Below are 143,060 nucleotides of genomic sequence, written 5' to 3'. Positions count from 1 at the left end.
CCGTGTCAAGGCATCTCCTCACATCAGGAAGTCTGCAATGACATGGCTATGTGCTAAGCTCTGTTAATGTGGTCCGAGGTTTAAACACTTCAGGTTGAAAGTGGATAATTGGTGGCAGTAGATTTTAAAAGCTCACACAGGTGCCTTTGAAAAGAGGTCAGGAGTCAAGTGCATCTCTCCTATGAGAAATGGTGAGCCTTTCCTAAGGAGATCAAAATTCTTCCACGGAGAGCCCCAGGGCCTTGTAGGAACTGTTATTCATTTAGTCCTGTATGTTCCAAATAATGGAAAAACGATACCACATGTGTACAACGCCGAGGAATCGGGGCACGCTCTCTCTGGATAGATAAGCTTTCACCTGGCACTCCTGCATCGTTAATTAAGTAATCCCCTCTCAGCCTAAGCAGGAGCAGCACGGGAGCTGCCATCCGTCGGGGGTCTTGGCAAGTGCGGGTGGGGACAGCACGACCTCAGCTTGGATGGTACCCGTGGGGGTGAGGACAGAACCCCTCAAGCACCTCCCCGGGGGGGCTGGAGGGCTGTGATGTCTCCCACTCGGGTTTTCCAAGGAATTTGGGCACCCTGGCCGCACTGCTGCTCCCACGGGTCCCTGCACAGCCACCCCCGCAGGTACCCAAGCAAAGCGCACCTTTAAAGGACAACTGCTCTCTCCTGGCGCGGTGCTATTTTCTCAAATTGTGCTTAATGAAGGCAAAGCTGGAGGAAATTAACATCCAATTATTCTCTTAGGGCGGATTTCTTTGTGCCGGCCGCGGGACACGGACCTGCCCAAACCCGCAGCACATGAAAGCGGCTCCTGCCCGCGGCAGGATCGGGTTGCAAAGGCACCGAGCTCTCCTCGGCGGAGCCCTGCACCTGCCCGGAGTTTGATGGGGATGGGAGAAAAGACAGCGGATCAGGGCCAGGAGAAGCTGCTTTTCCCCCACCTTCGCCATGTGTTCGAGTTTGCCGTCTGAGCACCCAAGATGACAAGCGCCAAAAAAGATGAAATAGCATCGTTATCACCCAAATTTGCATTAAAAGTGCGGTTTGGTCTCTGTCTGGGCGTGGTGGCTGTAACCAGCTCCTAATTCCGCTGCTTCAGGTGCCTCCAATTTCTCCTGTGCCAGTAGCTCCTTTGATTTTGGGACCTTATTCTTTGCCGTTTTGGTGAGTGCAGCCCAAATACACCCAGAAGTGTCTTGTGAGAACAAGCTTATTCCAATTGTGAGAGAACACAAGGAATTTGCTCCTTGAAAATATTCAGATGAATTTGTTGATATATTCTGAACGGGTTGATAGAGCATTTTTAGTGATAAGGCACCTCCCAGTCTTGCTGGATTCTTTGTGAGCAGGTGCTCATTTTGTCAATTGTTCAAGTAAAATAGCTGTTTCTGTCCTCCTTACGTTTTTTTTTCTCTGTTTGTGACTGGGGACAATTTGGGAAAGATTGCCACTGGTGAAAATATGTTATGTATTTTTTGTTATTATTATTATTTGCTACAAATTTATTTGTGTGACAGTAGCAAGTCAGAGGGTTTGAAGTGACACAAAGCAAAAAATATGGTCCCTGCTCCAAAAGCTTTAAATTATCCCAACTCCCCAAGCGTTGAATGGTGGCTCAGAGTCCATCCATTTCATTTGAATTTTACATTACATAGAAACTGAACTTTGGGAGGGGGAAAAAAACCCTTAAACGAAGCCTTGACCTTTGCAGCACAGTCCATGGGATTTATGGAAACACTTCTTTTGGATTTATTTTGTTACCTGAGAACCTGAGAAACCAATGCTTTAATAGAATGGTTTGAGTTGGAAGAGACCTTAAAGACCAATTTATTTCAAACCCCTGCCATGGGCAGGGACACCTTCCACTATCCCAGGCTGCTCCAAGCCCTGGCCTGGAATATTCCAGGGATGAGGCAGCCACAGCTTCTCTGGGCACCCTGTGCCAGGGTCTGCCTGCCCTCACAGCCAGGAATTCCTTCCCAAAATCTCATCTGACCCTGCCCTGTGGCAGTGGGAAGCCATTCCCCCTTGTCCTGTCCCTCCAGGCCCTTGTCTAAAGTCCCTCTTCCAGCTCTCTTGTAAAAAGTTTCACTTTTGACAAAATGATCTTTCCTGAAAGGAACAAATATCTCATTCAAAGACATTTCCCAAGCTCTGGTTATTAGGAAGTTAAGAACAGCACTTTCCCTTTTTTTATTAATATTGTTTGTTGGTGAAATGGCTTAATGGCTGCAGGGTCAGTTGACAGAGAGGAGGTAACATTGTTCTTCTCCTCCAGCGAATGTAGTGCTTGGCATGACTTCAAAATAACCTTATTGTTTGTCATCTTCTCAGAATACACTATAAAACCCCTGTTAAAAGGGAAGATAACGTTTTCTAAGCATAAGTCAAGTGCCGGGTTGCCTTTTTTTAAAGCTGCTTGATGAGAATTAATGGTGTTGGATCTCCTGTTTCAAACACATTTGGCCAGGTTTTCTGGAGGCACCTAATTTATCTTGAGGCTCTTTCATCTATTATCTAACTGTGAGCTTGTTCGTAGCTCATCAGCCATCCTGGTTTTGACAGGGGGCCTTCTGATGAGCAGCCAACAGCGGAGAGTGTCGGGGCCGGGCGTATCTCTGGCAGGAAGGTGATGGGAAAAGCCTAACCTTCTGCCACTCCTCCCAGCACTCACCAAACCCAAAAATAGAGTCTTGGATCATCACACAAAGCCCCTCAGCATGGTTCCTGCATCCCAGTGTCAAAGCAGATCCTCGCCAGATCAGGTCCATTAAATGGGGAAATGGTGCCATCGGCTCCTTGGGAGAGCTTGGGGTGGTGTTTGGGGAGATCCCCCTTGTTGGGGGGACAGTCTGTGACTGTAAAGCAAAGGGAATTGCTTTGGCCAAGGCACGGTGTCCATGGAGCCATCAGGAAAGAGGAGAAAGCAGCAGAAATTTTGAAAAAAAAAAAAAAAAACCAAAACCTTATCTAATAAGGGTGGGAAATAAAGAGCTTATGTAAAAGAGGAATTTTTCCACAGTTCCCAAGCAGGAATTATCTGGTACATGATTCAGGACCTTCGCAGATGTGTAGATTTTGGGCGTGAGCTCCCAAAGCCATTCTGGAAGCAGCCAGAGGAGATTTGCAAAAATGAGGACGTCGCCTTTCCTTTTTTCTGCTTTCAGCATCGATGTACGCAAGCGCTCGGAGCGGCAGCTACGGAGCTGCTGGAAAGTTTGTCACCATAACACTGCCTGTTTATGCTTTGTGGGGATGAAAGAACAGCTTTCTTCAATTAGGCTTTGTACTTCAGCTGGCAGGCGGGTGCCGATTGTCTCAAACTCCACCTCTCCGCTCGGCCTGGCTCGGGGAGCCGGCGGAGGCCGCGCACAACAGCGCCCGGCCCTGCTGCGGATCACATCTGCTCACGACGGGCAAAGTGGGAGACATCCCACTGGGAACAGCAGCCACGTGGACTAAGGTGGACTGACTACTCCGACCTGCTGGAATTTTCAAACCATAGGATCACAGAATGGGTTGGAAGGGGCCTTTAAAGACCTTCTCATCTGCAATGAGCAGGGACTTCTTCCACTAGACCAAGTTCCCCAGAGCCCCATCCAACGCGACATTAAATGTTTAGTTCCCAGCAATGGGGTATCCACCACCACTCTCTGCCAGGGCCTCACCACCCTCATTGCATAAATTTTCTTTTTATACCTATCTGACTCTCCCCTCTTTCAGTTTAAAACCATTCCCCCTCGTTCTATCCTTTCTCAATGCTTTTCCCCTTCAGTCCCTGCTCCATGCACCTGCAAGCGGCTGGCAAACCATGGAGAATCCTGCTGGTGCCTAATGAAGAGTTCAGCCTCCTTTTAAAGCCCACGGTGGTGCAGGGACAGCAGACTCTTTCCATTGACTCGGGCAAGTTTTGAATAGGTTGCCTGGATACCTGGCTATGGAACGCAGCACGTGTGAGCGGCCAGTGGATATCTCTTTAATAAGAAACAGGGCACGGGCAGGGAGCTGCCTCAGGACCAGGGTGGATTTATAAGGCACTGACTGCTCTGTGTCAGGCAGATTTGCAGATTGAGGGAATTTGGAGGGGGTTTATGGCTCGCCAGAAGCTGATAGCAAGGCCGTGGCAAAAAGTCAAAACGCACCACCCATGGCAGCCCTTCACAGGGAAAACTGACTTATAAAACAGGATCTAGAGAATGCTGTGATTTTGCCTTGGAACTCCTGAAGGATGAAATGCATTTCCTGGGTCAAACCATGACAGAGAAAAAAATAGGTGGAGACTCTGAGACGAATGAATGACGATTTATAACAATTAAAATCAAACATACACCTTCACACTCAAGCAAGTGCACGTAAGACGCCAACAGTTCTGTGCTATTTGTCATCTCTGCTATTTGTCATCTGTCCTTTTACCATAGTCACCCTACAAAAGGAGGGATCACAGAGAATGTCCACCTGTCCTACCCCCTGCCAGGGGCCAGACCTGCAGAGACACGGTGTGACCCTGGCCTGTCACACAGCTGAAATTCCTCTGCTTAAGCCAGAACTGATCGTGGTGCCTTTTTGCATGTGCCAAACGGAGATTCACCGATGGAGAAAGATGAATATGGCTTTTTGCACTTGTTCTCTCCTAGCAGGATTCTACTGAGGTCTGGGGTGGGTGAGTAGTGAGTGGTGTTGGTGCATGAGGAGGCAGCAAGATCATGACCCAGGAGAGGAGCTCTACCGCTGCATGGCACTTGCACGTTAATTGTAAGTCGTTTTCCTGGGAATAAACAAAAGCACCACTGCTGGGAGACCCTGCTCGGGCAGGAGAAAGAGCTGCTCTTCATGCTCTGAACTCAGACTCTGATTATTTATTTATTTCCTTTCGGCCTCAAGATGTTTCTCAACAATAATCAAGGGAGAAACAATGGCCCATTCACGGGGGCACTGAGCTCTCCCTTGTCCTAGGTCCAAGCGGGCATTGCTACTGAGAACTGCACTGACCCGGGGCTTGGCAGACCCAGGTGCAACATCCTTCTCTCCTGGGGATTTCCAGCCTAACCCTGAGCCAGGTAATTGGGCAGCTAAATCCCTTTAAAAGTCTGGGCCCTTTCCTCAGCTCCTTCACCGTAATTCCTCTTCTCACAGGTGGGTTGTGAGATTAAACACATGAAAGACTCGGAGGCACCGAATGCCGCGGTGATGAGACCCATCTGACAGAGAGATCAGCTAACCCAGGGCAGCCGAGCTGGAAAATGCCTTAGATTTTTCTCCCCGACAGCAGGATGGCCTTGTGGATAATTGATTTCCCCCTCGGAAGACTTGAAGTATATTTTTGGGGAATGCAAACATTTTTATTTTCGCTGCCTATTTTTCTTACCTCCTCAAGAAATGGCTTTTCCTCCACACTCCTCCAGCTGCTCTGAAAATTCAAGGGGAAAAAAAAAAAAAACAAACCTCATTAACTTTCCCAAAGCCTTAATTGTCCCATTTATTTCAGGGCAGTAGGAAAGCCCATCTTTCAGTGGCTCCCTCGCCCTGCTAACAACTCACCGTAATCCTTTCCATAATCCCCAGGAATGCCGATCACTCCGGCGGAGTTTGATTCTCCTCGCTGATGAATTGCAGGGTATTTTATATCCTCTTGTCACAACCCCCTTCTCCTGCCTTTGCTCTTTCAGCAAGGAAAGTCACTTTTATGTTACCCATCTGGGTTTCCCCCGCCATCAGCGGCTTTTTTCTCCTCTTAGGTACACAAAAGCAAATGTTCTGGGAGCTCTTTAAAATACCTGAGCAACTGGTAGTAAATGAGTAATTTCCTGTTGTTCTAACCCCTTTTTTTTTTTTTTTTTTTTTCAGCCGAGTAGTTATCTTAGCTTGGCATATTAAGATAGTTGCATGATCTTCAGTATTTGTGTGGATAAATATTATCTCAGCTTATTCCTGAGCTGATCAAACTGATTTTATAAACAGCCTTTCCTAGCGGAAAAAGGGCTGGTTTGGTGGTTGGTTTTTTGGTTTTGGTTTTTTTTTTTCCTTTCTTCTTTCTTTTTTTTATTTTTAATTCCACGAGTTTGGCGGATGCTGGCACGCAGGAAAACTACTGTATGTGTGCTTGCATTGCAGAAAGCACAAATGTGTCCATTAGAATCTTTTTTGAGTGAGCGCACTGGGCAAACTAGGTGGTTTTGGAATGACCTCATCCCAGGATCCCGGCAGAAAACAGCCCGTGTACATAGCAGAGTCTGGAATGTGAGCAGGACCTCATTCATAAACTTCCTTACCGTTTCTTTACACTCAAAGGCAGGAATAAAAAGCAGCCAAAACAAGCAGAAATGGTGTTCCGGAGTTAACCAAATGGGAAAATATATAGATACACTTTTTAATTTTATTGTATTATTGAATTGAGATACTTTTCACCATCTGCGGGAGGCTTGCTGTGCTGATACATTCATTCTTTCTCTTGGATCAGACTGGAAACTTTATTAAGCTTTTTTCTTTTCTTTGTTCTAAATCGATTTTTTTTTTTTTTTGGTGATAACACCTCTGTTTTCCACCACCTGCCCTGTTTCAGTGAAAATACAGAGCTTGAAAAATGTGTTACAAGGGGTGCTATGAAAAGACTGGAGCTCAGAGGCCTAAACTCAGTTACAGAAGGTTTTTAATTAAAGCTGTTAAATAGCAACCAGAGAAACACAATTAATTTTTGTACTTTTTATGAACAAAAGCACCTTAGGTCTTCATCCTCCTGAAGTGGGGAGGCAGTGAGCAGCAGGTGTGAACACAGGAGGTCATCCTGCTGTGCTGGAGTGAGGTCGAAATAAACTCAGGCTGCAAAACCTGGCTGGGAGGCTCCTGGCCTCTCCACCTGGCTCCCTGGTGGCATTGGCCAGAGGCCACCAAACAAGGCACAGGCAAATCTGGGCTCCTCAGGCATTTCCCTGGTGAAACACAGTATTTTTTAGGCACATTTGGAGCTTCAGCCAGATGTGAGCTCCACCATGCTAAGCAACATTTTCACCGCTTTTAAGTCCTTTTTGTCAGCTTGGCAGTAAAAATTGGGCTGGATGATTGTTGCAGCCACTGGAAGAATTTTTCTGTGGTCTAATGTAAGTGCAACCAAGGAACTCTGGCATGTGCCTCCAGCAACTTGGATTTCCAAGTGGTCTTACTTTTCAGTGCTGGACACTCCCAGGAGGAACTGAGTTTCCAAGAGAAGATGACAGTGGGTGTATTCAGTCCAACACAGCTGTAGGTACGGTACAAACATGCAATTAGAGACAGTTCCTGCCCTGGAGAGCTTGGAGTCTAAATAGACAAACAGATCATCTCCAGATGGTAGGGGCTGAGGGTGAGTTGGTGGGAGAGCGAGTGAGTGCGTGGCACTTCTGCTGCTGCTGGATGCACACAGATGGTCAAAAGGCAGGGGAGAGAGAAGTGCCTCAGGCCTTGCACAGGGAGCAGGGAGCTCGGATTTCCTGCAAAAAGCCTGCAGGGGTGGGGCCGGTACGTGGCGATAGCTGTAGGGCTGCCTATTGCAAGGGATGGGGAGAGCTGGAGGAGGGAAGAGCAGGGAGAAGGAAGGAAGTCCATTTATAGCAGCTTCCTCTGAAATGCAGGGGGGCTGCCAATGCGTGTCGATGCCTGGTGGTGAAGAATGGATGTGATTTAACTTTATTAGACACATGGGAATTTGCTGTGGAAAGGAGGATTGATGGAGAGGGCACGAATTTTGGCCAGTCTGTAAATGAAGAGTGCAGCAGTGAAGAGCTTTTCCACCTCTCACCATCGCCAGCCTGGAGAGGGGGACTCCTGTCCCAAGACCAGGTTGCAGACAGGGTGCTGGAGGATCAGAAGAGCAGAAACCCTCCAAAGGGAACTACAGGCAGCCATGTCTGGCTCAGAAAGTCCCTGATCTGCAAATTTTTGGGAGCTGAGTAAAGTTCGACCTGGTCTAGAGAGAGGTGTCCCTGCCCATGGCAGGGAGGGATGATCTTTAAGTTGCCTTCCAACCCTTAACGTTCTGTGATTCTTAGGGGAGGTTGTACAAACCTCATACTCTTCCTCAGGCCTGTAGAGGCTTTGGTCCCCTCCAGAGGCAGGATATTTGATGGCATGACCCACAGAATTGCTCTTGCAGTCCTGCTCTCTGTCATTTCCCTGCCTCGGTCACCTCAGCCTCCATTCTGAGGGAACGCAGCCAAAGTGAAGAACCCACCGGTTGCCTGGGAAAACATCTGAGGATTTATTTCATACCACAAGCACTGTAGGTGGCTGTAAGGTTTGGGAGGATGTAGATGAGTATTTGTGGGGAAGTATTGAATTTCCAGTGGCCAGAACAATAAAGAATAAGAAGAGAGAGGCACCTCTCCAAGTAGGGCTTCACCAGAGTGGGACAAGGAGCCAAGCATCCACCAGCCATCAAACGCCACATGGTTCTGTGCTAATTCCAGGAGTTCACCACCAAACATGGGAAAACTCTCATATTTAACTTGGCAAGAGGCGAGCTGATTTAACTGGTATAGCAGAGATGTGGTTGTGCAGAATAAATCAGTGGGCCACAAATTACACAGGAAATTTGGGTCTGGCGTTCGGGGTCGAGGAAGGTGGGAAGATGAAGGAATTAAAACTTGATACCTTTTAAATATTGCTTCAGGGTAGAGATGACCTTGCTGTAATTCTTTTAAATTCCCTATAAAAAGGGCAGGAATGCATGGCAAGCCACCCTTTTCCAACAGACATCTGGTGACACAGAGAGCAAAATTGGAGCAGGCAGGATGAAAGACATGGCAATAATCAGTCATTTGTAATAAGAGGAAATTACACTGAGGTAGGATGATTTGGATATGATGCACTCTAGGCAATCACCTGCCCTTCAGATGGGCTAAATTTCTAGGAGAAATATTAATTGGAGGAGGGCTCTTATAAGCTGTAACTGGAGTGAGACCCATCAATGGTTTCATCTGACAAAGTGACTGGCTCCACTTGTGCCATGCCAAGGTCCTGCATGCACTTGGCTGCTACCAGGAAAGCTTTGGTCTTCTAGAAACAGGAGCTTTACCTGTTTGACACCCACTGTCTTCAGATTTTTGTAAGTTGAACATTTTAACCTAAAAAGAAATAATCATGATCAACTGAATACGACTGTGCAAATCAGAGGTTGCAAAGCCAGTAAGGATGAAATGAATGCGTGAAGGATGTTCTTTGAAAAGATATTCAGTGTCAAGTAAAAACTCTGCATAGCTGAAAATACATCACTTTAGGCAAATGGAAAAAATACACACCTGGTTTCTGGTCAGAAACTTGTTTAGTTGCACTTTCCAGCTAATGAATCTTCTTTTTTGTTTGTTTGTGTTTGCTTGTTTTCCTTCTAATGCATTTAGCTTTCCATCTAGCCCATAACCCTATTCCATCTAGTCTAGACTGAATTTCTCACTGCCTTGTGATTTGATTAAGTTGACCTAATTCTCATCAGATGATTTGAAAACAACCCGATCCAGCTTCTTCAGATACCTTGGCAAGCTGATCTCTACCTACTTGCGACTGCCTGAGATCACTTCTGATAATTCAGATTGCGTGTGATGCCTTTAGGGACCGATCCAAATTCTGCTAAACCAGCATAAAGGTTTGCCCTGGTCTAATAGGCTTTGGACCAGCCTCCAGCCTCTCCAAAACAGCAGGTCATATATCTGACTGAAGGTAAAATGTTTGGCTAGGTGCCTACAAAATGCATTGTAATACAAGCTGTGGATAATCAGAAGACAAATTCTGTGTATGTGCAAAGTATTAGTGCCCTTAATGATAAAGTGCTCATGCTCAACATGATTTTTGGAAGAGGCTTGGAAACGGCAGGCTCGAGCTGCTTTCCACATGGGAATACCTTGCAGGCAGTAAAGAGCAGATGGAAAAGATCAGCATGAAGGGAATGAAGTGCTCTTCATGCTGCAAACCCCAGGATCCGTGGATGTGAGCTACTGACACTTTGTTATGAACTGTTTGCCCTGAACAGGTATCCTCCCAACCCCGGAAAAGCTTTTCCTACAGGGAGAGGCCATGCTCATTGTCAGCTGAACCTATTTAGGGAGTGTCTCTGGGCGATCTGCTGTTCTCCCTCAGGGGAAGCTCCATTCCCTTTGCTCCCTGAAAACCAGAGAGCCCTGTGCTCCATTCTCCTGTGCAGCAGGACACAGCTGATGTCTCAGGGAGGTGATTGTCCCACCACCTCTGGCAAGATCACGGGCAGGCACCTGAGCACACGGGGAGAGGAATGGTTTTTCGCCCCCACAGTCTGCCCAGCTCTGTCACACCCTGGGAACTCACATCTGGTGATGCTGCAGTGCAGTCTGCACCTTCCTGAGCTGCAGGACTGGAACCACCAAGTAATTCAATCAAGGGAGCTTTAGGACAGAAGGAAATTGTGGTGAAATTCAGGAAAGGTCTGTCCACACTGAGGCACTTGGTTTATGGTTTTGGCAGAGCTCTTTCTATCAGCAGCAATGCCTAATCCCTAAACAGATGGGCTGAAAAATCACTTTGTGATATGGATGGGCTGTGAGGAGAAGCATATTCCTAAAGCAAGGCACTGCATGTTCATTCAGCTTTTCCAGAGGGCTGCCTTGTCTGGGGCCCAGCTGAGCCAGCAAAAGGGTCTGTCTCCCTGTTCCTGAAGTGCACATCCCTGAAAAGCTGTCACAAAATGCTCCAGTCCTCTCCTGCACCCCAGGAGAAGGTGCAAAACAGTTGGTGACTGCCTTACCTGTGGTGTCATCCCATAGAGAGGGGATGTTTTGGCAGCGACAGTGGTTCTACACCAGGGTTTTGCCCATTATTGGTTGTCCAGAGGTTTGATTTCTTTTTTTTCATGCACCCAACCAGCACAGACATGTTAAAGCGACCTGCTCAATGCACCAGCTCACACTTGGTGGCACTGCAGGTTTCTGTCCTGTCTAATTTTATGGCACATTCCACCAGCCCCTTGAATTATTCTAATTCAAGGATAAAAAGTTCATGACCAATACGAGCTTTATCTACTGTTATTGCTTTTGATAGCAATGCCAATCTGAAAATCTTCAGTCGAGTGGGTATCTCTCAGTGCCCAAAGCCATGTCTGCTAAATTTCCCTTTCTTTCCCTCATGAGCTTATTTTCTTCTTTTATTTACTGTGTTCCCACCGATAATCCAGCTCTTCACTGTGCAAAGTGCAGCAACAAAAACCCTCAAAAACTTCGAGAAGCTGAAAAAATTCTATCTCTGTTCTATCAAGGAAAGACAAGGTCCTGAAGGATGTGGTGTCTCACCTTGAGTTGCTCCAGGACAGCAAAACATCTCTGAGCTTCTGCATCCTTCATCTACAAAGTCCTTTCCCTTGGACCAGTCCTGGAGTGATCTCATCTCCAAGGAATGCAACATCCTTCTTAGAGGCACAGTATGGATAAGTGGCTGGGAACATGATGCTTGGTAAAACAAGGAGACCAGGGAGTTCTCAGCAAAGCTGGAACAGATGTTGTTCCACAGTGACATTGTTCTCCCCTGGAGTCTATTTACTAATGTCTCAAAAAAGGAATTCTGATTTTTATACAGATTTTTATATTTTCCTGCAGCTTCTTATCCTACTTTGCAGCTTTTTCTGATCGTCCAGGCATCTCCACACACTCCTGTAGGAGCAGCCACACTGGACTGTGCATTTCACCTGCAGTGTCACAGCTCTCGCTGGAATTTGCCATTGTGGTGGTCCCATGGAAAACATAACAAAACTCTTGAGGAATAACGGCTCTGCCTGGGGTTTTTTTGCTATTCCATGTCCCATTTAGTGTTGTGCAGGTGCCTGCATGTCCAAATGCTCCTTGAGCTCTGTCCTGAGCTGTGACCACTTCCCTGGGGAGGCTATTCCAGTGCCCAACCACCCTCTGGGAGAAGAGCCTTTTCCTAATATTTCATTTTTTCCTAATATCAAAGCTAATCCCCATCCCCAACACAACTGTAGGCACCTCAGTTCAAGTGATTTGGTGTAGTTTTAGGCCAAAATGCTTTAATTTTGTGCAAGGAATCATGACACTGAGGCTTTGTGTGTTTCCATCACAGTCAGATTCCTTCACAACTCTGCCCATCCAGGGAAGGTGAGCTTCACGTGCCAGCAAAGAGAAGCATCCTGCTGGTGAAAGTCTGGCAAATGAATCCATTGCTGGTACATCCCGGCCCTTCCACGTGTCTGGGAGCACAGGAGACCTGAGTGGAGTTTTCCTCCTGGAGAGAAAATGAGCAATACCAAATCACCCCCTCTGCAAGGAGCAGACACTGTCAGCTTCAGAAGGGACTGCAAAAGATTTCTGAGGTAGATCAGCAAAGCCTGAGCCCAGGCTGACCTTACCAACAATCAAACTCACTGCCTGTGGACTCTGATCCCCACTTCACCTTCTGCTCTGGTGTTTCACAGGCAAACCTTGGGAAAACCCAGTCCTGGAGAGGACACACAGGGATACTCAAACCTGCAGGAGTGTGTAGGGATAAAAAGAGGGGTAATGACTTCAAACTGCCACAGGGCAGGGTTAGATGGGAGATTGGAGAGGAATTCTTCCCTGTGAGGGTGGGGAGGCCCTGGCACAGGGTGCCCAGAGAAGCTGTGGCTGCCCCTGGATCCCTGGAAGTGTCCAAGGCCAGGCTGGACATTGGGGCTTGGAGCCACCTGGGCTAGTGGAAGGTGTCCCTGCCATGGCAGGGGGTGGGATGAGATGAGCTTTAAGGTTCCTTCCAAACCAACCCATTCTGTGCATCTTCCATCAGTGGCTGATGCTTGTTGGCTGAAGATCTTTTGGAGAGCCCACATGGACCCTCAGGGCCTGGCTGGCAGCTTTTCTCTTCCTGGCATCAGGCAAATGATTTGGATTTTTCATAATTTCTGATTTCTAGAATAAGAATCCTACAGTTTTACGGAGCTGTTTTCCAACAGTTAACGTGTGTGAGGTATTCCTGTTAGGATTTTGGGTCAGGAAAGCGTCTTGACTCAGGGGAAGAGAAAGATCTCAGCTTTTGAAGTGTTGCTGGTGTGAATACACACAGTAAAGCAAAGGGGTCAGCAAAACCCAGGTGACAAACAACCAAAAAATACCAGAGAGCCGCAGGTACTTGTGCAGGAGCAGAAACCAATCCAGAGGCAAGCAGACAGCTCAAATTCACGAGCTGAGATAAACCCAACGCAGAACTCGACCTGCCTTGATCACAACCCAAGGAAGACTTTTATCAGATGTGTTTAAACAAATCCCTTCGGCGATTCCTGACTCATGTCAAGGGAAAAATATATTTTGTCCCTGAAAGAAAAATCTTACAGTTCCTTCTAAACTCACCAGTAAATCAAGACAAGCCAGAGATCTCAACTTGGCAGCTGCTGGTCTTCATTCTCTTTGCTCAGCTGAAGGGGGGTCTCAGCTTTTGGGGGCCTGTGCTTGTGCAAAGCAGCAGGACCAGCTCTGCGTAAAGCCCATGCAGTGCAGGGGCATTTTGAAGAGCAGACTGGCACTTCCCAAGGTCCCAACGTGGGTGGCATTGCCAGCAGCCTCTCTCCCCACACTGCCTGTGGTCCCACTGTCTCCAGCAGGGCTGCACCAGCACCCACCAGCCAGGGACTAACCTTGCTCACCAGCAAAATTCAATGTGTTTTAAAATAAAATCAGTCCCAGGATAGACTCTGACACCCTCAGACACTGGCAGGGAGCCAGACCAGTTCCAGATCAAGCTCCATGCCAGAACAGAAGTTCTTTCAACTCAAGGAGTCCAAAAGTCAAGACCCAAACACAAACCCAAACTGTCACTCCTTGTCTTGCACTGGGGAGACTCACTCAATGGAGTGTCAGGAATGTGGAATGGAAGGGAATCATCTTTGCAGATGCAATTAATTTCTCCAGGCAGCAGAACTGGTGGCTGCAAAGAGGTTTTCAGATATGGTCACATGAATGGTTTGTATCACATCTGGCCTGGATCAAGAACAGTGTGGCAGCAGGGCCAGGGCAGTGACTGTCCCCCTGTGCTGGGCACTGGTGAGGAACCTCAAATCCTGGGGTCAGTTCTGGGCCCCTCAGTGCAAGAAGGAAATTACAGAATCATAGAATGTCGTTCAAGGAGCTGGAGCATGTCCAGAGAAGGGAACGGAGCTGGGAAGGGGCTGGAGCCCCAGGAGCGGCTGAGGGAGCTGGGAAAGGGGCTCAGCCTGGAGCAAAGGAGGCTCAGGGGGGACCTTGTGGCTCTGCACAAGTCCCTGACAGGAGGGGGCAGCCGGGGTGGGGGTCGGGCTCTGCTCGCAGGGAACAGGGACAGGAGGAGAGGGAACGGCCTCAGGCTGGGCCAGGGGAGGTTTAGATTGGACAACAGGAAGAATTTCTTCCCTGAAAGGGTGGTTAAGCACTGGAAGGGGCTGTTCAGGGAAGCATTGGAGTCTCCACCCCTGGAGGTGTCCAAGGAACAACTGAACATGCACTCAGTGCTCTGGTCTGGGTGAGAAGGTGGAGATTGTCCTCGAGGTGGACTCTGTGATCTTGGAGGCTTTTTCCAACCTCCATGATGCTGTGATTCCATGAAATAATCACCCCTGAAACACAAAAGTGGAAGAGCAACAGCACAACCCTGCCTTGTGTCAGCACAAAACCCCCACCTCAGTCACAACCCCGTGCCCCGACCTCCTGTGGGGCCACATCCATCCCACCCCTGCCACTCAGAGGATGTGACCACTGACACTGATACTCTACCCCTCAGGCAGGATTTCATCTTTCCAAGATTATCCCAGACTCCCTTCTGCCCACCTCGTGGCTCTCATCCCCTGCTAGGTACGTTCAGCCTGTGTGATTTTACAAGGGTCAGGTGCTGTGCTCCGGCAAACTCCCGTAGCCTCTGTCTGGAGTTCACAGCTATAAATAGGGTCTTTCATAAGGCACTGCCTGCACAAGTCCTGGCACAAACAGTGTGGAACACTCTGAATGAGCAGGGTTTGATGGGAAGAGCCTGCTGCCCGCCTGGCTTGGCAAACCCCACAGCCCTGTTTGGGATTAAACACTCAGATATCCAGCAGAACGAGCTGTTAGCCTGGCTGAGGCCATTCCAGCTTATTTCATAAGTGACTTAGACAGATGTTTAAAGGATTTATGTAAGGTTGGCTGAAGTCAAACACAGGTGTAAGAGATGAAAGGGGAATGGGAAAAATGCACTGTGATGATCATTTTTCCATTTCTCTATTTTTTTTCCCCTGGCTGTTGATTCTAGTGCCCTTTCCATGCAATGTCTGCACTCTGAGTCACTGAGAAAAAAAAAACAAAACTATTTTTATTTACTACTAGTGAGGAATGAGGTTTTACACAAAGCTGTGCTGTAGCTGTGCTCTCTTCTCTTGTTTCAGCTCTCCAGTTTATTTTTGCTCTACTTCAGCTGCTTTCTGCTCACAAGATGTGCTGAGCAGACATTGCCACTCTGAGGAAGGGGAGAAAATTAAAGATGTGGAAATTCATTGCAGCCTGCTCATTATTTGCCTTTACCAGCATGTAATACATGAGTCTCCTACCTGCCTGTGCCAGCCTGGACTCTGGATATCTCCAGTGGTTATGGAATAAGTCTTCACATCTTCTTGTGTGGTTCTGAGCTCACCAAGGTGGGTCAGCACAAAGGATCCACATTGTGGTTCTTTAAGACCCTTCACATGTCACTTGCAGCCTTCCCCAGGGCACTGCACATGGATTTTGTCCATGGAGAGGAAATCCCACCTTGCACCAGGTTCTCTGTCCCAACCCAACTTGGCACCCACAAAGGGAAGCTCTGGCACAGATGGATAGAGTGGAAAGAGCTTATGGAGCCCTGGTGGACTGGAGTGGGTGTCTTGGAGCATCCCCCTCTGAAAAAATGTGTATCCCTACCCCTGTCTGAGCAGGGGTTGTGGGACAAACACAGCCCAGCTCACTGCTTTTCCAAACAACGTGGAGGATCTCATCCCAGCCTGCTAATGGGCTCTCTGTTGATTCTAAAAGTTGCCTTGGGATCAGGCCCTAAAATAGCACCCACAAATCGCCCGCAGGCATCTGTGATCCCATCCGGAAAACAATTACTGCCTCCCGCTTTCCAGGTGCATGAGCCAATGCTCCTTGGCATGCTCTGGACACATCTTGGGCACACTTCAGGTCTGGAGCCCTGAAGTGGTGATGGGTATTTCTAGGGGATATTTTGCTGTCTCCTCCATCAAACGATACCTGGGAAGAAAAGGCAAATCCCTGGGATACACCCAGGGGGTGAGCCTGTGTTAGCATCAACCTGTGTTAGCTGGGAGCATCCAAAGGGTGGATGGCTGAGGGACAGTGTCTGCCTTGATCCACCCCCCACTTATGTGTCTCCCCTTTGCATTTTGCATTCTCACCTTTGCAGAAAAACCCGTTCTGTGATGGTGCAAAGCTCAAGGAGGTGCAAAGTTCAAGGAGGAAGATGGAGAAGACTTTGGTCCCAGAAATTCTTACAAGACAAGCGAGGGGGAAGAAAACACAGCTCATGGGTAAATCCACAGGAGTCATTCCCCCTCATTAATTATGGAGCCCAAAACCCACAGGTAAAGGCAGAGCATCCCCATCCTGCAGCTGGCAGGGAGTGCTGGAGGCACCGGCTCAGGCAGCCGGGGAAGGTCATCGGCGGAGGCGGCGGCAGCGCCAGGAGCTGAGCTCACATCTCCCGGCTCCCCAGCCAGTCCCCGACCCACAGGGCCATTTTTTCCTCTCCGTTCTGCCTCATTAGCACCAGTAAGCACTTCTGTCATCAGGGACACGCACACTCTGGTGGGGAGTGTAATAGAAATGCCTATTAATAAATGAAATAATACTTTCCAGTTTTCAAGGCTCTCGGTGGCGGCCGCTCAGCAGCCCTGGCTGAGTCAGGCTCTTTTATTTACACCCTCAGCCCTGCCAAACCTGTTGTTTGCCATGGCCTGGGCTTGTCCAGGGACATACCCGGCTGCTGAAGGATTGCCTGGAGCTGGCCACGCAGGCAGCCCCAGATGGGGAGCTGGGAGCCAGCGATGCCGGTGGTGCAGCAGGCAGGCATGGAAGAGCAGCCGGCGGGGAAGGGGCCCTGGGCTGGGCTGTTCCAATGGGAGGACAGGGGCAACTTCATAACAAATGTTCTGTGTTAGCCCTGAGAGCCTCCAGCCCCATGGTGGGGATCCCTGCGCAGGCACAGAGCTGGGGCTGGGGCAGAGTTATTGCTCCATTCTCCTCACAACAATGTCACACCACAGGACGTGTTTTATGGGGACATTAATCCACACAGCAATGGCCTGACTGTGTCTCACCACCCGAGGTGTGTATTAGCTGCCTCTATAACGTAGACTCCAGTGGGTTTTATTGCTGTTCCAGCATAAATCCTGGGGTTTAGAGCCTTTTAAAACTCTCCTGTTAAGCTCTACTCTTCCAGGTCCCAATCCAGAGAGTGGTGGGAAAGCCCCAAACTTCCTCACCCTTATCCCATCTCTCAGTTGATGCCCAAGTCAGCTCAGGCTTTGCAGACATCGGAGCTGTTCTCCTGTATTTCCCAGAAGAAAGCAAGGATAACAAAGGGATTTGGTATGTTCCTCCTTCTCATCTATTCATTTTACAGCTATTCAGAGACTCAGTGCAGTGAGTTTATCTCGTTGGCCAGGACACCCATCACTGCATCCGAGACCTCTCTGCCACCAGCACCTGAGTTGCCATCACCTTATGTATCCCTGAGAGTCAGCTGGGAGCTGCTCCCCCTGTCTCTCTAGTCCTTGCTGAATCTATTACTACAAGAAGAAGGATTACCAGGAAGGGAAAGTGTTCTGTTCTTAGGAGGTATTTATATCGTCAAGACAGAAAGAAAAACAAACAAACAAAAAAAAAACCAAAAAAAACCCAAAAAAAAAAAGGAAGAAGCCCAAAGCAAATGTTCTGGCTGGTGAAACAGTGATGGAAAGCATCAGGAGCTCTCACCTGGCCTGTGTGCCATCTGTGAGGTACCTGTGGCATCACCATGCTCCAGGGCCACCCTGCCATAACACAGAGGGCCAAGCCACAACTCTGCTTTTTAGCTACAACTGCAAAAGACCACCTGGGAACTGCCTCCCCAACCCGTTTCATTTCACTTTTCACCAAACTCTCTCCATCCACTGCACAAGGATCAGGTAGACCCCTGTGTTTGCTTTGGGAAGGTGGGCACACTGTGGCCATAGGGGGGTGGTTTTCACCTGCCTCACACCCTTCCTGTGCTCTCCCACCCAGCTGGATCCATCCCCCTCTTTCTGGAGGAACAACCCAAAGCATTCCTCACACCAGAGACCTCCCCAGGGAGAAGTTTCCTCCCCAATTTCCTTGCCGAGGACCAAATTGCATTAACTCATTAAGGCTGCACATCTTGACCCAGCTGCAAATCTTGAAAAGGTCCCCACTTAGCACTTGACAGGAATGTCAGCAATTCAGATGCTTAATAAAAGCAGGGAAAGGTTTGTCATTCTAACCGTGCCAAGGGCTAAATTCCCTGTACCTCTGCACTCCAGGGAATGCCAGGCCACAGGATGCTGCCCTCTCCCTGCGGTGGGGGGCACAAGTGGTACCAGCCATGGAATAATTTGTAGATAGGGAAAAAAGATTTGGTGTTGGGAACGTGATTTTGGAGAATTTGTTGTCACCCCATCCCTGGAAGTGTCCAAGGCCAGGTTGGACGGGGCTTGGAGCAGCCTGGGCTAGTGGAAGGTGTCCCTGCCCATGGCAGGGCTTTGGAACGAGATTGGCTTTAAGGTCCCTTCCAACCCAAACCATTCTGGGATTCCATGATTTGACCATTCTGCCCTGGACCTCCCAGAGGAGCAGGACAGATTTTTTGGGATCCTGCTATCATCCCAACAACAGCAGTAGTGGAGATGGCGACAGTTGGCCTTGAGTCATCTCTGACAAACACTGACATTAATTCTTGGCAATTCCCTGTCATGCTGAAGGAAACCTTTAAGGAACAAAGTGGTCACCCATTAAACAAATCCCCCGGAGATCCCAAGAGCAGAGGCTTCTGCCTGGGACCAGAATTACTCTTATCCCAATATTCACCTTTAGGCTGACTCAGCTCAGAGAGGCCAGATCAAATTGCCAGAAAACCATAAATTTTCAGACGATCTGTTTTTCATGTTTATGAGAACACCACAGCCCCAGACTGAATCTCTCCTGGGCAGTGTCCACAGGGGCATATGGTTTTCCTCTAGGACTTTCCATCCTCGATGATGGATTCAGTGACCACATGTGGAGTCTCCAGGAGAGTAGCTTTTGGGCAGGTGACCAGCTTGGGTGGGGGATTATGTTTTGTGCCACCAGTCACAGCACTGGTGACCACTGCTAAAGTGGTGGCAAGAGATCCCAAAAAAGGACATTTTGGAGTAGGAACAAAAGGCAAGACAAACTCACCAGTTCCAGCTTGCATGGCTGACCAAGAACAGAGTTTCCACTGGCATTTTATTTGAGATACCTCCTACATTAATGCAAACACTTTTTCTCCATACAAACACACTGTGTTTGTAAAAGTCAGCCCATGAGGATCTTTCTGAACATGGAAACTGGATTCGACCAAATCACACCTCTCTGCTGTCCCCACCAGCTTTAAGAGATGCTGTTTGAGGATCCCATTGCACAGAGGGAATGTGAAACACATCTGATGTCTGAAAGCTCTGTCAGCATTTCCTCCAGAGGTCAATAAGCCCAGCTCTGTATTTAACTCTTATTTAACAATACTCCTGTGGAGAGGAGCAGCACAGATCTTTTCCCATCCATTCTTGGAGGAGGTGGAATTGCCAGCATCATGGAGAGATGTCCCACCAGCTTATGAGCACAGGCTGCAGAGGGAACCTCAGTACAATAGTATTCCAGGAATGAGAACATTTCTCCCACTGCTGCCCCTTGGGATGCAGAGGAGTCACCATATAAAATGCAATTCTTTTCTGGCTGGAAAAAAAAGTCCTGAGCAACTGCAAGACAATAGCTGGGCCCCATCATCTCCCCTCGCTTTCAGGAGACATGTGTGGGAGATGTGTGAGGCTTCTCTTGCTGCACACTGAACTGGCAGTGTCACAGAGAGCTGGATTCTCCTCCACTTTGTGTCCAGAGATGATTTTGGAAGCTGAAATCTCACTTTAGTCATGAACAATCTGTGAAGGTCAGCTTGCTGTACTGCTGGGTGCTTATCCGGTTTGGTTATCAGAGTGACAGAATTTTTGTCCCTCATGGAAAAGTCTTCGACAAAGGAGAAAGGAAATGAAGCTTCTGTTAATGCTGAAGCTTTGCCTGTTTAGTGGTGGGTTTGGCAGCGCTGGACTTGATGGACTCAGTCTCAGAGGTCTTTTCCAACCTTAACAGTTTTATAATTCTATCCTTTCCACCTTCTCAGTCTTGGTCACTGGCCTGGCACAATGACCACAAGATGACACTGTCCTGGCATCCAGATAGTCTCAGATGAGCCATTCCAGCTGGTTGCATACTTGCATCCCTCTCCCAAATGGCCACACCATGCACATTGTCCTTCAGCTTTTTGCCAAGTTTGCTTCATACAGGCCAGAAAAAATGGAGAGAAAAATAGCTCCCAAGAGCTTCATCCTGCTCTGCAAGTGTGTCTCTGGTTTCTAAAGCAAAGAAAACCTCCAAGAAGCAGGATAAAATGAGGAGAGTTACTTCTAAATTCTGGACAAAAAGAAACTTTAGGCCTTGAGGTACAATAAAAGCTGTTCCAGGATGTTTAACAAGGTGCAGACTTGTAGAAGACTACCAGCACCAGGGATGTGGGACTGAGAGCTGGGTTATCCCTGCAGAAACCTCTCCCAGCTGATCTCTTCAGTGTTCAATGAGGAGTACATCACAGTCCTGTTGATCTCCTTGGATAAAACCTTCTCCAGGCCTTGGACAGTGGAAGAAACAAGGATGAATCTTAATTAAGGAGATTTCTAACCTTCTGCAGCAGGGGAAAGGTCCCACCTTGACCGTCACAGAGCAAATGATGTCACACCAGTGACCTTCTGACCCCACTAGAAAGCAGGGAAAGGAAGGTCACCTGAGTGCTGTGTTCTTGGAGCACGCTCAGCTCTGGTACTGGTGGGGTCTAATGAGACCCTAAATGTAGCAGAACCTAAATCTTTGCCAGAGAGAGAGGAAGACTTTCCTCAATGCCAAGATTTACAGGGTTTTCAAGCACAGCTCAAACCCAAGGCCATCCCAACACATCATCATTCTTTGGTGCAAGGAATACCAAGAAGGGGTGGAATCACCCCTGCTCTGTTATTGACCTCTTGCCAAAGCCTGGCTTGGGACCAGGGAGTTGAGCCAGGGGATATTTAGCTTCAGGACTGGTTCTGACTGAAGTTCAAGCTCAAACCACTCTAATCAGGGTCCAGCATCATTTAAAGCCCAGGTTTGGCTGGGCTGTGGTTCAAAATAAAAAGACCCCGCTCTTCCTGTGGAATGTGGCTGCTCATGCAGTGCATGGGATCCATGGGATGTAGAGGTGGATTTGCAGGCCACTTGTCTGTGAAAGGAAGGACTGTGCAGTTTTTGTTTAGTCTGGTTATAAATGTCATACGTTATATATCCTTCACCATTTCCTCGCAAGACCACTTCGCTAATGGATATCTGCACCAGAAACTTCTGTGGCTAGACAGCCAAAATTTTACCTTCTTCACTTTCAGCCCTTCCTTATAGCACTGTAATTCCTCAGGATTTATGTCATTCCAATATTTGTTTCATTCTCCCCCAGTTGCTGCTCGCCAAGCCAGTGATATTTCATTTATTTTAATCTTTCTTCCAGAAATTCCATTTTTCCAAGCTGAACCTTGGTGCCTTCTTTTTTCTCCCCTGATGTTCATCTCATTTGCCAAGAGAAGGCTAAGGCACTGTTGCATTATATTCCATGTGAAAATTATTCTATTAGTGCACTGCACTGGGCTAAGAGAAGGATTTGTCTTAACCAGAGCTGAGCACCCGCCTTGCCTTTTAACTTTGGTAGCTGTGACATAAGAACTGAAACTGCTGGATCTGGTTAGTTTCTAAAAAAAAAAAAAAGAAAAAATAATTAAATTGAGAGATTTGGAGTTTTTTGGTATTGCTGAAACTACTCATATATAAGCACCAGCAGTGTCATGTATCACAGACAAATCTATTTTTTGTGGAATAACCAGAAGGTCTTTTTTTCAGGAACACCTGGATCAGTTACATGCATTCTCTACTCGTTGCCATTTATAATTTTGTGTATAAGGAATTTAAACTCTGAGTTGTGCTGCCCTGTGTGGAGGGGAACACTTGGCTGAATAAACCTGACAAACTGTTACATCAGACCCGCAACAGGCAATTACTAATTATGGAGGGAAATTGCTTCATACATCAGTCAATACATCATGTTGTAATTATTTTAACATTAAAGGGGGAAAGATCAGTTTGGATAGGTGTGCAGTCATATTAATAAATTATTTTGGGGTGCTTCCTACTCAATTTGCATGAGCCTTTCTTCAGGGGATAAGATTTCTCTTTGAATTTTGCTGAAATATTGTCCAACACACCTATGCTTGCAAAGTATTTGATTGGTTTAAGGGAAGGGGGAAGTCAAGAACTAGTTATGCTTTTTAGCATTTTTAAAAACCACTTACAGCATTTTAAAAAACTATTTACAGGATTTGAAGAAATAAAGAGTTTGCAAACCTCCCCAGAAAACTGTGATTTTCTTTGCATGGCTAATTTTGCTCACTGGCAACTGAGTTTTCTGTAAGACCTAACTTTTCTCTTTAAGCAGAATATCGATTCTGTGACACTGTTGGGGAAATACCAAAACAGATAAAACAGCACCGTGTAGGTCTATTTTAAGTCACAAAAAAAATATGTCTCCTAACACTTTCTAAAAACAGGTTTTGGGTTTTTTGAGCAACTCTACAACCCACTTTTCTTTTTTTGTCTGAATGAGAGAACAGTCAGGAAACTCATGTTGTGTTTTGAGAAGTTGGAGCAGCTTTCCAGGATGGATTCTCCTTAGAAAACTGTACTGACAAGAAAGGACATTAATGACCTTTACACAGTGATAAAATTAACTAAATGACCTTATCCTTTCTCCTGTAAATAAGATATGACTTTGGGGCTCACACTTGGGAATAGTGTAACTCCACCAAGATGAATATCCCTGTTAAGGAGGAAGACCCGAAATTCCACAGCAGGCAAAGGAGATTCCTTGCCAGGGAGGTTCGTGGTTTGTGGCATCCTGGTGCAGCACAACTGGGATCCAGGTGTGATGAGGGACCTCAGAGTTTCCCCTGGTGGTGGCTCAGGGTGGGTGATGCCTGCGCAGCTCCCCAGCACTGCTTTCCATGCCTGCCCAGAGCCGTGTGTCTGATTTTCCATCTCTTTCACCCTTGGGAATGCAGCCATTTATCCTCCTGCTGCAGGAAACTCCACAGCCCTTCCCTCCTGGGGAGGGAGCCCTACACACAGCCCCAGCCCTACACGCTCCCCCTGGCCCTGCACCCCACACCACAATTTCCCCCATCATCTTCCTGCCCCTCCCTTCAGCTCTGTTCCCCTTTCATCTCCCCTTTCTCCTCCCTCATGGGCTACCTATGATTTTCAAATGCTCATATTCCAGTCCCTCCTTCTCTGGTGGAAACTTTAACAAATGCACCAACATCTGCTACAGTTAGTCATCACACTTAATGTACAGGATATTCCAGCTGGCTTCACTCTCCTTTTATTATGTATTGGAAAGAGGTTTCATCTGTGCTCCTCTGGCTTGGCCAGACACACACCCAGACTCACCTCCACGTGGTGTGGACACAGCTGGGGTACCATGGGGTGTCCCTTGGCCACCTGCCCACGGCTTCCCCCAGTCCAGCACCCCACCCACTCTCCTGTTGCCCACAGTGGGAAGTGTTTGGGTTGTAAGGACCTTCTTTGAGGAGATGGGATGTCCCATGAAGGCAGCCTGAGTTTGAGCAGTGGTAGGGAGAGAGATACCCACTGCTCAAGCAATTCCTGATGGCTGGAGATGGCACCAGCCTGCATGGCAAGAACTCCTGGCTTGTGGTTGGGTATGGAAGCTCGTGATGAAAGCTCATGATGAAAGTTGCAGGCTTTCCAGGCAAATCATTAAAAGCTCACATTAGCAGGAAATCCATCTCTTCCCAAATCTGAGGGCAGAACACTCACCCTCCATCCCTGACCCAGGGAAGATGCTCAGTGTCTTCACAAAAGGGACCTGAAATGGGAGAAAGCCCAGCCCAAAGGCCTCATTTCATGGAAAAAATGAGCCAGAATGACTTCAGACACCATCACAGGGACTTTATCCACAGCAGACTGAGAACACAAAAACTGCACAACTGCGTTGTTGGGAGCTGGAGCATCAGGCAGGTGAGGGCAGCTGGGAGGAGAGGAGAACAAATAAATATCTTCAATTAAAAAAAAGAAAAATAAGAATTTATGAAAAATCTGCTGTTTGGGTAAAAAAAACCCCAACATATGCTCCCCTGTTTCTTCCAGCAAGTGTTCACCAGTTTTCTTACAGCACTGTGGTCAAGCACTGGCAGCCATGGAATGCTGCATGAATTTTGTTCAGAAAAATACATTACTAAAGGAAGCTGCCCTGAAATAAGAGCAGAAAGCAAAAATTAAAACACGAGAAGGGACTGAGGATTTAAAGACTTCAAGGTGCACATCCTGACATGGGGGCCTGGCTGGAGAACAAGCGACTGCAGAGCGTTTGAATGACGTTGGTCCCATCAGGTGTGCGCTGAAGAAAAACACAACAGCAACACACTGAGGCCATGAACACCCTGAAACGGGGCTTGCAGCTGACTTCACACATGATTTCTGTCCTCGGGAGTTTCCAGCTAATTCCCTTTGCAAGACGAGCGCTTTCTTTGCTTTCCTAGATAAATATGGACCCACGTCATGCACTTGTTCCCCCGACAACACTTTACAAAAGGAGCATTTTTCTCGAGTGTTTGATCGTCCTCAGAAAAGAAATAGCAGATGGTTAACACAGTTGTCGGCTTTCTCTAATTGCAGGTGAAATCCCCGGGTCAGGAGGATTTCCAGCTGCTAATGGATTTTCCTCATTTTGGTGTGAAATCAGTAAGCGTAGGATCTGTGCTGCCAAACTCCTCTCTGTGCCTCGGTTTGGGGTCTCTAAATGTTATTCTGGGTAAGTAAAAGCTGTGTTTTTCAGTAGATTTGATGGCAAATCTGTATGGTCCTGCTAAAAAACTTTTTTCAGCCATATTTCCTTTCATTGCCCCAATAATTTCCCATCTCCTCCAGAGACCAGCAGGTTTCATATTCTTCCCTGTGAGGGTGGTGAGGCCCTGGCACAGGGTGCCCAGAGAAGCTGGGGCTGCCCCTGGATCCCTGGCAGTGTTCCAGTCCAGGTTGGATGGGGTTTGGAGCAGCCTGGGACAGTGGAAGGTGTCCCTGCCCATGGCAGGGGGTGGAGTGAGATGAGCTTCAAGGTCCTTTCCAACACGAACCATTCCAGGACTCCATGACATTAAAAATCAAAGACAAGGCTGTTCTAAAAGCAGCTTCTTTAGTTACCAGATACCATTAAACCTGCTGAAAATGAGCAGACAAGAGACAGAATCATAGAATTGTTAAGGCTGGAAAAGACCTTTAAGATAATCAAGTCCAGCAATCAGTGCAGCACCAACCCCATGTTCACAATTAAACCATGTCCTCAAGTGCCACATCCACATGTGTTTTGAACGCTTCCAGGGATGGTGACTCCAACACTGCCCCATCTGTTTTAATCTTTTACAACCCTTTCCATGACAATTTTTTTCCTAATAACCAACCTAAACTTCCCCTGGTACAACTTGAGGCCATTTCCTCTTGTCCTGTGCCTTGTTCCCTGGGAAAGAGCCCGACCATCCCCCAGCTGCACCCTCCTGTCAGAGAGTTGTGGAGAGCCCGAAGGTCCCCCCTGAGCCTCCTTTGCTCCAGGCTAAAATGTGTGGTGGGGTCCCTGTGAAGTCTGGGCTCACATCCTGGATCTGTGCTGGAATTTGGGGTGCAACAGAGGGGTACAAAGGAAGAGTTTCACGGCTGAGCTCAGACTGAAATGTGCAGAACAGAGCTGGAAGAAATCCCATTTCTTTATTCCAGAAGATTGAGACTGTGGGATAACAAAATGATGGAGCTTATCTACATGATCGATGTGAAAGAAATCCAAGTGGAATCCATTTAAGGTTGAGCTTCCCATTTGAAATATTGACAATAAGTGGAGGAGTCATTCCATTTAGAGAGAGTGACATCATCACAAATGGAGCTTGGGATGCGCTCCATAAATTTCCCTGCTTGCTGCAGGTGACAGACATTGTCTTCGAGGAAATGGAGGGTGTTCAGGGAAGCCATAAATAACTCCTGCACTGCTATAACCACAAAGTTTGACATGACAAAATATAAAAGAATCCAGAGAAAATCATTGGGAAATGGCTGATTTACCCATGAAGAATTTTAGATACTCCTTCAAAAGAGTAAAAAGTATTTGAAACACATCGTGGCAAAGCAGATCTTCCAACACATTGAAATTCAAAAGTGAGAATAATTTCCATGTGGCTGAAAAGTTATGGGAAAATAAAGAGAATTCCACCAGAGGGAAGATTTATCTGTTCCTGAATTCATCTCTACTATGAACATTGTCTGACACTTGAAATTTGGTAAATGTTTGGCAATCATCCCGTTTATTTTGGAAAACTCAGGATAATCTTAATTCAGGTGTGGTGTAGTACACATCAGCCTCAGGTGTCCTGATGTGCTTCACTTAATTCCCTGCTTTAACTTGGTGCTGGAATATGCAAATAAATGCAGGGAGAGTTTTATTTTTACTTCATTGCACACGTGAAAATAGGTTGCTGACAATGCTGTGTAGCCAAAATGGATCTATTTTTAAAAAATAATCATAGTACGCTTAGTCTATACCACTACCTAAAGTCTGGTACCTGGTAGAGCAAATCACAAGTATATGAAGATTCCCAATTTCTTTTAAAAAATAGGAGGCTGATAAAATGCATGACAAGTGTTGATGTGAAACTGCCACTACACAGGTTGACTTTAGCCTTGCTCCTCTCTAAAAAGAAACATTAAATCTTATATACAAGGAACCTGTGCTTATTTAAAAATATAAAAAGACTGCAAAACTTAGCACTGTAGCATGAGTTTCTTCTTTTAGTACAAACAACCCAGTGAGGCCTGGGAGAATGACAAACCCACGCAGGTTTGGACCAGATGACCTCTAAAAGTGCCTCCCAACCCAAACCATTCTATTCCAGGTTTGGAGGGGCAGCAGCCGGAACGGGCTCAGTCATTTGCTGGTGTAAATCAGCTGCTGATCTGCACCAGCTCCTGCCTCCTCCCTGCACTGCCATTGTCTTCATGGACACGCTGTAATTTAAGCCAGCATGTTACTGTAATTAAAAAAATACACAAATGACAGAATTTGACTCAAACCCCACCATCCTTCATGGTTTACATTTCCTACAGAGGGAGTTAACTGGTAAGATGTACATGTTTATTGGTTTCCTTCTTTGTGCTTTTACAAGTATTTTTCTCTTTGATGATCTAAACCATATGTCGAGGTACTTTGGAGGATTATTTTATCAGTTTCTCCGCAATATGAGAGAAATACCAGGGCAGAGCCCATAGGTTTGCACACATCCAGGCCACTAAATCATGCCTCGTTCCCGAGCAGCCCAGCTGCCATATTGATAAATAGTCCGTGTCACATTAATTTAATTCTGAATCACTCTGAGACATCGTTTTGTTACAAATATAAATTTTGTGGTGTAATGGAATGTGTTAAGCCTTTAACAAATGAACATTTAATGGCCGCTCATGAAAAAACATAAATAATCAGGAATAAAATTAGCAGGGTTGGTAATGAGTGGATGGAGCAGCATGGCCTGGCCCTGGGAGCAGGGATAGGTGGGAGCAGCATCCATGTTTGCTCCTTCCCCTTGGAGGCCTTGACAGGGATATAAATGCTTGAAGTTGACACACAAAGTTCTTTTAACAAACTAAAATCTAAAAAATAATCTCATACACCATTTTTTGTGATGACTGAAAATACCTGTCTGTCCCTTGATTCATCTCTACCTTTACTATACTGTACATATTATTCTATATTATATTATTATGCATTATTATAATACTTTCCAATAGATTATACTACGTTATGGTATTATTATTGTATCATTGCTTAGGGACATGGTTTAGTGGTGGGCTTGGTCATGCTGGGTTAATGGCTGGACTTGATGATCTTAGAGGGCTTTTGCAACTTGGATGATTCTTTGATTCTACAATTCCATGTTGCCTTTCAATTGTTCCCCTCCAGTAAACCCCACCAATGCCCCATACTCAGAAAAAAATTAATTTTCTCATTTTGTACATATAAATAACATAGGTGTTTGCTCTCTTTTTCACTGAATAACCTATATCAATTTTTTTTATTGAATAATTATTATTTTTTATTGAATTCTTGCAGCTAGTACCTGTTAGAGGCAGCGGCTTTCCAGCTGCCCCAGCTTTACTGGACTTATCCACACACCATTTTTTGGGGAAGCCACAACCACGGTGTGCAGGAATGGGGATCCACTAGTCGCTGGGTCAACTTGAGGGCAAGATGTTAAGCACAAAGGTGTTGCCTGATTACTGGCAGTCACTGGAAAGAAGTTTTAGCATCTGTGACTGTAGGCAATGCGTGGAATTCAGCCAAAAGGCTCTCTTGAAATATCAAAAAAAGTATCCCTAAAATTGCAAGCCTTCGGAGACCACGGCGCTGCGCAAAGTGCCAAGAAAAACAACACGTAGTGCATAAATCTGGAACAATCACTTACTCCAGCCAGGAAGAGACCCAACGACAAAACACTTACCTAAATGCTTTTTATTTGCATTAACATTTATTCAGGAATGATCCGAAAGCCTCAGTCACTTTGCCTTGATATGTGTGTGTGTGTGTGTGTGTGTGTTAAGGGTTCCTGCATGGCTCCCAGATGGGAATTCCCATCTCTGGGATGGTGGGGGTGGTCAGACTCATTCACTTCTGGGGACAGGAAAAAGGGGATGAAAAACGGGGCATTAAACCACCCCTTGGTTTCTCTGCTACTTCTTTTCCCTTCCCACCAGAGCTGGCAATTTGCATGTGGCTAAAGCCATTCCCTGGCCTTAAATCCGAACATCTGAATGCGGAGGGGACCCCTCCTGGCTTTTAATTTATAATGATTAAAATTCACATGTGTTTGAGTTGGAAATCACCCCAGTTCTAATTCCAGCCTCTGTTTGTTTGGTATCGTCCTCCTCTGCACTGACCTGGCCAGAAAGGTGGTCCTGGTCCTGGTCCTGGTCCTGGTGAATACCCCCAGCTCCTGCTCTGTGTTTTCCTTGCTGGAAGCATGGGATGGTGGTGTGTTCTCAAGCTCCACTGTAAATCAGTGAATCTCTCTCCCAAGGATTTGCTCACGATTTGAAAATCTGACTTGAAACAATCCCCTTTCCCCCAGGGCACCATATGCAACTTCAATATATTGGTGGCGAAGGAAAATATGCTGCGCTTGGCGTTTACAATTCCCACTCTAATTTACCAGACAGGTGTTTCTGAGGAACAGCTCATCTGGCAATGAGAAGGAGGGTCACTGGGTTGGGGATTTTTTCCTCCCTCTTATTTTCATTAAGGGAGCAGGCTTGCAAACAGCTGGTAGAAGGAATTGCTCTGGGGAATGTTGTCCCCCCACATGAATGAAGGGTCAGGAGAAGATGGCAGTGCTCGCTCAGAAAGGGCCCAGCCAAAATTCCTGATTTTGTATGAAACAGCTCCCTCATTATCAAAGGTGACCAGTGAACCAGACTGGCTCTGGTGAGCACCAGGATCTTGCCCTTCCCCTAAGAAACAGCCATTTCTTGAGACTTTCTCCAGGATGAGCAACAGCTTTACTGGTCCTGAAATACTGGTCCTGAAACTTGTGACATGCATTCCCTGTCAGCCAGCCAGCAACTTCTTCCTTAGAGAGAAAGAAAAAGAAGAAAAGACAAAAAAAATTCAGCTAAACTAAATGAATCCTGTTCTGAGAGCTAAATATGGTCAGGACATCTGTGACCTCCCCCGACTTCACCCTGGCTGAGCGAGGACAATAGCTGCCATGTGCCACCCTTTGTTGTTGAGCCTGGAAAAGATTCCTAATCCCAGAATAACACACACGTGCACCCATGCACGTAGGCACACACACAAACACACACACACACCAGTGCTGCTAAAACTGGGATTTCTCATCCAACAGGGAAGAGCTGGCAGCAGGGCAGCATTGGAGGGATGAAAGAGCCCCCCCTTTGCTCCATAAAACCCGTGTGTACACCAGGGGTTTCCTTTCGTCTACAGATGTCCATTCCTAGTGTTACAAGGTGCAAATTCCGAGGTTGGGCAGGCGCTGGGAGCTGTGTTCTCGTGTTGAAATGCCGGTATGTGGTCCGCGTGCCTCTGATCTCCAGAGTTTCCTAGCATGACATCTTTCATCATCATCATCAAGCCAGAGGACGTGGATACATGTGGCCACCAGATTCCCTTCCAGCGGGAAGACGGGCCGTGTCCTTCACCTCCCTTCTTTCCCCCATCCTTTAAAGCTGCTCTTTCCCGACTTTGTGGGATACCTGGCCTCGCAGCACCAAGCCAAAAACTCCTCTGTTAAGGGCTGGAAGGGGGTGGTTGGGGCCAGCACAGCTCGAACCTCTCCCTGCTCCTTTGAAGGGGATGGGCAAGGGTCACCCCATCATCTCCTGCTGTTCCGCTCGGCTCATCTTGCCCCATGTCAGGAAATGGTGGCCTTTTCCTTGGTTTTTTTGGAAGGAAGTGGTTAACTCTTCCTTTACTGCCCCACAATGGGATTCATTTGCAAATGCCCTCTTCAATCAAGAGCAAGGAGACCACAGAGATGGTTTGTGTGGGAGGGAACCAGGCTCTCTGGGAAGCCTGCGGAGAGCAGCCGTGACCGCCCGCACTGAGGACCCCCTACCATGGGCACTCTGTGTTAAAGCCATCTCGGCCACCCCACTGCTCCTGGTCCCACAGGTGCAGGGTTCCCTGTGTGGGAGATCTCCCTCCAGGGCTATCACTTGCTTTTGGGGGATGTTTCTGATTCACATCAAAGTGAAAGCTGCAGCAAGCGTGCGTCAAGTCAGCTTTGGCAGGACTCATGGCCCTCCCTTTATTTCTTTTTTTCCCTTTCCTTTTTCTTGTTGCTGCTCAACCCTGCAGAATGTAATTAGAAAATGAGCCATTTATAAAACAAATGTTTCCGGGAGAAACTTCCCTGAACACCCATGTCATAAAATTATTGAACACAGCGTCTGAGACCGTTCAGGATCCAAAATTTCCTCGGGGCTCACCCTTATCCATTATTCTGTCACTGCTTCAGCTGGGCGGTGACATTTTACTGGCAGTACCCTCTTCCCCTCCAAAGGAATTTGGTCCTTTGGCTGTTCTGTTCAACCCTTGGTGTCCTCCTCCATCTGCTAAAACCATGGCATGGATGCAGTGAGACTGGGACCACCTGGTTTATCTCTCGCTCCCCTTCTCAGCACATCCAAAGGGATAGAGGGGGATGACATCCCCCCACCCCACATAATGGTGGCATTTCAAGGGCTGAGCAAAGCAGTGTGACTTTCCCAGCTGGGATGTCCTCTCCTTTTAAAAATGCTCATAGCTTTTGCTCAAGGTAAACACTCTGGGCTGGAACGTCCCGCATTTCACCCTCCGCTGGGACCAGTTTTGCCCAACGCCTCAGTTCCCACTGGAGCACCATATAACTCGCCAGACTTTCCAACACATTCTACAAAGTGCTTTGAGATCCCTGCCAGCTCCCTCTCTGGTCCTCTGGCGCAGTCCAAGAGGCAGATATTAATCTTAACAGCTATATGCTGGCCGGGCCCTGGTTGCCTGAGAGATTCTCCCTGAATTTATTTATTTGGATTTATTCAAAAGAGCATAAAAAGGAACACTCCTCCCAGACTCCAGGCTCACCAGCCATAAATTACAGAAACAACTACAATGAAACCACCCACAGCACCTCCCGCCCCTGACACGACTGTTTTCCTCCAACACCCGGCTGTGCAGTGGCAGCGTCCAGCTTCCCTGCAAGCCTCAGCATTCCTGCCTGGAGATGTTGACTGCAGGTGGCCCAAGGATTGGTGCTTTGGGAAGCCCTGTCCTCACTCCTTCAGAGCTGCTGGGGTAGCACTTACGTGAGAAGTGGAAGAAGCTGTTGATGTGATTTCCAGAAGATAGGATGATTCTCCAGCACTTTTAGAAGTCTCCATGGACAAAGCTAGAAGGAATTCACATGGGACAGGGTTGGCCAGAGAGACTCCAAGAGGTCTAATCCCTGCCAGTCTTCTCATCCACCAGTCTGTCCAGACATATGGCTAAATAACTTGTTCTTGAAAACCTCTGGTGATGGAGTTTCTATCTCCTCCCACACCAGGAATCCTGGTTCTCACCCTTGGAAAATGTTTCCTGAAGTCTGACCTTGGTCACCCTTGCCCTTAACCTAATCACTTTATCTGCTGGCCCCAGCAGACACAGAGGAACTGCCTCCTATCTCTCATCCAGTGGGGAAATCCAAAATACTTGAAGGCTGTTGTCATATTTTCCCTCCGTTTTCTCCTCTCTAGACTAAACAACCCCAAATTTCTCAGTGTCTCCTCGCAGGTCATGTTTTCTAGAGCTCTGTTCCTCTTTGTTCTTGCCCTCTGGATCCTCTCCAAGGACTCCGCATCTTTTCTCAAGTGTGGTGCCAAAAGCTGGATTCAATATCCAGCCGAGGTCTTCCTGGAGCTGTGTGGAGCAGATGGATAACTTTGCATGTCTTCCTGCAAGCCTGATGTGTGTTTTGCTCACAAAAGGCACAGCACTGCTGGCTCCTCTTCAGCCCATGATACCCTACGCCCTCCTCCAGTGCACTCCAGACCCAGATAGGGTCTGTTCTTATCAGCAGGGTCCTCTCTGATTGAAGGGTTTTTGGCTCTTTTTGCTGCTCGTGCTGAACTTTGGCGCTTTCAGCAATGTGGGAGCAATCCCTGGAGGTCTGAGTGTCCCAGGGCCATGCTCCTGCTGAGGGAGGGAAGACAGCCTTTAGGCATAATGTCATGCATTCCCATCACACATTCCTTGGAGCAACATGGTCTAGTGGAAGGTGTCTCTGCCCATGGCAGGGTGTGGAACAAGGTGCTCTTAAGGTCCCTTCCAACCCAAACCATTCTGGGATTCTCTTTTGCTTCATAACACAAGAAGTTTGACCCAAGAGGGTAAGAGTTCTCCCAGGCCTTGCTTCCTTCCCTGGTGCAGCTGTACCCAAATCCCAGAGAGATGCTATGGATGCTATGCTGACATGATTTTTGAGACTGTGCTCATCCAGTCCATGTTCTCCATGCCATGCCAACACATCTTAAGGACTACCTTCACCCCTGGGATGTGACGACCCCTTGATTTCTGTCTGTTCTTCCTTGCAGCCCTGTCCTTGCCTTAGACAGCTGTGAATGAGGAGTGATGGGATGGCCACCATTGGGTGGGAACCCTGATCTCTAGGCCCAGATGCCCAGGGAAATTCCCAGCTGGGACCAGGGTACAAGATGAAGTTCACGCACTTGCTATGCTGGGCTCCACCACATTTAGGGACCGAGCTGAAGGTATCACAGGGCGCATCAACTGTAGGTGGCCACATGGTCTGCAAAATGATGGAATGATAGAATCTTCTGGGTTGGAAAATACCTCTAAGATCATCAAGTCCAACACATTATCTGATAAAAACAAGTCCACTTGGGCTAAAAGGAGCATCAAGAGGTCTCTAATCCAGCCTCTGAGCCCAACTCAGACCTTTATCCAGTCAGTCTCAAAAACTTCCAAGGATGGAGACTGCACAACCTCCTTGGGTAACTCGCTCCAATGGCTGAGTCGCCTCATCATAAGGAAGGTTTTTCTATGTATCCAAAAATTATACTCATGGATTATGGCAATCTGTTTACCCATTGTTTTTCCTATCTCAGATTGTTCCCCCATCTGTTCCTTGCCCTTAGCCCTGGCCACTCCCTCAGGCTCTCCCTATTGGTTCCTGTACCCCAACCCCACCCATGTACCGCCCCTGAGGCCCTGAGAAAACCCCCCTGCGCCAGGATCAGGAGGTCTCTCTGCCTCTGAGGGTCAGCAGAACAAGATGTGATTAAAGTCTTTTTAAACCCTCACAGGGAGACCCTTCTCGCCTCCTTTGCCATCACTGGGTTGTAACGCTGCTACCTGCCGGAGCAAAAACCACGGAGCCATCCCAAATGGACTGCGGGAGGGCGACATGGTCACACTGCCCTAAGCAGCCCCGCTGAGCTCTCAGGGAAAGCTGCAGCTTGCTAAACTAAACCTAGCATTACAACAGTGGATCACAGTGTTTTCTCTGTGATTTACCCAGTCCTAAAACCTAGACACTGGCCTAAATGAATCCTAAGACCTCAGTTATAGCTCTATTGACCCTTCTGCTGCCCATTTTATCCAGAGTATAGGCACAAAGTGGGATTTAGTTACAGGTGGGGATGTGCATGGTGCAGTAGGGTCCAAGTCATCAGGATAGCAGAAGGATGAAGCCAAGAGAGGGCACTGAAGGGAGCAGGTGTGCCCATTCTTCCACAGTGGGGTCTGGTCCTGGAGGGGGTCTTTGGATTTTGGGGCCCTCCCTAAGCAACTTGATCTAGTGGGTGGCACCCCTGACCATGGTGGGGGGATTGGAATGAGATGATCTTTATGGTCCCTTCCGAGCCAAGCCGTTGGGATTCCATGATTTTGCTGCAATTCTGAAAAATAAGCAAATTCAAGCAAAGATACAGGCTGAAGTGGAAGCTGCAGGTGGAGTAACACCATTACAGAGATGTTGGACTCATCCCAAGCCCCAGGAGATAGGGTCAGAAAAATCAGAATTAAATTGCAATGGGAAAGAAATCCAAACCAGTCCAGGGTGTGTTCATTCAGGATATTCTTTCTTTAACTCTGCCCTACAGTCACGAAATAATGACGCAGTTATAATTCGAGCATGGTTGTGTTTGTAGGCCTTGATTAGATTCAACTAATTAGATTCAACAAAGACTTTTCTTTCTCTCTTCTCTTTTCCTTTATGCTCTTCGAAGTTACAGTGTCATTTTCGGCAGATGAAGGCTGCCAAACAGTTAATAAACCAACCAGCAAATTCTCATAAAGATCAGCTTATTCTGCCATGTGCTGTTCCCAGAGCTCTGGGGAGGTGAAGCAGGGCAGGAACAATCTCCACCTTACTGACAGCATTGTCTAAATCCCCAGGATTGTGTTTAATGATGGACCCAGGAAGTGAATTGCTTTTTTTTTTTTTTTTTTTTTTTTTGCTGCTATGTGATGTTATGATCCATTTTTGGTACCAGAGTCCAAGGAGCTTAGGGCTGGAAATCCCAGCCCCACTAGATCCAAATGTAGAAATCACCTGACTCTGTCCGATCAAGGTTTCACCTTGGTGAAATTAAAAGGCAAAATGTTGTCCACAAGATAGGAAGGAAGGTGGTACTGTCTCAAGAAAGCCTCTCAAGCAAGTGTGGCTGCACTCTTTATTCAAGAAAAAAGCAAAGATCAGGAGAAAATAAAAACACCTCAGTGTTTTGCATGGCTGATCAAAGACATCTGGAAGATTTAGAAGAAAACCCAGCAAGCTGCTGCAATTGATAAAAAAAGATTAGTGCAGAGCAATTTTCTTGGAGATAGCCAGGAAACAGCAGAAAACCAGAGAGCAGAGAAAGGGATCCACCCTGAGGTGTCCTGTCCATAACCACGACTGACTCCAACAAATCCAAGAATATTCTGAGCTGGAAGGGACTCACAAGGGTCAGGAGTCTGACTCGTGGCCCTGCACAGGACATCCCACCATATGCCTGAGAGCCTTGTCCAAACACACCTTGAATTCCATCAGCCTTGGGGCTGTGACCATTCCCTGGGGAGTCTGTTCCAGTGTCCAGCACCCTCTGGTCCAAATCTGATGAAAACTGCACCAGGACAGAGTCCAAACCCAAGCACTAAGGAAAGTCAGGAGACTCCTTGGGAATCAGAGGGTAGCTTAATACACTGAATGTCACAGCAATAGATCCGTGATTCAGAATGGGTGGTCATCAGTGCAAGATAAACTAATTATGGGAGTCAGAAATAAGTTGAAGTGATATAAATTGAGGTTTTTGGTCTCACTGAAAGGGGCAACAGCCACAAGGTTTCAACTGAGGACTCACAGGAAGAAATGTTAGATTTCCTGAAAGGCCAGTTGAGGTTTTGGAGGATGGAGCCCACCAAGACCTCCAGAAGTAGGAGAGGGGCTGAAAGGATGAAGTCAGCAGGGAGGGATGAAACAGGAGAAAAACCATACTTGCCAAGGAAATTCCAGGAGCGGTGATGGCAACAGTAGCACTGGCTTCAGCTTCCTCTGCTACTTCTTCAGGATGTGAAAGGGGAAAAAGGGAGGGAAGATGTCCTCAGAAGAGGGGAAGGCTTGGCACTGATGGGGCTGTGGACTCCTCACCTGAAACTCCCTGAAACTGTGACACTCACTCAAACCCCAGCATTTTATAAAGCAAATTTTCTGGTCTTGATAGCAAAATTTTGAGTCTTTAAAGTGATCCCAGGCTTCACACCTTATCTGAGAAAAGTTTTTAAACAACACTGAAATTCTCAGTCCCATGACTCCAAGAACTGAGATATAAGGGTAGGTGTTGAGAACTCCTTGATTCCCCTGGATCATAATACATCTTATGATCAGATTAATAAAGGAGAAATGGATTTAGGTGCTGGCTTGAGGCCAAAATTCATTAACATTTGTGGATGTGAATGTTGTGGCTGCCCTTGGATCCCTGGAAATGTTCAAGGCCAGGCTGGATGGGCTTGGAGCAACCTGGTTTAGTGGAAGATGTTCCTGCCCACGGCAGGGGGTGGAACTGGATGAGCTTTAAGGTCCCTTCCAACCTGAACCATTCTGGGATTCCATGAACGTGTCCACACCCAGCCTTACTCCAGACGTGTCAAGTAGGGATGGGGAGTTGGCAGTCCCCAAGCAACAGTGGGCAGGAAGAGATGAAGCTGGCACGGATTAACTGAGCTGTTTTTCCCAGAAAGAGCAGTAAGGGAGATTCCCAGCCAGGACCAGCCACAGAGGGACACAGGGTCCTCCCTGGATGAGAGGGTGAATGCAAACAAGAGGCGTCACACATTCCTCTGTGCATCCCTCACCTACAGCTGGGCCCGAGGAGGTGGCCAGCTCACCGCCGAAGGGAAGGGTGTGTTTGTGCAGCATCCCAGCTTCCATGTGGGCCATCCCAGAGCCAAACTACTGTTTGATTAATCAGTCTTTCGATCCAGCTCCCTGCCTCCCTCCGCGTGCAAGGAGCACGATCCGAACAGCACGCACTGCCGGCCTTCAAGGGCTGGCTGAGGCAGCTCCTGATAGCGCTGTTTATACAGCTTCCCGATGGAAACAATGTGGATTTTATTAAATGATCCCATTAGTGTTTCTCCATGCTGTCATTGCAGACTTCAAACGATGATTTATGTTGGCTCATAGGTCTTTGTCCTCGCACCGCGAGCAGCATCCAAGGACAAAGTGTTCCGGGACGGGGTGGTGGGAGTCCTGCTGCTCTGGCTGCACGGCCGTGCCGGGGTCTGAGCCCCCTGTGCCACACACCAGGGAACAAAGGGGACCACTGGCCAGCCAAGGATAGTGACACGAGGTACACAGACACCTGGGACCGTCCTTCGTGGTGTCAGTCTCCCACACAGACGGCTAAAAGGGAGAGAGGCACAGCCCATGGACACCCAATCACAGGCAAGTTTTTTACCCTATTTGGAGTGGGACAGCTCCTTTTATCCCAGAAGAATTGCACCTGTTTGTCACCTGCTGGTTCTTAGCCCTAAGAATTACATTTATACTGCCAGGCTGGTTTTTCCCCTGTTTTTTGCCATTTTTCCACCCCATCATTCCCTGGCTGGTTTTATCCCCCAAACCAATTTTGCCTGTTTTGCATGTATGCTGGTTTTTACCTCAGGAGTGAAGCAAATAATCCACTCAGAGGAGAAAACACAGCTATGGAGTGGAGGACTGTCCCCTTTGGGACATACAAGCCACAGACATCCACACTTGGACAAAGCAAGATGTGGCAATGCCAGGAGTGACTGAGCAGTCAGTATGGATGGAGCCAGGAGTACATTCCCCAGGGAATCCTTTACTTGAGCTTTGAGAGGTGTCAAAAATGCAAAGCCCATTCTTTTCAGAGTGCTCCCCTGTGTTGCTCTGGTGTGTGCTGAATTTGTGCTGAGGTTGTGGGAACGAGGCAATCCTGAGACATATCTTCCCATACTAAAAAATTTCCAAGGTTTTTGCTGGCAGGCACCACTTCTGTGTGTGTGTCCAAGGGCTTTGCTCTCAAAGCTCACCCTGAAAATCCACCAGATGACTTGGTCACTTGGTTTCTCTGCCAAGTGAGCAGAGGGCTCAATGCCCTCATGCTCATCACCTCTGGGTGGAGGGGGTCACAAAACTACATCCAGCAACTCCATGGCCCCGTGAGCTGCTGAAAAAGCAAGCAAGAAGGTCTGAAGCTGCTTTTCACGCACATGGGATGGCTGAGTGAGCCTGCTCCTCACCCTCCTGTTTAAACACAACCTCTGCCCTCGGCTGCAGCGAGAGTATTTCACCCTGTGGGAATCTCCCAGGGAAGATCTTCTTCTTTGGAAAACTGCAGTTGGAGTAGATATTGTGAAGAGGTTCAAACCTCCTCTCTCTCACACATGTAAGGTCACTGTAACCACTGTAAAACAGAGCTTTCAAGTTTCTGGAGCTTAGCGTGTGGCTTTCCCAGTGTTTTTGTCAGCACCTGCACACACCAAGGGTTTCTGTGCCTAAAACAGCACTACTGAGAGCTGCAGAGTGATGTTGTAGAGGGGATTTGGGGAGAGCCTGTGCAGGATAGCAAAAGTAAAGCTCAGTTTCTAGCATATTTTTGGTTTAAAAATCATCACATGCTGAAAGCAAATATCAAAATTAAACCAAACAAAAATGCATTTTATCATCCACATGTAAGTCTAAAATCCTGCAGCATCAAGAAGCTTTCCTTGCCCAGCTTTGGAAAGATCACATCTCTGGGCTAAAATCCTTCTTGTGCTTCTTGTTTCTTCTTTATTTCTTAATTTTGTTTTTTTTACTCTCCTTAGGTCTTCAGTTTATCAAGGCATCCTCAGGCCAGGCAAAATTTGATATCTATAGCACTGCAACAAACCTTGGACCGAACTCCAGGAGCTTGTAGCAATGCCCAGAGCAGCTCTCCAGGGACTGGCTTGTGAGGACTGGGTCAGGGCTGTCATCATGCAGAGCAGGTCACCTTGCAGAGGACTGGCACCAGCACACAGCTGCTCTGCTTGCCCTCCATGCTGGCCCCTTGACTGGGTGATATGTTTCTTCTTCTGGCAGTGGAGAATGAGGGTCCAAAATCTGGCAGCAGTAGCAAGAAAACTGAACAATCTTGCCTTTCCTCAGGATGAGGGCTGCTGTGTCTGGATTTCAGCAGCACTTAAAAGATCACCAAGCCAGCAGATTTCCTGCCACTCCAGTGGGAAATGATGGTATGAAAGCCCAAGTCTCAGGTGTCCACATGGACATGCCTGAGTGGGGATGAATCCCAGAATGGTTTGGGTGGGAAGGGACCTTAAAGCTCATCTCATTCCCTGCCAAGAGCAGGGACACCTTCCACTATCCCAGGCCACTCCAAGCCCCATCCAGCCTGGCCGTGGATTCTTCCAGGAATGGGGCAGCCACAGCTGCTCTGGGCAACCTGTTCCAGAAAGGTCACAGAGAGGTCCACACGCACTTTGCAGGTGAATCCCTCACCTGGGCAAGTAGACGAGCTCTTCTCCGTGGGGCTTTGCAGGGAAATGTTTCCCCAAGGACAGCATAACGACTGCCTATATTACTACAGGCTAGAGAAACCCCTAAAATAGTAAAATACAGCTGAAGGGAAGAATATATTGGGAAGGGAATCATATGGCTGGCTGGGAAACGCAGGGCTTTGAAAGGGGATGGGGCGGGACAGGAAGAACATTCCTTTCTCACTACAAACGCCTCTGGCCGCTTGGGAAACATCCGCCGAAGCCGCCCGCTCGCAGCCCAGGGCCGGCAGCGCTGCTCCTGTCACCGGCAGATGCTGCGCTGTGCGGCCGCAGGCTCATCCCAGACCACCACCATGGATGGAGAGGGATGAGGTGCCCGGAAAGAGGCAGCCTGAGCCCCAGATGCTGCGGCTGGAGATCTCCACATATGCTGGGTGCAGGTGGCTGCAGGCAGCAGGGTCACCTTGCCTGTGGCCACCGCTCAGCTGCGTGCATGGAGAAGGAGGGAGAGGGGAGTGTGCTCCTGCAGGGGTGTGTTTTGCAATTCCATGCGCTGCTCACTTCCCTCGGAAGATGGGGAGAACTGCAGTTGCTTCATGCTTTCACCTCAAACTTCCCCAGCTTGCTGAGGGGCACAGAGGATTGGCACCAGCCTCAGGGTAGGGCTCTTTTCCACCACCCTGCTCCTCATCCCCCTGTCCCTGCATCTGCTCTGCCTCACTGTTTAATTAGATTGTCTATTCTTCCCCAAATTTCTGAATTATTGTCAAAACCAGGGTTTGTGGATACATGGAAGTGAAGAATTAAACCCCTCCTCTGCATCTGAGGCTGACGAAGCCATCACTTGGGATGTCGAGGCCAACCCTAATGACCAAATGAGAATCAGAACTGCTGAACCAGCCCCTGGCTCGCCCTTAGGCAGCACAACTCCTTACATTGACTTCTGCAGCCACCCAAAAGAGGGGACCCAGCCCTGCTCCCCCACTGCTGCGTGTAATGCCACCAGAATTGGCATCAGGATAGACCCCATCCTGCAGTGGGCTCTTTTTTGTTCTTATTTACAAAGAGCTGGCTTTTCCTTTTGATAATTATCAGCCACCCTTTGAAGTCGTTCGTCTCCACAGATGTTTGCTGCTGGCTGGAGACACGTTACTGTCCCAGATTGCTGAGGACACCCATGAAGAGTCACAGTAGGGAAGCAAGCCCACTGCCTCCTCCCTGGCACAAAACCACATAGGAAAGGTCTCTCTGCTCTTTCCTAAATTGGGACAAAGCTCCCAAGTGCCAACAGAGTTTGTGTTCTGCAGGAACAATATTGAGTGAGTTCTTCTTGTTGAGAAAGCATTAATGTCCTGAGCCCCAGGAGACACTGAGGGGGGAAAAGAGCCTGATTGCAGCAGGGATGGGAGCAGGATTTCATGGATCAACCTGGGGCCGGGCTGGGTCCAGCATCCCCAGAGCTCAGCATTTCCCACATCTGGAAAAAGGCACTGCAGAAGATGCAACAGCCTCCAGTGGGGATGCAGGCAGAATGCATCTCATCCTTGGCAAGCAACAGGTAGGGAGCAGAATTTCCCCCGTTATTTTCTTATCCTGACCAGAAAGGAAGGTTTTTGGAGCTAGTGGGAGAGGTGTGATAGTTTAAATCAACAGTTTGTTGTTAGCACTGCAGAAGCCTGCTCTGCACGTTACCTGGTAAACAAACTGTGCTCTGAGAAAGAAAGGCCTGTTTATAAAAGCTCCTCTTGACATTTGCCTCCTCAAACATAGCAAAACATGTGCTAGGAATAGATGCATGAATGATCGAGTCTGGTTTGAGTCTCCTCTATTCAACAACCAAGGAAATCCCTATGTACAAACATTTAAACTGGAACATCTGGAGCACAGTAATTTTATCTTGAAGATCCACATCAAACAAACCTGTAGCTCAGCCCAAGAACATCTACAAATACTTCCCTGAGGAGACCCCAGTCTTACAACTCGGGTACCAGGAGACCTCTGATTTAAAAGAAAGATAATTCAGCATCTCTTTATACATGCCTGACAAGGATTCCTTAAGAGGGCAATAGCATGAAATTATCGATATTACTCAAACACAAAGTAAAAGAGATTTGTCCCAATTATCTGATGCAGGCCTTGAAATACCTGTTTTTAAATTTACAGCCCAGGAAACCCTATGCATCATTTGCAGACAGAAGTTTACCCGAGAAATCTCACTTTGGTTACACTTTTTCTGTGCAGCTGAACTGCTAAAATAAGCACCCAGCCATATATAGCACAGTACGTTGGCACTCACAGCGCTGGGGAATGACTGGATTCAATTTTCCATGGAAGATGACAATTAAAATTGCTTTCTTTGGTATATCCCATCCTTTCTGTTGTTTTTTCTGTTACCTCCAAGCACAGAGTAAATTTAGGACTCCAAGCTCCTTTTCCTTCAAAATCTCACTTCCAGTTTCCGTCTTACTAAAGACATGACTTTAATGTGTGTAACATAAACGGTATCGTAAAGAGGAAGAATTAAAACAGCATGGGAACATTGGTTGTTTCAAGAGAGGGGAAATGGCACAGCTTCTTTCCTTTTGGGTTGTTGTTGTTTATCCAGGGGATAAACCTTGGCGTTCCCGCTCCTACCGAATACTTCGCCTTGCCTTGCAATAATTGGGAATTCCACGTTTTGCAAAGTTGTTACATTATATCCACAAATAATCCATCTTGTCAAGTCCATCTCGTCCATCGAAGATAAAGTTGGAGCTGAGTCACTGCAGACATCTGGAGAAGGTTCATTACTTGTAATTGCGAGCCCCTCTGTTAATGCACCCCATGAGAAAGGAGCTGACAGGCTGCATATTTCTGCAAACTGTTCCCAGAAAGAACCAATTTCCTGACTTCCATGTGGTGTCAATAATATAGGCATGAGATGGAGCAGTGCTTATGAAATATTAAATCTGCTTACAGGACCCAGCTATAAGCAAATTCAGACCACCTGGGAGATGGAGGTTTGCACTGGGTATGTGGAGTTTGGCACTCACCTGGTACATGAGATGGGCTCTAATCTATACATTTTGGCTTATTTACCACAAAACTTCCTGACAGTAGTGCAGGGGGAAGGGAGAAAAAAGGTAGAGGGTGGAGGGGGTAAAACACATTTCCTCACATTTAGGACTCAAACCTTTCAAATAAATGACATTATTAAATTTACTATCACATGCAGCCAGAGATCTTATTATTCATCGGCAAAAAAAAGGCTGATATTTCATGGCTTTTGAGTTAGATCATTTTGGTTCATGCCAATGAAAACAAAGCATTAGTGTTTTGATGTTTTAATATAATGATTTAATTCTCTCATTGATATTAGAATCCAGAAACACAACAAACACGAAGACCCCTTCAAAATCCTTGAGTCAGAGCAAAGGCTCTTAAATCACTTCAGCACTCTGACCTTCTGTTTCACAGAGTGTATTTTATGCCAGAGACTTGGAGAAGAAGGGGTCCTTCCCAAATGTGCATCATGACAGTGCTAACCTGCCTTCGGCGAGCTCGCCTGTGTAAATTGAAAAACATCTGGACTCTTTTTGCTGGCAAAAGCAGCAGGTCCTTGACCTCAGAGCAGAGCTGTCAACTTGAGCTGCAAACGGAGCCTTTTCAACAATTCACTCCCAATTTTCCACCCTCTGGGCACTGCTACCCAGGAGGAAACCCAGCAACCTTGGGCTGGGAGCAGACATGGAGATATGGTCATGGGGACAAAGAAATTTTAATGGCATTAGTCCACCACCTCTCTTTTACTCCCCAGTGTTCAGGGCTGGGGATGAAAAGCGGTCTCCATTTTCTCCAGCAGGAAATAAAAGACAGTTTTCCTCCAAGGAAGAAGAAGGGAAGAAGCAGGGAGAAAATAGGCTTTCAGCAGAGCAACAGGAAGATGCCAGCCAGCCTAACAGGGACATTTTGCTCTGTGCTGCATAGAAAATCATAAAATCTTAAGATCATAATCACAGAGAGATTTGGGTTGGAAGGATCACCTCGTTCCAAACCTTCACCATGGGCAGGGACACCTTCCACTAGACCAGGTTACTCCAAGCTCCATCCAACCTGGCCTGAAACACTTCCAGAGATGGGGCAGCCACAGCTTCTCTGGGCACCCTGTGCCAGGGCATCACCACCCTCACAGGGAAGAATTTCTTCCTAAAATCTAATCTCACCCTGCCCTCTGTCAACACGAAGCCAAAAATAGAGGTAAAACATCACATGGGACTTACTAGAAACACTTTCCAAGAGCAGAAGGTCTTTGATGATGGGGACAGGCCCCAGAGCTGGTAGAAGATGGGAGATGCACGTGGTGCTGCAGGCCAAGAGCTGGGACACAGTATGGGGATGCAGGATCAGGCCAGGCTGGCATCTTCATACCAGCCTTGCCACATCCACCCCATTCCTGAGAGGCCATTGGGAGCACCCCTTTCCTGATGCTGAGCTCCTCTGCTGGGGCACAGCACAGGGCACGGAGGTGTGGGTGCACGTAGGCCTTCCCATCTGTTCATTTCACGTGTGCGGGAAGGGGCTGGTTTTGGGTTGCAGCCTCTTTGCTGCAGCCAGGATCTGTCAGCAGGAGGTGACGTACGGCGCCATGGGACAGCTCTGCTCCCTGTGCTCCCCTCACACGGCAGGAATGTCTCTTGTTTTCTCTCCTCCAGACCATGTCGGAGCTGAGAGCATCCAGCCGGGACGGCTCAAGGCACAGGGAAATCAGACAGCTGCCCAAAGCAGCCAGGGCCTCCCTGCCTGTGCTGGAGTGCTGGAACACTGGTGGGCTCCTGCCACTGAGGGAGGACTGGGAATGAGCACCCATCACTTCCTGCACCAGCAGGCACCAGGGCAGCACACGGAGAACTTCTACCCTACCACTCCCCTTCCTCGCCCTGACTCACCTCCTAAGGATCAACAGGCACATGTTGAGAAGCTCTGAGCTGGATTTGTCCCTTGCCACACTGCTTAGACCTAAAGATCTGGAGCTGTGTGGTGGGTTTTTTGGGGTTTCTCCCATGTCCATGTCCTTCATCCTCCAGCCATAGGTCATTTCTGGATGTAAAGCGTCGAGCATGTTTGTGATGATCAAGGCTAAAATCTCTCCCACATCACATAGGCTGAGCCTGGGGTTGGACCCTGTTCTTGACCTGGTACAGCTGGGTTAGACAGAGCTGGGCTGAGCTGGTGCAGGACCTTGTCCAGCCCCTGCCTCTGGCTGTGCACAGGGGCAGGCACAGGTGAGGGGCAGGCTTTGCTGGAGCATTCTGGTCCCCTGGCTCGAGGTGATACTGCAGTGAACACCTGCAGCTTTGCAGTCACTGGGATGCTCTCCTTGCTTGCCTCATCCCTGGGTTTCCATGGAGACTCTGCTGACATCATCCAAGACCTGCAGAGAATGGCACTTGCTGTGGTTTATCCACTGAAGTCTCTACTTTTTCTGTATTGACCACCTCAATCCACATGACTGAAGAGTTGCCCAAAACAGGATTTGTTCCCATACTTGCCTACACATTTTCCTAGTAGGACACAGGTGATTCGCCTAGGCCTGCCTCCAGCCCTTGGCTGCCCAGCAGGGCTGTCTCTGCCCAGCCCTCACAACCAAACCCTTCTGCTCCAAATTGTATCCAAGGTGGCAATGCCTCCTACAAAGCAGAGTTTTATCTGCTGAGGAGCAGCATTGGTGCCTGAAGTCAGGAATGGGTGCAACAAACTCATGGAAACTGTCTGTCCCAGCCTGTATCAAGTTAAAGGTAGAAAACACAGGAGCATGGCTTTGCCTCATTTTGTTTTTAAAATCAAAACATGTACAAGCAGAGTTGCTTTTACCTGACAGGGAAGCTCTGGCCATGACATCTGTCACCTTCTGTGTCTGTGCAATGCCTGTCTCCCATCTTCTGCTGGTCACTAAAGAACCTGAGCCTCTGACTCCCACATCTTCACATCACCAAAACGAGATTCAGCAGTTACATCTCATTGCAGGTGACACGCTCTGGTAGTATCAGATGTTTCATGCTTCTCCTGCAATGGGTGTCCTGTACTACCCAAACAAGATGAATTAAAAATGTGAATAAAATAAACAGAAAGGTCCTTTGTGTTCCTCAAAATAATAATAATAAAAAAACAAGTTGTGGTTTAATGAAAGGCGAAATCTGTTGCTCCTGAGAGCAAAGAATCGTAGTTGGAATAAGGAGTGTTCAGCCCAGCTGTTTCTACTGTGAGGCCGTATTTCATGCCCCTTGAATGTCCTTCATATCCATGTTTCCACAGACTGTCCATGCACAGCCCAATAAATTCCATCAGCTCAGCTGGCCAAACAACCACTGTGGCCAGGTGGGGTCTGACCAGCATCCAGGATACCAACCAGCTTTGGGAGCTTCATTTTACATCTCCTCTTCTCCCAGTGAATACCCAACACCACCATCATTGGCCTGCCCAGCACAGGGCTAATTTTTGCATCAGCCAGGAGGAGCTGCTCTGCCTGGCTGTCCATCTCAGCTTCAGCACTGTGACCCCAAATTCCTCTGTTCTGGCCCAGTCCTTCCTGGTGCTGAGCATAAAAATTTGTGCAGACAAAACCAGGGAGAGAATCTTGCCAGCCATTTATCACCTCAGCAACAAGAGCTTGGTAACAGGCTGTTATCTTCAGCAGAAAGGAGACACCAATTCACCAGCCCCAGGTCATGCCCCTGGCTGCTGTCCTTACCAGTTATCAGTGTCTGCAGCACTCCAGGAGCTCAGGGAACAGGGATACTCCTCACCACCTGCGGATCATTTTACCCTCCACCCAAAACCACAGTCAGCTGTGTGCTCCTGTCCACCAGCACATGGGATTCTTGGGGGGGTGTCCTCTGCAGGGCCAGGAGTTGGACTTGATGATCTTTGTGGGTCCCTTCCAACCCACGATATTCTGTGATTCTAAGGTTTTGGCCAGCCCAGGTTTGAGTCACCTCCGTGATCTATGCTGATTTACCCCAAAACAGGCCTTCCCTCTGTCCACCCTCCCAGTACAAGGAATATTTTGCATCAATCCCAGCCCCCCTGCTTGTGTCTGATGGATCATGGTGACCTTTTCAACATATTTGTGGGAGCATTATAAAGCATTATCTGACCAAAAAAAAAGAAAAAAAACAAACCCAAACCAGCCCAAACCAAAGCAACTTGGGTAATGATGGCCTTTTGTTCCAGTTTATCCTGCACCAAACTCCATAGATGGCAACTCTGAACATTTCCCAGACCTTCACAGTAGACCTTGGAACTGTCTCTCTGATTTATCGGTTGTTTCATGACACATGCATTTCTCCTACATAATCCTAGTGTTTTGCTTATAAGCCATATTATAACTGTGAATCAATCTTCTTTATTTGAACATTTAGGACAGATTCACACATCATTTCACCATTAACTAGGATAGACTGAGCCTTGCAGATCTTCCAGGTTTCAAGCCTGGCTGTGTTGTTCCAGTTCTTTGCTGCTGCCTGTGTTTTGTGGGGGAAAAAAAAAGAAAAAAAAAAAAAAAGCCAGACTTTGGGGCTTTCTGTTGCGGCTTGAAGAAGAACACAGGTTGTTTCATCACTGGTTGTGAGACATGTGTTACCCGGCTCATTAATTCACAACAGTTCTTGTTTTCTCTGCCTTTTTCATGCTGATGTGATACATTTGTGAAGTCCAGGGTTGTACTACAAGTGATTAATGCTGCAGTAAAGTCTAATAAACTCAGATTCCAACAAAAAAGTGTGAAAAATGTAATCTCTAAAGTTCTGAAAGCTCACATATGACAAAACCCATAAATCACCCCAGAAGTAGTCATTATGGTGAGTTACTAACTAGATTATACAGCTGCATTTGTCATAATTTCCCATTACGTAGAGAATAAACCTATCAGGCTGATTTATGGCAGAGGGCTCCACAATATGGGAACTGGGACCTGTGCTGTTCTGTGGAAAACGAGAAATGTTGTGTCTACTCAAGTGCCGAATGGAAAAGGGAGGGGAGATAACTGTGATTTGAAGGCATTGATTCAGGGACAAAGACTTCAGAGAGGAGTCAGGCTTACACCCATGGGATGGCAGGAAGAGTATCCACCAACCTGTCCCAACACCACCACCAGCACCAGAATGTGCTCTCCACAGGTGGGCTGAAGAGAGGAGATGGGAGGTCTTTCGAGGGGACCAAAGTCAGTCACGGGGAAATCTTAAAATCCTAGAATGGTTTTGGTCAGAAGGAATCTTAAAAACCATCTCAATCCAACCCCTGCAATGGGCAGGGACAAACTGAACAGCTGAATGCCTGGCTACTCAGGGGATCCTCAGGGTTTTGGACTTCGTGACTGTGGATCTACCTTGGAGCAGCCAGGTCTGTTGGGAGCAGATGGCATTCACCTGACCAGGCAGAAAGATGGGCGGATGTGGGACTCAGCAAGGCAAGGGACATCCAGGCACAGCAGCCCTCTGCCAAGAGCAGCAGTGTTCTCCTCTCAATGGCTTCCCTGGAGCAGCACGTGCTGAAGACCATGGTGGATACACATGGTCTGCTTTTTGCCCTGCAATCCCTTTGTACTGAAAGGCCATGCTGGGCATTTCACCTGGGCTAGCAGCTCTGGCTGGGCAGGGAACAGGCAAGAAGAACTGCTGTTGTGATGTCCATGTGTTCACTGGAGACACAATGAAGATTCTGTTCATCCCAGACATTGAGCAGGGCCTTGGCACTGAAAAACTAAACTTGTTGGACACGCAGAAAACTGTTGGCACTGGGAGATGACCACAGGGAAATTGCTGCCTGCGGACACTCATCACCCCTAGGAATGGTCTCTTTGGAATAAACGTCCTCTCTCAGTGGCAAAGCAGAAACAGAGATGCTGCACTGGTGTCTTCCCAGGAGAGAGCCGTGGGCTCTGCATCCTGCTCGGCTGAGGCCGCTGCCCAGGCACAGCCGGCTGGGGACACGCAGCCACCCCGGGGCCACCCAAAGGGGGACCCTGCTCTGGGGCCAGGCCAGGCCGCAGCAGGGAGCCCCCATGGGGCTGTGCCCGGGGAGGGAACGGCCCTGCCCAGGGACAGGGCTCTGAGAGCAGGGCAGCACAGACAGCAGGGACAGCGGGACACGGGACTGGAACCACAGCCCGGCTGCCCTGGGACAGGCCCGACAGGCTGACAGGACACGGGGCAGGCAGGAGTCCCCATCCTCTCTGTGCCCCACCTCAATGCGGGGACTTAAGGGACAGGGGGAATGGGGACACAGCAGGGAAATCCCCTCAGGGAATATCCCACCTCCCCAGGGCCCTGACAGAACGCTGGGGCTGAGACTCTGCACGGGGAACCCAAGGATGAGGAGGGGAATGGTGCTGCACCCCGCCCGGAGGTGTCACTGTGATTATGTCAGGTCCAACTCTGCATCCAAACTGCTCCATGGAGGAGAAAACCACAGGTGTCCTTGCCACAGCAGATCCCTTCTGAGGGAAAGGTGTTCTTTATTCCTGCACACGGGTATCCCATGCCACACGGAGCCCCTCAATGCACTTTGACACCGGCTTCTCACCCCTTGCTCCAGCGTTCCAGTACAACACGAGAGGCCAATCCCTGCTCACACACGGGTGCTACTCTTGTGCAAAGCAGCTCAAGTTCCCTGCCGGAACCACCCGCCTCTGCTGCTTCTTGAGCTTGAGGAGCCTGGAGCTGGTCTGGCTACAGTCCCTTATCTAGGATGTCTGATAATTGGGGAGTTTCACAGAGGTCTCAGAGGGGCTGAATGCGGGAATAGTCAAGCAGCAAGAACTGAGCCACCCTCACCCAGCCCACGCGTAGAAGAACCAGTAGAATCACAAAAGCACCTCTGGTGCTTTCCTAGTTGATATTATTGAGTCTATTAAACAGTATTGATGATGTTTGTTTCTCTTTGACAAGAGGTCGGGGGCTTCTGCCTGCTTTGTGAAGGGAGCCCCTGGGGGCCCATTCCCTCCCGGAGGGGCTGCACTTGCTGCGTGCCGGGGCTTCCATTGCTGGGCCCACTCGCAGTCGCTGAGCTGGGCTGGGGACGAAGGGCGCGGCTGGCCCGGCTGTGATGCCTCTGGCCCGTGTGACATCGGGGAACGTGTCACAATGGGGCAGCTGTAAAAGGCCGCGCAGGTAACGCTGCCCCAGCACAGCCTCGGCAAGCGGTGAGTGCGCACGTGGCGGGGCTGGGCTGGGCCAGGGCCGGGGCACAAGCGCCGCACCCGGGGCTGGATCGTCCCCCCTGCAGCCAGGGCCAGCCCCTCGTGCGAGCGCCTTGGGCAGGGCACGGGGCTGCTGCTGGGCCACTGGCACAGGCCTTGCTGCCCTCCGGCTGTCTGGGGCCCTCTGCTTCCTGCCCTCACATCCCTGCGCCTCCGCGCCTCACTGCACCCACCGCAAGCTGCCTCGGTAGCCCCACTGAAGCCCTTGTCTCTCTCCTCCTGCAGACCATGGCGGACCAATCAGTCCTCGCCCTGGTGGTGCTGCTCCTCTTCCAGGTCCCACAGCCTGTGGTGAACGGCTTTGACGAGGATGTGCAGCGCCGTGCGGCTGAGCTGGAGCAGGCCACCCCGCAGCCGCCTGACCCTGGCTGGGGAGCCCTGCTCGAGGCTGCCTTGCAGCACTGGCCCTTCTTGGCCGCTGCTGAAGGGCTGCTCCTGCCTTTGGGCCTGTGGTTCAGGCGCAGAAGAGCAGCTATGAGGCAGAGAGAGGCAGCCAGGAGAGCGCGAGAAGAGGCGAGAAGGGTCAGGATGGAAATCGAGCGGAGAAGGCTTCTGTTCAAGAGGAGGTACAAGGACATGAAGGAAATGTGGAGGACCATGAAAGTAATGAAGAAGAAAATTACCAGGTTCTTTAAATGAATAAGAAGATGAGCAGGACGTCCAAGGTGAGCCCAGCAGGCTTTTAGAGGAGCACAGACAGCGGCCTGTGGGAAGAAAAAGCTTCCTGCTGGAGATGCTCTTTGGGCTGGCCAAGGCGAGCCGCGCATCTTTGTGAGCAGCCAGCGCACAGAGCTCCCCTTGCTGCCGAGCTCAGAGCTGCGCCGTGGCAGAGGCTCAGGGCTCCTGCCAGAGCCTGCAGCTCTTCACTGTATCTCTGAATCGTATCTATATTTACTGACATGCCCTAGCCCGTTGTTGTGTGTTGGGGTCCCTTCTCCTGCCATGTAGCCCTGGGAGAAGGGCCCTGGGGGGGAGGCACAGGGTTTCCGTGCCCCTGGTCAGCCTCATTATTCCCCATTGGTTCGTTTGTGTTCCCCTGCGTGGGCAGAAGGACCCTTGGTCCCGTGACTGTAACAGTTCCTCGGCAGAGCTCCGGCCATGCAGCTGGAGGAATAAACATCTCTGAAACAGCTATCAAGAATCTGTCTGTCCATATATATTTCCTTTCCACGGGACTCCTGGTTTGATATATGCGTGTTACAGTAATCCCCACTGCAACAGTTGTGGGGAGCCGCTGCGTCCTTCCTGGAGAGTGTCCTGGTTAGGGCTGCTTCCACTGGTACCCCGGATACTGAGCTTCAGCACGACAGCGCCAGGCTCCGCTTACAGAGGCCTTGCCCAACACGAGCCCAGATGGATAACAAGTCGCGTCACCAGGGATAAAGAGGCGGAAGGGGCATTTTGTGTAGATTCCAGCGAGGTTTCTTTCAAAACACATGCAGGAGGCTCCAGTAACAAAATGCCTCGAGAGTGCAGGGTTCAGGGATTTTATACTCAGGGTTTTGAGGGTGGGCAGAGCACCAGAAACCAATCGGGTGAGGTCTAGAGGGAGGAGAGAACCTGGAGTGACAGGGGAACAACAAACCAGGGAAGGAGGGAGGCGAGAATAGGGACAGGGAACCAATGAGGCGTCGAGGAGCAGAGAAACTTCCAGAACATTATCCATATTAACTAGGGTACATACATATTTAACGGGATCTACATAGAACTAGGCGGAGGGCCAATTGGCTAACCATAAAGCAACAGTCTACATACCACAGTAAGGGACTGTGGGAACTCTCCATAACCTTGGGGGCGATTCTACACTTCGGTGCCAGTTCTCCATGAGTCCAGTGTTGCCCTGGCCCTTCTTGGCTCCCTGGTCACCTCAGTGGCTGCTGCTACCGCTGCCACAATTAACTGTATCTATTACCACTTTCCCCTGCAGAAGCCTTAGAGCTGCTCAATGATGGAGGCCTGGGACAGAGGATTGGGCCAGATGGATGGAGATTGATTGAAATACTTCAATAGTTTAGAAATAATTTAGATATTTTAGTTCTTTTATTTAAAAATCACTCGATAGAACAAGATTTTACAGTATTTAAATTACTTTAATCTACAATACTACTCTTACACAATATAATGATAATGATATTTATAATAAATAATAATTCTATTACAGCAAGTATACCTTCTATTATATAGAAAGTATCATTCATAACAAATAATATGAATGATATTAATTAACCACAATTGAAGTATTTTATATTTTTATCCTAACTAATGGATTTGATATCATCTTCATGATTAAAATTAAATTATTATTGTATAGATTAATATATTGTATGCAACTAATTGCAAAATTGTTAATATGATAATTATTATCATTCTAATGTGATATTTTAAATGTAGAAAACATGTGATTGGTATTTGAAAATGACACTGACTGCCCTCCAGTCTTGGGAGAGTCCCTTCCCTGTGAGAGTTGCAGTCAGTGCTAAATTCCAATAAAGGTGGTGCTTACACAAACACTGTGTCTGTGAGTGTCCACGGCACGTCACTGGCTGGGGACGGCGGGCAGAGGGTGAGACTGCGCAGCTGCTGCTGCTGCAGAGCTGGGGAGCATTTGGCAGCAGAACTGGTGCTCTGCTGGGCTCTGCTTTCCCTGCTGCTGGAATTGAGGTTCCCCAATGTGCCCGTGCTCCTGCCTTGGGGCAAGTGGAAAATCTACTCATGCCCAGAGCTGTGCACAGCTCAAGAGGAACGGTCTGGTAGACAGAGCAGAGAACAGCCCAAAACCAGCTTTGAAGCAGTGCCGCCAGGAAAGGCCCTCAGGTGTCAGCTGTTGGAAATGCCTTACACAGGGGCACCACAACACCCCTTTGCCATGCAGAGGCTCCTTTCCTCCCCTCCAGCAGCTGTTTCTACCGTGCTGGGATCCTTCCTCTGGTGTGTGCAATGCCAAATGCAAGAAAACAAGGAGTGCCACCAAGCAGACTGTCACTGAGGTCCCTGAAGAGCTCGGGGGCCACCATGGCTGTGTTGAGCATGGAACGCTGCAACGGACCATGAGAGCTGGGCAGCAGCAGGGACAGCAGGGACAGCGGGGACAGCAGGAACAGGGGGACATGGGACTGGAACCACAGCCCGGCTGCCCTGGGACAGGCCCGACAGGCTGACAGGACACGGGGCAGGCAGGAGTCCCCATCCTCCCTGTGCCCACCTCAACACGGGGACTTAAGGGACAGGGGGAATGGGGACACAGCAGGGAAATCCCCTCAGGGAATATCCCACCTCCCCAGGGCCCTGACAGAACACTGAGGCTGAGACTCTGCACGGGGAGCCCAAGGATGAGGAGGAGGACCCTGAGGTTACATTGGTCCACACTCTACGTGCAAACTGCTCCATGGAGGACAAAACCAGAGGGATCCTTGCCACAGCAGTTCCCACCTGAAGGAAAGGTGTTCTTTATTCCTGCACACAGGTATCCCTCCTGGACTGCTACTGAAGTGCTGCTCCTGCTCTCAGGGCTGTGAAGTATCTACACAACAGAATCCATGGAGCAGAGAGCAAAGGCCAGGAGAGCTCCAGCTGAGGCCAGGAGAGCTGAAGCAGAGGACACGAGAACTCAAGCAAAGGCTTACAGGAGGGGGTATGAAAGAGGGGCTGGAGGGATAGTGCTAAATAATAACTACCTAGACAGGGTGTAAATGTGGAGGTATGGGCCAGAAATTAAGCAGAAGGCAGCAAAGTTAAGGCAAATGATCAAGAAAAAGACCACAAAGAAGAAGAAAACCACCTTTCCTGGTCTTTCCATGAAACGGGCTCTTCCAGAATCTAGATTGTGCAAGTTCTTCTTGAGCTCAACCAGACCTACAGTGCTGAACTGAGTCTGATCTGAAATTAAGCCAATTTGCACCCAGCCCTTCTGCTCCCTGAAGAGCAGAAAAACAATTGGGCAAAGGGAGGTGGAAGTGAGACCATGCTGCCACCCTTCTGAAAACTAGGAGAAGGGCTTTCAAGAACAATCCCCAAAGTGAGCACATGCTGTTTGTGCTCGCTCTAGTGACAGCAAGACCAGCAACAGGCAAGTGTAACCTGAGCAAAGCACCTTATCTCTGTGACACCTGGAAGGCGGCTTGCAAGATGTTATCACTGAGTAATACTTTGATCTACCAGGTGGGAGCAAAATGAAGTGATGCCACTTGTTTCTCAGGAGACTTCTTCACTGCAAGCTCTCCTGGTCCACCCGAGCCCACCTGCGACATCCAGCTCTGTCTCAGATTCCCATCCCAGCAAAGCAGCTGTGGAGCTGAAACCTACCTTGAAAAACAACTGAAAAAATCTCAAAACGAAGAAGAAACTTTCTTTTGTGGCAGACAGAGAGGTTTGGCCAGACAGCAGAGCCCTCTTCAGTCCACTGATGGGTAGTGAAGAGCTGGTTGAACCAACGTGACCTTGCAGGCACTGGCAAGCTCCCAGTTGGGCCAAACTGGGGTTTATCTGCTATAAATTGGGTACAGCAGGCACCAGTGTCTTCCAGACAAATGTACCCAGTCACTGCAGCTCTCACTGTAGATAGAACACAAGGATCTGTCAAAACCAGAGGGTGGGAAATGCATCCTATAATTACAGATAGCAATTCTTGGAAGAAGGATTTTTGCATGGAGAAATCTTGGGGTGGAGAAGGAAAAAGAGGGAGGAAAGAGAGGGAGCTCACACTCTAAAGCTAATAAATAAAAAATGTTTTAAAAGTGATTGGGCCAAACATGTCATCATGTGACAAGGTAGTTTTTCTTGCAAACAGGTGCACCACAGTTTTAGAAATATTGAATCTTAAGAGGTTTGCATTGCACAATAGATGGCAGCCAGAAAGCATGTTGATGTTTCTTGGCAGTGTTTCAGATGTCATGGTATTTTTTTTTCTTTAAAGCTTCCATCAGCAGGAGGGAAAGCCGTGCCAAGGAAAAGGAATCAAATCTGGATGCAGCAAGTCTCGCATTCAGACGGAGGCTCCCTGCCAGATGCTACGGGGCCAAATCGGAAACAACCACACTGAGTTCATTATGAAAACTGCATAATCAAAAGCCTGCAAAAAGGCAAAAAAAAAATCTATTTAATACTTAGCTAAATTCTCAACTGTTGAAATAGATTTGAAGAAAAATTCATCATAATCCCCTCTTCCTTTTGAGGAATTCCTCCTTGTTCATGGTATGTCCATGAGATGGCAGGAGTGCACTGTCCTCCAGAGGTTGAAGGACCATCATGATGGTGACATTTCCTCATCAGGAATCTTACTCTGGCTAGGGGCACTGCAGAAAAAACACTGATTTCTCTTTCTGTTTATTGGTGATGGAAAGACATAAGGAAGTGGCATCAATGGGCACATCTTCAGAGAAGGAATAGACTGGTCCAGTTTCCCGAGGGTGGGAATGGCTCTGTTTCACAGAAAGATTTGGATGTTTGAAGGGACCTTAAAGTTTATCTCGATCCAAGTGGTAGAGACACCTTCCACCAGCCCAGGTTGCTCCAAGCCCCATCCAGCCTGGCCTTTTACTCCCCTTGCTTTCAGCATCCTCTTGCTTTGGTTGACAGAACCCTGCTCACTGCTGACCCTGGATCTACAAACTCATCCCTTGCCTTGCACAGGAATTTGTGACCAGGCACCACAAAACTGAAAGAATGAAAAAAGGACCCAGACATCTGCCAGAAAGAAATCTGGAGGATGGGATTTAGAAATCACAGCCCTCGTATTTATGGCTGGGGATGACTATGGAAACAAACCCTGAGGGGTGTCCCAGTTTTCAGCTCTTTTTATGATCCCGAGTTCTCCACACAACTGGGGCACAGCTGTGAGCCTGCCCCGGTCAGACAGGACCTAGGGCAGCCCAAGTTCCGTGTGCCAGGCCAAGGGATGGGCTGGCAAGTTGTGCAAGTGTTTCCCTGAGCCAGGATGCAGAAGCAACATCCCAGCAAAAGACAGATGCTCATGTCTGAAGAGAACTCAGCTGCCTCAACAGCTTCAAGAGAGCAGGTCACACGATGGAGCTGCTCTTTGCATGTGCCTGGTCTTAAGGCAGGACATCTTCCAAGTTTTTGTCTGCTGGTCTGGCAAATCCACACTGCTGGGACAGGAAAGCAAAAAGAATCATGGAATGGTTTGGGTCAGAAGAGATGTTAAAGATCATCTAGTTCCAACCCTGCTTCCATGAAGCACTCCATCAGTCTCTTGCTGGATCTCCTCTAGCAGAAGGTATAATTGGGATGTTACAGCCCACAGCTCTTCCCACTGATGCTCTCACTGCATCTGCCCTGGGGGAGCAGAACTGGAGCAGTTTTGCTGTGCTGGGAGCTCCCTGTGCACCTGTGAGCTCTCACCTACTGGCACTGCTGTGGTGGAACAGGTCTGCCTCATACTGGGAAGGGGAGGGGAACTGCTGAGGGAGACCCCAAAGAGTCACAAGATCTGTATGTTTTAGCAGAGCAAAGGCTCATTCCATTTCCAGTGTCCCATCCCACAGCAAGCCGGGCATTCCCAGTGACATCTCTGGCGCCTGCAAGCAGCCCTGCTGCAGGGAGACTCTGCCCTCTGCAATGACCAAGAGATGGCGTTGGTTAACTTTTCTCAATGTATCCTTTCAATTTCTTGTAGATGTGGCACTTGGGGAGCATGGGTTAGTGGTGGCCGTGGTGGTGCTAGGGAAACTGTGGGACTCAATGATCTTAGAGGGCTTTTCCAACCTAAATGATTCTACGATTCCTTACCCATCTCCTGGCTTTCAAGCTCTGCAGTTCATGATCCCTGATGCGATCTATAAGATCCCTTTCCTCTTTTCTAATTCCCTCTTTCTCCTGCATGGGACGTCAAGTGGTATCCCAGCTCCTGGCTGCAGAACCAGTTTCACATCAAGACACACAGACTCAGTGCATCCCATTGCACAGGTGAACCATTTACAGAAGCTGAAGTTTGTCTGCATCCATGGGCAGTGTACCAGTTTGGCCAAATTTAGAAATACATCCTCTGAGAGAAGGCAGGTCACCACCCCTCCCCCACCAGGTTCTGGAAAAAATAAATTTTCCTCAAAGGAAAGTGAAAGAGATAAAAACTATTTATTTAACAAACACATGGGAAAAGGAAAATAATGCTAAATAATAAAAATCTCTCGCTGTGGAGAAAACACCTGGGAAAGTGTCAGAGTCCTCCCTTTGGTCTCCTCAGAGCTGGGGCTTGGCCCAGGGCCAGGCCCACTGTGCCCGGTGGAAAGTCCTCCCAATGTGCTCTGATATTGAAGCAGTCCAGCAGAAAAAGGAGAAAATCCGAAATTCCAGGGAAGGAAAAAAGTTCAACTCTCAGTCTCTCTCTGGAGAAGAAGAAGCTGAACAACTGGCCAAAAGCTGACTGGGCAACCGCAAGCCGGGTGCTTCCTCCCTCCCCTGCTGCAGCTGGAAAAAAGTCTCTATCTCTGTGTGACCTTGAACAAGCTGCAAACTGCTTTGAAAAAGTTTTGCTCAGTTTTTCCTTCCCCCTCTCAGGCTCAGTTTAAAGGCATAAAAAGGCATAAAAATGAATTTCTGGGCATAGTGCAGCGATATGGGATACACATCATAAAGTCACCCCAAGACAGGCAGTTAACTTGATGGTTATAGACAATGCTCCAAAAGCAATGGGACAGGAACAGTGTGAATCCCTCAGTGTGAGACCTGATTAAGAAGAAATTCTTCCCTGCGGTGGTGAGGTCCTGGCACAGATTGCCCAGACAAGCTGTTGCTGCCCCATCCCTGGAAGTGTACCAGGCTAGGTTGGAGCAACCTGGGACAGTGGAAGGTGTCCCTGCCCATGGCAGAGGGTTGGAATGAATCATCTTTAAGGTCCCTTCCAACTCAAACCATCCCATGATTCTGTGATCTGGCTCCTAAGAGTCCACAGAGCCCCAGGGACAACAAGGGGATGCCATTGGGTTACAAAAGCCTAGAAGATGAGGGGAGAGTGGGGCGTGAATTGTCCCTTCCTCATGAGGACTGTACCCTTCCCAAGGTTAGTGCCCCATTTCCAAACTACACGCAAACCCACAGGTCTTGGCACACCTCTTGATCTCTAATCTTGAACCCTCAGCCTGACTTGAATCACTGCTGCTCTCTCCACTGTTTAAATAAGTTATTAGAAAACCTCTCCCAAATGCATAAATCCCATCCCAATGCCCCGTGATGTCAGAGGGAAGGTGCCTGGTAACGTTGCTGGTCCTTGGATCAGGCCTTAGAAAAGCAGCTGCAAAATATTAACTTGAAGGCTCAGAAATTCATCTTTGCTTTAACTTGGTGTAAACCTTTGCAAATAACTCACAATGGGTCAGGGAAAAAGGAAGTGAACAGCTCTGATCTGGCTGTGTTCCCCTGTCCTATAAAATCAGCTTACGCCCTTAGGAAAGAGGAAAGCTCACTAAAATTCACCTGAAGCAGTGGCAGCTCCCGTCCCACAAACCAAACTGTTCAAGAAGTGCAGAAATCATTGTGATGTTTCTTCACCTTTTTCCAGGGCCCGTAACAATTTCTTCCTTGTTCTGCTCGGTGTTCCCACTGCAGCTCCTTCCTACCACCTCACAATTGCCAAGAAGTCCCTCCTGCTGCTGCAAGAAACATGAGAGTTCCTAGACAATATCTCCTCATGGTGTGTGAAAGCAAGGGGGGAGAGGAGCAGGGATGTTTTCTTCTAGCAGGAGATCTCACGGGCAATGTGGTCATCTTGGGGGGCACCAGGCTTTAGGGGTTGAGTCTGTCCTAGCTTGGGATGTGGTGAATTTTTCCATGTTCCTCTAGCTCCAGTTGTGTCAACCAGTGCAAGAGCAGGGATTACAAACTGAATACCATTTTCCTGTGTTCTTTAAGGTGGTTCTGAAATAGAAGGTGCTGCTACCTGGCTCAGTTGAGAAATTTCTCAGCTTTTGTCATGATTATCAACTCCCCGGTTGGGAAAACACCAGCTCAACAGGGAATTACAGAGCTGGAAGGGAGTGAAGATGGGCAGTGGTGGGTGAACACCACGTGAAGATCTCCCACAGGCAGAAATATGGAGATTTTAGAATGTTGTTCACTGTGCAAAGGGCAGAACTCCTGTGCCGCACTGGCATATGCAGAAAAGCTGGGAAAGGTGGGGATGGAGGGTACCAAGCTGTCACTTCTGGGGAAAGCAGCCAAGTGCATTGATACTTCTCATGTAGGCTGGCTCCAAACCCAATGGCTTCACAGCAGGATTTCCAAACTACTACCTTGACTACCACGTGTGCTTCTTTCACAGTCTTAAAATCCATCTACGTAAGTGATCATTCCTTCCTTCTTCCAGGAAAATTAATTTCTGCCCTAAAGCACCACTTTCTAGTTCATGTTTCTCTGGTCCCTGTGAGGATCTCAACAAGGCTCACACTGCCTTCATCAAGGTGTGTTGTTCAACTGCTTGTGAATCCTCTCCCAGATCCTGGTGGGGGCATCTTCACCAGAGCTTTGCAGAGCCTGAGCCCAAGCAAATTGCATTGAAGGGATGAAGGACATCCAAGAGCCTGCTTAAACTGCTGCTGAAATGTGGTCTCCTGTGGAATGAAGCACAATCATTGATGAACACCACACACAATCAGCCATTTAAAGTCCAGCTCCAGAAGAAATTGCAGACAGGATTCATCGTGGCACAAGGCTGGCAGAGCATCTGGCTCTGGGTCTCTGTTGAATTAGGTGTCGGAGCAGGCTGGATCCTAACAGTGGTGTTAGACCAGATGTGCTGCTGTTTTCATATCAACAGGGATTACGTTGCTAAAAACCATTTATTTGATACTGACTAATCGGGGAAGGCTCAGAGGAGCAGGGAAATGAAAGGAGTAATCAGATATTCTGGAGCTCGGAGTGCACACGCAAAATGTTCAAAGCCAACACGGTGCAGGTGCATATTCACAAATGTGGATTGGGTTGGCAAATGACTTGGCTTTCCATAGGAGCTACTGGAAAAATAAGTCTGCAAAGGACTTCCCAGGCTCCAGCTGCCATCTCGTGGTCATACAAGACATCGTCCTAATTTTTTTTCCTCTGATACCACCGTTTATGGCTCAAGCAGTACTTTTCCAAGATTGGTAACGTCAAAAATTTCTGGGAAATGTTTTCCCCAGAAAAGCCCTGGTCGGAAGCATTATATTTCCAAATCACAGTGGATTTGGCCTTTTCACCACACATTAGAGGGGATACTTTGTTTCCCATTCTGTGGAAAATAGTGATGTTTGGAAAAGGTGGACCTCAAGGGAGGGAGGTGTTTAACATCCCTCATCATCCTTGAAATCTCCAGGGAATTTCAAGCAGTGTTCAGCAACATGCTCAGGTTTGAACTTTGCTGCTGTCTTCTCCTGATTCCCGATGGATCCCATCTTGCCAACTGTCCAGGCAGGGAGGCTCTGGAGGGATGTAGGATCTGCAAAGCCAGTGGGCAGCCACAGCAGCCCCTCCGAGCTGGAGTCGCTGTTTGTTGGCTCCTTCCTCTGAGAACTTGCTCCAGCCCTGCTCCAGCAGCAGATCCCAGAGCCATCTGCAGCCCCTGGAAACCAGCGGAGCTTTGAAGAAGATCAGAGGTGCATCTGCATGGAACAGCTTGTGGTACGGAGAGTCCCAGGATAACATCCTGGCTCCGGGGAAGATGATGGGAGTTTGGCTGGGTTTGCAGCAGGACCAAGATTTTTTTTCCAGCCTTGTTTAGTGTGACTCAGAGTGTCAGCAGGACCTACAGCTGCTCTGGGCATAAAGCAAGGCACGTTCCCAAAGCTGTTCTGGTCCAGAAATTACCTAGTGTGAGTAAACACCACGTGGTACTCTGCTCCCTTGTCATGGATCACAGAATGGCTTGGAATGGAAGGAACCTTTAAATCCCGTCTCATTCCATTCCATGCCATGGGCAGGGACACCTTCCACCATCCCAGGCTGCTCCAAGCCCCGTCCAACCTGGCCTTGGACACTTCCAGGGATCCAGGGGCAGCCACAGCTTCTTTGGGCACCCTGTGCCAGGGCCTCCCCACCCTCCCAGCCAAGAATTCCTTCTCAAAAGCCAAGCCAGGATCATGTCCTGGCAGGACCCCTGGACCAGCTGTTGTTACAAAATGTTCATGGCTTGTTGCGCAAGGTCCTCGGATCAGAAAAAGCCACTTTCTTTTTTACAGTGTTCTTGTTTAGGGTAGGGTTTGGGTCAAACCTTCACAGGATATGATAACAACAAAATCCAAACATTCTCCCCTGTAAAACTGGGATCTGAAAACAATAAAATTAATGGGACCTACTGGCTGAAATAGGGCAGTAAATGTGTAAGGAGAGAAGAGGTCACTTAAACTGACTTCTAATGCTCTGGAGAGCTAGACTGGGTTACATGTCTTCAGAATTAGGTCAAATTTCTTCACACACAGGATGGCTGGGCACTGAACAGGCTCCCCAGGGAAGTGGACACAGCCCCAAGTCTGCCAGAGCTCCAGGAGCATTTTGACAATGCTCTCAGGCACGTGGTGTGGCACTTGGGGTGTCCTGTGCAGGGCCAAGAGTTGGACTCGATGATCCTTGTGTGTCCCTTCCAAGTCAGGACATTCTATGGTTCTACAGAATTTCAGTGTCCAGCTCATGAGGGCTGGAGTAGGGCAGATAATGGGGTCTTTTTTGTTGATTTTATTTTGGTAGTTTGTGTATAATCAAAACATACACAAAAAAAAAAAAAAAAAGGCAGAGACTTAGTGTCATGAAAATGCACATCAGGTGCACCAGATAATTCTGGGGTGAGCCCTGATCATTGCTGATCACAGGCTCCATCAGCCACCTCATTGTTTGTGCAGGACTGATGCAAAGTTTCTGTAATCTCCTTTGCATCTCACACTGGCCAACCAGTTCCTTATCTCTTCTTATCCTTCTTACCTGCTTCCCGAGCAGATGAAAGCATATTTCATGTCCTTTGCTCAACTCAGAGATAAGAATCACCAGTAAGAAATGAGGTCAGCTGCCAGGTAAGCAAGGTTTGCCGCAGGAATGGCTGAAAAAACCCTCATGGCAGCACCAGTGAATTTGGCTTCAGGAAAATACCTGCAGGGATGACCTTCGAAACACAAAATATCAGCAAAAACATTCTGCAGGGCATTTCTGCCCTTTGGGGTTTTGTTGTTCTGCCGTTGGTCTTGGCCATGAGACCTCATCCTCCCTGGGTGATTTCCAGCCACTACAACAGCTCCAGCAGTTTCTGAGCTACCCTCCTGCAGAGCTGAGGGGCTGGAGAGCTCTGAGGAACCTCTTGGAAGATGAAATCATGAAATCATTGAGGTTGGAAAAGCCCTCTAAGATCATTGAGTCCACCTATTCCCCCAGCACTGCCAAGGCCACCACTGATCCATGTCCCCAGGAGCCACATCCACACGGCTTTTAAATTCCTCCAGGGATAGGGACTCCACTGCTTTGGGCAGCTGTGCCAGGGCTGGACAACCCCTTCCACGAAGAAATTTTTCCTAATATTGAATCTAAACCTCCCCTGGCACAGCTTGAGGCCGTTCCCTCTCCTCCTGTCCCTGTTCCCTGCCAGCAGAGCCCGACCCCCCCGGCTGCCCCTCCTGTCAGGGACTTGTGCAGAGCCACAAGGTCCCCCCTGAGCCTCCTTTGCTCCAGGCTGAGCCCCTTTCCCAGCTCCCTCAGCCACTCCTGGTGCCCCAGACCCTTCCCCAGCTCCGTTCCCTTCTCCAGACACGCTCCAGCCCCTCAGTGTCTTGTTCTGAGGAACCCAAAACTGTCCCCAGGGTCGGAGGTGCCTCAGCAGTGCCAGCACGGGGGGAATATATGGGTACACATCTCATCAGCATGTTTGGCTTTGTGCGTCTTGACTTTGGAGCTTAAACAGGTGGCAGAGGGAAAATCTGCCTTTTTCCGTTCTCAGTCTGGACTTGGTGTGAAGGTTTAACCAAGTTCAACCCTCTTGCAGCACTCTCCAAGTCAATGCCAAGTCTGGGCACTGGCTCAGTAGCTGCTGGGAACCTCTGCCTGTTTCCCAGCAGGGTTGAGCAATGGAGCTGATATTTTTCAGCACCGGTGGTGAGGAATCTCCTCCTTCCTCCGGGCAAAATAAGCTTCACTGAGACGTGACCCAAGATTTTATTGTAAACCCATGGAAGAGCGAGCCATGTGATCAGGGCTGTATGAATGAAATTCCAGCCTGTAAATACTCAAGTTGCACACTCCCCATGCTGGTTTATGAGCTTCCCTACACCATGATCCTGGTGCCGGCTCGTGCTGGCCGAGTTTACTGCACCAGGCCCTGGGATGCAATTCCCTTCCTTTCCAAAGAGGTTTTACAGCAAGCTGGGTCTTGCCAGGTGCCACACACTCCCAGTTCCCATGAATTTCAGAGGCAGCTCTTGGCAGCCTGCAGGGCTTGGCTCATGCCATATGAAGGAATGTTTCAGCACCTGTGGCACTTGGATTAACGGGCTCTGTGCTGCCAAGCGGAGCCAAAGCCAGCTCCTCACACCTTTGATTAGACCAGCCTCAATCTGATGAACGTTGCCTAATAAAATAATTTCTACCTGTGGTCATTGACCTTCAATAAATTCCAATTTTTGCGCTGAAATTAGGCTATGTGGCCTTTGCAGAGGAAGGATTCAGATGCAGGTCCAATTCCTCAGGACCATAATGTATTTCTCATTATTTTATGGTGTACATGATGTCTTTAGGATGGATTATTTTAGGAAAAAAACTCCACAAAAACAAGGGTTCTAATTGTTTATATATTTCCTTTCTTGCGTTTAAAGAGTCAGACTCCTGCAGAGACAAAAGGCACATCTAAAAAGCACAGATTTTGTGTGTGAGACCCAGATAAGTGGCAATTTTTTATAATTAGCCCTGCTACTGCAATTTCTATATGGATTTTTAAAGGCTGTGATATTTCCTGTTTCACAGCAACTGCATGGCATGAAAAAAATCAGCATTTTACCAACAGTGATGCAGGACTGTCTTTCCATGAGCAGTTCTTTCTGCCAAAGGGCAGATCTGGAAATGAAAAATGTGGAAATTGGATGGGAAAAGAAGCAGTGTCTCATCATCACAGGATGAGTTTGAAAAGCCTGCTTTTAATGACTCTTGTAAGGAGCCACAGGGGACAGGAAGTTTAAATCTCTGATCCTTCCATCACATCCTTTTGGACAACGTTGGGTGTGCAGTCGCTGCAGATGGGTTCCAAATGCTTGGGATGGTCTTGCTGCAGAAAAGAGGGGAAGGGGAAAGGGAAGGGGAAAGGGGAAGGGGGAAGGGGAAAGGGAAAGAGAAGGGGAAGGGAAAGGGAAAGGGAAAGGGAGAGGGGGAAGGGGAAGGGGAAACGGGAAGGGGAAGGGGAAGGGGAAGGGGAAGGGAAAGGGAAAGGGAAAGGGAAAGGGAAAGGGGGAAGGGAAGGGGAAGGGAAAGGGAAAGGGAAAGGGAAAGGGAGAGGGGGAAGGGGAAACGGGAAGGGGAAGGGGAAGGGGAAGGGGAAGGGGAAGAGGGGGAAGGGGAAGGGGAAAGGGAAAGGGAAAGGGAAAGGGAAAGGGAAAGGGAAAGGGAAAGGGAAAGGGAAAGGGAGAGGGGGAAGGGAAAGGGAAAGGGAAAGGGAAAGGGAAAGGGAAAGGGAAAGGGAAAGGGAGAAGGGAAGGGGAAGGGGAAGGGAAAGGGAAAGGGAGAGGGGGAAGGGGAAACGGGAAGGGGAAGGGGAAGGGGAAGGGGAAGGGGAAGGGGAAGAGAAAGGGGAAGGGGAAGAGGAAGGGGAAGGGGAAGGGGAAGGGAAAGGGAAAGGGAAAGGGAAAGGGAAAGGGAAAGGGAAAGGGAAAGGGAAAGGGGGAAGGGAAGGGGAAGGGAAAGGGAAAGGGAAAGGGAAAGGGAAAGGGAAAGGGAAAGGGAAAGGGAAAGGGAAAGGGAAAGGGGGAAGGGAAAGGGGAAGGGGAAGGGGAAGGGGAAGGGAAAGGGAAAGGGAAAGGGGAAGGGGAAGGGAAAGGGAAAGGGAAAGGGAGAGGGGGAAGGGGAAGGGGAAGGGGAAGGGAAAGGGAAAGGGAAAGGGAAAGGGAAAGGGAAAGGGAAAGGGAGAGGGGAAGGGAAAGGGAAAGGGAAAGGGGAAACGGGAAGGGGAAGGGGAAGGGGAAGGGGAAGGGGAAGGGGAAGGGGAAGAGAAAGGGGAAGGGGAAGAGGAAGGGGAAGGGAAAGGGAAAGGGAAAGGGAAAGGGAAAGGGAAAGGGGGAAGGGGAAACGGGAAGGGGAAGGGGAAGGGAAAGGGAGAGGGGGAAGGGGAAGGGAAAACGGGAAGGGGAAGGGAAAGGGGAAGGGGAAGGGAAAGGGGAAGGGGAAGGCAAGGCAAGGCAATGGACTCCTATGGCAGTTATTTAACAGTTGGCAGCTTTTTACCAATCCGTATTTATCTACCATGGAAGTGCAGCCAGCTCAGCTGTACTGACACATGTCTGAGTTTGCTTTTTGTGGAGCATGGACACAGTTCCAACCAAAACCAACCAAACTTCCAGCCTGAGGTGGTTGGAAGGTCTGTGCATCAATCTCCTCCCTCCCCAGCATTAATGTTCTCCAGCTGCCAAGAGGGGAGAGGACAGGGCAGGAGCAGGGCTGCAGGAGACACGAGCCCTTTCCCTGAGCCCTTTCTTGCAGTGGTGTTTTCACCATGGTGGTTTTTCCCTAATCCTTCTCTAAGAGGGGCCCTGAAGGCAGATGTGAGAGAGGGAGCAGCTGTTATTTGGCTTGGGGATACCTTCTGATCTGGATTCACATCCAGACTCTGCTAGAGCCCCATGTGCCCTCCCACAGACCATTTGATCATTCAGTGTTTCACTTTGCTCTCTGCCAATATGTTTAAACACTTCTTTTTTCTTGATTTTTCAGTTTATCCTCGGAGTTTGCACATTTTGGGGAGCAAACATGGTTGCACTTCTCTGTTTGGCACCACACCCAGGCCAGTGATTTCTGTCTTGGTTAAGGCCTTTAAATCATCCATAATCATATTTATTAAGAGCTATTAAAGCCTCCTGAACATCCTAGGTATGTTATAATTTGAGCAGGTATTTCTGGATCACTAGCTATGTTGTTGCCAAAAAAGGGGGAAAGGATGATCTGAGATAAATAAACGTCATCTGTACAAATCAAATTTGACACAAAAGCCATTTCAGACCTTAAAGGATGGTTACTCCAGGCTGAAACCAACCCAGAAAGAAATTGAATTTCCAAAATTTACTGCCTTGAGACATCTTTGTAGTTGTTGCTCTGGGTTGCTCTGGGTTTAAGGACGAGGGGGCTGTATGGAGATGGTTTGGGTGGTCTGTGCTGCTCTGCAGCATCAAGGGGTTTGTTTCCATGGTGGCTGCGTTTGCTCCTTGCATTTCCCTGTCCTGCTTGTCCCCTGGCTCCAAGGACCAGCTTGGTGCCTGCCAGCTCCCAGAGGAGCCCTTCTTCCTCCAGGAGTGAAGGCAGGGAGAGGGCTGGGTGCTTGTGGGGCAATCCTTCCTCCACCCGTTTCGTGCCTCCAGGGCACTAGATGGGGGATGGCTGCAAAGGGCCGGCTCTGACTTTTGCAGTGTGGGTGGAGAGAAACCCACAGCAAGCTTGGATGAAGGTGAGAGAAAAAACCCCATGCCATCTTCCTGTCCCTGGAAGTGTTCCAGGCCAGGTTGGATGGGGCTTGGAGCAACCTGGGATAGTGGAAGGTGTCCCTGCCCATGGCAGGGGGTGGGAATGAGGTGGATTTTAAGGTCAATTCAAACTCACACCATTCTGTGGGTCTGTGATTCTGTGGTTTTATGATTCTTTACTTCCAGGACTCTGTGATTCTCTCTTCAGGGTGCCAGAGGTGCCTCAGGTACCAACAACTGAGTAAAATAAAATAAAGCAAGAGCACACAGAAGCTCCTGGGGAGGCTGCTGCTTCCTTGACTGAATCAAACCCTCAGAGAAGCTCACTAATGGATTCATCTCAAGTCAAAGGATCTTTCCACTCAAACACTAGCAGCTGATTTCCTACAGGCACCAGGTGGTAACAAGGAGCTTCTCCTGTCTGCTGTGAGCAAAATGTTTTCAAGCTGAGCTGATGGAGTGACCCCAGAGGGGATGAGCTTCTTGTCAGAGGATGAGGCCACCCCCAAAACCAGGAGGAGCAGAGCTGTGGGGGGAGAGTTTGGTTGATGCTGAGCACAGACACAGAGATGGATTTTGTTGCCTGGCACATCCTTAAGCTGAAGCAGCCACAGGCCACATAAAGAGAAAAAGCTGGATGTGAGGGAAAGGGAGGCAGCACGGCCCTTGGAGAAAGTCACAAGGCAGAGGGATGTTTTCCCTAAGCATAGTGTTTCATTTGGATGGAATAAATGAGCTTGAGCTCAAGAAAATGAGGAAAAATTACTTGTCAAAGGCCTTTTGCACCAGTGTTTTCCATGAAGTGAAGAATAAAGGAGGAGGGATAATGTGTTTGCAGTGTCTCTGTTTCCTCGTGTAACTGACAGAGGATCCATGGAAAAAGCCCAGATCCCTGCTTTTCCCCTGGCAGTACTTGCAATAGGCTCTTCCTTTCTTTCTACAAAAAGATTTGGTGAAAGCAAGGTAAAGTAAAGAGAAAAGATGAATAAAAATAGAAATCACTGCTTGATTTCTACTGTCATTTTTGATTTGGCTGCCGGGGAAACAGATCCTTGTCCCATCTTATCAGCAGCCCTGAAACCTGACACATTTTTGCTAGCTTTGGCCTCTTTCCTGGGGTATTGCTTTTCCAGCATCCAAAACAGTTACAAAAATTACAGCAGTTGCAAAATGTGGATTCTTGGCTGGCTTTGCCTAGGCCTTGAGAAAGGAGAGAAGGGAAGCATATGGAATCAATGGAGAACTAAAAAACCTTACAAGCCTAGTAGCAATCATAGAATTTAAGAATGGGTTGGGTTGGAAGGGACCTTAAAGCCTGGACAGGGACACCTTCCACTATCCCAGGTTGCTCCAAGCCCCATCCAACCTGGCCTGGAACACTTCCAGGGCTGGGGCAGCCACAGCTTTTCTGGGCAACCTGTGTCAGGCCCTGATCTCAACCCTCTTCACAGGGAGGAATTCCTTCCCAATATCCCATCCAACCCTGCCCTCTGGCCAATCTTCTCTCCAGTTTCTTGAGGACCAGAACAGAAAATGATGGACAAACAGCCCCTCTGCTCGGGGTTTTCTCTGCCCACAGAGCTCTAACTGCAGCACATCCACCTTGTCTGACTGGGCTTTACCTCCCCAGGTCACAGCCTGTGATCGTGGCTGCCCACTCAGGCCAGGAGGGGTTGGAATACACAATGTAATTTTGGTTTTATTCTCCCCCCATCAGCAACTGCTGACTTCAAGTCAGTGTGAAAAGAGAGCAAGGCACAGGACACCATGGCCTGGATAAGGATGTTCACTTCACTAAGCCTGTCATTGCCGTGCTGCTCATCAGGCTGATGGCATTGCTGACACCAGCTTTGGATGTGGCACTGTGTTACCAGAACCTCCCTCCTGAAACACAAATCCCAGGTGACAACCCAGTGATAAAGTCCTGTGGCACAAACAAACCCTCAGATCAGGGCGTGAAATCAGATGCAGTGAGAGTGACACCAAATACGTGCTCCTCCCTCACCCACCCGAAATTCCACACCTGTTCTGAGCCAATCTGAGAGGGCAGGTGCCTGTTTTCCAGAGCAAGCACCTCTTTGGGGAGCAGGGAAATGATCATTAAAGACGACACTGGTTTGCAGATCCACCCTGCTGCACAAACATGATGCACATGACTGCAAGCTTCTAACTCATACATGGCCCCCGGGGGGAGAGGGCTACTATGACCTGGGACTTAAATAAACAACCAGCCTTTCCTTGGAAGTCTTTGGGATACTTTGGGGTATGATTCAACCCACTAAAAAACGGAAAATACTCTGAAAGGTTTTGGTTGCTGCATTTATGCTAGCCCAGAAGCAGGAGGAACTCAGTCCTCTGAGTGGCCACTCGTGTCCCCATCCCTGGCACTCAGGCAAGAGGTGCTGGAAATACTCTTGTATGTCACTACCCATTATATAAATGGGAAATCTGGGGACTGTACTTGGATGGAAGTGAATGCAAATTGATGGGAAGCAAAAGGTTTGTGTCACAGTTAGATGATTGTCTGCCTCCGCAAAGAAACAGGGAGGAAATCTCCTCAAGTGGCCTTTTCCATAATCCAAGTCCTTGGAAGTTTTCCACCACAGTCAGGTTTCCTACCAGAGTCAGATATTCTACCACAGGAAGATTTTCTACATCAGATGCTTGTTCTTTCTCTCTCTCTTTTTTTTTTTTTTCCTTTTTGATCCCTCTGTACCATATCAGCACAGACTGCCTCGATTCAGCCCAGAGGATCTTGGAAAATGTGAAAGCTAAATAAGATTTTTAACTGGAAGGAGCTCGCCTCTCCTGACTTTCCTTGCCAGGCTCTTCACTACTTGCTAAAATAGAACTTCCACTATAAATAGAAAGGAGATCTCCTGCCTGCCCCACTGGCCTGGCTGAAGGAACAGTTGGCCTTCAGTCCCTCTCAAAACTACAGCTCAATCCATCTTCCAGCTATGATATAAAAGGGGGGACCTTTTAACAGTGGAGAAGTGAATAAATTGGCACTGGAGGCAGAACAAAGTAGCTGGGATATTCATCAAAGAGCAAAACTGGAGTGTCCTGTAGCAGTTGGAGGCTTTTGATGGAAGCACTTCCATGTAACGAGTGAAATACTTATAGCTGGAATGTGGTCCCAGCCACCACCTGACCGTCCAGCAGCTCTGGACAGATGACAGCATGGTGGCTTTGGCTGCACAACCCTCCTGCACAGTGACACACTGCAGCCACAGGCAGCAAAGGTCCCACTCTACCTCCTAAACCACGAGTCACGAGGCCGTTCCCTCGGGGCAGTGTGACAGTGTCAGGCGATCCCCGGTCACTCACCTGCTGTCAGGGGACACCTCTCAGAGACTGTAACATCTTCATCTCTGCAGATTCATGCAGGCTTAAAGGTCTTCTCAATCAGGGGCTATTTCAGTTGGTATTTATGTCATACCTGGCTTTATGTGAGTATTTCCAGTGCTGGTCTTATGCTCTGAGACATTTCCCTCAGTGCTTCCATCAAGGATGGAATGCTGAGGATTGCTGCCATGCTTTCCCAGAACTGAGTGTACCACGAGGGCTGGCTAATACATTTAACATCTCTTAAGGTTTCTTGTGCATAACAGTCATGGCAGGTTTGAGCCAGAAATACATCCAGTGGATTGGGATCAACAATAAACGTTTGGGAAGGGAAAGGATGAACCCCAGAGGGCAGGTGAATTTTTAACCTTGCTGAAATCAATGGAAATTCTCACACCAGGGGCAGCAAATCCAGGATTTCACACATGATCACGCTGACAGTGACCTCGAAGTAACTTTTAGTGACAAGTGTTCCCAGGGTCCTGCAACTCCAGCACTGCTTTTGGGTGTTACTATGAGACAAAGCATTTGTGTGTAACCCTCCAGGTCTTGTGACTCTGGCCCTGAGGGCATTAAAATGTCATTTTTCCTCACCTGACCCCACTCTGAAGATCCTCAGCTGTGAACTCTGGCACAGCCCCACATCCACGTGAAACCCTCCTCACCCTGGCCCTGTGATTTCCAAGCCTCTCCCAAGGAAATGAGGGAGTAATTTTAGTTTGTTCCTTTTTCATCTCTGTGTGCAGGAGCTTTTCACAACTTGTAACCACATCTTGTTCTTGGCTTCTCAGCCACCTGTCAGACAGAGGGTTTTGTGCAGAATAAAAGGGGTTTTGTTTTTCCTTGTGGTGCTTCCAGCTCTTGCTGTGTGTGTTGTGTCCTTTCAGACGCCCAACAAGCAACGTGTGTGGGAGAGACAGTGACCTCTCATTCTTTACTTCAGCACCTACAGAAAGGAGCCAGCTTCCCGTTTTCCCAAAGTTCTGTGATGGTTTCCTTTGGAGGATCTCAGTGTTTTGTCTCCTGGCTTAGTGGTTGGCACAGTGAGAATACAGAGTCCTTGTTTCCAACCTTGCTCCTGTCAAGTCCACAGGCAACACTGTCCAGAACGTTACACAACACCTCTCTCTTTGTCCCTAAAAATATCTGTGTCAACTTCATTTATTGTTCTTGCACGTACAACATTCATTATTTGCCCCCTTTGTGCTCACACTCTCAGTATCTCCCCTGGAAATAATAATACCAAAACTAAACCAAACAAACAAAAAAAAATGGTTACTCTCAGATTCTATTTAAGGGCTTTGGCTAAATGAAAGACCTGAAGAAAGTGAAGCTTTGAGGAATTTCTGCATCCTGTTTCAACTGATTGAAAACACCAGAACCACCTTTTCTTCATTATTTTCATCCAGCTATTCACCATCTCCTGCAAGGAAAATAAATCAGTGATAACAATCCCTCTAACACTGGCAACTGCTCCAATCCAGAGCCAAGAGACACGTGACAAAGCTCTCTCGGAAGAGCAGTTTGGAAGGAAGGGACATATCTCAGGAATGAGATGGCATCATTCAAGGGACAGTGTGTTCACAGAGCAGCTGTTGGCATCCTTGGACATGGAACACGTCAGTGCTCTGTGAGGAGAAGTAGGGAAGTACCTGGGTTTGAAGGGCTTTAAGTGTCTGAAGGAGGGGATCGGAGAGGGACCAGGCTCTTCTTGGTGGTGCTGAACAACAGGACAAGAGGCAGAGGGCACAGAATGGAGCACAGAAAATTCCACCTGAATATGAGGAAGAATTTTATTGTGCAGTGACCAAGCACTGAACAGATTGCCTAGAGAGGGTCTGGAGTCTCCCTCGTTGGAGATATCCAAGAGCCACCTGGACACAATCCTGAGTAAGAGGCTCTGGGGGCCCTGCTTGAACTGGGGGCTTGGACCAGGTGATTTCCAGTGGTCCCTTCCAACCTGAACCAGTCTGGGATTCTGTGACTCTGTGGTGCAGGATGCATCTGGAGGGCAAATGCATTTATGGGAGAGGTATTTTAGCCAGCAGCCTACCCTGCAACTAACTTTTCTGTAGCAATCCTCAGAAAAATGCTGAAAGCGTCTTGGACAGAAGATTGAGCACAGCCCCCACATTTGATGCTTTTATACCTTTCAAATCTTTGCCCCCTTCTTTCCAGAGGGACAGTGCAGGGCCATCTTTTTAGAAAAAGAGGGAGCAATGATTCACGCCCCACATCTCTCTGACAATATTATTTTCCAGGCTCAGGGTCCAAAACTGCCTTTATCCCATCAACTTTGTCATGTTGCCCAGGTTACCTTACTCCAAGGACAAAATCCACAACCCTGGAGATCCAGAGTGAGGTAAGGAGGAGCCCAGAGTGGTGGCTGAGCCCGCATCAGCAGCACAGCTCCAGTTCAGCCCTTCCTTTGCCAGGAATCTCTCTGTGTCTGGCTTTCCATGAGCCTCACCTGCACAAAGGTGAACTCTTAACACCAGGATTTCACCAGATCAAAGCCTGAAAGGGTAAATATTTCTGTCAGGGATCATTGATTTCTTCCTTTGTTTGCCTTGGAACAATGGGGGGGGGGGGGGGGGGGGGGGGCAGGGAAAGAAGGAAGAAAAAGCCTGTACAGTTGAACAAAGCTGCACTGAGAGAGACAGGATCTGATATCCCAGGAATGACCCTCTCCTTGTCCCCTAATCCTTGTCTTTTAGAGCGAGGGGGATATTCTGCTGCTGCTTAGAGCAGGGGTAAAGGAATGTGGATCTGTGGCTTTGGGAGAACATTTCAGATCCAGCAAAAGGCACTTGGACCTTGGCATAGGAACTGTGCCAATAGTGCTGGTGTTCAAGGCAAAGAAAAATATAAACAGACAAGCCTCACGTGTCTGACAGCAGGGAATTTTAAACCAGTTGACCAACATCCCTTCCAAACCAGCCACACGGTTAATGTTCCCTGTGCGGAAAGGACCATGTTGTATGCAAAGATTTTTTTGGAACCCTGCTTAATTTGATGAACAATATTTTAGCAGAGCCCAGTTACCAATACTCTCTGTGCATCCAAATATGTTTGGATAACTGTGAGACAAAACAAAACAAGCAGAAGTGTTTGATAAATATTTTCTGCCTGTATTTGGGACAAAGTTGAATGCCATTTCCACGTTATATAATGATGATGAAATGCTTCCTACCCAAGCAACTTAAAAAAGAACATCAAAAGCACAACTAACATTTTAAAGCCAGCGAGTCCAGAGGACATGTGTGTCATCATTTGCAGAGCTGGCTTTTCAGACGGCTGTTCTCCCACCAGGTGGGAATGTGAGAGTTTATAAACAGCCCAGGAGACTGTTTCCAAGAAGAAAAACAGCACTGATTCAATATTTGAAGAGTGTGACTAAGGTAAATCCACACAGTTTCAGGCTGGCTCGTCCAGCATCGCTCCTGACCCAGGTATGATGAAGTGGTTTGTACCAGCTAAGAAGGAGATGGAGAGTGGGGATGCAATGGAACAGCAATCAGCAGTTTTCATGGCAAATGGTTCCTGTCACAGAACAAACTTCATCTTGTTCTTTAACAAAATCACAAGCACAGTCGTTAGCAGGAATGGTGTTGTCTCAGTGCTGTGCAATACCCTGATTTGAGGGGGAAAAAAATAGATAAAATCAATGTGAGTGCATAACAAATGGTTTAAAAATAGCTAGTGGAAAGATCTTAAAGTGGCTTGGAAATAAAGGATTCATCAATGAATAAAGGCTGCTTCTAATGGGCTCTTGCAAGCACTTGCGCTTGTGCTATTCATGCAGGAACTGCAAGAAAATAAAAGATGATCACATCACGAGAGAGTTTCCAAACTGTAAATAGTTTCACTACTTGAAATTGCACTGGTCGGAGCAGTTTATTTGTAAACAAAGTGCTGGGATGAGGAAAAATTAAAAGAATGTGGTAAAATGAGTTCAGAATCATGGAATCATTAAGGCTGGAAAAGGCCTCTGGGATCAGAGTCCAACCACTCCCCCAGCACTGCCAAGGCCACCACTGAGCCGTGTCCTCACGTGCCACGTCCACGTGGATTTTAAATCCCTGCAGGGAGGAGCCCATTTCTTGTATACACTTTTTTTTTAAAGTAACATTAAAATTGGTGGATATTCAGAGATCTGCAGTGCATTATTCTTTCAGTTACACACACTCTCGCTACTTTTCCTCTTGGACAAAGGGAGATCCTTAGGAGCTCCTCAAGGACCTCCTTACCTCTTTCCCAGATAATTCCCAACTGTATTAATGCTACCCACCACTCTTAATCATTGGATAGAATATCCTGAGTTGGAAGGGACCTCTATGGAAATTCACAGTGCTCCATAAATGATTTTTCAAAACAAAGGTAACTTGGCTTTAAGATTTCCACATTTATTCTGCTGCAAGGAAACTTTCCTCCACTGATGGTAAATGAAGTTTATAGTTTTGGTCTTATTTTTCATTTCATGTAACTCTGTGCTGATGGAACCTGAGTCCTATGTCATGCCAGAAAGTTTCAAGCTCCTCCACATCTGTGAGCTCGGAGCTGCCAGCAGTAAAAATGGGGAAATAGTCCATTTTTGAGCTCAAATGAGAGAAGTCTGAACTTCCAACATCACCCATACCAGCCCACCCCAGAAAAGACCTCACAAAATCCATCAGAAATCCTTCAGGATGGGCTCCAGGCCATGGAGTTCCCTTCATTTTGCCTTTAATAAACTGGTTTTGAGGCCATGTGTCCCCGAAGGTCTCCAAGGAAGAACAGTCACATCAAAACTCTCTGTGCTGTGGTTCAGCTTGATGATGATGATGATGATGATGATGATGAAGATCTAGTACTCAGTTAAGTCTAAGGTTGTCCAGTCTGGAGAAGAGAAGGCTCCAGGAAGAGCTCAGAGCCCCTGCCAGGGCCTAAAGGGGCTCCAGGAGAGCTGGAGAGGGACTGGGGACAAGGCATGGAGGGAGAGAACACAGGGAATGGCTTCCCAGTGCCAGAGGGCAGGGATGGATGGCAGATTGGGAAGGAATTCCTGGTTGTGAGGGTGGGGAGACCCTGGCACAGGGTGCCCAGAGCAGCTGTGGCTGCCCCTGGATCCCTGGAAGTGTCCAAGGCCAGGTTGGACAGGGCTTGGAGCAACCTGGGCTAGTGGGAGGTATCCTTGCCCATGGCAGGGGTGGCACTGGATGGGCTTTAAGGTTCTTTCCAGCCCAAACCATTCGATGCTCTGAAAGAATACATAAGATAGGTAAAGAACATTCGGAGCACCCCTTGTTCATTTGGAAAATCTTCCCTTGATCTCAGACAAGGAGCAAAAGGAGGGAGAATTTGAGTAGGATGACATGAAGGGTGAAACACTTGTCAAAGGAGGAAAGATGGTGAAATCACGCTGGCGTTGATGGAAATGGGGATAAAAAGTGAGAATCCTACAATCTGTGTCTAAAAAAATCAATCTGCAACGTAACTAACATTCCCTTCTTCTTCCCCACTGTGCAGAAAATCTGGGACAAGGCTTCAGGGTGAGGTTACCTTGTGCAGCTCATTAGGAATGCAAAAGATAGGTTAAACAAACAGATCATGTCCCTGTTGCTAAAACAATGGGGCCAAACACCCTGGCACAGCCTCCTCCCCTGGCTTCTTGCTTGTTCCTTGTTTGTCTCTTCTCTTTTCCCTCTCTTTCTCCATTTGAAAAGGTACAAGAAGCATGCAGAGAGCTCCTTCGGTTGAATGTTCTTGGAGCTTTTAGGATTGAAAAGCGCTGCTGATGCATCCAAGGGTCCATGTGCAGCATTTCAGCAGGATTTTAATGACTCAGGGAAACACCACGCCAGCAGTGAACATTTTTAAAAGCTTCACCTCCCCTTCCAGTCTGAACTCAATCTGGCCTCTCTGGGTTTTAACACACTCCATTAACAGGATTCCCCGGCTGAAAGCGAATGTAGGAGGTGGAGCACAAGCCTTTTTTTGGACACCCAACACCATGCAACGCACAGAAGTCCTCTTGTCGCTGCAGACTGTAGGATGGAGACAAGCAGGATGTGTGAGAGAAGGGGGAATTAGGGAACACATGCTCTGTACCCTGGATTTTTCCCCCACAACTGACAGTGGGGCTGTGAGAGGGGTTTTGCTGAAAATTCAGGAGAATCATATACACAGACTTTTAGGGGTGAGGGCACAAGAATGACACTCACACACACCTTAGCTGTCTATTTAGGTGGGGTAAAACCCTACCATCCACCATAGGCCAGCACAGGGTAATTCACAGGCAGAGGTGACATCCAGTCATCCCCTTTCCCCTGTTCTTACCCTAGAAAAGGTGTGCAGGTGTGGGAAGGTGGGGCTGGGGGTACAATCAGTGCACAGCTACAGCTGCTGTCAGGCTGTTGGTCACAACAACCCCATGGACTGCTCCAGGCTGGAAAACTGCCCTGTGGAACAGGATCTGGAGGTGCTGGTTGAACGTGAGCCAGAGTGTGCCCAGGTGGGCAAGAAGGCCTGGGGCACCCTGCTTGTACCAGCCACAGTGTGGCCACAGGACCAGGGTGGTGACTGTCCCCTCTGCTGGCACTGCTGAGGCACCTCCAGTCCTGGGGACAGTTTTGGGTTCCTCAGAACAAGACACTGAGGGGCTGGAGCGTGTCCAGGGAAGGGAACAGAGCTGGGAAGGGGCTGGAGCCCCAGGAGCGGCTGAGGGAGCTGGAAAGGGGCTCAGGCTGGAGCAAAGGAGGCTCAGGGGGGACCTTGTGGCTCTGCACAAGTCCCTGACAGGAGGGGGCAGCCAGATGGGGGTTTGGGCTCTGCTCCCAGGGAACAGGGACAGGACAAGGGGAAACGGCCTCAAGCTGTGCCAGGTTGGACATCAGGCAGAATTTCCTCACAGAAAGGGTGGTCAGACATTGGAAGGGGCTGCCCAGGGAGGTGGTGGAGTCCCCATCCCTGGAGGTATTTAAGGAAGGACTGGACATGGCACTCAGTGCTCTGGGCTGGGTGGCAAGGTGGGGACCCGATGGTCTTGGAGGTCTTTTCCAACCTAAGTGATTCCGTGATTCTCTAGGGTGTACCTGGGCCGTGGGCACAGAGCAGCACCCTGGCCTGGCTCTGATATGTGTTGGAGGGGGGACACTGTACACACAGAGGGGACATGGCACACACAGAGGTGACAGAGGTGCAGGTACCAGCTCCCTGCCCATCCAGGTGTCCCTGAGACAGCAGTATCACTGCACCCTCCTCCCTCCTGGGCATGTTGTGAAAAGAGGGGGGGTGTCTCATAAATAGGTGACCCCACCCCAGTAAGCCAGGGTGTGTTTCTGGGAGTCTCTCCTTCCCACATCAACCCTCAGCCCATGGGAAAGGGTGCTGGGGGAGAGCTGGCACCCTGGAGGTGATCCATGGCTGCCCCTCATTGGCTGTGGGGTGTGTGTTGGGACAGGGAGTTGTCCCACACAGGTGTAAATCCTGGACACCCTCCCTCATCCTTTCAGGCTGCCAGGTGTTTTATCACACAGATAAGCATTTCAACACCCCCTCCTGCTGATTACCAGGTGTGGATTGGGGGTGGAAGCAACTTTCTCTCACACACACAAACAAGACCAGGTGAACCTCAACTTCTCCACTTGTGGGGGGCACAGTTATACTTGAAGGAGTGGGGTTTCTCTCACACAAGGGTGACTGCAGGTTGTAGGCCCTCTATTCCTGTGCAGAGTGACAGCAAGAGGAGTGCTGGGGTGTCGGGAACCCCCCTTGGCATCAGGATGAGTGCTGGGGTTGTTTGGCATCCCCCACAAGGCATCAGGATGAGTTTTAGGGGTGTCTCACCCCCCTCCTCAGTCCCCCGTGGGGCTGCAGGATGTGCTCCCTCACAAACACACACACAAGGGCACAAGATGTGCTTTAAGAGCATCTGTCACCCTCATGGGGACACGCCCATGTCTCGGGGTCATTGGCTACATCACAGAGGGTTGTGTCAGAGCCATAAACACACCAAGCTGTGGGTTGTGTTTTAGGGCACACACGGGGCTGCAGGGTGTGTGTCAGGGGGTCTCGCCTGCCTGTGAGGCCACAGGTTGTACCCTAGGGTGTTGTGACACACTCTGGCCCCCAGGCTGTGCTTCAGTGTGTCAGGGTGTGTCACCCACACAAGGTTTCAGGCCATCATCACAGCCATGAGGCAGCAGGGTGGGGTTTAGGGGTATCACACACACAGGGTGTGGTTTGGGGTCATTCATGGAGCCCAGGGCTGTGGCTGAGGGGGTCTCACACCAGACGTGGCTGCTGGCTGTGACTGAGGGTCGCACATGCAGACCTGGGGGCTGTTCACCCTGATTGGGGGTGTCACACACACACACAGGGACACAGGCTGTGCCTGAGGGTGTCACACACACACAGAGCTTTACACAGCGTGTCTGAGCATCTCACACAGTGTGACAGTCTGAGTGTCACACACACACACAGTGTAACAGTCTGAGCATCTCACACAGTGTGACAGTCTGTCACACACACAGTGTTACAGTCTGAGCATCTCACACAGTGTGACAGTCTGAGTGTCACACACACACAGTGTGACAATCTGAGCATCTCACAGTGTGACAGTCTGAGTGTCACACACACACACAGTGTAACAGTCTGAGCATCTCACACAGTGTGACAGTCTGTCACACACACAGTGTTACAGTCTGAGCATCTCACACAGTGTGACAGTCTGAGTGTCACACACACACAGTGTGACAATCTGAGCATCTCACACAGTGTGACAGTCTGAGTGTCACACACACACACAGTGTGACAATCTGAGCATCTCACAGTGTGACAGTCTGAGTGTCACACACACACAGTGTGACAGTCTGAGCATCTCACACAGTGTGACAGTCTGAGTGTCACACACACAGTGTTACAGTCTGAGCATCTCACACAGTGTGACAGTCTGAGTGTCACACACACACAGTGTGACAGTCTGAGCATCTCACAGTGTGACAGTCTGAGTGTCACACACACAGTGTGACAGTCAGCATCTCACACAGTGTGACAGTCTGAGTGTCACACACACAGTGTGACAGTCTGAGCATCTCACACAGTGTGACAGTCTGAGTGTCACACACACACACAGTGTAACAGTCTGAGCATCTCACACAGTGTGACAGTCTGTCACACACACAGTGTAACAGTCTGAGCATCTCACACAGTGTGACAGTCTGAGTGTCACACACACACACAGTGTAACAGTCTGAGCATCTCACACAGTGTGACAGTCTGAGTGTCACACACACACAGTGTGACAGTCTGAGCATCTCACACAGTGTGACAGTCTGAGTGTCACACACACACAGTGTGACAGTCTGAGCATCTCACAGTGTGACAGTCTGTCACACACACAGTGTGACAGTCAGCATCTCACACAGTGTGACAGTCTGAGTGTCACACACACAGTGTGACAGTCTGAGCATCTCACACAGTGTGACAGTCTGAGTGTCACACACACACAGTGTGACAATCTGAGCATCTCACAGTGTGACAGTCTGAGTGTCACACACACACACAGTGTTACAGTCTGAGCATCTCACACAGTGTGACAGTCTGAGTGTCACACACACACAGTGTGACAGTCTGAGCATCTCACACAGTGTGACAGTCTGAGTGTCACACACACACAGTGTGACAGTCTGAGCATCTCACAGTGTGACAGTCTGTCACACACACAGTGTGACAGTCAGCATCTCACACAGTGTGACAGTCTGAGTGTCACACACACAGTGTGACAGTCAGCATCTCACACAGTGTGACAGTCTGAGTGTCACACACACAGTGTGACAGTCTGAGCATCTCACACAGTGTGACAGTCTGAGTGTCACACACACACAGTGTGACAATCTGAGCATCTCACAGTGTGACAGTCTGAGTGTCACACACACACACAGTGTTACAGTCTGAGCATCTCACACAGTGTGACAGTCTGAGTGTCACACACACACAGTGTGACAATCTGAGCATCTCACAGTGTGACAGTCTGAGTGTCACAAACACACACAGTGTGACAGTCTGAGCATCTCACACAGTGTGACAGTCTGAGTGTCACACACACAGTGTGACAGTCTGAGCATCTCACACAGTGTGACAGTCTGAGTGTCACACACACACAGTGTGACAGTCTGAGCATCTCATACAGTGTGACAGTCTGTGTCACACACACACAGTGTGACAATCTGAGCATCTCACAGTGTGACAGTCTGAGTGTCACAAACACACAGTGTGACAGTCTGAGCATCTCACACAGTGTGACAGTCTGAGTGTCACACACACACAGTGTGACAATCTGAGCATCTCACACAGTGTGACAGTCTGTCACACACACAGTGTGACAGTCAGCATCTCACACAGTGTGACAGTCTGTCACACACACACACAGTGTGACAGTCTGAGTGTCACACAGGCAGACAGTGGCTGTGTCTGAGGATGTCACACAGGTTTACACTATCTGGGAGCATCACAGAGTTTTACACTGAGCATGTTACACTGTGTTTGAGCCTCACACACAGTTTTACATGCTCTGAGCATGTCACACTCACAGGTTTACAGGCTGTGTCTGAGTGTGTCACTCACAGTGTCACACACACGGTGTTAACGTTCCGTGTCGGAAGATGTCACGCACTCAGTGTTACACATTGTGTTTGTGGATGTCACATGTAGTGTTACACTCTATGTCACACAGTGTCACATACTGTGTCAGACACAGTGTCACCCGCTGTTTGTGTCACACACTGTATCACACACTGACCATGTCACACGCTATGTCACAGTGTCACATGGTGTCTGTCACACACAGTGTCCCATGCTATGTCACACGCTGTCTCTGTCACACTCACTGTGTTACACGCTACATCACACACACTGTCACCCGCTGTGTCACACACTCTTGGTGTCACATATAGTGTCACACACTATGTCACATAGTGTCACACTCTGTGTCACACACTCTCGGTGTCACACTGTCACACACTCTTGGTGTCACACTGTCTCTGTCACACTCTCCGTGTCACACACTCTGTCCCACGCTCACAGTGCCACACTCTGTGTCACTCTCAGTGTCACACGCTATGTCACACTCCGTGTCACACACTCTGTCCCACGCTCACAGTGCCACAGTGTCACTCTCAGTGTCACACGCTATGTCACACTCTCCGTGTCACACACTCTGTCCCACACTCACAGTGCCACACTCTGTGTCACTCTCAGTGTCACACGGTGTCCCACGCTCACAGTGCCACACTGTGTCACTCTCAGTGTCACACGCTCTGTCCCACGCTCACAGTGCCACACTGTGTCACTCTCAGTGTCACACGCTATGTCCCACACTCAGTGGCACACTCTGTGTCACTCTCAGTGTCACACGCTCTGTCCCACGCTCACAGTGCCACACTGTGTCACTCTCCGTGTCACACGCTATGTCCCACACTCAGTGGCACACTCTGTGTCACTCTCAGTGTCACACGCTCTGTCCCACGCTCACAGTGCCACACTGTGTCACTCTCCGTGTCACACACTCTGTCCCACGCTCGCAGTGCCACTCTCAGTGCCACACTCGGTGTCCCAGCCGTGCGCCCGTGTCCCCCCGTGCCGTGCCCGCCCCGCCGCCGCCGCTCCGCCCCCGCCCGCGTCGCGCCGCGCGTGACGAAGCGGCTCCGCCCCCGCCCGCTCGGAGCCGGCGGCGGCTGCGGCAGCGCGGCCGGGCCGGGGCAGCGGGGCGGGAGCGGGGCGGGCGCGGGGGCGGGCGGGGCGAGGCGAGGCGAGGCGAGGCGGCCCCGCCGGGCAGGGCGCGCTGCGGCATGGATTACCCCGAGCCCGGCTCGCCGCAAGGTGCTTGGAACCTGCCCGGCCAAGCCGGCGGCTACGGCAGCGGCGGCTACGAGCGGCCGAGCCGCGGCGAGGAGGAGGAAGCGGCGGAGGAGGAGGAGGCGGCTGCTCGCGCCCTCCCGCCCCGCCGCCCGCAGCCGCCGCCGCTCCGCGCCGCGCTCTCCACCTCCTCCTCCGAGGGCGACCCCGAGCCGGCGGCGCCGCCGCGGGAGCGCAGCCTCAGCGACGAGGCCGCCGCCGGCGACTTCGACTCGGCCGAGTCCGGCGCGTCGCTGCGGTACTCGACGGGCACGGGCGGCGAGGGCAGCGAGGGCGAGGGCGCGGGGCTGGGCAGCAGCGACAGCGGCGGCAGCGGCTTCTCGCTGGCGGCCACCGCGCTGCCCGAGAGGCGGCGGCCGGGCGGCGGCCGGCCCCGCTATGAGGTGGTGCGGGAGCTGGGCGCCGAGGAGGTGCGCTGGTTCTACCGCGAGGACCGCAAGACCTGGAAGCCCTTCATCGGCTACGACTCGCTGCGCATCGAGCTGGCGTTCCGCGCCCTGGGCAGCGGCGGCGCGGGGGAGCCGGCGGCCGTGGAGCCGGTGTGCGTGCGGAGCGGGCTCTACGAGGTGGATGTGGCCAGCGCCGAGAGCTACCCCGTCTATTGGAACCGTGAGTGCCGCCGTCCCGGCCGGGGGGAGGCAGCGGGGGTGGCCAGGGTGCCCCGTGGTCCCGACGAGGGTTGCTGAGCATCCCCCGTGCGCACGGAGCCTGCGCTGGGTGACCCCGGCGCGGGGACACCGGGCGGCCCTTCCTGCCCCGGCACACGGACCCGGCCGCCCTTGCTGCCGCTGTGCTCCTGTATAAGGGATACAGGACAAGTTATCCAGAGAGAGAGGACCCGCGGTGCCCATCTCCAGCACATACCTGAGCGAGGAGGGACTGGGAGTTCCCCTTCCAGGTGTCAGGGACGCGGCACTGGGCATCACACCCTCCCAGGCACACTTGTAAGGGAAGAGACTTGGGCATCCCCCAGCGTGTGCTGGAAAAATAAGGGAAGAGACTTGGGCATCCCCCAGCGTGTGCTGGAAAAATAAGGGAAGAGATTTGGGCATCCCTCAGCGTGTGCTGGAGAGAGGGGAGACTGGACCACCCTCCCTCCCACCGGGGGATGAGGTACCCCCCACTCAGGGTGTACTGGGCACATCAGCCACTTCCAGCCACACAAAGAGAACTGAGCATCTTTCCCTCTCTCGCCTCCCTGTGCGCACAAACCTGAAGGAGATGATCTGGGCCATGCACACCTGGACCCAGAGACATGGAAAAGGGAGGTCTGGGTATCTGCTCGTTTCTTGGCATGTGTGGAAGAAAGCGGGAGGGAAGGTGGCTGAGAACCTTCTTATGCTCTGCTTTTCCTAAGCAAAGGGTGAGCGAGGGTGGGTATTTGCCTTCAGTGCTCCTGCAGTTCCCTCCCTGCACACCTTTCCTGCAGAAGGAGCAGAGTAGAAACATCAGTTATTTGTCCACTCCCTCCTCCCCACAGTCACACTTTTGATCCCTCATCTTCAGTGAGGAATGATGGAAGGGAGGGTTATCTCTGGCTTCCCCTTTGTGACCCTTGTCCTCTCCACTAGGGAAATGATGATCTTGTGCTTTATATTTCCTTTCTTATCACCTGCCCACTGGGAGGGGGCATGAAGTGGGATTTCTCTTCCTTTCTCTTGGAGGGGTTGCAACAGGCATCTCATACACACGTAATCCTTAATTCCTACCCTTCCAATAGAGGGAAATTTGCTTCACCACCTCAACTTCAAAATGAGGTGGGAATACAGCCCCTCTGCCGCCCTTCCCCTTGCATTTGTGTGTCCTTTGCTGGAGGACAGGAGACCTTGGGGAACAGAAGTGAAAGAAGGGCGAAGACCTCAGCTCCCTGCACTTTTCCTTTGGTGGGAAGGGCTCCCAGGGTCTTGCTGGACAAGTAAGCCCCTGCTTTCCTGAGGCTGACAAGCTGTGCCACTGCTCACCTGCTGTTCTTGAGGACTTGCTGTCCAACTGCATTCCCTCAAGGACAAGGGAGATGTTACACAGTAGAGTGAGCTGTAGAGGAGCTGAGCATGTCCTGGCATGGGCTTGGCAGAGGGGCAGGCAGGTTTCTCTCATCCTGAGTCTGAGGTGGGAGTCCCAGGGGAACTTTCAGAGATGAAAACCAGGGCTTTCTGTTGTTTTCCCTCTATTTATCAGCCTCTTTACAGGAAGGAGCTCCATAAATACTGCATGGTCCAGTTCACTTGTGTGACAATTTGGCTTTCAAATCATCCCCCCAGCAGACAGACACTGAGCCCCAGGAGCAAGCAAAGGTCTCAGTCCACGCGAGTTCTGAGCTAGAGGAGCCTGGGCACAGCTTCTTGAGCAGAAACTGGAGCTGCTTCTCCCTGTCCACCACCCTGAAGCCCCCTTGCTGTTGGCACCACATGGTTCCTGGGAAGAGAAGATGCAGGACATCCAGGGGAGGAGGAAACTGCTGCCATCCCTGTAACTGTGCCATAGGGAGAGAGGGGCAGGAGCGAGCAGAGCTGCCAGGTGAGGCAGGATTGCTCCTGGTAATGGGAGCAAGAGACTGCGCTCGTCAGCAGCTTAAAGGTTTAATTTCTTGACTCTGTGCCTTGTCCATTTTGGAAGCTGATTCAGTCTCATTAAGCTCGAGGAGCAGATGTTTCAGATGACAGCATAGGCTGTGCAGAGACGATTCTGGTGCTGGGAAGGAGAGATTCCCAGAGGTTAGCACCAGAGGCAGGGGAGAAATAAACTCCTGGGCCTGAGCAGACTAATGACGGGGATGATTTCTAGTCCTCAGAAAGCTGATTAGGGCAGTGCTCAAGTCTTTTCTTATTAGCAGGTCCAGTCCTTTGCAGATCAACTTTTGATGTTTCAAGGGTCTTCTGGTGCCTTCTGGTGTGACTTCTTCACTGCACATTTCCTGGCCTCTGTTCCCTATGGGTGCTTTTCTCCCCTTCTTCCTGACTGCTGCATCCAGACCTGAGAAAACAGCAAGGTCAGATCCCAGGATTCAGTCTCATCTGTGCCTTTGAAAGCCTTGGTGTAGCTATTATTCCCATATTATTCCCATTTGGTAAGGTGTGTGTAATTCTGGATCCAAAGGGTGGCTGCTGCCCTGGCGTGGAAGTGTCACACCAGCTGTGACACATCTGAGTAAGGCAGGAGAATCCTCTCTGACCACACAAGCATGAGGTATGATGAGTACAACTGACTTAAAATATGCTGAGGTGCCTGTTGAAGAGTACAGAAACTGCTGGCTGGTTTTGCTGATTCATGGTTCAGCTCAGAGCAAAGGTCAGAAGCTTTTCTCTTTGTTATTTTGCCCTTTTTCACGTATGTGCTGGACCCCAGGGGAGGCTGCTGTCCCACAGCTACCCCACTGAGCAGTTGGTTCCTCAGCTGTCAGTTCCTGGGGCATCACAATGCCAGGGAAATGTTGGTTATGGCTTGGCACGTGCTGAGGTATTTTTTTATATCTGCATTTTAAACTTGCTACAAGGTTCATCGGTAACGTCAGGAATATCAGCCTGAGCTACAATTTGAGCAGATTAATTAAGAGAATTTTATCCTTACCTTGTGACCTCTGGGATTTATTTAATTAGTGCTGTAGAACCAGCAAAAATGGTGCAAGAGGATGAAAATTACTAATGTAGGCTTTCAGATAAGTCAGTAATTTGGAGCAGGGCTGCTTCTTGTTTTCTGTGGAGATGACAATGAGTGATATTCTATACAAGGGTCTTCTGTTTAAATCTTGAATTATCCAGCCCTTTTCAGCCCTCCCAGCTGAAGAGAGCTGCTTTACAACCTTTTTGTTACGGAGTTTCTCTGTGGAGTTTTCAAAGTCCTGGGTGAGTCTGTTGAATCCATGGCCTGTGAACTTTTGGGTGACTCTTTCCTGTTTTCTGGCTTGTGGGTTTGTCCCATGCAACTGTTGTCCTGTCAGGTATTTGCTTTTTCCTGGCTTTTTTTCATGGATACATCGTCAAGTTGCCTGTGTTTATTTAAATTACTCCACTCCCAGACATAGGTTTGGTAAGGTTGGGGGGTTTTTTTGTTTGCTTTTTTAATGTATATTATTTTCCTGCCTAATAGTTGCTGAAGTCTCGTAAGTAAAAAACCCATTTTTGTATTTGAAAAAGAATATTGTATACTAGGTTCATCCCCAAGTGAAGAAGTACTGATAAAACAAATGTTTTGCTGCCTTTAATCTGGAAGTACTTGTGAATACAGAGTGGATCATTGGGTCTTATTTTTTAGATCTGTCTGCTCAGGCTGGAGTTGGGCTGCTTTAAAAAACTGTTTTAGCTGCCTTCGTGATCAAGATGAAAATTAAGGGTATGGAATCAAGAGTTTGTTGTTGTTTGTGACTTTGATTTGGTTTAGTCTGGTTTTAGCAGTGCTTTTAGTCGTTTTACAGCACACTGAGAACGTTGGTTTTGGTGTGTCAGACGGACAGGTCTTTGAACTTGGTTGATAACAATTTCCTTTATATAAAGGACCTTCTGATTGAAGGCTGAATTCTATTTTATGGCTTTTTTTATCTCCAGGTGTGTTATTCTTTTGCAAATAAAACCCTGACAGTTTACTTGGTAAAGGTGAAGCGTTACCTTCACTACTCTAAATCTTTCTGGGTTTTACTTTTTCTGGTTCTGTTCTTCCCATCCTGTACCATCCTTTCAAAAATATCTTGTAGCTCAGTTTTGGCCAGTTCCTTCCTGACCAAAAGGCCTGGAAGTGTCCAAGGCCAGGTTGGACAGGGTTTAGAGCAACCTGGGCTTGTGGAAGGTGTCCCTGCCCATGGCAGGGGATGGAATGGGATGGGCTTTAAGGCCCCTTCCAACCCAAACCATTCTGGGATTCTGTGACCTAACACACACAGATGAAATAACTTTCAGATTTGCAGTGTTCCACGTATTAAATCACATTTGTTTGTTTGTGTGTTCTGCTTTTGTTTGTGGCCTCTCAGTAGAGAGAACTTGGGACTTTTGGGATGCTTTCACTAGAGCAGGGGCAGGTGGCAGCACTTGGGATGTGTCTCTGAGGGCAAGTTTCTTCCCTGTCCTCAGCTTTTATGTTTTATTTAAGCATATTTAAGCAAAATAATTCTGTTGTCTTTCTCCTTTAAATGGGACCAGCATCGTTCTCTGGTGAATGGTTCAGCTACAACAGAGTAGCGAAGGATGGATGTGGCTTAGAAGTTGTGCTTGTCCTTTGATGTGGTCCAGCACTTTTCCTGCTGGATTGGTCAACAAGGATGAAGGCAGAGATGTAGGCAATGTTTGGGTTACAAGTTGTGGGTGAGAGGGGTGTTTTCTGCTGTAACTGTGGCAGCAGAAAATGTCTGTGGGATGAGAAGGATGAGGAGTTCTGCTCTGACTTAATTCGGGCTTGAACATGGATTGGACAGTATTGAGATCAAAGGAACAGGATGGGATTTAATTTAGAGGTGACAGACTTGGATTAAAGACTGATGACAGGTGAATGTTTGTGTGTGAGATACTCTTTTAGGGAAAAACAATGCTGAAAGCAAAGAGAGACCTTTTCCAGAGCTCTTGGAGGAGCATGACAAGGATGTGTAAGAGCTGACACTGTGCCAGTTAGTGAGCAGAAGGCCTAGATGGAAAAAAAACCCTGCAAAAGAGCAAGAAATTAAAATAAGAAGCACGAGCAGTTGTCTCAGAGATATCTATAAGGTTGAAAACAGTGAGGGTGAAGGAGTGGTGTGAGTGTTGGCCAGAGAAAAGGTCACTGGTGTGATGTGATCTGTGTGAGTGGGCTGCAAGTGGCTGCAGCCATTCTGGAGCGTGGCTGGTGTGGAGCAGGAGAGAAGGAGCTCTGTAGATAATAAGTGTTGTAAAAAGCAGGATTAGTGAGCACTGGGATGAATGGAGCACGAGGTGCAAGTGGAATCACAGGCAGTGAAATTTAGGGTGAAAGAAACTAAAATTGTTGTCCAGAGCAGCTGTGGCTGCCCCTGGATCCCTGGAAGTGTCCAAGGCCAGGTTGGACGGGGCTTGGAGCAGCCTGGGACAGTTGGAGTTGTCCCTGCCCATGGCAGGGGGTGGAACTGGGTAGGCTTCAAGGTCCCTCCCAAACGAAATCATTCTGGGTTCCTGTGAAAATTGTGCTGGTTTTCTGGTAGGGGAAACCCTACAGGGTTAGAAAAAATGGAAGGAAAATTTAAACGTGGGGATGAAGGGGTAAGGAATTCTGGAGTTGGCGTGGAGTAGATGGAAGAAGGAAGTGAGTTCAGGAGGAGAGCACGGAAAAATAATCCCTGTGGTGGAGAAGGGAGGAGTTGAAGCCATCCAAGGGCATAATAATCTTTGCTGTCGTCTTGTTCATTGGTGGCAGGTCTGAGGTGTGCACAGGGACTGTCTTGCTCTTCTTTATTTTGGAAGACATTCCCAGGACCCTGTTGTTCCAACCGAACAAAGCAGGGTTTCCAGGAGCGCACACCCGGGGTGTGAGGCTGGGGTTGTGCAAAAGCCCCGTGACTGTGGACGGGCTGGGAGCACATACTCACTTTTGGGAGGTGCTCACATGTTGGTCATGTGGCACAGGAGCTGTTCTTGTGTGGTTTCAAAAAATGCAGATCTCCCTGGAGGGGTGGAAAGAGCTGATAAGGGATAAACTCAGTGGTTCCGGCAGCAAATTCCACTGGTGGAAGTGCTTCAGAGTGCTGGGATTGAAGTTTAGCGAACTGTTGTAATTGATAAGAATTCAGTAAAAATATAATTCTAAATCTAAAACTGCAGCCCTTTTCATGTTTCGACAGTCCCAGGGATTTTTTGAGTGTTTCCTGCTTGATAAGGCCAGTAAGGTGAGCTTTAGGATTTTGGCTTGGACCATCAGGATCAGGTCTGTGAAAAGAGCAATTGTGGATGTGTTAATTAAACTGATGCCTTAAACCAGGAAAATCCTTCCTGAAAAACTTATGTCCTGGAGCCAGGCTGGGAGAGCTGGGGGTGTTCACCTGGAGAAGAGAAGGCTCCAGGGAGAGCTCGGAGCCCCTGCCAGTGCCTAAAGGGGCTCCAGGAGAGCTGGAGAGGGACTGGGGACAAGGCATGGAGGGACAGGACACAGGGAATGGCTTCCCAGTGCCAGAGGGCAGGGATGGATGGGAGATTGGGAATTGGGAATTCCTGGCTGGGAGGGTGGGGAGGGCCCCTGGCACAGGGTGCCCAGAGCAGCTGTGGCTGCCCCTGGATCCCTGGCAGTGTCCAAAGCCAGGTTGGACGGGGCTTGGAGCAGCCTGGGATAGTGAAAGATGTCCCTGCCCATGGCAGGGGGTGGAACTGGATGTTCTTTAAGGTTCCTTCCAACCCAAACCATGCTGTGATCCTGTGTTTGGGGATGATTTATAGCATTGATGACTTGGAGGACATTCATCACTTTTTGTGGGGTTCCTTCTGTGTTTGACATTGGAACCAGTCCCAAAGATCAGCCTTTTGTTCCTGTTTTGGATTGCTCAATTTGTAGCACAAACATTAAAACAGTTCAGGGAAAGCCAGTTTTAGGCTGTTGGCTGGAATACTTCAGGCAGTCTTGGTAAATCAGAGGCAATTCCATGTTTGCAACAGAGCAAAACATTTATTCCTGCCTTTTTTGGATCCAGCATTGGAGCAAACATGAAGGCTCACGGGTTTAGCTGCTCTGAACAGAAAATCCCACCTGTGCCAGCTGGATTGCTTTGAATGTGCTTAGTTCTCCATGAAACTCAAATCTATCTTCCACCTGGAATTTACAGATTGCTTCAGTGAAGCAGCTGAGAATTACTGGATAAGCAAAATGATGATCTTTACTGCTCAGTGAATGACATCTCTTTTCAGCTCGGTCACAGGCTCTAAGTTTGTGTCACTCTGAAGTTTTCTGAGGCTGAGGCTTCACCCTTGAACTCCTCTGCAGGACTTCTTCCTTTTGGAAGAGCAGGACAGGTCACACGTGTCTGTGGTTGAACAAAGGGAGGTCACCGGACTGGGATCAAATGAGTGGCTCCATTTATTTAAAAGTCAGTCACCTGCTGTGTTCTGAAATAATGTGAAGGAGAGCTAGAAAGGTGTACAGTGTTGAGCTTTTTAAAAAAAGAAAAATGTTTAAAAGTGTGTTATGTTAGATAGCAGACATGAAATAATGCAATTTTAGTTTTGGGGCTGTTTTATTACAACATCACCATCCTCACAGACAAGAATTTCTTCCACATATCTAAACTAAATTCCAGTTCTTTCAGTTTGAACTCCTATCTCCTTGTCCTATTGCTAAAGTTCCTGATGAAATATACCCAGAACATGATCTTTGATATAATAGGAATGGCTAACAACATTTTTAGAAGTGTCTGTTCATCTCAACATCCATGATGTTGTTCTGGAATATATTTCTATATATTTATTTCTTTATGTTTATGTACATAGGAACTGCCACAGGTTGCCCAGAGAAGCTGTAGCTGCCCCTGGATTCCTGGAAGTGTTTCAGGCCAGGTCCTTGGCAAATGTATGAGCACTTAATTATTTAACTTTCAGTTTAAGATGTCACATGTGTAGCCTCAAAGTTACCTTCAGCTTGAGCAGATATTATTCTCACATGCTGCAAATTGTTTGCCACTGTAGCAAGAAGGAAATCAATATTTAAGGACATGTTACAACACCAAAAAGGAAATTAGTACGCTGAAAAGCATCTTGACCTGGTAGTGTTTTATAAGCTTGTGTTTCTTGCCTAACTTTTTGGCTTTGGGCTTGGAGAGCTGGGAATTGTCAATTTGAGCAAAACACCAGCTTTAATTTAAATTTCTGATCCTCTGAATATTCTATGGACCTTTTAGATCTCATTTGTGGGTAAATTATTATAAGTGTCTTGGGACTGATGGCTGCAGAGTTCCAGGAGTGCCTGAACTTGGCCAGCAGCTGAGTTCTTCTCTCTGTTTTATCTTCGTTTTGTAACAGTTCCGTGCTCCTGAATCAAGGCAGGTGAAAAAGGGTTGTTAGAGCTGTGTTACTGAAATTTAGGGCTGTGCTCTGCCCAGCGATGTGGTGGCAGGAAATGAATGATAGAATTGATTTGTTAGAAGGAAAATGAAGCAAATTCTGCTCGGTTATGACTTTGTTGTGGTAGATGAGCAAGCTTTTTATTCTAATTTATGTTAGATGTGATCACAGAGTTGAAAGATCTTCACAAAGAAGGAGCAGCTGGGTTATGCACATACACTACACACACACACGCAGTAGTTGAGATGTTGCAACAGTTTTTATTTTAACATAATTCTTGTTATTCAGAGCATTTAAGTGATTATCACTCATGTTCTTATCACCCCGTTAATTACAGCACTTGTATTCTTTTATTCTTTGGATTTTCATGGGGAAAAAAGACCCATTTGTGTAAAAATAAATAAATCCTTTGTGGCAGAGTAAATCTCTTAAACTGATTTCCTCTAAAAGTGGTAAAATACGTGTGACTAATTAAATTAAAGTGGTTTTCATCTACTTTTCTTCTCCACCATTCAGATTTATTTAGAAATTCTTGTATAAATAAACCATGGAAGTGTATAACCAGTCAAATATGTTGATATCTTCGAGTCTGAAGCACTGCCAACTGCAGATTATATGGTGTAAGACTTAAGGCAGTAAAGAAATCAAGGCAAATCCTTTCCTAGGGATTGAGATTGCAGGGATAAGGATAAATAATACTTTGTATTATAGATTTGGAATTCTGTATTGACAAAAAATACACTAAATTATGGCATGATGTAATGCCAGTGTGTTTAACTCTTCCCTAAAACAAAAGTAACTGAAAGAATGTGGTTGAAGCTTTCTAAAATATCTGAGTATACAAGACATGAATGATTTTATTGAAGGTGGGTAAGTGAGTGGAATTGGGTGCTATAATGACAATTCTGGTTCATCACTTCTAAATGCTGTTCACTGTTGTAAGTTTGCATCAAGTCTTCTGGATGAAACATTGGAGCTTTTCAGTGACAGCCCCTGTGCAGGATTAAGCAGAGGAGTTTTGGTTAGGAAGGCCTTTCCTCTTTCCCACAGTCACAGATTTTACTGAAGAATCTCTTGTGTGAAAGTATTTCCCCACCCCATCCAGAGTATTCCATGGAATTACCATTGATTCACTTCCCTGTCTTCATGAGCTGAAGTGCCACTTGCTTTTGGAGCTGGTGACCTTCAGAATTTGGTTGTCATAGAACTGGAGGTTGTCACAGAATCATGGGATGGTTTGGGTTGGAAGGGACCTTAAATCCCATCCAGTCCCACCCCCTGCCATGGGCAGGGACACCTTCCACTAGCCCAGGCTGCTCCAAGCCCCATCCAACCTGGCCTTGGACACTTCCAGGGATCCAGGGGCAGCCACAGCTTCTCTGGGCACCCTGTGCCAGGGCCTCACCACCCTCACAGCCAGGAATTTCTCCCTAATATTCCCTATTAACCTCCCCTTTTATTTTAAAACCATTCCCCCTTGTCCCCAGTCCCTCTCCAGCTCTCCTGGAGCCCCTTTAGGCCCTGCAAGGGGCTCGGAGCTCTCCCTGGAGCCTTCTCTTCTCCAGGTGAACACCCCCAGCTGTCCCAGCCTGGCTCCACAGGAGATGGTTCCTTGTGTGCTGTGATCACCGATTTGATTATCTCGGTTCTGCAGGACCATGTTCAGTTTTCTGACAGCCAGACTGTGCTGCTGATGGCAGGAAATGTGATTTTCTTGCTTCCTCTTCTTTCAGGTGGTTTTCTTTTGAGGTTTCCCAGTAGCTTCGTGTTCAAACCTGCCCCCCAGCTCGTGATGGGAAATAAAAGCAGTTTGTGGTTCAAGCTGCTTTGGCTGCTCTGAGTGTGTGCAACTGTTTAAAGGAGGGAATGGGAAAAAAAAAAAGACAATTCCTTGGTCCTCCCAAGATCCCACAGAACTGGAAAATAGAATTGCCTCACTCAGGTTTTTCAAACCTCCATAATTGTCTTTGGATCTGAAAATAGTTTATAAGTGTGTATGAACACCCTTTCCAGAGCCAGGTATTTTAATTTATTGCCAAGTTCAACCATTCTGCTGAGATTTTATGTTAAAATTTTCCTTATTTCAAACAGTTTTTTCTAGCTGAGCCTTTCTGGGAAGGGCTCAAGTTATGTTTGAGAGCTGCCATTGAGTGCTCTTGTAAAGAACCTCTCTGGGAAAGTTTCTCTCAGGCAAAAGGAGCCTGAAAATGTTTATTTTAATACTTGATGGTTAGAATTTTAGCAATCTGTAGGTGGAAATTCCCATGTGGAAAACTTGAAGCCCTTCAAAACTGAAAAAGAGGTGTCTTGTATTCGTTCAGTTTGGAGTACCAAATAGTATGAAATATGATTGTTATTTTAAAAAAAACATATCTCTGTCTGTGGATTCAGTGAATGGAGCCTCATCAGGCTGCTTAGTCAAGAATTAAGGAATTGCTCACAGATTTTCCCAGTGAGGATTAACATCTGACGTAGCCGTGTCATAGCTTCAGCCACAATGGGAGCCTTTATCTCCCCTCACATTTAATGTGCATTTCATTTCTTCCTACAGACAGAGCTTTGTTTGTGAGGGCAGCCTGACTGGATCTGTGTGCACTGGATGGGCTGAAAAATGTGGATATCTGACAGGTGTAAAATGTCTGGGAATACAGCAAAGGTTGAGGAAGGAGGCTGCTGTGTGTGGTGGCACTGCTGTGGTTCACTTCCAGTTCATGAAAACTGAATACTCATCCTTCACCCTCTGTTGGCGGGATGTAGACTCCAAAGTTAGTCTAAATTTTCATGGAATATGGGGGGTTTTGTGTAATTTGCGGGCACTATTAACTTCTGCATTTTACAGCCACTCAGAACTTTGGTTTTTCTGATATTTTAGGGGATTAGTTTCCCCTAAACAACCATGCCCTTAGAACACGCCAACCTCTTTATTCAAGCTGATGGATCATGAACATCCACAGCATTAGGAATTCAGCACATAACAATTGACTCCTACCTGGAACAGCTATTTTAGGAGGGCAAACAGCAGCTGAATGGCAGAACTGGGTCTTGCACTACTTCTGGGTTTTGGTCAGGCCACACGACCTGAGCTGTCTGTGTTCCACATGGGCAGAGCTGAGGATGCAAGGGGATGGAAGAGCTTCAGTGAGGGACTTGGGAGGGGTGAACCAGCATGTCCAGTGCCTGGGAAAGAAACTGGGATCCGTGGGAAGCTGGGATGAGGGAGCTGGCGATGCTCTGAGCTGTTCTTTTGGGAAGTTGGCATGCCATGTGTGCCCAGAAGAGCTGGATTCCCACTCGGGAGAGTGCAGGGAGGGCCAAGTGGGGGAAGTTCAATGGGAATCTGGGCTTCTTGCTCCTGATTATCTGCTTTACTCCCTGCCATGAGTTTTCCTGCTGATCACCTTTCCTTGCCAGTTGTGGCAGTACCAATGTAAAGGTGCCATCACGCACCCGTGTGCCTTCCTTCTGCCACGAAGGTGGGGTGTGAGAGCTGATTGTCGCTGCTAGGCCTGCAGAAACAGTGTTTTCCTGTAAATCTGTTACAGCAAAGGTTTCAAAATTGGCTTTGGAACCTTTGGAGTGTTACTTGCCCCGTGAGGAGATTACTGCGAGGTGATTTTCCTTTTATTTTCATGGCTTGTGCGTTCCGTGGTCTGAGGGATGAAAAATTCAGAGTAGTTTAGAGGTTCCAAGTAGACTGTGGAGGTGTTTGCAATTCTCTATTACATTCTCATCTGCCAGCAGTCGGTGTGGAAATTACTTTTGGGCACAGCAAGTGCTTGTGGTGTGTCTGTGGTGGAAGGCAGTGCAGAACCAGGAGTTTTTGTGACCTGAGCCACTGGTTGTGCTCACAGAGCATTGGGACCAGGCTAAAAACCACTGCTCGTGGCTGGGTCACCTCACCCAGCTCTGGTGACAGATCAAAGAGATCCCTTCTGTGCTCAGTAACTGTGAAATCTATTGTTTCATGTTTCATTTTCACCTGGTTTTCACTTACTGCGTGTTTGCATCTATTGTTTCTTTTCCAATTTGTCCTTACCAGCTTTTTTTCCACCTTCCAGGTCGTAACAGATCTTTGAGCAGTGAAGCCTGGGTTTTGGGTTTTTTTCCCCTCATCTCCTTTTTTAAGTCTTTTTTTGTGGTTGAGTTCTTATTTGCTTCGTAGAGCTAAACCTTTGTGGTCAGTATAACACATGCAGGATATGTGCTTTTGGCTGAGTCAGTCTATACATACATATAAAGATGTATACACACACTGGTCCCACTGCTCTGTGCTCTCAGCAGACCCAAATCTGTGTGAATCCCATGAAAACTTGAGTTTGGGGTCTTTGAGGCTTGTGGAGCACAGGCACATGCTGTATTTCTCCCTGATTTTCCAGGAGGGGGAATTCAGAGCTGAGTTACAATGGATGTCATTGTCCCAGCTTGCTTGCAGCCATGGGTATAAGAGGAATTTTTGCTCCCAGTAATTAGTGTGGGCAACAATTAAGCACAGTTTAATGTAGAATAAGCACCAAGTTATATTTTTTCTTACAGATTTCTCTTTTGCTACGTGCCCAGCAAATGCTGAGCTCCCACTTTCCTCGTTTGGAGAACTGAAACGAGAACAACAGTAACCAAAACCAGCCTTGAGTAAAACATTGATTTTAATTAAAAAAAAAAACCCAAACCTTGCATTTTTAAATACTACAATTTATGCTAACTGATGTGTAATTCGGGTTGTTGGAAGTGGACTCCCCATCCCTGGAAGTGTCCAAGGCCAGGCTTGGAGCAGCCTGGGATAGTGGAAGGTGTCCCTGCCCATGGCAGGGGGTTGGAATGGGTGCATTTTAAGGTCCTTCCAACCCAAACCATTCTGGGATTCTATTTTTCTGTCCATCTCTCAGATCCTCACACACAGCTGGAAAATCTGGCCTCATTAGCTCAGGTTTGAAGATTAACACTACATTCACTACTCATGTCATGGGAAAAGGTGTTTTTTGAGGCATTTGGGGCTACCTTGTTAGGGATCCCATCAATAGACCCAACAGAATTCCCTTTCCCTCTTCCCTGCTCTCAGTTTGTGATTTGTTGCATAAAAGACCCCTCTCCTTTTGTGTTTTTTTTTTTTTTTTTCTTTAGAAACAGAAAAGATCCCAGTAATGCGTGGACAGTGGTTTATTGATGGGACTTGGCAACCTCTGGAAGAGGAGGAAAGTAACTTAATAGAACAGGAGCATCTCAACCGCTTCAAAGGCCAGCAGCTGCAGGAGAGCTTTGATATGGAAATTTCCAAACCCGTTGATGGGAAGGAGGGTAAGATTGTTTAGATCACTATAATACATTTTTTTGGACACTTGGGGTCTGCTTTTCCTAAGTAAGAATGTGATCAGTGTTGGTTTTTCATCCTACAAAGTGGGGAACATCAGTGTGTTCTCCCGGTTTCCAGTGTGGGATTTCCTGCTGCAGCACGTTTGGGGAACGCTGTAAAAATGATATTCACAGAGAAACATCTTGTTCCCATTTTGTTTCATAGCTTTTAATTGTGTTTGAAATCTCACTTCAAACTAAAATCTCTTGATGGGACAAGAAGAGTCAGTGTCCAAAGGCAAACTGGCTGATAGCTCTCTGGCCAGCATCCCTAATTCTGCCCTAAAAGGGGGTAGGATCAGTTTTACAAATCACATTTCATTTTCCATTTTTATTCAGGCTGGATTTATTCGTTTTCAGCTGCAGTAAATCTTGGCCATTCATTCTGTTAGGGAAGTCCATACATTTTAATGAGCAGGCTGAGGTTGCTCAGGTAGTGGTGCTGGGAGTCTTGGTCTGATGCATGGAACATTTTTAAGAACAGATTGCTGAAATCACCAGTGTATTACTTAATGTACACAGTTGAGTTGATTGCTCTGAGCAGGTATTGCACAGCAAAAATTCAGTATTTTTGCCTTTCACACTTTTGGCTGTCACTTGCTTGAACAATCTACAAACCACAAGCTGCAAGTACAGAGGGCCCTCAAGATATTTCAGTAGGGATTTGGTTGTGTTATTCTTTATAAAAAGAAATAGAAATGTATAAATTTCTTTATTTTTAAAGTGCAGCTTCGTACAAAGCAGTCACACAGTGTAGGAATGACTGTGTTTCAGCCATCAGTTCAGTATGTGTGAACTGCATGACCACACAAGTAAAACCTTGTTGATAAATTGGAAGCACAGCAATACTCAGGGTAATTCTGTAATTACTGTGAGGAAAACCAGAGTGTCATTTGTTGATTTAGCAAGTTTTTTGGCTTTACAGAGAGTTTCTAACTCCCCTTTAAAACTAATGAGGAACTTTATGAATATTTTTTCCCCCTATTTGTGCTACTTTAAAAGATCTTTTCATCTGGCTAAGGCTGCAGAACAATCTTCTGCTTCAACAGCTCTGTCAAAAAGGTGCATGAAGTGGTGTGAGCCACAGCACTGTGCCTGTACAAACACCCTTCTGGAAGGCATTTTTACCTGTCTTTCTGTCCCAGAGGCACAAAGCTCAGGGTTGTTAGTGGCAGGGATTGATGTTTTTACCTGAAAAGCAAATCTTTGTGATTCCTGAGCACTCCCAGCCTTTGGTAGCGTAATTTTTGAAGGAAGGAAGGATGGCTTCAGTGGTACTTGGATTCTGCTTATAGAATAAATAAGAGAGATCAGGGTTAGGGGTTTTTTTTAGATAAAGTCTGGATTAGGGAACAGAAATTTTCAGCTGGATGGATTGGGGAGAGTGATGAGAACGATACGACCACTGATATTTATGAAAACGTAAAAGATCAGAAAAAGAAACTCCAAACTCAGGCACCAGCACCTTTTCTAAAACTAAAGTTTAAAAAGAAAAAAGGCAAAACCAAAACAAAAAGAACAAAAAATACCCCTGTAAAAACCCCCGCAAGCTATGTATGGCATCACTTCAGATGGAATATATGTCAAGTCACCAGTAGGTTTCAACACCGTTTTTTTGGTAGTAATAGGAGAGTTGCAGGACAATTACAGCCAGCAGTGTGTGAAAACTGGGTTTGTCATTCTAATTTGCCTCTGAATACCTCTTGGATCCTCTGGCATCCACAATTCCCATCTGCAGTGGCACTGGGAGAAGCTCTGCACCTTGCATTATTGCTGGTGAAGTAAACACAATTAGCTGAATTCAGTTTATCAATTTCTTAAATGCTCCAATTTGTTGTGATGGCATCCTGTATGAAACAGATTTTGCTGCCATCGAGGTTTACAGGTGCCTGTTATTTATGATCAGTGAAAGTTGAAATAAATCTGTAAATATCCACTGGGAAGCAAAGGGACTGTTCCCAGTGCTATGATAAAGCATTGTGAGGGCTGAAAAACTGGCCATGTCCTCTGATTCCTCAGCAGAATTAATACAAGCTGCTGTAACAATCTCTTTGTACTCAGAATTACTCCATTGATTGGATTTATTAATTCTGCTCCTGCATTGCAGCATGTTAACAAGGAAATAACCAAGCTTCATCCAGGGCTTCTGTTGGTGATGAGAGGGAGAAATGGCCCATTATTGAACTTCTAATCCAAGCAGATCATCCTCTAAAAGTGCAGAGTTATTCAGGAAAAGGGTCTCCAACCTGCAGCCTACGAATAACGTAATGCCCATGCTGACTTCCAGTGGTTTTTGGGAGCACAACGAGCTTTAAATGCAGAAGGGAGCAGAAAGCACAATGACAGTGAATGATTTCCCAAGCTCTGTTTTCCATGGAGCAGCCTGGAGATCACTCCTTTGCTGAGCCAGCTGTAGCTGTATTTTGATTTTCATCCTTACAAAGTATTTAATTTCATGCCTTGCAAAATGAACTGTGTTCATGGTGCCTGATGCCAGTGACTCCTCTTGGTGCCCGATCCCCTTCAGTGCACCAGGTAAATTATTATTATAATGGCAGGATGCAGAAATGGGGCACTTTATGATCAAAAGGAGCGTGCCCAGCAGGTCAAGGGAGGGGATTCTCTCCCTCTGCCCTGGTGAGACCCCTCTGGAGTTCTGTGTCCAGCTCTGGAGCCAGGCTGGGAGAGCTGGGGATGTTCACCTGGACAGGAGAAGGCTCCAGGGAGAGCTCAGAGCCCCTTGCAGGGCCTAAAGGGGCTCAAGGAGAGCTGGAGAGGGACACCTATGTAGCAGTGAATAAGCTTAAAATTTACAGAATGACAGAAGATTTAGAAACTGCCTTTTCTTCATGCTTAGGCAGACAGTGAGTTCAGGACCCATCTGAAGTAGCCCATCAAAGGAGCAGCGTTTTCCAGAGACTTCTGTCATATCTAGGCTGGTGTAAGATAAAACAAGACCAGTTAAGTTCCTATCATCCATTGCTCCATGATCTTTTTCAGATATATTCCTTTAATGATGATGAAGTGAAGCTGAAAGCTTTGTTTATGTGATAGGAAGGTAGGAATAGATACAGTTCTTTGTGTTTGCACAGAGAGGTGCTCAAAATTCAGCTGGAAATCACCCTAGCAACCTGATTCAAACCTGAAATGGGATCTGACTTTAAAGCTGATCCTGATCTGTGATTAGGATTGGAACAGATGAGCCCCAGCAGTCTCTCTGCTAGAAATTATTCTGTGATCAAGTCTGTGATTCCATGATAGCTGGTAAGAAATACGGGGGGAAAAAAATCCTGTCAGAGTCAGAATTAATATTTCAATGCATTGATTTTGAGACAGCAGGACTGTATTGGTTTTTTTCTTATGGAATTTCAGCGTGTGGTTAAGGCCACAAAACCTCTAAAAATTGCATTTGGAAGAGCTGATTTTTTTGTTAGCTTTCAAATAGTATTTTCTCACTGTATAAAAAGTTTATATAGATTTTTGTCACAGCTGAGTTAACCTTTAGATGGGAAAGTCTTATTCATAGAATTGGAGAGTTGTGCAGGTCAGGAGGGATCTCTGGGGATGCTCAAGTCCAGCCTCCCTGCTCAGAGCCACAGAGCTGATGAGAGCAGGTTGCTCAGGATGTTTCCTGTGGGATCTTCACTATCTCCAACAACAGAGACTCCACAACCTCTCTGGGCAGCCTGTTTAGTGTTCTACCACCCTCACCATGAAAATAAATTTTTCTTCTTCTTTTCTTGAGTTTCCTGTGTTGATTCTTCCTGGGGGTTGCATTCCCACAGCCAGTAAAACATTGTACAGGCTGAATTATTCCGTGGAATCCCAAGTGCTGTAGCTCTGAGCCTGATCTTCCTCCCTTCCAGAGAAGTGATGTGCAACAATAAATACACTTCATTTGCACCTGTACTGAGGCATCTGCTGACAGAGCTGGTGGCTGAGCCCTGGGCCAGGATTGCTGTGGCAGGTGACACAAGTGTGGAATGTCACTGACTTCACTGGATCAGGGACTGCTGGGTGCTGCTGGGGCCTTGCAGAGCAGGGCAACAGGAGGGTATTTTGTCTAATCTAACTTTGAAGCATCCTTTTACATTCTTCGGGGGGAAAAAACCAAACAGAGCTGTGCTTAAAATGGAGTTTTTTAGTGTATACTTAGGAAGGGTCAGTGTGTCCTACCCTGTACCAAGGGGGAGGATGATGCTTTAGGTTGTGTGACCCCGTGTCCCAGCTGTCTCTCACTGATGCCTTTAGCTCTGTAGTGATGTCATAACTGGTTATGAAAGGTGAAGAAACTGAATTTGGGACCTGACACTTCTGAAACAAAATCTGGGGGTTTTTAAGTGTATACTTTTCAGTTCTTTCTAGAAAATGTGACCTCTTTTTTTTTTTTTTCCTAAAAAAGGTGATACTAATGAAAAAAAAAATGACACCCCTTTTAAAAATTTTACTTTGAAGCTCAGTGTTTTTACTTTTAGTTCTCTACTACCTCCCTCCCTTCTCCCTCCCTTCTTTGTTCAAATGGAGAGGATATAAGGAGAAATCAGATGCTGCATGTCTTAAGCGAAAGCATTCCCAAGGTACAGTAATTGGAGATTTCTTTTTTTTTATTTTTTTATTTTTTTTAATAGTCCTGCTCCTGGCTTAGGAAGCTTTAAATTCTAGTTTGCTTGTCTCAGTTAAATGTTAGATTTACATGCTTCAGTTCTGTGAGCTGTATCCATGCCATTTCCTTCCAAGGGGAAGGACAAAGCATCCTAAACCTTAGAAGAAAAGTGGAAGTATTGTGAGTCCTAGAGAGAAGTAGATGCTCACAGTGTCATGCAGTAATTCTTACTGTAATTGTGACTGATGAAAACTGTAAACATTTGTTTCTTGCACTCTTTGTGTGTGGTTTGGCTTTTTCAATAAAATAAAAGCAACTTTTTTTTTTTTAGAATTGCAGCAGGCCTGGTATGAGATAAGTTCTGTCAGAGAAGGAACGGAGGGTTTCTGCCAGATAATGTTTTGTTTGCTGCTTTCTTTTGGATAATAATCTTTAATTTTATGTTATAACTTATTTTTGCTGCAGCTTTGGAATGAAATGAGTCTCTGGACATGGGCTGTAAAAGGGGAAGCTGTGTGGAATATGGCTAAAGGCTGCTGTGCTGCAGAAAACAGCCCTGACCTTTGCAGCAGCTGGTGTTGTGCAAATTTGTTTCAGAAAGTGGGGGGTAGATCTTACAGGAGCCATTAATGATTGCAGAAGGCTCCAAAGTTCTTGTCACTGGGCTCTCTTTGCCACCATTAAAGCCAGTAGTGATTAGACTTTCACTGACTGCAGTTATTATGGAACTAGATTTCTAAAACCTTTAATTTAAAATGTAAATGCACATGGTAGGTTTAGAGTTGTTCTTGTATTCTTGTAGCTCCTGGGGATGTTGTGAACTCTGAGAATTTATTTGGACATGCAAAAATGTTTGCCTTTTGACTTCCTTTAATTATTTTTTCTACAACTGGGTCCAAATGTAAAGGCCTGAAATCAAAATGTTTCGTAGTAAACTTTTTCCTGCCTCTTCTCACACCAGGAACTCAAGTCTGTCAAAGGTCAATGAGTGTAACTCGAGCAATGAGAAAGCACTTCTGCCTTTTCTTTTGAATAATTTTGAAATTATGGTGTGCCCTTTTTTTTCCTCAAATCATGTTCAGTTGTGGTAATGAATGTGCTGGAATTTAGAATAAGAATTGAAATGAGGTGGTTATGTAACAAATAGTGACCCTGATGCATTGCGAGGTGGTGAAGTGCAATATAAAAAATGACAGCAACATGAGATATTTCTAATTAAGAGCAATGACCTTTTTTTAATGGCTCTTTTTTTTTTTTTTTAATAAGTAAGAAAAGATTTTTAAATCTCCAGATTTATGTACCAGAACCTCAGAGTCATTTAAGAAGGAACAACAGCAGCCAAATTATATTCTCAGCTCCCTGTACCATGTGTCAGGCTTTTGTGTGGCACCTGCTGCTTGCAAGACAGATTAATTTTAAAATCCTTGGGAAAAAAGAAGGCAGGAGAGGTTTTGAGACAGTCTGCATCCCTCTTCTGGTCTCCATCCTGACTGGAATGACAGTGCCTTTGTCATTGGAGGCAGTGTCAGCCTGGAGCACTTCAAAGAGGCTTTTCCCTGGATTGATTTTGACTTGAGCACCGTCAGACTCTGGGAGGAAGGATCCACCCTGTGCTTTGGTCTTGGCAGGTGGATGAAAGCATCGAGTAGAAAAGCAGCTACTTAGCTAGAAAAGGTGTTTAATTGTGAACAGTTGGCCCCAGGAGGTGTTCAGCTCCTCCAGCTGGGAGGATGTTTCCATGGGCACATCCCTGGCTACTCCATGGGTTTCTTGCCATGAGCAAAAACACAGTGCAGGGTTTCTGCTCCTCAGTTATTCTCCATTTCTGGGACTCAAGATGAGTCAAAAGCCTAATTGAGATCAGGTCCTGCGAGGCTTTAGGAATATCTGTTCTGTGTTTTATGGCTGCCTCTTCATTTTTTATATTTGAACCTTTTAAGGAGATTTTTTCCCTTCTCTGTTCGTCTGTCATGGTGAAACTGGAGATTTGTGTGGTAGTAACAATTGATTTCTTCAGCTGAAAGAAATCCTTTCTTGATCCCATATTCCATCTCCAGTGCAGTTGAGCCTTCCCTGTGCTCACACTGGAGGTGTTTGTCTTGGTGTGTGTTCCTGAAAAATGTTGCATTTCTAATTTCTGGCTACAAAAGAACCCAAAATTTGGCCTGATTTCCAAGGACTTGGCCTTCAATCCCAAACTAAAATGCTAAAAAGGCTTGGGCTTGAAGGGACCTTAAAGCCCATCCAGTTCCACCCCCTGCCATGGGCAGAGACACCTTCCACTATCCCAACTTGGGTTGCTCCAAGCCCTGTCCAGCCTGGCCTTGGACACTGCCAGGGATCCAGGGGCAGCCACAGCTTCTCTGGGCACCCTGTGCCAGGGCCTCACCACTCAGAGTAATTAATTTCTTCCTTATATTTAGTCTAAATCTCTCTTCCTTTACTTTAAAACCCTTCCCTCTTGTCCTGCCACTATCTCCCCATGTAAAATGTTGCTCCCCCTCTTTTAAAAGCCTCCTCCACGTTCTGGGAGGCTGCTGTAAGGTCTCCCTGGAGCCTCCTCTTCTCCAGAAAAGTGTACAGGGGGTTTCTGCATCTGGGGGAAGATGCACCTACAGAGAGATGTCTGCAGGAATGCTGTCAGTGTCAGGGAAGTGCCATGTGCAAACAAATCCATGAGAAGTCTGGTGCAGAGGGAGATTTCTGTCCCCATGATTTTATGGGAGAGATGTCCTGGACAGTCAGATCTCAGTGAAGCTCAGCACCATCCCAGCCTGGTGCCCTGGAGAGACTCCTCAGGTGTGGAATTTGTGCTCCTGGAGGACCCAGCAGGCAGAGGGATGAGCGTGAAGAGCTTCCCCTGTGCCTGTCCCTCTGCCTCATCTGAATTCTGTGCCTTGGCTCCCTCAGCCAGGCTGTGACACGCCTTGGTGACTTCCTGACACCTCTGGGCGTGCACAGCCCCTGAGGTGTCAGTCTGAGGCCCTCTGGAGCAGGCAGGAGCTTCACAGGACCGTCAGTGCTCATTCTGCGCAGAGAACGTGAATCCTCTTTTCTCCTCATCCTCAGGAAACATCACTTTCCCTTCCTCAGGTTCAGTTTCATACCAGCAGTGGCAGTCCTTGATATCCCATACCTGGAGAGTGCAGTTTGCATATTTTTCTCTTTTTTTAGGGTGTTTCTTTTCAGACTGCTGTCAAATCCTCCCCAAAGACGCATTCTTGTGTTCCCTGTCTCACTGTTAACTCCCCCTGGGCTGTCAGCAGCCAAAGCTCCTCTTGGTTGAACTCTCAAGAGTTTTAATCATCTTTTCACTGTCAAATAATCACAGAATCCAATCCCAGAATGGTTTGGGTTGGAAGGGACCTTAAAGCTCATCTTGATCCAACCTCCTGCCATGGGCAGGGACACATCCCACTAGACCAGGTTGCTGCAAGCCCCATCCTGCCTGAGGCAAAAGGTTGGTGGACATCCCATCCAGGGTCTGAGGATGAAGAGACATTCCAGTGTTCATATAAATTAAAAAGTGGAGACAAATATCTTACCCCACCTCAGTAAGAGGGTTGATCTGCGACATTGATGCTTGAGCAGTGCATCCTGTGGGATTTCAGAATAGAGTGCCAAGGTAGAGCTCCCAGCTTAGTTTGTTCGGCCCAGGATATTCCTTAACTTTTAAAGGAATGTGCCTGTTCCTGGTTGGTAGGATGGACACCCTGGGAGTGTTACCCAAAATACTGTCCTGGAGTGTGTGGTGCCTTTGGAATGTCCTGCAGCCACTGCTTTCCAGTGATTGACTCTCTCTGCTGGTGGTTTGGACTTGGTGCATGGACAGGCACTCCAAAGCAGAGCAGGGAATGTGTTGGTAAGCAAAATTTACTGAGAGAATCGAAATGAAATGTAAATGTGCCAGTTGAAATTGCAAAATTTATTGTCATACTGGTGAATTGGTAGATTCTCAGGAAAGTATTGTCCATATGCCTCTTCTGGATCCTGCCACTTCCCTAAAAACTCCTGATATTCTGTGGCTAAAGGAAAACTGAGAAGCAAGGACCAACACATGAAATTGTTTTGTTCTGTGTTTCTGTGTAGGAAGGAAGAGTTTATAGTCCAAGTGCTGTAAGAACTTTATGTGAGCTTGAATGCCATGTGCCCATCAGTAACACATCTCAGAGAAGTTACTCTGCTGTCAAGGGACAGATTTGGTTCTACTGAAGGCCACTGGCAGACTCCCTGTGGTGTTTTGTTAATAGTAGACCAAATTTTTAAGGTTCTCTTTTGAAAGTGTTACTAAATATGGAGAGAAATAGTTTTGAATATTCCCTGGAATCCCAGACTAGTTTGGTTTGGAAGAGACCTTAAAGCCCATCCAGTCCCACCCCCTGCCATGGGCAGGGACACCTCCCACTGTCCCAGGCTGCTCCAAGCCCCAATGTCCAGCCTGGCCTTGGACACTGCCAGGGATCCAGGGGCAGCCACAGCTTCTCTGGGCACCCTGTGCCAGGGCCTCCCCACCCTCACAGCCAGGAATTCCTTCCCAATATCCCATCTATCCCTGCCCTCTGGCAGTGGGAAGCCATTCCCTGTGTCCTGTCCCTCCATGCCTTGTCCCCAGTCCCTCTCCAGCTCTCCTGGAGCCCCTTTAGGCCCTGCAAGGGGCTCTGAGCTCTCCCTGGAGCCTTCTCCAGACTGAGCACCCCCAGCTCTCTGCTGGTGACATTTCTTTGGATGCAGCCTTGGGCTGGTCACATGTGGCTGGGTCATGTTGATGATCTCAGCCACCAGCACCCCAAAATCCTTCTCCTTGGGGCTGCTCTCAATCCATTCTCCCTCCAGCCTTAATTTGTGCTTGGGATTGGCTTAACCCAGGTGCAGGACCTCACACTTGGCCCTGCTGAACTTCATTTGAAGTACTTTGGTGCTTCCACATCTTGTAGTTGATGTTGATATTCTTCAATGTCCATGGTCAGGAAGAACAGCATAAAAGTGAGGAATTTGTTCTTCCCAAGTGGGAATAATTAATGCAGGGTAGGGAAAAGCTACTTGTTCCTGTATATTCTTTCCAATAGAGAGGCTGGACTCGATTGCAGAAGGAGTTTGAGGATCACTCCTCCCCAAACTGCTGCTTTTCCAGTGGTCATAAGAGATTCAACCACATCTCTTCCTCTTTTTATTTTTGGTTATTGGACACAACACCCTCCAAAGGCATCAAACTTCATTCCTCCTCTGCCAGCTCCCCCAGGATCGTACTCTGAGAGGGATTTTGCAGAATGCAGATGGAACAGTTCTTGAGGACCTGCTGGACAGGCCATTTCTGCTTTTCAAAAGTCAGGCTTATTTCCCTTCCTCTTCTTGCTCTGTCAGCATAAAACAGCGATGTAATTCCAGTTATTTTGGTCAATCAGTTGTTTACCACAACACAAGGGCTAATCCTGTCCTAATCCCCTTGTTCCTTACAGAGTTCATTTAGTTTTTCATCAGTCTATGTCAAGTCTGTCTGCTTTGGCAAAGAAACAAAAAATATTGCAGGAGAGAGGTCACAACATCTGGCTGAGCGTGGCTGGTTTGTGCTGTAGCAGAGTTAAAATTGGAAATTGTGATGACTCAGGCTTTCTCAGAATGTTTTTAGGAGAGTATAAAAAATTCATTTGGGTGATTCAAGTAGGAGACGGGTTAGAGCTCTGCTTGCTACAGAAAAAACAACCCCATAACAACTCCTCTGGGTGCTTTCCATGACTTTGGACTTTTCAGCAAGAGCAGTGACAGTTAAATAACCATTTCTTTGGTCACAGGGCTGTTGCTGTTGTCAGCTCTCCAAATGTTGTGCACCCCATGTTCAGGGAGACCTCAGCAGCGAATTTTGGTGAAATCCAAATTATTGTAAATCAACTGTGGCACTGCTTGGCTCCTGCAAGCTCCAAGCCTAAGATGATTTTGATTTGCATCACAACATGCCTGTTGTTTAATCCTGACAGTCAGGCCGTGTGTGTCATGAGGTCGGGCCTGGAGCTCAATCAGTTCCAAATCTGGAAAACACAATCAGTGCACAGAAAAAAAACCCAACCACTGGAGCTCTTAGTGGCTTTTGAAAGAGCTAAATTCTGTTCTGTGCCAGAAATTGCTCATTCAGAGGCTCATTGAACTGCATTTCCAGCTCTGAGAGATTTCTGAAAGGGAAGAAATGCAGCAGAGCCTTCTAGCAAGGGAGCCTTGAAAGCCTCTGTGTTAGAGCAGAGCAGCTCTCCCAGGAGAGAGGGCTGGAATTCCACTTTTTACAGTGATGAAAATACCTGGGGCAGCCACCTGATCATCACACCCACCTCTAGTATTTCAGGATCCAGTACCCTGCCTCCTTTAAGGGAATATTTTGGAAACCTCCCACCGCAAAATGAGGGTGGGAGGAGAATGATGTGAAATATCCTCTCAGGTGGTCTCCAAAACTGCTGCTTGTCCTGCTCAGATTAATCCCAGCTGTAAAAATTCCTCAAGGTAAGAAATAACACCAGTTTAGGCGTAGTGGAGCTCTGGATTTTAAGCTGTGTATAAATCAGCCTTCTCTCTGTCTCTCTCTCTGTTTAAAGAGGCTTTTTTTTCCCTTCTTCCCCACCTAAATTCAGTGTTGTTCCTTTTTGCTGCAGCTATTCATAGTCTAAAGCTGAGCCGCAACCACGTGGACTGGCACAGCGTGGATGAAGTGTATCTGTACAGTGATGCCACGACATCCAAAATTGCAAGGACTGTTACACAAAAGTTGGGCTTTTCCAAAGGTAATCTTTCCCAGAGTTTGTAAAGAATATTGTAAATGCCAGCATTTGAAGTTCGTTGCTTTAACTCCAAAAGGATATTTCAGGTTTTAGTGCAGGTAGCCCACTTTGGCTGTTGCATTTTTTACTTTATATGAGTATTCGGAGTCCTTAGGTTGTGTATGTAATTGTGATGTGAATATTTTTTTAAACTTTTTTTTATTACATATTTGATTTATTATATTTTAATTTTGTTCCATATTTTGGTGCGTTTGGATGCAGCAGTTAGCACTATATGATAAATATATGAAAATATTACAGTGGCAGAGTCCAGAAACTACTGGAAAATTAAAATTAAATTTATATTATTACAGTAAAATTAGAATTATGACTGTAATAATCTCAATATTACAGTTCCTTTTGCAACCTTAATTTTACTGCTGGATACTTACATACTCTGATGCATTCCTTAAATACATGACCACACCTTCCCTCTCCTCACCTCCATCCAGCCTTCTGTTCATGGAACAGAAGTATGAACTGACAGGAAAGGGTATTTAGACAGAAATTATTTCCAGTAGGAATTCAGGCTCGTTTAAGCTCAAAACTCCCAGTCAGAAAGGCAGCAAAGCTGAGAGGATTGGAAGAGAGGGTGGTGTCTCTTAAGGAAAAAGCAGATTATTGCCAGCCTAGAAAATGGGAACTTGTCCTGTGCAGGACACCAAAACAAACCTACACATCTGGTTTGTTCCTTGAAGAGACAAGGTCAGGTAATAGGTCTGACGTTAATCTCCATCCCTCTGCCCTGTAATTAATTCCCTGTTACGCCCCAGGGCTCCTGGGTGGATACTTAATTAATGTTTCCTAAAAAAATAGTGTCTCCCAGTGCTTCAGTTCCAGAAGAAATGAAGTCATTTATCCAGAACACCATTGGGATAATGTGTAATAAATAATAAGATCTGTCCTTAAACAATTGGTGGGGGAGAAATATCAGATAGAAGCTCACTTGGTAAACAAAACCTGTCTTGGGTAAAAAAATGCCCTTAGTGGGTTTGGGGTGTTTTCCTCCTCTTTAAAACCAAAATAAGTGGTTAGTTCCAGGTTTTGAGGCCAGCACTGGTGCCTGGTGTGGTCCCCTGCGTGTCACTAGAGGGGGATGGAGGCACATTGTGCCCATGGGTTTGCCAGCCCATCAGCACAGCAGGGAGAAAATGCCCACATTTACCCTGGGGAATCGATTTTTAGTTTGGCCACCGAGCTGGGGAAATTTGAGGTTGGATCAGCTCAAAATAAAGCAAGTTTTCCCCTAAAAATTACAAATTGTGGAGGTTTTCAGCCAGCTCTCTTTATTGGGGTGGATAAAACGACAACACTTAATCACTTATGTGGCCAGGTCATTTCCATGATCCTTCCATGCTGCGGGAGTAAGGTGGAGACAGAAGGAATTTTAATGATTGAGACACCCAGGAGAAGGGTGTGTTGTGTTGTAAAAGTGGGTGCACAGTTACACAACTGTTTTCTGAAGAGTTGTTCTTCAAAACATACCTGAAATTAGCTCCCTTTGCAGTGGAAATGGGTGTTGGTATCACCTGCGTGCTCAAATCTTTCAGGGGTTTAAAAGCGTGTGCGTTTAAAAAGAGATGCTAATCCTTTAGTTTTATGATTATATATTATATAATCTGATTTTCAGTGTGTTGGCCTGAGAAAAGCCAAGCTTCTGTCAGCAGATGAGAGCACTGTGCTTGGCAGAATGTCACTGATGTGGGATAATGTTCTTTCTGCAGCTTCAAGTAGTGGGACAAGGCTACATAGAGGCTATGTAGAAGAGGCCACGTTAGAAGACAAGCCACCACAGACTAGTCACATTGTGTTTGTTGTGCATGGGATTGGGCAGAAGATGGACCAAGGAAGGATCATCAAAAACACAGCCATGTGAGTGCTTTGGAATGTTTGAAGTAGCCTCAATGTAAGGCTGTTGTTGTGACAGCAGAGCCTTTGGTTCAAGCTGAATCTTTCCCTGGTTCCTTCTCCTCTTCTTCCCCTGAGTCATTAATCTTTGTGTTGTGTGTACACTATTTTTTATGTTAATTGGGATGTATGGACTTGGGGAAAGCAGCTGTGAGCAAGAAGAGCAAAGATTTATTCTGATTTTATCCCCAGCACTTGTGACTTTCAGAGAGGACATAGCCTCAAGTTGCACCAGGAGAGGTTCGGGTTGGATATCAGGAGGAATTTCTCCGTGGAAAGGGTTGTTAAGCATTGGCAGGGGCTGCCCAGGGGGATTTGGAGTGCCCATCCCTGGAGGTGTCCAAGGAAGGACTGGACATGGCACTCAGAGCTCTGGGCTGGTGACAAGGTGGGGATCGGGCACAGCTTGGCCTCGATGACCTTGGAGGCCTTTTCCAGCCTTAAGGATTTTGTGTGAAGTTCTGGCTCCTGTGGTCTGTGGCTTTCCTGAGCAGGGAGAGGTTTTTCATTTGGTCATAACTGAGGGGAATGTTGTTTCTAAGTTGTACCTGGGTGAATTAAGTGAGTAACAACTGGGAAGTGAGTAACTGAGCAGAAAATTTTTGGTTAAGTAGTATAGGGAAGCTAACCTCAGAGTGGAATCTCTCAGAGCTGGTTCTTGGGATAGTGGGCAGGCAAACTGCGTCCTGTACAAGAGGGGCAATGGGGAGATACAGGAATGTTGTCATTGCTAACAGGACAGAAGCCCCTCCTGAAGCTGTTGCTGTGAGACTGCTCGTGGGAGCTCTGTGCACAGAGCCCGGCTGAGAAGCAAAATGTGATCAAAAGGCTGTGAAATCTCTTCACAGGATGTCTTTTGTGAAGGGTGGTTTGCAAATGGCTGTTGGGAATGCTGCTTCCCAGAGCTGTGGCTGCTCCATTCCTGGGAGTGTGCAAGGCCATCATGCACAGTGAGTGGCATCCTTCTTCATGCCCGGGGTTGGAACTTCATGATCTTTAAATCCCTTCCAGCCCCAAAGCAATCTGTGATTCTATGCACCTGAAAAGATGGTATTGAAAGAAGAGGCTAAAAAGGTGTTAATTACAGGTCTCTACTGCACAAATCATTCAATAGGTGTGTCCCAAGTAGCTCCAGGTTCCATCAGAGCTGACAGAAACATTGACAAACCCAGTGGCTCCTGTGAGAAGAGCTGGGATTGCTGGGATTTTGTGGTGGGAGCTTTGTCACCCTCCCTTTGCCTCCAGTGTGCCACTGTAGGTCAGTGCTTGTGTGCTCTGTGCCATTGTGTCATCAGCTCCTTGTGTCCCCTCAGCTCACTGTTCCACTCCACTGTCCTCTGGGGTGCCAGGGTAAACCTTTCCATGTCACTTGTGTGTCATTTGTCACCTCAGAGCACCAACCTGCAGCTCCCCACCCTCCCTTTCCTGCCACTTCACTGCTCTTTGTGCTGTTTCAGAGCCAGCAGTCCAAAGCAGAGAGAGAAAGGATCCACAGCCCTTGGTTCAAAGTTAAGTCATCAAAATAAATGTAAAAACTTCCATTTTTGTGGGATGGAATTACGCTGGGAATGCAAATAGCCTCCATATAAGCTGCTGTTTTAACAGTGGCCAGAAATAAAACTTCAGCCTTGGAATCATTAAATTTTTCTGCTTTGTCTTTCTCCCCCCTCCATTTTCCATAGATACAGGGGTTATATTGGTGGATTAACTTCAGCTCAGGTCACAGTGCAGAGATACTCATTCTGTAAGTCCTGCTCTAATTGGCAGCCCAGCATATGAAATATTTTCTCAAAAAAAGGGACACAAGACTTAATGTGCTCCAGTAAATCTCACTCATATCCTCAAGAAATACCAGACAGCACTGCATAGCCTTTTAAAGTGCTAATTATTGGCATAAATTGTGCATTCTGTACCAAATTTGCAAATTAAGGCATCATTTTAGATTGAAGTATCTTTTTTTCCCCCTTTTTTTTTTTTAATAACAACTTAAAACTTATCAGTGAGGAACATCCCATATGTTGTAGGGAGAGCTTTCAGAAGGAGTGTCTGCCAAGCTCTCACAAGCCATACTGGCACTTGCTGTTAGCACCTTCATCCGTGATATTTGTGTGATGTTTGGTTTTTGGGGTGGTTTTTTACATGCTTTTCCATTAAGGACACAGTAGTGCCTTTTGAAAAATGAGATGAATAAGGAAAAGTATTTTTTGGCCGTCCACACTTTAAAGTAGAAACTAAGAAGAGAAGATGTCAGTGGGGGCTTTTTTGCCTTTTGAATGAACATTCTTTAGTAGGAAACCTGTGGCTGGACCCCACCAGAGCTCATTTGACACGTTCTGTCCTCAGGTTATCGCCTTGAGAAGAAGCTGGTGCAGCTCACACGATGCTGCTGCATCATTAGGCAGATCCTGCTGGTTACAGAGGTGAAAACAGAACCCTTGTCCAGGGAAATTCCAAATTAACCTGCGCTAATTTCATTAAGGACTGGAGCTCAAATCTTCTCATTAGCAGGGCTGGATGCTGGGGTTGCAGGGTGTCCTGTGAGTGGGTAAATGGAAAAGATGCATTTTGTGGATGCTTGGATGAGCAGGTCTCTGGTGGATGTGGCATAATTTGTTTCTTCTCCCTGTAGTTAAACACATTTTTTATCTAAATGTAGCATGGCAGCTGGTGCAACAAGCTGCTCCTGTCAGCACTGATATTCACTGGGAGCTTGTCTGGGAAGAGGCAGTCCCTCCTCCAGGCTGGAGCAGTGATTCAGCTGCCCCAGCGTGAGCAGAATAATGTGCTCTGAGCTGTGCTGGTACCATAGGGATGGTTATTTAAGGGAGAAGGCTTTGTAGTCTCTATTTCTGCCTAATACAAACCGAGGTATTATGGCAGAATGCTCTTAAATGTAGGGGGGTTTTATTTGCCATCAGGTGCAGGATCCTGGAATTCCTTGGTTTGTGATAAGGCAGAGTGTTAGCTTTAAATAAATCTCTTTGGGATGTCTTATTACTGTACACACTCATTATTTGGAGTGTAGTTTTTTCGTGGAAGCTGCTCTCTGGTTTTGTTGAATTTGTGGATGATGGGAAGGAGAGATGTTGTTGCACATTACGAGTATAATTTGCCATCATAGAGTGGTTTGGGTTGGAAGGGACCTTAAAACTCATCTCATTCCTTGGGCAGGGACACCTTCCACTGTCCCAGGCTGCTCCAAGCTCCATCCAACCTGGCCTTGGACACTTCCAGGGATCCAGGGGCAGCCACAGCTTCTCTGGGCACCCTGTGCCAGGGCCTCCCCACCCTCACAGCCAAGAATTCCTTCCAATCTCCCATCCAACCCTGCCCTCTGGCAGTGGGAAGCCATTCCCCCTCATCCTGGCACTCCAGGCTCTTGGAGTCCCTTTCCAGCTCTCCTGAAGGTTCCTTTCAGTGCTTCAGGTCACCCCAGAGCCTCCTCCTTTCCAGGCTGAGCAATCCCAACTCTCCCAGCCTTTCCTCATAGGAGAGGTGCTCCATCCCTCTGATCATCTTGGTGGCCTCCTCTGGACGTTTAGGAATGTTATCCATGTTTCCAACCTCCTTTTCAAAGCTCCTCTTGTTTTACCTGATGTAGGTAAAGCTCAGGCCTTCCACCTGCCTTAGGCAGGGCTCAGACCTGAGTTGAATTTCATCAGCTCCAGTGTTTGAGGAATGAGTGAAGTAACTCTCCTGTGTTTTTCCATAACAGCTGCAGTGTGGTGTCACTCCTGGGCTGCTCTCAGCCTAGAGCTGGCCTCTGCCTCTGTCTGAATCTCCTGTTTGAATTCCAAAATCACATTTGTCTGTGCTGCTCTTCATAGCCCAAAAATTGCTGTCTGCACAAGCACCAGCATCTTGGCCTAATCACCAATTACATTTTTATTGCAAGTCCCATTAGAAAGCATTTTAATTGTGGATTATCATTAGGATAATTACTTTGGAATAGCTATTTTGGTACATTTCCATTGATATGCAAGCCCGTGCAGAGCCTCTCAGAAGCCTTTCAGTGCATTATTATGTGCTGCTGGAGTCTAAAATGACGATTTTCCTGTAAAATCTTTTCCATAATTGTAGCTCTTCAGATATTTGGTAGCTTTGTGTTCCATTCCAAAGCTTGCATTGCATTAAGTACATATTAGATGCTTGTTTTTCATCCTTTGGTGCAGGTATTAATTCTGAATTAAGTAAGCACCCAGATGGTAAATATTGGCTTACAGGTTTCAACTTGAGCTTGTCTTGAAAGAGAAGTTCAGGCCAAGAGGTAAAAGGTGATAGTTAGGGCATGAAATGCTTTTGTAACAGCTTGTTTTGTGTACATTTATTATCTGACACGTGGCTGTGTGCTGGACAGGAGCTGTAACAGCCTGTTCAGGACTTGGGCATATCCCCCGGGCTGTTCCCATTCCCATCCTTCCCCCATCCCTTCTTTCTGCCCTTCCCCTGCCCACACCATCACACCTATGTGATCTCCCTGCAAACTTGATCACTCCAGTGGGGTCTAAAAATGTGGGATTCCACCTGGAAGATGGGAGTGAGTGGTGGTGGAGTCGGGAAATGGCAGCAGGGACAGGGAATGCCTGCAGGGCAAGCCTTGCTGCCCTTTGGAAAGCAGTGCTGGCAGGGAGTCTGGAGCACCTGGATCTCCCAGGATTGTCCCAGGATCCTGTGATCAACCAACAAAGCAGCTTCTGTTCCTCTGATCGTGCAAAATCCTGTTACTCTTCAAAAGGATGAAGTGTGAATCCCAGTCGTGCTGCCTTTGTTTGCATCCTAGAATTTCCATCTCTCCTCTGAAGTAAGATGAGTCTGTGTGTGTCATTGAGCAGCAATTTTCACAGCAGTTTTCCGAGAGCAGCAGAGAACAACAGTGGCAGAACATGACTTGTGTCTTGCAGTTGCTCTTTGAAATCCGCCCGGAGCGAGACTGGAGTTGGCATTTCTGCAGCTCAGCTTTGGGGAACAGCCGCCCTCCCCTTTCCTCTGGCTGCAGCAGATCTCCCTTTTTATTACTCACGGCTGCTGCTCTCACTTCAGCTCAGCAAATTTAGCCCAAGCCAGCCCTGAGCTTCCTCAATAAGTCATGGCATTATTTCCTCAAAGAGGCAGTGAGCGCTGGGCTCGGTTTGAGGGAACTCCAGGGGGGTGAGAGCAGTTGGGGAATGATTCAAAGCATCATTTGTGATGTTCTGTGACCAAAATCCAGGAATGGAGTCACGTGGCTTTGCAGGGAATAGTGAGAGTTGAGGTGGTTTTCTCTGGGAACATCCCATTGCCCTGCTCTTAGAATTAGGGTGATGGGATAAAGGGGCAGTGACTTTAAACTGACAGAGGGCAGGTTTAGATAAAATATTAGGAAGAAATTCCTCACTGTGAGGATGGGGAGGCCCTGGAACTGAGGAAGAGGTTGCCTAGCTGGCTGCCCCAGCCTTGGAATGTCCAAGGCCAGGTTGGACAGGGTTTGAAGCAACCTGGGACAGGGGAAGGTGTCCCTGCTATGGCAGGCGGTGGAACTGGGTAAGCTTTGAGGTCCCTTCCAACCCAAACCACTCTGGGATTCTGTGATTTCATGAAATCAAGAGTTCAGAGTAAGAAGTTGTCAGGTGTAATGCTTAAATTAAAGACCATTCCCTATTTCTCTCTCATGAATTATCTGACTGAAGAAAGTCTGCAAAGATAAAATGAATAGTTCTTTAAAGCTTTCAGGCATTTTGCTCTGTTAACATCAGCATCATTCTGCAAAATTTGGGAAGCAGCTGAAGCTGACTCAGTTTGCAACTCCCCAGTTTTTAATGGAGGATTTGTAAACCCTACACAAGAGTAAAACTAGTAGCATGAGATTAAAAAAAACCCACTGTAATAATTCTAAATATGTTAGCATATCTCTGGAATATACTCACTTAAGCAAGGTTATATATCTGGGAAAATATGAGTTTGTTATTTATTATTTTAATCAGAGAAAGGCAGCCAGGCACATTTTATTCATGGTGAGTCTCAAAGTACCTGTTTTCAGGCCATTACTTCTTGCATGGAAAATAGCAATATGTCAGAATTCTTTCTAAGGTGTGCATTGCATCTGTGCATAAGTGGGTTTTTTTTTTAGAAAAATCATGAATTATAGTTGTTTCCTTGTGTTTCAATGCACAGATTCAAGTAATTGTTGCTCTGGGGTCAGTATTTCAATTACAGCATTTGTATCAGGTGAGTTCTCTGCCTGCTTAGATGAGGATTTGTTACTTCAGTTGGTGTTAATTTAACGAGTGAGTAGAGGGATTTGCTATCTAATAAAATTTAAAAAAGAAATCTATTTTTAAGAGCCAGAAGATGGAAAAAAAAAATAAACCCATCTTTATAGCAGAACAGATAAGCAGGTGTGTGTGCTGGGGGGTTTGCATGTGACTGTAGCTACATTGCCTGGAAATTACACCAAATTTTCTTTGGAATTTCATCAAACTGCTGATCAGAATCAGTGGGGGATGTGGTGCTGTGCCACTGGATGTAGATGGGGTGTGTTGCACTGGGAATTTCAATGATTGCTGTGAGCAGGAGATGGATGTGCCATTGCAGCTGGGAGATAATGAGAGGATAAGTGCAGCTCTGACAGCCTTTGGCATCCGTGAGGTGACAGGTGACAAAAATGGGTTGAAACAGAGCTTTTGTGCACTTCTACCAGGATGAGTTTTGCAAGGCCTAAGGAAGATCTGCACAGAGCTGGGGTTTGGATTTCTCATGGACCTGAGTGATTGTGTTTGTTCAGGATCATTCCAGCAGGAGAAAAGGCTCCAGGGAGAGCTCAGAGCCCCTTGCAGGGCCTAAAGGGGCTCCAGGAGAGCTGGAGAGGGACTGGGGACAAGGGATGGAGGGACAGGACACAGGGAATGGATCCCAGTGCCAGAGGGCAGGGATGGATGGGAGATTGGGAATTGGGAATTCCTGGCTGGGAGGGTGGTGAGGCCCTGGCACAGGGTGCCCAGAGAAGCTGTGGCTGCCCCTGGATCCCTGGCAGTGTCCAAAGCCAGGTTGGACAATGGGGCTTGGAGCAACCTGGGCTAGTGGAAGGTGTCCTTGGTCATGGCAGGGGTGGAATGAGATGGTCTTGAAGGTCCCTTCCAAGCCCAACCATTCTGGGATTTAACAAGTTTGGGACTATTGTGCTGGGGGCAGGACCACAGCTGGACAGCCTCAACTTCCATGAAGTAAATCCTCATGTGAGTAAAATCATGCTTTACATTTCCAAAGTTCTGGATAAGGACAAAAAGCCAACATGGTTTTTAGGAGGAGAGACCTGAAGCTTTTCCCAGAAGCTTTGGCAGAATTGCAAGGCCACACTATTTTCTCCAAACTCCTGTTTCTTGCTTTTGACTTTTATTTAAATTACCCCCCTCTGAGTCAGTTTGTTTGTGAAGAGCTTTAATAAGAACAGGACCTTTTCAAACAATGTATTTGTTTGTTGTATTTAAAGATGGGGATGTCTAATGACTGTCCCTCCATAATACTTCCAGCTGCTACTGATGTGTAAATAATGTGGATGTTTTTTCCTGCTCTGTTAGGACCAGGTTATTTACCATTTCCTTCACTTAAAGTAATTGTTGCTGTGTAAAATTCTGTGCTTTGTTCATACAGTATTTCTATGCTTTTACTGCTTTTAAGCTGATCAGCTTCAATTTGCTGCTTGGCTAATTTCCTGCTGAATTGAACTGTTTCTGAATTCCTCTTTGTTGGTGTTGAGCTTTAACCCCAGCCTGCAGCTGCAGTGAGATGGGGAGGAGAACTGGGAAAAGGTAAAACCCATGGGTTGAGATGAGAACAGTTTAATAATGAAAATAATAATAATGGGGAAAAAAATCCAGGAATAAGTCTGGGACAGCTCTCCTGGCCATGTTTCCCCTCAGCTTCTTGTGCAGCTCCTCGTGGGCAGAGCATGAGACACTGAAAAGTCCCTGATTTAGGGTAAGCACAGCCAAACCAACCAGAATATCAGTGTGTTATCAACATTATGCTCATCCTAAATCCAAAACGTGCTGTACCAGCTACCAGGAAGGAAATTTACTTTATCCCAGCCAAACCCACCTCCTTCATGCAGAGAAAGTCAAGCTGACTTAACAATACCAAGGAGCTGTGGGCATTTCCAAAGATCTCCTTTATTTTGCTTACTCAGGGACTCCAGGAATGTTAATACATTCACTGAAATGTTATCTTCTTTATAATCTAGTAATTCCACACTGAAATTGGGCTCTCACACGTCCTGTTGTGTGGGGGGGTGGCAGGGAGGGTTTTGTGCTTGGCAAGGATGGGTCAGCTCAGGCCTTAAATCAATCCTGATTTAAGCAGATCCTCTTGCTGAATTTTTTTTTCCCCCTTATCATGGGAAGGATGATTAAACCTTTGCCATCTCGTTGGACAAGAATCCAGGAGATTAGGAGTGCAATCACACCAGGCTTTAAAAATAGTCATGCTGAGCGGTTGCATTTCTTGGCTGTTTGCACAGGCCTGCAGTAACTGCTTTGGAAAAAAGGATGTAAAGGATGCTACTTCCCTTTCCCCATTTTTTTCTCACTTCCTCCTTTTTATTTCCCTTTTCCTGCCTTTTTTTTCCCCCCTTTCCTGCCTTTTTTTTCCCCCCTTTCCTGCCTTTTTTCCCCCCTTTTCCTGCGTTTTTCCCCCTTTTCCTGCCTTTTTTCCCCCTTTTCCTGCCTTTTTTCCCCCTTTTCCTGCCTTTTTTCCCCCTTTTCCTGCCTTTTTTTCCCTTTTCCCCCTTTTTTTTCCCTTTCCCCCTTTTTCTTTCCCCTCTCCCCCAACTTTTCTTTCCCCTCTCCCCCAACTTTTCTTTCCCCCTTTCCCCATTTCATTTCCCTTCCTACTTCCCCCCCCCCCCTTCCTCCTTTTTCTTTTCTTTCAGCAGAAGTAAAGTGTCAGTGATGGAAAAATGTTTTCACTGCCTTTTTTAAAAATGTGGTACATGATTTATCTGCCTTTTTAGTTGCATAATGAACTTTTCCTGGGGTAAAAAAACCATGATAGAGAAGAAGAAATAATTGTCTTTGTAGAGAATGGTTTTGGTTTTTTTTTTCTTCCCCAAGGCATTGACTTTCCTACCCCTTCCTACCCTATCCTTCTCCTTTTCAAGACTGGATTTTGGCAGAGTTCTCCAGATAGGATTTTTGGATAGTGCTGGTGCAGGAATGCCCAGCACATGGAGCAGATGAAGCAATTCCTGTCCCAGGTGTTGGTAGTGAGTCTCATTTCTCCTGAAGAGCAGAGGAGCATTAATACATCCAAGGAAAGTGCCTCAGCTCAGGGATTAAACTCACTAAACAGCATTTGGGCAGGTGGAAGTGCAGGTGGAAGATTAACATCATTGTGCCTTTGGTTGTAGAATTAACTAAAAAGGGGTTGCTTTGAGAATAGGGGAAAAAACACATTGAAACACTGAAATAAATAAAAAACTTGATGCTTTGAACTGGGAACCAAGTGCTGGAAGCCCAGCACGGGGATTGGATTTGGTTTGTTGTGCTCATCTTCAAAAATGGGAATACTCTTGAGGCCAGGATTCAGGTAAGGGAAAGAAAGGAAAATAAAACACTTCCCCACTTTGGGTGCTGAGGGATGTCAACAGAAATGCCTGGATATTGAATATGGAATATGATTTCATGCTGGTTTTCCTTTTCAGTGATGGGTTTTTCACACAACACAAATCAAGTCATGTTTTTAAAAGAACATAATTTATCATTATTCCCCTTTTCCCCCTGACTGTTAACAGAGAGGGTCAGATATACTTTGGGGTTTAGGTATTTTAAGTTTTTCTCATCCCTTGAGAGAGGTGCAGCAATGTTCATGTTCAGATATGCTGTAAAAATGAGAAGTCTTTTAAAAGCCTCTCCATCTGCTCCTGCAAGTTAAAGCACTCATAAGTGATCCTGTTTCTCCCCCTTGGAGCTTTCAAGCCTTCCAATTCAGTATGTAAAATTAAAATAAAATTCTGCTCTTTCAAGCCCTATTTTTAAGAGTTTTCTTTGTGTTTAAAAGCACTGAATTGTCTTCCTTCTGTACTGATCAAATAGTTGATTTCAGTGGATTGTAGATTTCAAGGCAGAGGTGTAATTCTTAATTTTCGATTTTCTGATTTTCTCATTCTTCTCTAATTTTCTCATCCTTACCTTTCGCATTCAGCCCCAAACCCACCAGAATTGAATTGAATTGAATTTAGGTGGATTATGTTAAGCCCACAGTGTGATACATTTAGACTCCTTTGAGGAAGCAATGCACAGAATTTTTTCATTATAGGAGAATTTAGATATTTCATAATAAAAACTTGAAATCAAGGGAATTCTATGTATGGAAAAGCAGTAGTTCAGGAAGTGTGTTGTGCCAAGAATAGTCTGTATAGGAACACGTTCCTTTCTTTTTTGTAGGATGCGAGATACTGCAAGAAAAGTGGAAGAAAAGTATTTTTCCAATCTTGCAACACACGTGGAATTCCTCCCAGTGGAGTGGAGATCAAAGCTGACCCTCGATGGAGGTACAGGACTCGCTTCTTTTGCTGCTCCAGCAGCTGCAGTCTGCAAAATTCTCCCCAGAACTTCCATCTGTGTTCTCTGCTTGTGCCTTGCTTGGATTTTTGTTTGGTTTTATTTGTACAGCTTTGAACATTTCCATCCCTGGAAGTGCCCAAGGCCAGGTTGGACGGGGTTTGGAGCACCCTGGGACAGTGGAAGGTGTTTCTGCCCATGGCAGGGGGTGGGACTGAATGATCTTTAAGGTCACCCAAATCACTCCATGATTCTGTTTAATCATTCTCCTGGATGTAACTTAAGTCTCTTTTTTTTTTCCCAGACACTGTGGACTCCATAACTCCGGATAAAGTGCGGGGTTTACGGGATATGCTCAACAGCAGCGCCATGGACATCATGTACTACACCAGTCCTCTTTACAGGGATGAGGTAAGTGTGGGAAACACATTTTTATGTAAATTTTACTACAGCAGGGCATAGGGGCCGAAACAATCTGGATTTGGGAATGTTGGGGAAGTTCCTTTCTAAGGAAAACCTGAATAAAGGGTGCTAACACTTTGTAGGTATGTCGTGGTCACCCATAGTAATCAGGGTTTTAAGGCTGAGAGAAGAAGAAAGACAGCAAAAAGCACAATCTGTGTCATTTATTTAGAGCAGAAATGTCTAAAATGGTTCTGTAACAACAGCTTAGAAATGGGAAAGATTTTAACAGCGTGGGTTTTTTTTAAATTCCTTCATATTTATACCAATGGGAGTCCATGGAGCTGAGATTCTTTTTACCTCTGACAAAATCCATGGATATTTGTCACTTCGTTTTTGCTCTTTCTGAAGACAGATGGGATGGCAGCACGAGCAAACACACCCAAGCCAGTCTGAGTGCATTTGTGTACACTTGCCTTGCAGGGAAACCAAAAGGATCCCCACTTAGTTTATCAGGGGGCTGTTTATATCCTGGATGCTCCCATCCTACCTTGACCCATCTGTGTAGCTGTTGAGTAACCCCATTAATCAGAGGAGAAAAGCCAGGAATATGATCATAAGTGATAGGGGCCTGTAAGAAATGATAAGCCTTGAATAAATGATAATAACCTGAATAAATGAAGTAGCCTGTAAAACTTGGGTATTGCATCATCCCAATAGCATCCCTCGTGTATCAAACTTACTGGAAAACCCCTGTGGCTGTTTTAGGATGAATTTCTGTAGGAATTGCAGGGTTTTTTCTGTGTTGGCTGTGTTACGTATGGAGTAGTGTTAATCCTTTTGCAGCCTCGGTACCCTGAGCATGGTTAGACTGGGGCAGGGTGAGGCTTTCAAATCTTACCTGGGAATTTGATGCTGCCTTTCAGTCAAATTAGGTGTGTTTAAGTCCTTTAGACTGGCAACACAGTTTTAAAACTGAAATCTGTACCTCTCTTCCTGCTCAGTAATGCAGAATTCATTGATCAGGGCTCTCTGCTGTCTCTCTGGTTTCCCTGTTTGTTGTGTACCTGAAGCCCAACATGAACTTTTGTGGCAAGCACTGAAAATTTCTCTGGCAGCTTGAAAACAGATATTTTTTAAGCTGCATCAGAGGCTTGGCATGTCTGTGGACATCTTATGGGAAATGGATTAGTGAGTAAAGTTCAGGTGTGCTGGCCAGCAGTGCATGAAAATTGAATTCATTGCTCAGTAGAACTGCAGTTTTACAGGTTTATCACCATCCCCTGGGTGTGAGAATTGACATAAAAGGAGTGTGCTTAGATCTGATTACAAAATACTGAGTTGGTTTTTTTTCATCAAATCTAATGAATTTCCTTGAAATGTTTGCAGCAATACACACAAGTTACTCTTCCTTCTCCCATTTTATTTTCTCTGACCTAACTTTACAGAGTTTAACACAACAGTGTGAAATGGAGCATTCTTCTGGATGATTTTCCCATCTTCAGCGTGTTTTTCTTGGGGCACTTTGCTCCTTCCAGCTCAGGAATGAGCCTTATCTTTGAGTAGTCCCATGGTCACACATTGCTCAGAATTAATGCCCCTGCTCACTGCTTTGTCATCCCAACACAATTCTTTGTGTTCTCCGGCCACTTCCAGTGCTTTCCACCCAGAAATCCTCAAAGGATCTCAAAAGGAGTTTATTAAATTTGGCTTTGCCCCTGGGAAATAAATTGAGGAATGTGGTGAGCTCGGCCTAGAGAAGAGGAGGCTGCTGTTCAGCTGATGGCTCTCAGCAGCCACAGAATCCCACAATGGTTTGGGTTGGAAGAGACCTGAAAAACCATCTTGTTCCACCCCCTGCCATGGACAGGGACACCTTCCACTGTCCCAGGCTGCTCCAAGCCCCGTCCAGTCTGGCCTTGGACACTTCCAGGGATCCAGGAGCAGCCACAGCTTCTCTGGGCACCCTGTGCCAGGGCCTCCCCACCCTCACAGGGAACAATTCCTTCCCAGTCTCCCATCCAACCCTGCCCTCTGGCACTGGGAAGCCATTCCCTGTGTCCTGTCCCTCCATGCCTTGTCCCCAGTCCCTCTCCAGCTCTCCTGGAGCCCCTTTAGGCCCTGACAGGGGCTCTGAGCTCTCCCTGGAGCCTTCTCTTCTCCAGGTGAACACCCCCAGCTCTCCCAGCCTGGCTCCAGAGCAGAGGGGCTCCAGCCCTTGGAGCAGCTCCTTGGCACCTCTGGACTCTCTCCAGCAGCTTCTTCTGCTGTTGGGAGCCCCAGGGCTGGACAGAGCATTCCAGGTGGGCTCTCCTGTGACCAGGGCAGGGAGAGAATCCTCCTTCTCTCCCTGCTCCCCACAGTGCCAAGGATGCAGCCCAGGACCCCCTTGGCATTTTGGGTTTTGAGCACCCAGGGCACAATGCTTGGATGGGAATTTTCTTTCCCCTTTCAAGGATTTTTCCCCACGTGGAAGTATCATAACTTCTTCTTTAAAGCTCCTGACCACTCTTTAAGCAGCTCATTTAAGGGGTTTGCAAGTGGCAGCCACTGTCTCCTTCCAGGGGAAGGAGCCCTGTCCTGTCAGTGTCCCAGGAGAGCACAGAGCTGTCTCAGGGGCACTGGGTTGCTCATCTGAGCCTTCCCAGAGCGTGGTGAGTGACCCCCTCTCTGATTTCAGTTATTGTTTCTTCTCCAGTGTGGCAGGAGAATATCCAAAAGGTGCCTCTGACTTGTGGCATGCGATGTGATACCAGACAGGCATTAATAATTCAGCCCAGCCCTGTGGACATCCCAGTCTGGGCTCAGACTGCAGCCAACAGATTCAGCTGGGCTGTTTTTGTGGGAGAGAATTGTGCTGTATCCTCCTCTGTACCAAATCCCTCTTTAAACATTACCCAGGTGTGAGAAAAAGCAATAAATGGGTATTTTGATGCACACAGGCCTATGTCTAAATGAACAGTTATTTCACATTCTACCTCTGACCTTGCTGGTCCATCTGTGGTAAGGTAATCTTGGGTTTTAGTGTCCTCAGTGGGTGACTTTGTTTCACATCTGTGTCACTGTAGCTTCGTATTTCTTTAATAATAAATGGCTGCAACAGAGATTTAAAAGACCAATTGTTGCATAGTAAATTCAGAGTTGTCACCTTCATTAAACTGTTAAGTGCCTTTTTTTTACTGCTCTTCACTGTACTCACTTGCAGGCTAATTGTAACTCTGTAAATTATTGGGATATGTCTTGGCAGAAAATGCCTCTAGTGCAGGATAAATATTATTTACATCCATCATCCCAAGATGTCTAAGGATTTAGTGCAAATATTGCACTATAAAAGTGGAGAAACTTCACTGTCCACCTTGGATTCATGGAATAGTTTAGGTTGGGGACTTTAAGGATCATCTCATTCCAACCCCTGCCATGGGCAGGGACATCTTCCACTAGAACAGGTTGCTCTGAGTCCTGACCTTGGAATGGCTTCATGGTTTGCCCTTATACACATATTTAAAAGGAAAATGGATGACTAACCTCTTGAAATTTTGGAGAGGTATTAACTTTTACCAGAGCTTTCATCCCTCTTGGATATGAAGTTTTGCAATGGAAATACCATTCTCCTGTGCACTCCTTTCAGCAATAAAAGGCAACTGGTTCGGGTGTGTTTGAAAACAAGATGTGAAGCCGAAAATTTTAAACTGAGACTATTTCAGCATTGGTTTTGCATATCCTGTTGAACTTAATAGTGAAGGAGCTGCTTGGCAGCACTTCCATGGGTGGTTTAATTAATTTGATTGCCCTTGTATTTATTCTCAGCTTTATAAAGTGATTGGTTACTGGCTCTGCCTGAACCTAAACTTCATCTTGAGCACAGTGACCTGTTGGAAATGGGTTAGAGTCAGCTTTTCGACAGCAAGAGGGGTCTTAAGAGAGAGACTCAGATCCACAGATCCTTTTTCTGTATCATCCCTAAGACACGGAGCCCTTCCCGTCTGTTCCCACAGCCACGGCTCATTCTGGCCTCTCATCTGTTGTTGTGACACTCCTCTGGCATCCCTCAGTGATTCCATCAGGGAATGTGACAACTGTTGTCTCCTGGAGGGTCAGCAGCCTCACCAGCTCTGCTAGCACGTTCTCCTGGGCCACGTGGAGCAAAAACTCCTCATCTTCGCTTTCCCAGTCCTTCACAATCCACCCTTGAGCTGCAGCTCTTCCCTTGGCTTTCGAGGACCCTCTTCCCCCTCCAGCTGGCTCCCACTCCCTGTTGCCTGCTGGCTGAATTTCAAACGAGTTTGCACTTTCTCCTGAAGTTCTCTTGACATTTGGAAAGAGCTGCTTGCAGAGCTCACCGTTCCTCAGCTCTCCTTCACATTCCTTTCCCACAAAGCCTGCAGAAACAGTCCTGCTGTTCAGGCTGGAGAGGGTGCAGAGGTCAGGTTTCCTGCACTCCCATTCCACAGGTATTTTGTTTTATTTTTCATACTTCTTAAAAAACTGGGGGTGTGGGAAGATTGTCCAGTGGGTGAGGATCCTGGGGAGACGGCAGAGAGAAAGGAGCAGCACTCAAGCTCTGTGTTACTGCTGTGCTCAGGTGCCAGCAGGGGTTTTGTACTCCTTGTTATCTTGAAAAAACTCATTTCCTGGATTTTGAGAGGAAAATGTCATTTTCTACTCTGGTAATTTTGGTGTGCACTGAAAAGCCCCTTCAACGCCAGCCATGTGCCCACAAAATGGATCAGGGGATGGAGTTCTGGATCTCCTTGGTGTGGGTCCAGGAGATGTTTGCTCACCACACACAGAGCCCAATTTCCTTCTGCTTTGCCAGGAACATGCTATCCATGCTTATTTATGCTCGTATGCTCAAGGCTGCATTTCCTCAGAGGAGGCTGAACAACTGTTTGGGATGCTGCTGCTGGAATTTAGAGGTTGAACAACTGTTTGGGATGCTGCTGCTGGAATTTAGAAGTTTGGTTTTTTCCAGCTCGGCACAGGATGCTGGTAATGCTCTGCACAAAAGGGTAGCAGCTCTGGGTGTCTCACGCCTTCCACGAGTTCTTGTTCCCATCATGATCCAGCAGTTCAGGAGGTGATAAAAGACATGATTCTGCTGCCCTTTTTATCAGTGTTGTTCAGCCTGAGGTGACAGGGATGTGTCACCTGACTCAGACTCCCCGCCTTATCCTTACAAAGCACAGCCCTGTGCCACCAGGATTCCTGAATGGTTGGGATAAGCTGATATTTTTTGATTTCGTGGAAGCCATGTGCTAGGCAGGCACATAACTGGGAAAGCAGAGGGCACTTTTGGCCTCATCAAGTCCAGCCTCCTGCTCCTTGGTCAGCGCTCTGGGTTTTGGCTTCCCCTGGAATTGCGTGGCCCTCGTGCCAGCTCTCCGTGAGTGTGTGGAAAGACCATTCCTTGCTCTGCCTTTAATTTGGTTTCTGAAGGGCAGAGAGCATTTAACCTCAGTTAGTCTGAGTATGAGCTGCTGCCTTCTGAGCAACTTGATCCTGCAGGCTTGAGTTTCCTGCAAGGAGGATTTATTGGCAAAACTTCAGCTGATAAAGGGAGATAATAATCATAAGAATGGTTTGGGTTGGAAGGGATCTTAAATCCCATCTCATTCCACCCCCTGCCATGGGCAGAGACACCTTCCACTGTCCCAGGCTGCTGCAAGCCCCGTCCAACCCGCTCCAATCCCCTTCCAGGGATCCAGGGGCAGCCCCAGCTTCTCTGGGCACCCTGTGCCAGGGCCTCCCCACCCTCACAGCTGAGAATTCCTTCCCAATATCCCATCTATGTTGCCCTCTATCAGTGGGAAGCCATTTCCCCTTGTCCTGTCACTCCAGGCCTTTTCTTGGAAATATCTCAGTGTCCTCAGGCTGCTGCTGAATGAGTGCTGAGGTAGGAGGGCCAGCTGGGAGGATGGGATTTGATACAGCTTTTCTGGAAGAAATAGGAATTGTTGCCTTTGTTACAGTGTTTGATCTGCTCAGTAAGAGACAGGTGAACGTGCTGCATTCCCCTGCTCCCTCTGGGAGAGCTGGAGGTGATGGAACAGAGCAGCCAGAGCAGCTGCAGAGGGAAAAAAACTCAATTGACTGCTGCCTCATTTATTCTTTTGTGATGTATTTGAACTTGTTTTGTCTGTGGGAGAAGCCTTAGGAGGTGGTAAAATGGGTTGGGCAGAAACTTAAGGAATCTCTAGGCTTTTGGGAGGGAAAGCCCTATGAACCCCTTGGGTGGAGAGACAGCTCCCACTGTCCCCAGAATGAGCTGGGAACTGGGAGGGAGGATGGAAGAAAGGAGCTAGAAAGAGAGAGAGGGATCTGGTCATGCTGCATTCCTCCAGTCCCACCATTCCTGGGGTTTTTTGGATGATTCCTGCTCTCCTGTTTTGAGGCAGAACCAGCAGGTGCTTCCTAAGCACATAATAGACCCCACGGACCAGCAAATGCTGAGGTTTGGGGCTGGCAGGAGTACCAGGGAAAGCAGTGGGAAAAGGGCTGACTTAACCAGGAGTTCCTTGGATGGAGGTGCAGTGGAGAGCAGGAGTCGCTGTCAGCAAGCTCAGGATGAGGCACCCCATCCCTCTAACCCAGCCATGAGGTGCAGACACGGAGCAGCCACTTGGATGTTGTGGGGTCTGGGAGGCTGAGGAAGGAGTTGTTGTTTTGTTGTTTGGGTTTTTTTTTTTTAAATTTAATAATGAGCCTTTAATTAAGACCCTTTAGAGGGAGTAGAAAGACAAGCTGTGCATTAAAAAATCAGCTCTTAAAAATTTATTATAGTGCTGCCATTTAGGAGAGAAAATTTGATAGGCAGTTTTATTTTTCATGTGTAAATCCAACGAAAAAATCACTGATTTTAGGCAATGTAAAGTCAGTGTTTTTAGAAGCTATTTTTGTATGGATTCTTAGGATATATCAAGCTGTAACTACAAAAGATTTGAATGCAGTTCATGTTACATTTACTGCACTAAAACCCTGTTCAAACCAAACTTTTCTTGCACAAGTTGGAATATTTTATGCTTTTTAAGACTTCAGAAAGCAGATCAGGATTAAATCATAGAATGGCTTGGATTGGAAGGGACCTTCAACATCATCTAGTTCCAACCCCCAATAAATATAATCTCAACTTCATATGCTGCTTAACCAAACAGAATTTTAGCTGGGACTTTAAATGAATATGCTTTTCCTTTTCTCTTCCTTTTTTTTTTTTTTCCTATTTTTTTCCTTATTCTGCACCAAAAAGGTTCAGTTTCTAATCTTAGGACTGGCACAGGACTGTTGGCAGGACACCAACATCCCTAAGAGCTCACTGCAGGTGGAGGGCTCCTGGTTTTGGCAGAGCAGCAAACCAGACCATTCACAGTGCCTGGAAATCTGGAGCCTTTCCCACAGCAGACCTTCTACTCCACAATTACCTGAGGGATTTGGAGTTTAAGGAATGATCTCCATCAGGTGATTTGGTTGAATTCAGTGCTTGGACTCTGGTCTGCAAAATTGCAAATGTGCACCTATTTGGAAATCCATTTCTTAGTTATGTCCATGTTTGTGCCTAACTTCTCAATAGCAGCAAGTTTTTAAGGAGAAGGACAGTTAAAAACAGGGCTGGACTCAAGAGTCCAACCAGGATTTTCCAAGGGTGTTCTGTTTTATGCCCTCAGATTGCAAGATCTGATGTTTATAATGGAAAAGCCATGATGCCAGAAGATTTTTTACCCATTTCTGGCAGGAATCCCCAAACACTTTGCTTTCAACTGATTCTTGCTATTTTGTTGGAGGTTTTAATCAAAACCTTTTTAAATGGAGAAAATCCCAGCCAGCCGCAGCTCATCCTGATTGATATTTTCAGCTCCAGCTCTTGCTGAAACCTCTGCCTGTTTGTTCATGTGTGAAAGTTTGTGCCCACAGTCTGTGTAGACCCAAATGGAAGAAGAGGCAGCATCACAGTCAAAACCAGTTGAAAATAGGTGTTCTGATGCTCCTTTCTCCAAGCTGCTGCAAGGCTCTGTTAATCATTTCACAGTGCTTCAGGCAGCGGGTTTGTTGTGTGGATTCTCCCTCAGTAAAATGTGTATCAAACACTGGCACTTCGGGTGCCATTCATATTTATATTCACTAATGACTCAGGCTCTTGAAAAATCATGCTGAAATTATATGTTCCACAGCTTTAATTTCCCATTGCTAACAAGGGAATGATTTGCACTCTCTTGTTTGTCCTCCTCCCTGCCACAGCCTGGAAGCATTGCTCAGTTTCCATGCTGAGTCTCACAGGCAAAGCTGCCTTTTTTTGATTTTTTTTTTGCATTGGCCAGTTCCCAAATCTCATGGTTTTCAGTGTTTCTCTCTAAAATACTTTCTGGGAAGCTGTATCTTTTTATCCTATAGTGTAGGATTTGGAGCAGAGAGACTCAGTGAACATAGGACTGATATTTATTCATTGCTGTAGTACTATAGGAATAGTCTGTGATGTTCAAGAACTGCATTGCACTCCTGCTTTTCCCTCCTGGAAGCCTATAACCAGAAAACTGGGTTTTAAGCACTGTTTATATCAAATGTTCGCATTCTGGCTCTGTGTGTCTCATTTGTGCCTTTTCTCCTCCAGTATCATCCTCTTACCTGAGATGAGGCTTTTTACTTTTTAGCAGCATCTTTTCATTCTGATTCCTTGGGAATAATTTCCAGCAGGTGCAGGTGTAGGAAGGGAAGGAGGACTGAAAGCTGCATCTCCTTTTAGCCAGGCAGTGGGGAGGAGAATGAAAGGCTTGATGAGTTCAAGCCTGCTTTGCTGAGACCCAAAAGCAGTTGGAGGATATTTTCCCAGAACCCATCCAGGGTCTCACTGCCATGTCTGAGCACATCCATTTTAGTGGATTTCTCTTCCCAATCCCCTATTGCTCACAGTGATAAAGGAGAAGAGGGCATGACTTGTTTAGTAGGGTGATGCCAAGGTTATGGCAGAGATGTGAGTTGATTCCAGGTCATGTGTGGCTCAGGCTCCTTCCATCCTCCTTAAATTAACAAAGGAGCTGAGCCTCTTGACACAAGAGAAATGTTCAGTGCTGTGGAGAAAATGGGAGAGAATCCAGTGAGAAGGGAAATACCACTGTGCCAGTAGTCACTGTTGTGCCAGTGAACACCAGGTAACGCTCACTTCAGAGGGTGCTGTTCAGTATTTCAAGCACAGCTGCCATTTATTGAAGTGTTTATTTCAATTTGATGGCTTGGGCCGTGCAGTGCAGCTGTTTTAGAGTCACCACGTGTCCTTTGTGGTGGCTGCTGGTGGCTCTGGAGGGGAGGGATGAACCTCTGGAGTCAGTGACCATCAGCCAAGCAGTTGCTGCTGGCCATGGGATTATGCTCATCTTCCCAGCCTGAGTGAACAGGAAGGGGTCAGTGTGGGACGGGGACATTCCTGAACATCAGCTGGGGCAACAAGATGTTGATACTAAACTCTCTCTCCTCACCCTCTTGACCCAGCTGGTGAAGGGGCTGCAACAGGAGCTGAACCGCCTGTACTCCCTGTTCTGCTCCCGGAATCCAGAGTTTGAGGAGAAGGGAGGGAAGGTCTCCATCGTGTCCCACTCACTGGGCTGTGTCATCACCTACGACATCATGACTGGCTGGAATCCAGTCAGGCTCTATGAGCAGTTGCTGCAGAAGGAGGAGGAGGAGCTGGAAGAGCGTTGGATGAGCTACGAGGAGCAGCGTTTGCTCGAGGAACTTTACATAACCAAACAACGGTAATGGCCCCACTGCCAGGGATTAAAGGAGATAACCACATCCCTGGATAACGCCCTCTGGGTGTTTCCAGAACCCACCAGGGCTGTTATCTTTGGTGGCTGATGTTCTTCTGCTGGGGCTGGGTGATAAATGCTAAACACAGCACTGGGCAGGCACAGGGAGCTCTGAATCCACACAGACTCACGGAATGGTTTGGGTTGGAAGGGACCTTCAAGATCATCCAGTTCTAACCCCCTGCCATGGGCAGGGACACCTTCCACTATCCCAGGTTGCTCCCAAGCCTCATCCAGCCTGGCCTTGGACACTTCCAGGGTTGGGGATATTGTGCTGTGAGACACCCAATAGACAGAGAATCTAAAAATAGCAACTTCAGTCGTTCAAGTGGGACATGACAAATCATGAATCGCAGTTTTTGGTTCCTTCCTGAAACCAGTCTTGAGTATTGGTGGTACTTGGGAAGCATTCATTTAGCAGCAGCTCTGCTGTGGTGGGAATCAGGATGTGTCTCACGAGGGATGGGTGCAGGATGTCTCTGTCAGCTGCAGGGCTGGACAAAGTGAAGATCTCTGAGAAAAGGGAAGTTTAGAAACCGAATGAAGTGTTGCAGTGATAAGATGACCTTTGAGGCATATCACAAACATGTGATAAGGGAGAAATGGCCATTTTCACACTCGTGTTCCAGCTCCTTAGGCATCCTCTGAAGTGCTTTACAGAAATCCCAAGTATAATTTGACACTGGCACTTCTGCACAGAAAGAGTGGCTCTCCCCTTTGTGAGCAATTCAGTGTGAAATGATGGAAAATCGACTGCTGACATCCTGTAACCCCTGGAATTCTGCTGGGGCTGGGGAACAGTTTTACCCATCCATACGTGTGCTTTGTATTGTAGCTGCTTTTTAAATTCAGGCCAACCAGAAAAGCAGGTGAACAACCTTTTTTCATGGTAGCTGAAAGGGTGGGACACCATCCTCCAGATATTCCACCTCCATACAGAACTCCATAATGCCCAGACCATTTCCTGGGGCTTTGTTGTTGTTTGGGGGTTTTAAAACAAAATAAAGCAGGTGATTTGGCTGCAAAATCACCAAGGAAACTGGAGGTGAGTCAGCGACTCCTGAGGAAGGAGGGTGGGCATGTGCTTGGGGCGGTGAACAGGGGAATTGTCATGTCTTGATTGATTCCCTCTGTGGCCAGAGAAACGGGATTTGACAGACATTGATGCTTCATCAGTTGAGCTGCTCCAGGAAATACTGACACCATCACTCTCTCTTCCCAGCAGACAAAACTGTTGGACCCCACAGGAATGCCTGTTTGGATCAGAGAGGTTAAAGCTGCATTTTTTATTGGATCTCAGAAAGATCTCTATTTTCCAGGTTGAGAGAGATAGAAGAGAGGTTACATGAGTTAAAGGCATCCACCATATCAAAGCCACCTGTCTTAAAATTTAAGGTATGTATGTTTAAGAGGTTTCTACTGAGTTTTTCTGCTTGCTGTAAAAATACACCTGCAGTATGAGTCATTCTGCTTACTTTTGTTTTTTCCCTTGTCCCTAGACATGATTTTGGTAGAATAATTTGGATGTTGGATGAAGTGTTGTGTACATATAGTATGTAAATAGTATTTGGAGGTTCTTGTTGTTTACTGCAATTCTGTATTTGTAATAAATTCTGAGCAACCTGGTCTAGTGGGAGGTGTCCCTGCCCATGGCAAGGGGTTGGAATGAGCTGAGTTTTAAGGTCCCTTCCAACCCAAACCATTCTGTGTTTCTGTTCTATATGAAATTATATGTAAACATATATGTAAATCTATAGATTATAAATATATTTAATACATAAGCCTAGTTATTATATCATACACACACACAATTCTGTGGGAAGGTAAAACCCATTTGGCAAATTACATCAATCACATATTTGAAACAGTTTCACTTCTACTCCACTGGATAATCCATCTTCCTTGGGGACTCCTTCTGACATGTCACATCTCTGAGCAAATCTGATTGAATTTCCTCCAGGAGTGGATTTTCCTTCCAAATTATTCTGCTCTGACAGTTAGCACACTTTCAATCTCATGAAGCAGATTGCTTGCTAATCAGCTGTACAAATTGCTAGAATTCCTTATCTTTGGGAAAAGGCATTTTCCAGCTCCTGGGTGGGATGTGCAACACTTCTGAGTTGCTCAACTCCATCCTGAAGTATTAAACCATAAAAATGTGACATGATAGATGAGAATAAAACGGATTATTGTTTCTTAACTTGCCATTTTTCTTTCCTTCTGAGTTCAGAAGGGCTCCTGGAAGCCAAGGTCAATGTTGAGCCGTAAAAAAAGAGGAAACCAACCGTAGTTCATGTTGTCACAGCCTTCTCCTTTTCATCACTGCTTGAAAGCATGTGTCAGGCTATTATCTCTCCCATCAAGGAAGCTGGAGTCAGGCTGGTCCTCCCCCAGCTCTGGGAAAGATTATTCTTCACTCAGTTATGTTTAAACTGAAGGGTTTTTGGACAGTTGCTTTTTCGATGGAGAGGAGAAAAGAAAGGGGGAAGAAACTTTAGATAAAGAGCACTTTATCTACCTAAATAGATGAGATAGATCTGTAATCTTCAGGTAGCATTTCCACTGCAGTACATCCTTTTTCTTGACCTTACTGACAGAGGGAGATGTTTTGTTTCTGTGAAGCTTCACATTGGTGACTCCCATTGTTTGAGACAGAGCTCCAGAGAGAGAAGCTTTCCTTGGAAATGATGGCAAGGGAGGATTCCAGCAGGGTGAATCATCAGCAAACCAGTCCAGCACACCATTCTTGACTGGTTTGTTGAAAGGAGCGACCTTGTGTGTGCCAACCACCATCCCTTGGCTCTTCATGTCTGCTCTTCTATGGACGAAAAAAAAAATCAGGGTTCCCAGGATGAGACAGAATCACTGGTGCCACATGAAGGAGAGTTGAGATTGATGTTGAGCAAACAGAAAGGTTGCTTTTGGCAGGACAAATACAAGAAGAAATAGAGCAGCTTGCTTGGTTCGTGCTTAATATTAGAGGAAATGAAATTATTATTGACTTTATGGGGAGGAGAAACCCCACAAAACATGAAGATATGGGGTGTGCTGTACTCTAATAAAATATCGGACAAGCCACGAGAGTGGGAATTTGAGGGGGAGGGATCTTTGTCTCTCTTCCTCTGGTTCTCCTCAGATGGGAGGATGGAATAATCCCAACAGGAGCTGTGGGGGTTAAAAGCAAAGCCAACAACCCGCTGTAAATGGAAAGCTTTAGAAGCACAGCCTTCTCCCCACCAGCCTTGCAAGAGGAGCTCGAGTTAAAGGATGAGGGGCTGAAGAACATGGGGAATGGTGAGGCACCAACCCCTTTATGCCCTTGAGGTGTGAAAAGAGGAAATTTTTTATTGTAGGATGATTTTCAGTCACGGTAGGGAGGAGGAGAGCAGGGTATACCTCAGTTTTCCTTAGTGCTGACATGGAAATCCACTTAAATCTGGACTTGGAATGTCCTGTCCCAAAGGGCTCCAGGGTTCCTCAGCACTTCTCACTCACCCAAGGTTACAGAAACTCTTCTGGAGGAAGGTCCAACCTGTCCTTCACGTTCCTGTGTGCCCAGCACGTACTGATGCACAAAAGGACTCCTCTGCCTCACTTCTGTTGACTCATTCAGCTTTTTTTTTCTACTTAATTATGAAAATACTGCAGTGCTAAGTTGAATGGATGAGTACTTGGCTCAGCTTCTGCTTAAAATACAAATAAATTCATTAAGTCTTCTGTTTATGAATCCCAACCAGGAGAGAAGTGCTGCACTGAAAGGTCATTTCCTAAACATGTCTCCTGCGTTACTGAACATTTACAGGAAAATGCCCCACTCCTTCTTCCAGGAGAAACACCAAAATTAACAAATATTCTCTAGAAAGATTTTTGGTCTTCTGTTCCTGTTAGGTTTTCTAACACAGCAGCCTGATCTTCAGCCCCCTTGCAACAGCACTGACAGTCTAATGCCTGCAATTTAAAGGATTTGGGGTTTAGAATCATAGAATTAAGGTTGGAAAAGACCTGAGACCACTAAACCACGTCCCCAAGTGCCACATCCACATGGCTTTTAAATCCCTGCAGGGATGGGGACTCCAACACTGTTTATCAATAGAAATGATGGGACAACAGTGGAACAAAAGCCACACACTGTGTAACCACTGAAACCTTTTGGGGGTTTTCCCAGCCTCTTTTGAATGTCCTCTGCTAAGTGCAAGCTGGCAGGCACTGTCTGATTCCTCCCTAAAGCAGAAAAGCCATAATTGTGCCCTTCAGATGCTCGACACAGGAGTATCAGATGCACAGGGCTAGAGGTTACTTACTCCATTTAAAGGATTGCACTGGGAATGTCTCTTTCTGTTGTGTTTGAAGATGAGAAAGCTTTTTGTCCAAACTGCCAGAAGGTAAAGTCTGAGTGAAGCTTGGGTTTAGGAAAGGAAAGCAGCTTTGCAGCAGGCTCAAGGGACCGTTTTAGTGACAGAGCAGTGCTTTGCTGCATGTGACATGGAATAACCATGCTGAAGGTCCAGTTTTCTTCTTTTTCCATCAAGTTGGGACTTCTTTTGGAAGGAAGAGGTGTGGTACCAGTGCCAAGGCAGAAGAGGAGGAGGAATGTTTTGTGCAGCACTGGAATCCAAGAGATGAAAAGGACCATTATTCCTGCGCCCTCATTCCATGTGCTGACATACAGGGAAGGCACATGGCATCCCAAGGATCCTTCATGTGCACTTAGCAGGAATTCAGCAATTTCTGTTGCTGGCTGAGCATCTGATGATGGTAAAATTAATTTTTCAAATAAGAAAACAAAGGTTAAAAGGTAATTTTGGCTTAGGGAAATATCTTTTACCACGGAGCTTTCCATTTGGTGGTTTTAGGAGGCGATGCCTGAGGGTTGGTAGTGGGGGTTCAGTGTTAAATTCTGACCTTGGGTTGGTTGTAATTAACCCTAAAAGCAGGTTCGGTGACTTCTCAGGTGTGGCAGCTCAGATTTGCTCAGTTGGTGTTGGAGGCAGGGCTTGAGAGCGAGGTCCCAGCAGCTTTGGGTGACATCAGAGTGTCTCAGTGTGCTGTGCCTGCTCCTGGGACATGGTGGCACTGGTGACAAGCACCATTCTGTTCACTTAACACCAGGTGTAGCAAGAAAATCATGGAGCACTTGCTTAGGATAAGAATGAGGAGGCGTGGTAAGCTTGGGCAGCTCCAGGAGAAATCAGATTCATTGTATTTCCATAGCCTCTCCCAAACTCTCCTTGCTCCAGCCTTTCCAGTGCTGGTGGACCTCTCTGAGTTCAAATACCCAGCTTGATTTTTGGTTTTCCAACTGTGTAGCACCCCAACATGCAGCCAAGGGCAATCTAACCCTCATTTATGGGTTTTATGGTGTTCTTCCCTGTTTGGGCTGACTGAGACTTTGAATCCCTCCATTGAAACCAAGAAATCAGGTGGAGAGAGAAATCAAATCCAGCCGTGTTAGGAAGCATCATTTCCATCCTCATTAACATGGATGAAATCTCTCCCCAGGTTGAGAATTTCTTCTGTATGGGATCCCCACTGGCAGTGTTCCTGGCCTTGCGTGGGATCCGTCCCGGAACCAGCGGCAGCCAGGACCACATCCTGCCCAGAACCATTTGTAACCGATTATTAAACATTTTCCATCCAACAGATCCAGTGGTGAGTCTCTAATTGCAGTCTCAAGCTTTTACCTTGCCTGTTTTTAAGCTCTGGGATAATGTGGGTTCTTCAAAGTGTGTGAGTCAACACGAGTATGTTCCAGCAGAGGATTATGTGTTAATGGTTTTTATACAATGGCTTGGGGTTTGGAACTGTAAAATTACATTTCCTACAAATAATTGGCTTAAATAACACATGTTTTGCTTCTCTTTTTATAGTAATAAGCATAAGATTTGAGATTATTCTGATTTTTTTTTTTTGCAAAGAAATAATCCTTCTTCAGACAAGGATTTTGTGTTTAACTTCCTGACTTCCATTAAAACATCATCATCTTTCTAAAGAAGTTTTTGCTGTTAAAAAAGACTTCACAGGCAGATACTACAGAAAATCAAAGACTGGTTTTTGGGTTTTTTTTTCAAAGGATCCTAGAAGTAAAAGTTTGTTGATTATATTTGGGAGAGGATTATTGGTGTAGCTCTGCCTTTTCCTCATTCCACAGCAGCCAGTGTTGGCTGGTACCAAATCAGGTACTGAACCTTTGATCTGCATCCCCGTGGTAACTTCTTTGCTGCAAGTCTCATTTGGAATTTCATGCAGAACAGCAATTTGGGGATACTTTCCTATTTAAAGGAGCTGAATTTTAATGTATTCAGGTGTCAATCCAAACATGCTCATCTCAAGGTCACGTTCAACTCCAGCTATTCCAGAGTCTTCCCAGATTGTCAGGGACAATTGGTTGCACTCTGCGAACAGTAACTTCACTTAGTTTTAAAATAAAGAAGTGCAGGATGCTTTTCTACATCTAAGTAGACAAAGAGAAATAAATAATCAATGGGAAAATGTTCTTTAAATAAATATAATTCGTGGTTTACACAGGGATCAACGAAGAGCCATCAAACAAAACGTTACCCAGCCAATTCCTCCCTCTCTGTTGTGTTAGAATCAGCTTAACTTTACAGAAAGTTGGTTCTCTCAGTACAGCCATCTGTTAGTAACCTGTGTGTTGGTAACAACGTGTAGTACAAGTGTTGCAGAGACAAGTGCAAAAGTGGATTCACAAGCAGCTGATAAATCTTCCAGGCTGTGAAACTACAAGTGAATCAGACCATAACACCACCACTGTGTCACCTTCTGGGCTTTGCTTACTGCAGAGATTCTGGATTTGAAGTTGGAGAGAGCTCTGGATGGGAAGGGAAAGTGGTTTTTTTTCCCAGTCAGGACGCCCAGGAATTGATCTTTGCTCCGAATTCCCCTTTCAGGCCTACAGATTAGAACCCTTAATCCTGAAACACTACAGCAACATCTCACCTGTGCAGATCCACTGGTACAACACAGCCAACCCCCTCCCTTACGAGCACATGAAGCCAAGTTTCCTCAACCCCACCAAAGAAGCTACCTCAGCCCCGGACACCGAGAGCGCCTCGGCGGCGCCCAGCCCCACCACGTCCCCGGTCATGGTGCGGCGCCACTACGGGGAGTCCATCACCAACATTGGCAAAGCCAGCATTTTGGGTAATGTCCCCTCTGTCCCTGGGCTGGGATGGCAGCTCCTCTGGGAGCTTTGCTTCTCCCTCGGGGTTGGGGTACAGCCCTAAGGAAACTCGGCTTTGGAGATGGGATGGGAGCTGGGGGTGTTCAACTGGGGAGGGGAGGGCTCTGGGGAGGTCTTGGAGCTCCTTCCAGTGCCTCAAGGGGCTCCAGGAGAGCTGGAGAGGTTCTTTGGACAAGGGATGGACAGACAGGACACAGGGAATGGCTTCCCAGTGCCAGAGGGCAGGGATGGATGGGAGATTGGGAAGGAATTCTTCTCTGTGAGAGTGGTGAGGCCCTGAGGTTTTCCAGCACAGCTGTGGCTGCCCCTGGATCCCTGGAAGTGTCCAAGGCCAGGTCAGAGAACCTGGGATAGCAGAAGGTGTCCCTGCCCATGGCAGGGGATGGAACTGGATGATCTTTAAGGTCCCTTCCAACCCAAACCATCCCATGATTCTCTTCCCGTCTGCTGCACAGAATCAGAGAGTGGCTGAGGTTGGAAGTGACCTCTGGAGATCATCTGCTCCAACCCCCAAAATCCCCTCTGGCAGAGGATGGTTTCAGTGAGTTCTGTAGGTGTCTGGTTTGGTTTAATCCCAGCTGACATTTGCTCTGAAATAAAAACCAGTTTATGTTCATTGGAGACAAAGCTTGGGGGAGATGATGTAGTTCATGCTATTGCTGCCTTATTTTTGTCTGCCTTATTGAAGTAACATCTCGGTGATTTAATAGTTTCCATTCTGCTTCATGGAAAAAAAATTAAATTAAAGCTTGTTTTCTGATTCCATTTCCTAGTATTGGCAGATAGGAGAAAAATCACACCATGTAACCCATTACAGTTACCTTTAACTCATGATTCTACAACAGGAAATTCAGGCTGGTTTAATATAAAGTCTGTTCCTTTCTGGCTTTCTTAGTCAAAATAAGCCCTGGTTTAAGTGAGCTTAAATTCCCTTCACTGGAGCTTATGCTTGAGCATGCACTTGCAGTTTTTGTTGACTCAAGGCTTTTCTTTAGCTCTCTGTGTGGGATTTGGGAGAAGCCTAGTGCCAGGAATCTTCCCAATCAAATAAGTATAGAAAAGCAGTTTTTCCTCAAGTAGAAATATGTGGTATTTCAGAGCAGAGTGGCCTCTTTTTTGGCGGGTTTCCATAGTAACTTTAATATCTTGTCCATGAGGTGGCAGCAGAGTCGGGATAAAACATGACATAGCTGCTCTTAACTTTAGATCCCTCTTCCTGAGCAACCAAAATAGTCCTTTTAAAGGATGATGTAACATTTTTAAAGGTCTGTGAGGGCAATGGACCCTTAATAAGAGAAATGTCTTAAATGTGCTAATGGGATTTTTAAGTGCAGAAGGCACCAACGTTGTTAGAAAGCATTTTTGTCTTAGTCTTAGACATTTTATGAAAGAGGAATCACAACACATCCTTCAAAGTACCAGATTTCTCTCTGCAGATGTATTTCATGCAATTTTTTTTCTCTAAATACAGCTTCCAAATTGCAGCTTTTGCTTGTAGACGAGATGAGCCTGGGGATAAACACAGCACACTCCAGTCAGATGTTCCCACCCTAGGAAAGCACCAGGAGTGTTTTGCATCACTCAGCTCTAATGAACGGGTGCTGCAGTGACTTTAATTTGCAGTTTGATTGATGCATCTTGGGTTGGGTTTTCCCCTCTGTGCTGGATGCAGGAGCTGCAAGCATCGGGAAGGGCCTCGGTGGGATGCTCTTCTCCAGGTTTGGCCGGTCCAGTGCCACCCCCCAGACCATGGAGACAGGAAAAGATGGACCTGAGGGGGACGAGAAGAAGGCCACGACTGTTGGGACCCCACCTTTACCACACAGCAGCTCGGGATTCCTCGAACCTACAGGTGAGTGATGCCCACCCTGTGGATCCAGGGAAGCAAGAGTGGGGTGCAGCTGTGTGGGGTGGGGGGCTGGAAATGCCATAAGTGCACATGACAGGATTTGCTATTGTGGGTTTGCCCTAAAGTGATGAATATTGGCTATCAAGGCCAGCTTGGGCAGGGCTTGGAGCAGCCTGGGCTAGTGGAAAGTGTCCCTGCCCATGGCAGGGGTGGAATGGGATGATTTTTAAAGTCCCTTCCAAGCCAAGCCATTCTGGGATTCTGTGAATCTGCTCCTGGGTTGGATTGGAAGGGACTTTAAATCCCATGGGTAGGGACACCTTCCACTATCCCAGGCTGCTCCAAGCCCCGTCCAACCTTGCCTTGGACACTTCCAGGGATCCAGGGGCAGCCACAGCTTCTCTGGGCACCCTGTGCCAGGGCCTCCCCAGCATCACAGCCAAGATTTTCTTCCTAGTAGCTAATCTAACCATGCCCTCTGACAGTCTAAACCCTTTTTTCCACCTAAACTCCCCATTCCACCATGCTTTTCCCATTCTGAAGCAATCTGGATTTTAGGACACGTATGACTGGAAACAGAAGCTGCCCTTGTCCTGATCTGAACTGCTCAGAACAGAAAGTGCAGTTTGAGCAGCTGAGTTTTTTGAAAAGCATAGGTACTTCCTCTCAGGAAATTCATCTTTGGATTTATTTCTGAACTCCCCTTGGCACTGCTGCAGCACACAAGGGGGTTTTTGCAATCGAAGGAGTCACAAGTGTCCTGTGACAGCATCCACATGATGGATCACTGTCTGTTCATCACTAATTTCAACACAGAACCTCTCTGAGTCAGTGTTTGAGGGCAGGAAGCTTCAGGTTAGACATGAGGGAAGTAGAGAAGCAGTACAGGAAACATCACAGAGCTGCCGAGGGAGTCCTTTCGGGGAGGGTGGGTTTGGGACATTGAGGGCTTCCTGCATGAATCCCACATCCCTCCATGCTGGAAGCCCATCCCTGCTCCATAGAAGGAGAAGGTGGAGCAGAGGCCAGCAGGGCTGGGAGCTGAATGATGCAATCCCCACCAAAGGCTGTGCTCGCTGAGGGCTGTGGTGGGGTTTGGCTCCCGCCCAAGCTCCCGTAACGGCCTCTCGGAGCCGGCCGGGGCGGCCTTCCTGCCCAGCCACTGGGGTTTTTTGGGATAAACTCTCCTTCTTGGAAAGGACTGCGCTTGTCTGCTGCTGTTCCAAGGCTCTGGCTCCCTCTCCTTACTGCAGAGTGGGGTGATGCTCCTGGGGAAACAGATCTGTGCCGCGTCTGCCGGCGCTTGTGCGCTGCTCCCTTTCTGTGCTCCTCGAGCCAAGAATTAAAATTCCTTCCAAGTGGCTTTGATAAACGGCTGCATTTCTGACTCACTCTGGGACTTTGGCTTTTGTAGCTCAGCAGGCTTTTAGGTTTTTTGTCCTTTTTATTTTATTGCTCCTCGTAGAGGTTTTCTGACCGCTGCAGTGCCTTAGCAGTAGGTTAACATTGGCCCAGTTAAAATGCAGTGGTAAGTACTTTGAATGTGGCATTAATCAGAGCAGCCATTGAAATAAAAGGGTAACTGCTGAAATATACTTGGAATAATCAGGATATTAAAAGGGCAGAGCTGTGGAGGGATGACTTTGCAGGAAGAGCTTGTAGTATTGGGTGTAGTCTCCTTGTATAGACACTAAAAATGCAAGAAATCCATTTATTTCAGAAAGTTTCCTAGTGGGGCCTCAGCATTTGCTGGATATTTCTCTGTAGTTATCATAACAAGTGTAAATAAATACATTTATAGAGTTACTATAAGGAAAACAGCTGCTTGATAAAAAGCTGTCTTTTCCCAAGTTTTCGAATCACAGAATCATTCAGGTTGGAAAAGACCTCTAAGAGCAGGTTTAGTTTCCATGGTTTTTAACTGAACTCAGCACCACTCTTAGGTTTATGCCAAATACACGGGCATTAAAATGTATTTATATATTATTAAATTTTGATTTAGTTGAGTGCCCTGTGAAACGTAAACACAGAGAGGTTGCATGTGTTGTTTGTGCAACAACGGAATCAGAACCTGAAGCTGATGGGAAAGCAGGCTGGTGTTTTTGCAGCTCTAACATCACTCTTGTTCCTTTTCTTGTTCATTTTCCAGTGGAACTGGAGCACAGGATCGACTTTGAGCTCAGGGAAGGTCTCGTGGAGAGCAGATACTGGTCCGCAGTCACATCCCACACTGCTTACTGGTCATCTCTGGATATTGCCCTTTTCCTCCTCACCTTCATGTACAAACAAGACCAAGAAGAGACTGACAAATCCAATTTAGACACTATTTGAATTTTGGACTGGGGACAGGAGAGGAAACTTCACAAACCAGTGGCACAAAGCGGATGTGTTACTGCAGAGCTGCAGGACCTGTGGCATGGAGGTTTCAGGTTTAAGTGCATGTTTGGGGGTTTTTCCTATTTCTGAAGAGGAGAGGTTATTTGTATTTCAAAGCACTTTATAGTTTTCAATGTTTTGCAGTGCTGACTTAGACCTGAAGGGATTCCAAATTCCTGTCAACGTGGACTGTACAAAGAGCCAAGACAGCGTTGTAGCATCCCGTGAGCAGTTGTGCTTGGGTGACATCCTTGTTAATGACCATAATTGCTGTTTAGTTCATTAAACTACTAAAAAAAATTTAGTGGATTTAAAAAAAAAAAAAAAAACCAACAAAAAAACAGCAAACCAAACCTGAATTAATTTCCATTAACAAAAAAATACATGTTCAGTGCTAACCTAAACCTGCCATGTTCTGATGTTTTATGTAGCCGTGAATAACAAGCGGTGGTGTCATTTTTCCAGGACTTTACTCAGCTCCACATCCAATTATCCCCACATTGGAAGCCCATTCTGACTGCTGGCTTCTGAGGGCCTATCCTACGTGACACATTTAGAAACTAATGCTGAAGAGAAGAAAAAAAGCATGAAGCAAATATTTGAAATACTGTAATTATAATTTATTATTCTCTCGAATCGTTCCATTTTATTCCAGTGTATAAAACATTACTTTTTTACTGGTTTCTTTTGACATAATTTAAGAACCACATTTATTTTCTACAGTGTTAAGACTTTTTCTCAGAAATACATATCTTTGTACTACTATTCAAATGAATATATGGACACTGTGGCACACTTTAAGTATTTTTTCATTAAAAATAAATATTTGTGGTTTCACACAAATGACATCAGTCACGTTCTTGTCAGAGGTAAGTGCCTTTGCTTTTTCAGGTTCCAAGTGTTTCTCAGGCACATTAGATTGGTTTGCAGAGGATCCAGCTGTCCTTTGTTTACCATAATTAAATCCATACATGTGTGTGTTTGCATAAAAACATATGGATGTGTATATTTATGTGCAGGGGGAGAGACAGCACCATAAAATAAACTCGGTGAGGCCTGAGAATACCAACATTTAGATTAGGTTTGTATCTGAAACTAATTCAGAAGTCAAGAGGGAAGTGTTGGGATGAAAGGGAATAATCTCCAAATAAAACACTGGAGGGTCATTGCTGAGATTTTAAAACAACGTGGAAGGCTCTGGAGCAGAAGTGTTGGACATTTGCCCTCAGAGCTGCCTCTGCCCGAGGTATTTATGATCTG

At 47.2% G+C, this 143,060-nt stretch overlaps 1 protein-coding gene and 1 long non-coding RNA gene across 3 annotated transcripts in view; both read left to right on the top strand.

Moving 5' to 3' along the window:
• The window catches only part of LOC125327881, a 5,155-nt gene extending 3,749 nt beyond the window's left edge, over window positions 1-1,406 (top strand). The window contains exon 2 of the long non-coding RNA XR_007204419.1: window positions 751-1,406. This is a non-coding gene — a long non-coding RNA (uncharacterized LOC125327881). The remainder of the gene's footprint in view (window positions 1-750) is intronic.
• An 80,513-nt stretch (window positions 1,407-81,919) lies between these two features.
• On the top strand, window positions 81,920-142,646 carry DDHD1 (DDHD domain containing 1). 2 transcript variants are annotated; one of them, XM_048306983.1, is made up of 13 exons: window positions 81,920-82,626; window positions 96,111-96,284; window positions 100,814-100,915; window positions 107,577-107,705; window positions 109,466-109,613; window positions 120,065-120,171; window positions 120,486-120,592; window positions 130,058-130,320; window positions 131,694-131,769; window positions 135,874-136,023; window positions 137,283-137,535; window positions 139,248-139,427; window positions 141,574-142,646. In XM_048306983.1, the coding sequence occupies exons 1-13, from the start codon at window positions 81,951-81,953 to the stop codon at window positions 141,753-141,755; spliced, it is 2,547 nt and encodes an 848-aa protein (XP_048162940.1). In that variant the 5' UTR covers window positions 81,920-81,950; the 3' UTR covers window positions 141,756-142,646. The 2 variants fall into 2 exon arrangements, with proteins under 2 accessions (XP_048162940.1, XP_048162941.1); XM_048306984.1 differs by lacking the exon at window positions 100,814-100,915 and having other exon boundaries at window positions 81,921-82,626.
• Window positions 142,647-143,060: the final 414 nt, after the last annotated feature.

The sequence above is a fragment of the Corvus hawaiiensis genome, chromosome 6, assembly GCF_020740725.1.
Source record: "Corvus hawaiiensis isolate bCorHaw1 chromosome 6, bCorHaw1.pri.cur, whole genome shotgun sequence".
In the NCBI taxonomy this organism is placed as follows: domain Eukaryota; kingdom Metazoa; phylum Chordata; class Aves; order Passeriformes; family Corvidae; genus Corvus; species Corvus hawaiiensis.
This window is presented reverse-complemented; position numbering and strand designations above follow the sequence as displayed.

What these genes read in the sequence shown, in the direction of transcription:
- DDHD1 (XM_048306983.1), top strand. Translation starts at nt 81,951, where the DNA reads ATGGATTACCCCGAGCCCGGCTCGCCGCAAGGTGCTTGGAACCTGCCC. An exon ending in CTACCCCGTCTATTGGAACC is followed by an intron (nt 82,627 to 96,110) that starts GTGAGTGCCGCC and finishes TTTTTTCTTTAG; the next exon opens with AAACAGAAAAGATCCCAGTA. An exon ending in TGGCAAAGCCAGCATTTTGG is followed by an intron (nt 137,536 to 139,247) that starts GTAATGTCCCCT and finishes TGCTGGATGCAG; the next exon opens with GAGCTGCAAGCATCGGGAAG.